This window comes from Pseudophryne corroboree, chromosome 9 (genome assembly GCF_028390025.1).
Source record: "Pseudophryne corroboree isolate aPseCor3 chromosome 9, aPseCor3.hap2, whole genome shotgun sequence".
Lineage (NCBI taxonomy): Eukaryota > Metazoa > Chordata > Amphibia > Anura > Myobatrachidae > Pseudophryne > Pseudophryne corroboree.
In genome coordinates this window covers 311,801,916-311,923,811 of record NC_086452.1, presented here as the reverse complement: position 1 = coordinate 311,923,811, position 121,896 = coordinate 311,801,916, and the positions used below count along the sequence as shown (strand labels likewise).

Genomic DNA, 121,896 nt, shown 5'->3' with positions numbered 1-121,896 from the left:
CACAGTTTCCAGGACTGAGTCTGGTAGGAGGGGCATAGTGGGAGGAGCCAGCGCACACTATCAAATTCTTAAAATGCCCAAGGCTCCTAGTGGACCCATCTATACCCCATGGTACTAAATGGATTCCCAGTATCCCCTACGGACTACGAGAAAAGTATTTACCGGTAGGTAATTAAAATCCTATGTATTGCTTTTTTCTTTGTACAAATTTTGTGGGTAAGCTCATTGCCCTATGTGCATGATGATCAAATGCACCAATAAAATGGAAAAAAAAATATATATTGCTTTTTATTTCTAAAAAAAAAATTGACCTTTTGGTGTTGGGGTTAAATTCCCTACTGTAATGACAATTAAATCTTAATGATAAATAGTACTGTATCATTTCAGATGGATATATTCACAATAGAAACTAATGCCCTAAAATGTGCATTGCAACATCATGTCCCAGGCAGCTCTACTGTATCTGACACATACTATGTTAATCTCTATTATCAGGTACCTGAAGATGATACACTGTAGCAAATATTAATTAACACACCACTACACCTAAATGTTAATTGCCTTGTATAAATAGCTTATTGGCAACATTCACAGATACCTACTGTATGTAAAAATGTGAAGAAGTCATTGGTACTGAACATACTTCAGGTAATAATGTGATTCATAGGGAAAATATTTTCATTTGCAAAGTAGATTTCCTGTCTGCATATTTATAGAGGAACCAGAGAGATAGTAGCACCCTAAAATAACATTTTGCAGAAAGCAGTCCTTAACGTTCAGCTTGGTAGAACAAGTAAACACAAACTATTGGAACTTTTTAATATACATGTAACACTCATTTACGTTAATTCACAATCAATATGGGGCTTTTTATGGTGAATGTTTCTTCAAGATAATGTAATTATTGATTACTGTGGCCTGTATGTAACAGTGACAATCATTTTACAATTTCCTTCTGTAGATGGAGCTCAAAGAGGTTGTCCACTGGCGTCGCGCTATTCTGGCAGTAAGCTTCAATATGGTATCCCTGGCTCTCTCCACCACCGCCCTTCTTAGCAGCTACTGGTGTGAAGGTACTCAGAAGGTCCCTAAGCCACTGTGTGGCAATGGGAAAGCCACCAAGTGCATAGGGGTCCCCATGGCCATGGAAGGCCTCAATGCCTCTGTGCAAAATGTGGTCCATTACAGCTGGGAGACTGGAGATGACCGATTTGCTTTCCGTTATTTCCACACTGGCATCTGGTATTCTTGTGAGGAGAACATCTTAGGGGCAGGTAAGTCAATTAGTATTGTTCTGAGCATAATGTTGCAGAAAAATAAGGATAATATATTATGTTTCCATTTGCTTTTCCAGCTGGGGTGGGGGCCTTAAAAAGGATCTTTGGGATTATTGCTCTAGACATGTTATACAGCGTAGAACGGAACAGACCAAGAAACGGCATGTGGGATTCAGGTGGCTCATTCTACAAGACCACCAACAAATTGTTGAGTCAATCATAAAAATGCCTATTTTCTCTCTGCCATAGTGTAAAGTGCTTTCTCCCATGAACAATGATAAATTGTTTGGTTGATTTATATAAAGAATTAGAACATTGATGGTGCTAATTTAGTTGCTACCTCATTTAACAAAGTGGTTAGACGTTTTAGTAGCTTAACGGGCCTATTTATGAAACTAAAAATTGCATTCCATACTCTGAATATGGCTATTTTAGGAGTATTGCCTCTATTTAGAGTATCAACAGTCCCCATAATTTTTCAGAGCTCAGCCATTTTGGCTGTGTACTGTAAGTACATTAAGCAAGCCGGGCACAATCCCAGAAGTAAAGTTATATCATTAGTCAGCACTTTACTCTTTAGCTTTCACCAGGAGATGCTCTTCTAAGAGCCACTGTCGTGGAATCTGCCCCATAATACAGTATACAGTGGGGCATAAAAGTATTTGGACAGCCACCGATTCTGCAAGTTGACCCACTTAAAAAGATGAGAGAGGTCTGTAATTTCCATCATAGGTACACTTCAACTGTGAGAGACAGAATCTGAAAAAAAAAACCCCAGGAAATCACATTGTATGATTTTTAAACAATTTATTTGTATATTCTTGCGGAAAATAAATATTTGAACAATCAAAAAGTTTAACTCAATACTTTGTAATATAATCTTGGTTGGCAATTACAGAGGTCAAACGTTTCCTGTAGTTCTTGACCAGGTTTGCACACACTGTAGCAGGTATTTTGGCCCACTCTTCCAAGCAGATCTTCTCTAGATCTGTCATGTTTTGGGGCTGTCGCCGGGCAACAATGACTTTCAACTCCCTCCACAGATTTTCTATTGGGTTGAGATCTGGAGACTGGCTAGGCCACTCCAGGACCCACTTAGTTGCCCGGGCAGTGTGTTTGGGGTCATTGTCATGCTGGAAGACCCAGCCGCGTTCCATCTTCAATGCTCTTACTGAGGAAAGGAGGTTTTTGCCCAAAATCTCACGATACATGGCCCCATACATCCTCTCCTTAATACGGATCAGTCGTCCTGTCCCCTATGCAGAAAAGCAGCCCCAAAGCATGATGTTTCCACCCCCATGCTTCACAGTGAGTATTGGGGTTCTTGGGATGCCATTTTATCATTCTTCTCCCTCCAAACACGGCAAGTGAAATTTATACCAAAAAGTTCAATTTTGCTCTCATCTGACCACATTACATTCTCCCACTCTTTCTCTGGATCATCCAGATGGTCACTGGCAAACTTTAGACGGGCCTGGACATATGCTGGCTTAAGCAGGGGGACCTTTCGAGTGCTGCAGGATTTCAAACCATGATGACGTAGTGTGTTACTAATGGTAACCTTTGTGACTGTGGTCCCAGCTCTCTTGAGGTCATTGACCAGGTCCCCCCATGTAGTTCTGGGCTGATTCCTCACTGTTCTCAAGATCATTGATACCCCACGAGGTGAGATCTTGCATGGAGCCCCAGGTCGAGGGAGATTGTCAGTGATCTTGTATTTTTTCCATTTTTTAATAATTGTGTTAACAGTTGATCTCTTCTCACCAAGCTGCTTGCCTATTGTCGAGTAGCTCATCCTAGCCTTGTGCAGCTCTACAATTTTGTCCCTGGTGTCCTTAGACAGCTCTCTGGTCTTGGCCATGGTGGAGAGGTAGCAGTCTGCCTGTGGACAGGTGTCTTTCATACAGATAACCAGTTCAAACAGGTGCCATTAATACAGGTAACGAGTGGAGGATAGAAGAAGTAACAGGTCTGTGAGAGCCAGAAATCTTGCTGCTTGGTAGGTGTCCAAATATTTATTTTCCACAAGAATATACAAGTAAATTGTTTAAAAATCATACAATCTGATTTCCTGGGTTTTTTTTTTTTCCAGATTCTGTCTCTGTCAATTGAAGCGTACCTATGATGGAAATTACAGACCTCTCTCATCTTTTTAAGTGGGTCAACTTGCACAATCGGTGGCTGTCCAAATACTTTTCTCTGACGTCCTAGTGGATGCTGGGAACTCCGTAAGGACCATGGGGAATAGCGGCTCCGCAGGAGACTGGGCACAACTAAGAAAGATTTAGGACTACCTGGTATGCACTGGCTCCTCCCTCTATGCCCCTCCTCCAGACCCCAGTTAGAATTTTGTGCCCGGCCGAGCTGGTTGCACACTAGGGGCTCTCCTGAGCTCTTAGAAAAGAAAGTATATTTAGGTTTTTTATTTTCAGTGAGATCTGCTGGCAACAGACTCACTGCTTCGAGGGACTGAGGGGAGAAGAAGCGAACCTACCTGCTTGCAGCTAGCTTGGGCTTCTTAGGATACTGGACACCATTAGCTCCAGAGGGATCGAACACAGGCCCAGCCTCGGTCGTCCGGTCCCGGAGCCGCGCCGCCGTCCCCCTTGCAGAGCCAGAAGCAAGAAGAACGTCCAGAAAATCGGCGGCTGAAGACTCCGGTCTTCATTAAGGTAGCGCACAGCACTGCAGCTGTGCGCCATTGCTCCCCATGCACACCTCACACTCCGGTCACTGATGGGTGCAGGGCGCTGGGGGGGGGGCGCCCTGGGCTGCAATATAAATACCTTAGCTTGGCAAAAACACACATAATATAGTCAGTAAGACTATATATGTGTAAAATCCCCTGCCAAAAATATCCTAAAAAAAGCGGGAGAAGTCCGCCGTGAAGGGGGCGGGGCTATCTCCCTCAGCACACTGGCGCCATTTCCTCTCACAGCTCCGCTGGAAGGACGCTCCCCAGGCTCTCCCCTGCAGTTTCCAGGCTCAATAGGGTAAAAAAGAGAGGGGGGGCACTAAATTTAGGCGCAAATTGTGTATTATAGCAGCTATAGGGGAAAAATTACTGTGTGTAGTGTGTATCCCTGCATTATATAGCGCTCTGGTGTGTGCTGGCATACTCTCTCTCTGTCTCCCCAAAGGACTTTGTGGGGTCCTGTCCTCAGTCAGAGCATTCCCTGTGTGTGTGCGGTGTGTCGGTACGGCTGTGTCGACATGTTTGATGAGGAGGCTTATGTGGAGGCGGAGCAGGTGCCGATAAATGTGATGTCACCCCCTGCGGGGTCGACACCTGAATGGATGGACATGTGGAAGGAATTACGCGACAGTGTCAACTCCTTACATGAAAGGTTTGATGACATAGCAGATGTGGGACAGCCGGCTGTTCAGCCCGTGCCTGCCCAGGCGCCTCAAAAGCCATCAGGGGCTCTAAAACGCCCACTACCTCAGATGGCAGACACAGATGTCGACACGGATACTGACTCCAGTGTCGACGACGATGAGACTAGTGTACATTCCAATAGAGCCACTCGTTATATGATTACGGCAATGAAAAATGTGTTGCACATTTCTGATATTACCCCAGGTACCACAAAAAAGGGTATTATGTTTGGGGAGAAAAAGCTACCAGTGGTTTTTCCCCCATCTGATGAATTAAATGAAGTGTGTGAAGAAGCGTGGGCTTCCCCCGATAAGAAACTGGTAATTTCTAAAAAGTTACTAATGGCGTACCCTTTCCCGCCAGAGGACAGGTCACGTTGGGAGACATCCCCTAGGGTGGATAAAGCGCTCACACGGCTGTCAAAAAAGGTGGCACTACCGTCTCCGGACACGGCCGCCCTAAAGGAGCCTGCGGATAGAAAGCAGGAGGCTATCCTGAAGTCTGTATATACACACTCAGGAATTATACTGAGACCAGCTATTGCTTCAGCATGGATGTGCAGTGCTGCAGCTGCGTGGTCAGATTCCCTGTCGGAAAACATTGATACCCTAGACAGGGACACTATATTGCTAACCGTAGAGCATATTAAAGACGCTGTCTTATACATGAGAGATGCACAGAGGGATATTTGCCGGCTGGCATCTAAAATAAACGCAATGTCCATTTCTGCCAGGAGAGGATTGTGGACTCGGCAGTGGACAGGAGATGCAGATTCTAAAAGGCACATGGAAGTTTTGCCTTATAAGGGTGAGGAGTTGTTTGGGGATGGTCTCTCGGACCTCGTTTCCACAGCGACAGCTGGGAAGTCAGCATTTTTACCCCATGTTCCCTCACAGCCAAAGAAAGCACCGTATTATCAGGTACAGTCCTTTCGACCCCAGAAAGGCAAGCGGGTTAGAGGCGCGTCCTTTCTGCCCAGAGGCAGAGGTAGAGGGAAAAAGCTGCAACATACAGCCAGTTCCCAGGAACAAAAGTCCTCCCCCGCTTCCTCTAAGTCCACCGCATGACGCTGGGGCTCCACAGGCGGAGCCAGGTACGGTGGGGGCCCGTCTCAAGAACTTCAGCGACCAGTGGGCTCGCTCACGGGTGGATCCCTGGATTCTACAAGTAGTATCTCAGGGGTACAAGCTAGAATTCGAGACGTCTCCCCCTCGCCGTTTCCTCAAATCTGCCTTGCCGACAGCTCCCCCGGACAGGGAGGCAGTGCTGGAGGCGATTCACAAGCTGTATTCTCAGCAGGTGATAATCAAGGTACCCCTCCTTCAACAAGGACGGGGTTACTATTCCACAATGTTTGTGGTACTGAAACCGGACGGTTCGGTGAGACGCATTTTAAATTTAAAATCCTTGAACACTTATATAAGAAGGTTCAAGTTCAAGATGGAATCGCTCAGAGCGGTGATTGCAAGCCTGGACGAGGGGGATTACATGGTATCACTGGACATCAAGGATGCTTACCTGCATGTCCCCATATACCCTCCTCACCAGGAGTACCTCAGATTTGTGGTACAGGACTGTCATTACCAATTCCAGACGTTGCCGTTTGGTCTGTCCACGGCACCGAGGGTATTTACCAAGGTAATGGCCGAAATGATGATACTCCTTCGAAAAAAGGGAGTTTTAATTATCCCGTACTTGGACGATCTCCTTATAAAGGCGAGGTCCAGGGAACAGTTGTTGATCGGAGTAGCACTTGCTCGGGAAGTGCTACAACAGCACGGCTGGATCCTGAATTTTCCAAAGTTGCAGCTGGTTCCTACAACACGTCTACTGTTCCTGGGGATGGTTCTGGACACAGAACAGAAAAAAGTGTTTCTCCCGGAGGAGAAGGCCAAGGAGTTGTCATTTCTAGTCAGAGACCTCCTAAAACCAAAACAGGTGTCGGTGCACCACTGCACGCGAGTCCTGGGAAAGATGGTGGCTTCTTACGAAGCAATTCCATTCGGAAGGTTCCATGCAAGGATCTTTCAGTGGGATCTGTTGGACAAGTGGTCCGGATCGCATCTTCAGATGCATCGGCTGATAACCCTGTCTCCAAGGACCAGGGTGTCGCTGTTGTGGTGGCTGCAGAGTGCTCATCTTCTAGAGGGCCGCAGATTCGGCATACAGGACTGGGTCCTGGTGACCACGGATGCCAGCCTTCGAGGTTGGGGGGCAGTCACACAGGGAAGAAACTTCCAAGGACTATGGACAAGTCAGGAGACTTCCCTACACATAAATATTCTGGAACTAAGGGCCATTTACAATGCCCTAAGTCAGGCAAGACCCCTGCTTCAACACCAGCCGGTGCTGATCCAGTCAGACAACATCACGGCGGTCGCCCATGTAAACCGTCAGGGTGGCACAAGAAGCAGGATGGCGATGGCAGAAGCCACAAGGATTCTCCGATGGGCGGAAAATCATGTGTTAGCACTGTCAGCAGTGTTCATTCCGGGAGTGGACAACTGGGAAGCAGACTTCCTCAGCAGGCACAACCTCCACCCGGGAGAGTGGGGACTTCATCCAGAAGTCTTCCAAATGGTTGTACAACATTGGGAAAGGCCACAGGTGGACATGATGGCGTCCCGCCTCAACAAAAAGCTAAAAAGATATTGCGCCAGGTCAAGGGATAGCTGTGGACGCTCTAGTGACACCGTGGGTGTACCGGTCGGTTTATGTGTTCCCTTCTCTGCCTCTCATACCCAAGGTACTGAGAATAATAAGAAGGAGAGGAGTAAGAACTATACTTGTGGTTCCGGATTGGCCAAGAAGAGCTTGGTACCCAGAACTTCAAGAACTGATCTCAGAGGACCCATGGCCTCTGCCGCTCAGACAGGACCTGCTGCAGCAGGGACCCTGTCTGTTCAAAGCCTTACCGCGACTGCGTTTGATGGCATGGCGGTTGAACGCCGGATCCTGAAGGAAAAGGGCATTCTGGAGGAAGTCATCCCTACGCTGATTAAAGCTAGGAAGGAGGTGACCGCAAACCATTATCACCGCATATGGCGAAAATATGTTGCGTGGTGTGAAGCCAGAAGGGCCCCAACGGAGGAATTTCAGCTGGGTTGATTTCTGCACTTCCTACAGTCAGGGGTGACTATGGGCCTCAAATTAGGTTCCATTAAGGTCCAGATTTCGGCTCTGTCGATTTTCTTCCAAAAAGAACTGGCTTCACTGCCTGAAGTTCAGACGTTTGTTAAAGGAGTGCTGCATATTCAGCCCCATTTTGTGCCTCCAGTGGCACCTTGGGATCTCAACGTGGTGTTGGATTTCCTTAAGTCACATTGGTTTGAGCCACTTAAAACCGTGGAACTAAAATATCTCACGTGGAAAGTGGTCATGCTGTTGGCCTTGGCCTTGGCTTCGGCCAGGCGTGTGTCAGAATTGGCGGCTTTGTCATGTAAAAGCCCTTATCTGATTTTCCATATGGATAGGGCGGAATTGAGGACTCGTCCCCAATTTCTTCCTAAGGTGGTATCAGCTTTTCATTTGAACCAACCTATTGTGGTGCCTGCGGCTACTAAGGACTTGGAGGATTCCAAGTTGCTGGACGTAGTCAGGGCCCTGAAAATCTATGTTTCCAGGACGGCTGGAGTCAGGAAAACTGACTCGCTATTTATCCTGTATGCGCCCAACAAGCTGGGTGCTCCTGCTTCAAAGCAGTCTATTGCTCGCTGGATCTGTAGTATGATTCAACTTGCACATTCTGCGGCTGGACTGCCGCATCCTAAATCTGTAAAAGCCCATTCCACGAGGAAAGTGGGCTCTTCTTGGGCGGCTGCCCGAGGGGTCTCGGCTTTACAACTTTGCCGAGCTGCTACTTGGTCGGGTTCAAACACATTTGCTAAGTTCTACAAGTTTGATACCCTGGCTGAGGAGGACCTTGCTTTTGCTCATTCGGTGCTGCAGAGTCATCCGCACTCTCCCGCCCGTTTGGGAGCTTTGGTATAATCCCCATGGTCCTTACGGAGTTCCCAGCATCCACTAGGACGTCAGAGAAAATAAGAATTTACTCACCGGTAATTCTATTTCTCGTAGTCCGTAGTGGATGCTGGGCGCCCATCCCAAGTGCGGATTGTCTGCAATACTTGTATATAGTTATTGCCTAACTAAAGGGTTATTGTTTGGAGCCATCTGTTTGAGAGGCTCAGTTGCTATTCATACTGTTCACTGGGTTTAGTATCACGAGTTGTACGGTGTGATTGGTGTGGCTGGTATGAGTCTTACCCGGGATTCCAAATCCTTTCCTTATTGTGTCAGCTCTTCCGGGCACAGTTTCCTAACTGAGGTCTGGAGGAGGGGCATAGAGGGAGGAGCCAGTGCATACCAGGTAGTCCTAAATCTTTCTTAGTTGTGCCCAGTCTCCTGCGGAGCCGCTATTCCCCATGGTCCTTACAGAGTTCCCAGCATCCACTACGGACTACGAGAAATAGAATTACCGGTGAGTAAATTCTTATTATTTGCCTCACTGTATAACCCAGAAAAAGCATTCAAAATAATGAATGCTAATTTTGTGGGCAATAACTTATTTGATAATAAATAAGCCATACAGTATATGGTAGAAGGCTTTTTCATTTATATTGTAGCCGGTATGTACTAAAATATAGTTTCAAAGGTCCTTGCACAAGCTTAATACTGTATATTTTTCACACAAGGGACCTCATTTTTAGTTTGTATTATTTAAATGAAGCTATATTGATCTTTTTGTATTTAGTAGCTTTTTGTAGATCTCTACACACTGTATTGTACATCAAGTATAGAACGTATCCTTAGCAACCTACAGTATATTGTTTTGCAAATTAGATTCCTAAACTCCCTTTGCAGTGTTGCCCAAGGCATAAATAAAAACATATATATGTGGGGGGCGTGGCCTGGCGGGCAAACTGACTAGACATGCCTACCTTGTGCTCCTGACTTCTGCCTGCTAAAAACCGGATGCCCACACCCTTAGCAGGACACTGAGCCTTCCTCACCTGCTGCTGATCCTCTAAGGAGGTGGGCAGTCAGTGGGAAGCGAGTCTGCGGAGCCAGAGGGACCGCCCTGGGCCCTTGCAGGTTGCGGCCTCTCCCCTCCTGTGAAGTCGGGAGCTCGATTTTGGCACGGTTCCGGGGTGAAGCGCTTGTGAGCCTGTGGTTTGTGTCAGAATACCCAAGACCGGACCTTTCTGCTGTGCGAAAGCTGGAGAGTGCCCTGCGGCCGGGATCGCTACTGATCATTCTCTTGGTCCGCCGGCTAGTGAGTGTGAGACACCGCGGCTTCCCCGCAACAGTAAAACCGGAAGTTTGGTGCTTTGAAGTGTGCCGCGGTTCCCTCTACTCCCTCCAGACTGCATACACCCCAGCACTGTGTGCTCAGCACGGTCTGAGCACTCCATAAGCACGGCAGTTCCCTTACCCACTTATTTAGCGTGTCCTGGTGGGCAGTGGTACTACCAGCATTAGCTCCTGGCTGCTATGAGTCTCTAGCCACCTAAGGGTTGCTAGGGAATATAATCTAACCCCCCCATTATCCTCGGTGCCTATCTGTGTCTGTGGTTGTGGCTCTCAGAATCAGGGGTCGTCAACTGCGTCTATGCTGATTCAGGCCAATACCATTTATGACAACTGAGGGCGTGGTCTGCTTAGTATATATTTGGATGTGCTCCTTCCCTTTTCCCGCAGCATAGCTACTGACAGAGGCTTATAAATTGGGATACCCCCTCCCTTTTCAGTAGCTTTAGCCCCCTTCACGCCACCGGATCTCCTTCTGAGAACGTCACATTCTCAGTGGCTCTGCTTTTTTACAGCTATTGCTAACGCTGGCATCTGAGAGTAGTACCGTACTCTTGGACTGTATGTTTCCACTGTGAATGGTTCCCCCACCCCATCCACTCCAACTACCTGTCAATCGTGTAGACCCGATGTGAAATATATTGACAGAATCTCTACCTGTTTTCATTTGCTTTATTACAACGGAAATTACCAGTACACCTTGATATAATAACACACTGACTACATCAATGCCACCCAAACGCCAGAAGGATGCGGCAGGGGTCCCCCCAGTTAATTTCTTTAAAAACCTGTCTCCTACGCACCCTTCCAAAAGTGCTTTGTCTACGGAAAAAGGCAACAAACAGCTGTCGGCTCAGAGCACTCCTTTTGAGCCCTCTACTCTGGCCACGACTACATAGGTGAACCTAGGAGACGATGTTATGCTTACAATTGGTTCCATGAAGCACTTGCTGGCATCCTTTAAAGCGGACATGGCGGTGGAATTTAAATCGGCTCTGCAGGCTTGCCAGCAGTCTATCGATGAGGTAGGCCACCACACTAATTGTCTTGAAACCAAATTGGAAGAAGTGGTTAAGTCTCATAATGAACTCATCACTCTCCATGACGATTTGCAGACGGAAGTCACGGAGCTCCGTAGCAGACTTATAGACCTGGAGGACAGGTCACGTAGGAACAATGTCAAAGTTCAGGGTAATCCGGAATCAGTATCGAACTCCGAGCTGACAGAGTTTGTCACAGACCTGTTTGAAACTACTCCCAATGGTTTCGTTAATTGATTTTTTGCTGGATCGCATACATACTGTTGGCGCCGAAGTCTAGAAATGTCCCAAAAGACGTTCCAAGGGACACTTTAATGAGGTTTCACTACTTCCATGTTAAGGAAACGGAGCTCTGTGCGTCTAGACCAGAGGTTCTCAAACTCGGTCCTCGGGGGCACACACAGTGCATGTTTTGCAGGTAACCCAGCAGGTGCACAGGTGTATTAATTACTCACTGACACATTTTAAAAGGTCCACAGGTGGAGCTAATTATTTCACTTGCGATTCTGTGAGGAGACCTGCAAAACATGCACTGTGTGTGCCCCCGAGGACCGAGTTTGAGAACCTCTGGTCTAGACCATCTGACACGTCCGACGATGTTTGAGGCGATCTGCAAATATTCGGGGACCTGTCTGCCGCCACGCTGGCTGTACGTAGATCTTTTATCTGGTGAGCAAAGCCCTCAGAAAGGCTAATATCCCCTACCATTGGAGATTTCCCACTAAATTGATTATCAGACGGAACGGCACTACAAGTGTAGTCCCCTCACCTTTGAGTGGCACCCAGCTCCTGGCATCTTAGAACTTAGCTGACGATACCTCCAAAGTACCTGTTATCCTTAGGATCTCTCAAGACTGGTCTATGGTGCACCACTCCTCTTGACTGCAATGTATACTGCTTGTCGAACCTGAATAGTGAACTTTACAGTAGTGTGTCTCCTGCTATTTTTTTCCTTCTGTGTTTTTTTTAATGTCGTGTTTGCTATGGCGCGGTGGACAGTTTCTTGATACAAAGGTCACCCTCTGTGTTGGTGATACTCCTTGCCCCGCCATGTCAATGCTCTCATTATGCATGTACTGGTACATTTTCCTTTTTTTTCAATATTGCTGTTATTTAATCAGTTTGTATGCATGCCATCGATGTGTTAACTTGATGATGATACATGGTTACGCCATGTGGGTACGGTGTCTGCCGCATAGTTATTATGGCCAATATTGGTGTGCTATCATTTCTATTACACTCAGTTAATAGTATGTTCCCTTTTGGAGTGTTGGGGGTGGTTGCTACAGCCACAACACTCCTATGTGCCGCCTCATTCAATGGCCTCTGGTTGCACCCCTGAGGTGCTCAATTTGTTTTACCATCTTTTCCTTTTCCTTTTTTCCCCTTTTCTCCTTGTCTGTTCCTTTTTCCAGGTTGTACAGTATATTGTATATATTTGGGTACATATGTGTTTTTTGATTCAAAGCTCCCAGGTCAGTCCCGTTTTTCAGCTCTCTATTTTTGTTGTTAAATGGTTAACGTAGTATCTCTCAATGTCAAAGGACTCAATTCTCCAAATAAACGGAGGTTAGCATTATGCCATTTTGTTAGGCGTAAAGCCCACATAGTGGCTCTCCAAGAAACCCACTTTATGTCCTCCTCTCCACCACAATTTTCGAACCATAATTTCCCGGTTTGTTACATGTCTAATGGACCCAGGAAAAAGGCAGGGGTAGCTATTCTATTCTCTCAATTATGCACATTTGTACTGGAGAGACAGATTGTTGATCCTGAAGGTTGGTATTTAATTCTCAGAGGGAACTTAGACGATAAGCCTGTCACATTAGCTGTAACACAAGTCAGTTAATACTGATTATAAACATGCAATGGTACCGATCCCGGTATTTCAATAGGCTCGCCGTTGCTGAGCTGACTGGTTGTTAACGGCGTGCTGGAGAAAGGTAGCACGCCGTTGACAACCAGTCTCACCTGCCTGGCTCCATCTCAGCTATCTCTCCGCTGCACAGCAATAGTGGGCATCGCAGGACTTCATTACCGAGGACGCTCGGTTAAGACCAGCCCACAAGAGAGGCACACATGTGTTTTGAGCTCAGCAACGGCGAGCCTATTGAAATACCTGGATCGGTACCATTGCATGTTTATAATCAGTATTAACTGACTTGTGTCTTTTGACTGTGGATACTACTTATGGAGACAGAATTGGACACATTTTCTTCGTTGTTGAAAGAGTTTTCTTCCGGGCTTATTACAACCACATTACCAAGGTGTTTAAATATTCATTTGACGGTACTATTAAATTCATCAAGACATTTTTTAATTGTGCTAATTTTATTATTAATAAATTATTTTATCTTTACATGTCGACTCTCATTTTATGTACTTTTGCCTGCTATATTGCGCAGACGTTTTTTCATTTATTTTTTATAGTCCCAATTCAAACACTTACAGTGTTTCACGGCAGCGCAACTTATCAGGGGAATTTTTGTCCATAATACTGATAATTATAGAGGCGCTGCACAGCATTTAATTGTTGCTTTTTGTTTCCATACCCTCAATGACTCCTGGCGACTTTGTGGTAATGTGGGAACACTTATCCATGTATTTTGGTCATGTCCACTACTTACTACCCTCTGCTGTCAAGTCTTTATCCTTATCTCTAAAATTGTGGGTTTCCCGATCCCCCCCCAACCTACACTAGCTCTGCTACATTTATTCCCAGTGACCATATCCCCACGATTTCGATATGTATTAGGCCACATTTTGGCATCCACAAAGTTGTTATTAGTGCAAAACTGGAGCACCCACCTGATACCTATGATTTCCACCAGTAACATCGCTGTCCAAACTCATTTTGAATTTGAAACTGCAGGCGTGTCCTTTGCTCCTCTGAACGCCGGACATATAATAAAATGGGCAGTGTGGGGTGAATATAGGGAAACACGCCTCCCTTGATTATTATATATTATTACAGTTTACCATTCCTTTGAGTTTTAGTACAATTATAGCTCTATATTTTTTTACTTTTCACATATCAGAGCACAATTGTCCGATACTATTGTTCACCTCCAAATTCAGCCTGGCAGGGTTCTGTGTGGTATTTTTGTTGTGTACCTGATACTATGCTTACGCTAAGTGTTGTATTCAAATGTTTACTCATTGATCTGGACAGATGGGGGCACCGTGATGTACCTTGGGTGCCTACCCTTTCTGTGGACTTATGAGAGGGCCAAAACAATGGTCACCTTATAATACTGGTAGAAGTATATGTGCGAGTGTGATTTGAAAACTGATAACGTACAGTGTAATATAAAATTAACAATATTTAATACACAATTCATAAAACAACTTAAAAGCGTACCAATAAGGTAAGCTAGGAGCCGCAGGTGTTAAATAGGGCAGGGTGGTCCAAGCTTCACCCTGCTCTGGCTCCTAAGCTTAATAGTGGATCAGTATCCCCGGATGGATGACAATACTCGTGTAATTTTGTTCAAACAAAGCAGAAACGTACCAGTAAGGTAGCTGAGGAGCCGCAGGTGTTTATGATAAGCAGGGTGGTCCAGACTTCACCCTGCTCTGGCTCCCAAGTTTACCACAGGTCGGTGTCAGATGGATGAACAATCGAAGTTCCTTCTTTGGTCCAGTAGCCGTAGATCAGATATCCAACGCGTTTCGAGATATATAATCTCTTCCTCAGGGCTTGATGGTTCCTTTCCTCTTCAGACTTGGCTTTTAAAGATGGTGGAGGATTAGTTCCAGGTCATGGGTCACTGGGACCGGAAGTACTTGGATAAAGTTCCAAAATGGTTTATAAACAATTGAAATTGCCTATTATTGATGTGATGGCAATACTAATAGGGATGTTAATCATAAATAGGAGGTAGGGACTGTGTATTTAAACTGAAAAGTCCGGTTAGGCAACCGGAAGTGAGTTGTGCCGGAAGTCTTTAACCGGAAGTGACGCGCCGGGACGAGCGGCCGCAAACGGAGTGATAAAATAAATCCAAAAGGGTGCTAAAGCCTTAACATGCGTGTTTAAAAACTATAGTTAAGTGCTAAAGTGAAGAAAAAGGAGGATGCAGGTAATGATAAAATTCCGGGAGCCGTGACCGGAAGTGACGCTGTGTTATGCGTGTCACTGGCCGGAAGTGACGTAGCGGTGATAGGGCAATGAGTAATTAACAGGAGCTGGCAGCCAAAACATGGAAAGGAGATGATTGTAAGAAGTCATGTGGCGAGGGTGTTAGAAAGTATGCAGCTGGATAAATCATCTAAGAACGGAGGCTGCAGTAAAAAGTTCAGATTTTTGAAACCGGAAGTGACGCGATCACATGCGGGTCAAAGGCCGGAAGTGAGGGACGGATAGTGATAATTGGAGGGCTGTGAACCGCAAATAACTGTAGAATAACAGAATGTGACTGTTATATAGAATAGGATATAGGTAGGAAGTATGAGGACTGTGAGCCGCAGGTGAAGAAATAAAACAATCGATTAAACAGGATGTGGGCAATAATAACAGTGTTGATCACTGATCACGATAAGGTAACTGAAATAATTAGTTCAGCCCTTAATCGAATGGGGGAGAAGTGACTGAACACTCTCATTAATGGTTCATGGTATTTTCGGATCAATGGGATAATGGAAAGTACATAACTTAAAAATATTTTAGTCAAATGTTTAAAGAATCAGTCAAAAAAAGTCCAAAGTCTCCATAAAACGTGCTTGATCGATGTTCGTAGTTCGTATTCAGTTGATTGAATAGTCATAGGACCCCGAAAAGAAAAATGGAGAGAACAGAAATGTATGTGTTATGACTAATTCCGTTGATCATTAACTTAACATTGTGGCAGAAAAGATATTAGAATGAAGATTACCCATTATTGTAAGAACCATTTTAGTTCGAAATCTTTATTTAAGCCTTTGGGGCATAGTGACTGGAGTCTGTAGATCATTTTCATTTCTGCTTTAGCAAGATTTTTCTCCGTATTCCTATCTCGCCAGGTAGATTTTATATGCAGTAGTCCTACAAATTTTCTTACGTATGTGTATGAACAGTTATGTTCCAGTTTGAAGTGTTCGGACAGGTTGTGTGTGAGGAGTCCATTTTTATCATAAACACCTGCGGCTCCTCAGCTACCTCACTGGTACGTTTCTGCTTTGAACAAAATTACACGAGTATTGTCATCCATCCGGGGATACTGATCCACTATTAAGCTTAGGAGCCAGAGCAGGGTGAAGCTTGGACCACCCTGCCCTATTTAACACCTGCGGCTCCTAGCTTACCTTATTGGTACGCTTTTAAGTTGTTTTATGTAATTGTGTATTAAATATTGTTAATTTTATATTACACTGTACGTTATCAGTTTTCAAATCACACTCGCACATATACTTCTACCAGTATTATAAGGTGACCATTGTTTTGGCCCTCTCATAAGTCCACAGAAAGGGTAGGCGCCCAAGGTACATCACCATCCCTCTACATTTGTATTTTTTGGGGTAAAGAAGGAAAACCCAGTAGGTATATCCCAGGCTGCCTGGTTCCCTTCTAGCGCCCAATAAGTTTTCCCGCACCTTGCAAGTACTCTAAGATGGGGGCACCGATCTTTTAAACTAGGTGCCCCATTAGAAGATAATGTCTAATTGTGATCACCAGACATTAACCCCATACACTGCAGAAAAAAAAACATGGAGCCCGGGAATGGGGAAGATTTCACCCAGCCTGGATTCCAAAAATGTAATTTAAAATAATGGGGCCCATTAGTACTTATTGTCTGGTGATCACCTGTTATCACCAGCCATTATCATGCTGCCCTTAACAGAAGTTATCCATAGATGGGGTAGGGCACCAGATGCATACAGGCAAGAACAATGGGGTTGTAGCATAATTTAAAATATGGGGGTCCCCTCTTTCATATTATCCTTGTCTAAAGAAAATATACTTAGTTGGTTGAGGGCACTACATTTGCCCTAAAGTACCCATAATGCCATCTACACACACAGAGCAACAGTAGGGAGTGCCCTCTTCCAAATTCCGCGTCCACATGGCATTAGTTGTCTAGTGATCACCATGCTCTATGGAAAAATAACATTCTCCATATTCTCTTTTATGGCACATGGCTCCCTATCTATCTCATACTGGTCCGGACACGTGTGCACACACTTTTTTTCTGGTGATTGCCTGGCAAAGACTTTAACAGTACACAAAAACAATAAACATTTCCACAAAGACGTGATCTCATCCATCTTATGTCAAATAAAAAAGGGCTACCCTATTTTCATGCGGTACATTTTGTAGCTAAAAAAGTGGTAGACCTTTGTGTACTACCTTTTCTCTAGCATCCATAAGGGATATTGGGGACACATTAGTACGATGAGGTAGAGACGGGGTCCAAAGGAGCCAGTGCACTTTAAATTTCATCCACTGGGTGTGCTGGCTCCTCCCCTTTATGCCCCCTCCCACAGGCAGTTTAGAAAAAAGTGCCCTCAGGAGAGGATGCACACTCTGCAGCTCCAGAGATTTCTTCATTTTATTTTAAACTTTTGTTTATTTCAGTATGCTGTTTGGGCAACAGCATACCTGTACCGTGGGAGTTAGGGGAGGGGGGCGGTCACCGTCCTCGTGAGGTGCAGAACCGCTTCCCCGCTGCTGAGGGGAAGTTTGTTCAGCGGGGCACTGCGCCTTGGCTGTCGCAACTGCAGCAAGCCGCACACCCCTAACACTGCCTGTAGGTGATCGTCGGTGGTGAGTACACACCGGGGACCCCGCTAGGGGGGTCCCCTGGTTCTTGGTGTGGCAGAATCGTGGGTGAGGCATACGGGCCCCTCCTGGGAGGGACCCGCTACAGCCCCTGCGTGAGACTCCCTAGCAAAGGCTGTACAAAGCATTCATGTAAGGCTACAGCGTAGTTAGGAGACAGAGCCAGTATAAATATAACTATGTAGCTGTGGCGCCAATATGGGGGGGCTGCGCTACATCAGAGCAGACTGTGCGGCATTTTGCCACCTTTCTCTGCATAAGCAGCAGCCTCACACAGCTCCTCCAGACTGTCACACGCTGGATCACTGGTACAGGGGGGCAGATTTATTAAGCTCGGTGAAGTGATAAAGTGGAAGGTGATAAAGTACCAGCCAATCAGCTCCTAACTGTCATGTTACAGGCTGGGTTTGAAAAATGTCAGTTAGGTGCTGACTGGCTTGTGCTTTATCTCCTTTCAATTTATCACTTCACCGAGCTTAATAAATCTGCCCCAGGGTGTTAATTAGGGGGAGAGACGCTAATTGTGCACAGATATTATTCCTCTGAGGGAATTACATTCTGTAAGCAGTCTCACTGTTATGTACAAACGCTGACTGCCTCACTGGGACTCTACAGCGTTAGGTCTCTTCCTCTGCGTCTCCTCTCACATGCAATAGGGCAGGCTTGCTTTGTAATCAGTCTGTGTTGTCTGTGGGTTGTGTTTTCATTATTGCAAAACAAAAGTTATGCAGTATATGTAATGCCAGATTCTCCCCTCTTTCATCTGTTTCCATATCATGTGAGCAGTGTAGTCAGTGCACACAAATTGCTGAGGACAATGAGGGGGAGAGTCAAGAGCACACCTGGCTGGGGGCTATCAAAACTATGATGTCTGATATGTCATCTCAGCTAACTGCAAATGCCAACAAAACACAAGAACTGCAAAAAGCAGTAGCAGATCTAGCTGCCAGGGCTGATGTTCCCCATCCCCCCCTCTCTACTGCAGGTCCACATAAATGTGCTTTACCTGCACTTCTATCAGTTAACAGGGTATTGAACCCCTCACTTTAGCTATAAGGGATGTGCTAACGCTCCCCCTAGAGGACGCTGCAAATCAGCAGTCGTTTTTCCTCCCTCAAGACAAACTGACTGTCACATTTCCTGATTCTAAGGAATTATATTATTTATTTAAACTAGCCTGGAAGAATCCAGATATAAAATATCAGGTGTCAAAACAGTTTTTGCATATGTTCCTCTTTGTCCCTGAGGGTAGTAAATTCTGGGAAGAATCTCCAGCTGTAGACAACTCGTTCTCTCGCCTCTCTAAGAAGGCAGTACTGCCGGCTCCGGGCTCCTTTATGGTAAAGGACCCGGGGGGTAGGAAAACTGAGGCCACACTGAAATCTATCTACATTGCTGCAGGGGTATCTCAAAGACCGGTCATTGCACATTGCTGGATGACGCATGCAATTCACACCTGGGCTTCTCAAATTCAGGAGGGTCTCTCGGGTGACATGACCCTAGTTAATACGGTGACTTTACTAAAACACATTCAGGACACGGCAAGAGTCCTCTGTGACTCCCTAAATGAGATTGGCAATATTAATGCTAGAACCACTACTATGGCTGTGTCAGCACGCAGAGCCATATGGTTGCGTCAGTGGATCGTAATGTGGAATCTCTTGCCTTTACAGGTGAATGGCTCTTCGGAGGCATGGATCTCCAGTTACTGCTGGGAAATCCACGTTTCTTCCCTCGGGGGCTCCACTCGTTAGACATACCTACCCGGGACCGTCTACTCAGTCCACCAAATTTCGATCTAAGGCCAGAGGTGCATCAAATGCAGCTAGAGGCAACAGGGGTAAACCTAAGAAACCAGCCATTGCCGGCTCTCAAGAACAGAGCACCAGTTCAGCTTCCACAAAGACATCAGCATGATGGTGCACATCCACCCTGAGAGGATCTCAAGGTGGGAGCCCGGTTACGTCACTTCAGCCACATTTGGGAAATTTCCTGCCAGAACGCCTGGGTAAGGGACCTTATTTCTCAGGGTTAAATGCTGGAGTTCGACTGTGCTCCTCCCCAATGATTTTTCAAATCAAGCTTACCAGCTTTGGAAAATATGCATGTTACGCTACTACAGGCCATCACAAAGTTGGTCCAGTCCCAATTCCTTGTTCCAGTACCCCTGCAACAGCAAGGACAAGGCTATTACTCCAGTCTGTTCATTGTGCCAAAACCGGACGGGTCTGTGAGGCCACTTTTGAATCTGAAGTCCTTACCTAAAGGTTTTCAAATTCAAGATTGAATCTTTGTGAGCAGTGATCGCAGGCTTGGAACAATAGGAATTCCTTTTGTCCCTGGATATCGAGGATGCCTACCTCCATATCCCAATTTGGCCTCCTCTGAGGTTCGCCCTGCTGAACGATCACTACCATTTCCAGGCGTTACCCTTTTGCCTATGTACAGCTCCGAGGGTATTCACGAAGGTGATGGCAGAAATGATGTTCCAGGTCAGGGTCCAGGGGCTCAAAGTGGTCCCTTACCTGGACGATCTCCTGATAAAAGCGAGTTCCAGGGAGCTCTTACTGCTCCATATAGATCGTACTAAACACCTTCTGTCACATCACCGGTGGATCCTCAATTTACAGAAGTCCCACCTGGAGCCATCTCAGCGGCTCCTGTTTCTGGGAATGCTATTGGATACTGTAGCACAGATAGTGTTCCTCCCAGAGGACAAAGTGAGAACTCTCCAGGAAATGGTTTGCATGGTTCTCCAACCGACTCGAGTTTCCATTCATCTTTGCATAAGATTGTTGGGAAAGATGGTAGCCGCGTTCGAGGCCATCCAGTATGGAAGGTTCCATGCCAGACCCTTTTAACTGGACATCCTGAACAAGTGGTCCGGTTCCCATCTTCCGATACACTGGATGTTTTAACTGTCACCCTGGGCCAGGATTTTGCTCCTGTGGTGGCTGCAATCTTCCAATCTCCAGGAAGGTCGACACTTTGGCATTCAGGATTGGATTCTCCTCACGACGGGTGCGAGTCTGAGAGGATGGTGTCAAAGTCGAAAAATATCGTAATGCATATGCCTTGTACTAACCCCATGCACATGCCCGCTGCTCGTGCACTCAGTCCGCCGTGCATGCACATATCCGCAATTTGCGTAGGATCGCTCCGGCGATCATGCGCGTGATATGGCTATTTACGGCGGAGTTTGTGAGCGCGTAGAGGGTTATTAGAACATTACATATTTAACCCAAATAGTGGATTCTGAATATTCCAAAGTCTCAGCTGGTTCCGGCGACACGTCTACTGTTCCTGGGGATGATTCTGGACACAGTCCAGAAAAAAGTGTTTCTCCCAGAGGAGAAAGCCAAGGAGCTGTCATCTCTAGTGAGAGGCCTCCTGAAACCAAAACAGGTGTCGGTGCATCATTGCACGCGAGTCCTGGGAAAGATGGTAGCTTCCTACGAAGCGATTCCATTCGGCAGGTTCCATGCCAGAACAAAGCCCCTGCTTCAAAACCAGCCGGTTCTGATCCAGTCAGACAACATCACGGCAGTCGCCCATGTAAATCGACAGGGCGGCACAAGAAGCAGGACGGCGATGGCAGAAGCCACAAGGATTCTCCGATGGGCGGAAAATCACGTGTTAGCACTGTCAGCAGTGTTCATTCCGGGAGTGGACAACTGGGAAGCAGACTTCCTCAGCAGGCACGACCTCCACCCGGGAGAGTGGGGACTTCATCCAGAAGTCTTCCAACTGATTGTAAACCGTTGGGAAAAGCCACAGGTGGACATGATGGCGTCCCGCTTAAACAAAAATATTGCGTCAGGTCAAGAGACCCTCAGGCGATAGCTGTGGACGCTCTAGTGACACCGTGGGTGTACCGGTCGATTTATGTGTTCCCTCCTCTTCCTCTCATACCCAAGGTACTGAGGATAATAAAGAAAAGAGGAGTAAGAACTATTCTCATTGTTCCAGATTGGCCAAGAAGGTCTTGGTACCCGGAACTTCAAGAATTAATCTCAGAGGACCCATGGCCTCTGCCGCTCAGACAGGACCTGCTGCTGCAGGGGCCCTGTCTGTTCCAAGACTTACCGCGGCTGCGTTTAACGGCATGGCGGTTGAACACCGGATCCTAAAAGAAAAGGGCATTCCGGAGGAAGTCATTCCTACGCTTATTAAAGCTAGAAAAGATGTAACCGTACAACATTATCACCGCATATGGCGAAAATATGTTGCGTGGTGTGAGGCCAGGAAGGCCCCAACGGAGGAATTCCAGCTAGGTCGATTTCTGCACTTCCTACAGTCAGGGGTGACTATGGGCCTAAAACTGGGTTCCATTAAGGTCCAGATTTCGGCTCTGTCGATTTTCTTCCAAAAAGAACTGGCTTCACTGCCTGAAGTTCAGACATTTGTCAAGGGAGTGCTGCATATTCAGCCTCCTTTTGTGCCTCCAGTGGCACCGTGGGACCTCAACGTGGTGTTGGGTTTCCTAAAGTCACATTGGTTTGAGCCACTCAAAACCGTGGATTTAAAATATCTCACGTGGAAAGTGGTCATGCTTTTGGCCTTGGCTTCGGCAAGGCGTGTGTCAGAATTGGCGGCTTTGTCATGTAAAAGCCCCTATTTGATTTTCCATATGGATAGGGCAGAATTGAGGACTCGTCCCCAGTTTCTTCCTAAGGTGGTATCAGCTTTTCACTTGAACCAACCTATCGTGGTGCCTGCGGCTACTAGGGACTTGGAGGACTCCAAGTTACTGGACGTAGTCAGGGCCTTGAAAATGTATGTTTCCAGGACGGCTGGAGTCAGGAAGACTGACTCGCTATTTATCCTGTATGCACCAAACAAGATGGGTGCTCCTGCTTCAAAGCAGACTATTGCTCGCTGGATTTGTAGCACAATTCAGCTTGCGCATTCGGTGGCTGGCCTGCCGCAGCCTAAATCTGTAAAAGCCCATTCCACGAGGAAAGTGGGCTCTTCTTGGGCGGCTGCCCGAGGGGTCTCGGCTTTACAACTTTGCCGAGCTGCTACTTGGTCAGGGGCAAACACGTTTGCAAAATTCTACAAATTTGATACCCTGGCTGAGGAGGACCTTGAGTTCTCTCATTCGGTGCTGCAGAGTCATCCGCACTCTCCCGCCCATTTGGGAGCTTTGGTATAATCCCCATGGTCCTTACGGAGTCCCCAGCATCCACTAGGACGTCAGAGAAAATAAGATTTTACTCACCGGTAAATCTATTTCTCGTAGTCCGTAGTGGATGCTGGGCGCCCGTCCCAAGTGCGGACTGTCTGCAATACTTGTATATAGTTATTGTTAACTACAAGGGTTATTGTTGAGCCATCCTTTGAGAGGCTCTGTTGTGTTCATACTGTTAACTGGGTATATTATCACGAGTTATACGGTGTGATTGGTGTGGCTGGTATGAGTCTTACCCGGGATTCAAAATCCTTCCTTGTTGTGTCAGCTCTTCCGGGCACAGTATCCTTACTGAAGTCTGGAGGAGGGTCATAGTGGGAGGAGCCAGTGCACACCAGGTAGTCCTAAATCTTTCTTAGCTGTGCCCAGTCTCCTGCGGAGCCGCTATTCCCCATGGTCCTTACGGAGTCCCCAGCATCCACTACGGACTACGAGAAATAGATTTACCGGTGAGTAAAATCTTATTTATTATTCCTATGAATTGTCATCAGTGTCTGCAGTTTTTGCCCGTGATAAAAAGAAAGCCATTGTGATGCCTCGGAATAAGAGCCATCTCTTGGATGTAGAATTTTTTTTTACCCCAGTCCTGACCATGTTTATTTAGGGGGAGGGGCTCTAGGCTGAACACCCTAGATTCTTGTAATGAGAAGTGCTACCTTGCTGAAACTTATAGTACTACACACAGAAAAAAAGATGCAGGTGCACTATGCAAACATTACTATTCAAAATTGAAAAAAAATGTACAATTAAATATCAAATCAGAGGTTGATAGCATACATTTGGCCAAAGTCACCTCATCTGGTAAGTCCATAACACTCTAGATGTTACGTCCAGGTCACATCATCGGGTAAGTCATGTCCAAGTCACGTCATCGGGTAAGTCTCCCCCATGTCTGGGGCGCAGTGCATACCCAAACTAACCCAGCCAACACCTCCTCTCCCCAGGGCATTACACAAATGAAAAATAGCAGTATTGTGCTACAGAATATCAGCTGAGTGATAGCAGCTACTCCGGAGTTTTACAAGAGTGGAAAATAAATGAAAAGATGTCACGTCGATAAAATAAATAAATAAAGAAAGAAAGTGATATAAAATGTTAAAATTAGGGCTAAGTGGTGATGCCCTGAAGTTGCTCAGCCAGAGCAGCTCAGGGGGCCCAACGCCTCAATGCTCACCCCGCAACTGACACTATATATATATATATATATATATATATATATATATGTTTAAAGGGCTTAATTGTAATTATGCCTTATTCAGTGTGCAGTCAAATGCTTCTTCCCTACTTAAAATCAATTAGAGGCAGGTGGTGAGGGGTGCCAATTCAGACTGAAGGAGTCTCAACCTTCAAATATACATACATACACATTATATTGCATATATAGGGGGAGGGTCTCTAGTTTGTGAAGGCATCTGCTCCATTTGTGAGACCAAAGTTAGTATAGGTAGGGACGTTGGCCATCTAGGCACCACCTCTATGTTACTTCATTTGCGGCAAGTTCATGAAATTTATTGTACAAAATTATAATGTAATAAACACCCTCATCATTAACCTCATTAATGATCGGAAGTAGGGGGCACAAACAAACCAGGCACTTCACCTACAAAAGTGGCAGTCCCTATTGCTGAAGTGGTTGGTTTGTTAAACTATGCATGTCCTCTTTAATATCCAACTTTAGGGTGTGTAGCAGGGCCCAAACACAGTTCCATATTGCACCACTTTTCATTTCTGCTTCATAAATGTGCCAGAGACATATATGAATGATTCAGATTTTATCCATAAGCATTGCATATTACAGTAGTATTTTCTATATATAGACAATTATAAAAGTTTACATTTAAGAATTAAATTACCCCTAAACAGTCTTATTTCCAATGTAAACACCCCTAGATTTTATAATGTTACATATATCAAGTAATTCTTCCATTCCCTTTTTTTTAAGTTGCTGACTTCCTGTGAAGCCTCTTAAATATTCCTATTTCCTTAGTGTGATGGACAAACATGTACTCCATTTTCAAGATGTACAGTATTTGAATTTGTGCAATTATTTCTCTAACTTTCTACCCCAGTGGCCCCGGCTTGCACGTGTGATGATGTCCATTGGCACATGCGCAGTAGGCGAGGGGGCAAAGCAGGAAGTAATGTGATTGCAGTGTGATCACAATACTTCTCAGTGGTTGCCGGGATGGCCTGCTATCGCTCCTGTCCCTGCGTCTCACCAGTGATATATCTGGGAGTATAAAGATTCCTTTTTGCCATGAATTGCGGTGATAAAGAATCTTTATTTTTGTGCACTAGCTGTAAATGATAATAGATAGAGCCCTAAAAGTTTTATTTTAACAATTAGTGCACTACCTTAAAACAACTTCTGCTCTCCTTTCTTTCATTTTATAAGACACAGCAGCAGACACTAACTCACTGCATACACACTATACAGTAATGTGCCCCACTCTGCTGCTGCGGAAATACAGTAAGTTCAGAAAAATCCTTCTGCAGTGAGCACTGTCTCTGGGCGCAGATCTCTTCTACAGAGGGACAACACTTTCAACACTTCATGTAGATAAGTAAGTAACAAATTCTCTTTTATTTCATGTAAATAAAGTGTTTAAATTAAAAACAATTGTGTACTTAGTCACTGCAGGGAGACCTTTTGAACTCCCTATACATTCCATTACTCTTCAGCTCAAGGTCCTGCTTCTGTGCCACCAAGGGGACTTGTGAGCAAGGACAGCATTCGGCAGTCCCTGCTGAAAATCATTATGAAGTGTGTAGTGAGAGATCTGTTACTACTCCGTTCACAAACCAGTTTGAAATGTTTATGTAGCTACTATTCTGTTCGGTGCTATCATTCCACATAGCTTAATATCATGCATGGATGCCACATAGCTTAGTATCATGCGTGAATGCCACATAGCTTTATATCATGCGTGAATCCCACATAGCTTAGTATAAGGGCATGGATGCCACATAGCTTATTATCATGGATGCCACAGAGCCTAGTATCATGCATGCCACTTAGTATCATGCATGGATGCCACATGGATGCCACAAAGCTTAGTATCATGCGTGAATGCCACATAGCTTAGTATAAGAGCATGGATGCCACACAGCTTATTATCATGGATGCCACATAGCTTAGTATCATGCATGCCACTTAGTATCATGCATGGATGCCACATAGCTTGGTATCATGCTATGGGGGTAGTGAACAATTTGGGGGTGGAGAAGGGGGTAGCGAAAGATCAGCTAGCAAGAGTATTTGCATGGGTATTGGCACTGGAAATATGGACACAGGTGTTGCCCAAGATAATCCCTATTTATTACCTAATGATGAATATGGCTCAACAATACGGTATATAGAAAATGATGTCCATAGCATAGGGTAAGATACTAAAATCAGGTTGGGGGGAGGGGTTTTAAGTCTTAATAGGTCAAATAGAGATAGTGGTGAGGAAGGCTGTATTAAATATGATGAATGTATTTTGAGGGATAGCATAGAGCAGTGGTTCTCAAACTCGGTCCTCAGGACCCCACATGGTTAAGTTTTCCATGTCACCTGGCAGCTGCACTGTGTATCACCAACTGTCACATTTTAAAAATCCACAGGTGACCTGGAAAACATGAACCGTGTGGGGTCCTGGGGATTGAGTTTGAGATCCTATGTCATAGAGGATTATCTGCAGGTTAGTTCGATTATTAGTAAAAGTCAGCATGGGTTTGTAAGGGATAGATCGCGTCAAACTAACTTAACTAACTTCTACGAGGAAGTGAGCGAGAATCTTGACCATGGAAAAGCAGTGGATGTGGTGTATTTAGATTTTGCAAAAGCCTTCGATACAGTGCCTCACAGGAGACTGCTCATCAAATTAAGGGAACTTGGCATAGGATATACTATTTGTACATGGATAGGTAATTGGCTGGATAACAGAGTACAAAGAGTAGTGGTCAACGGGATGTTCTCCAGCTGGGCACCTGTAGTCAGCGGAATACCACAAGGGTCCATACTTGGGTCACTACTGTTCAATATATTTATCAATGATCTAGGAATAGGCCTGGAAAGCACAGTGTCAATCTTTGCAGATGATACTAAACTGTGTAAGGTAATTAATTCAGAAGGCGAAACCTGGGCGTCTAAATGGGGAATGAGGTTCAATATAGAAAAATGCAAAGTTATGGATTTTGGGACAGAAAACACACATGCATCCTACACTCTAAATGGGGAAAATATAAGGGTAACTGTGGTGGAAAAAGATTTGGGGGTGCTCATAGATAATAGGCTTAATAACAGTACACAATGTCAAAATGCAGCAAAAAAGGCAAGTAATGTGTTTGCATGTATAAAATGGGGCATTGAGACAAGGGAATAAAGGGTCATTACAAGGAGTTAGCAGGGGATTTGTTTATTAAAAGAACTCAGTATAGGACACGTGGGCACTCGCTGAGGCTAGAGGAGTGAAAATTCCGTGCACAACTTAGGAAAGGGTTCTTCCCGGTAAGGACAATAAAGATTTGGAACTCCCTGCCGGAGAAGGTAATAATGGCAGACTCTAAATGTATTTAAAAACAGATTGGACAAATTTCTAACTGGAAAAAGAATCCAGGGTTATAGCATTTACTATAGTGTCATTAATATCTGGGAGTGATAAGAATCATAGTTGTCAATTGGTACTAAACCATTACTTCAGCAGGTGCATTATATTAGGATCAGCGTAACACAGAATACAGGTTGAACCCGATGGGCATTTTCAACCTCACTAACTATGTAACTATGCATGCCACATACTGTAGCTTAGTATCATGCATTGATGCCACATAGCTTAATATCATGCATGCCACATAGCTTAGTATCCTACGTGGATGCCACATAGCTTAGTATCATGCATGGATGCCATATAGCTTAGTATCATGCATGATGGATGTCACATAGCTTAGTGTCATGCGTGGATGCCACATAGCTTAGTATCATGTGTGGATGCCACATACAGTAGCTTAGTATCATGCGTGAATGCCACATAGCTTAGTATCAAGCATACCACATACTGTAGCTTAGTATCACGCATGGATGCCACATAGCTTAGTATCATATATGCCACTTACAGTAGTATCATGCGTGGATACCACATAGTTTTTTATCATGCATGGATGCCACATAGCTTAGTATCATGCATGCCGCATACTATAGCTTAGTATCATGCATGGATGCCACCATGGCCGGCTCCATGCTATTTAAGGGCGGCCGGCCATTTCAAATATGGTGCCGGCTGTCAGCCAATCAGAGCTCGCGGACCGGCAGCAGCGGCTCCTGATTGGCTCAAGTACTGATGCCATATTTGAGATGACCGGCGCCGGAGAGAGAGCAGCCGCAGTGCTGCAGACATCGCGGTGGGTGAGTCCGGTCCGGGGGTTGAGGGTGGGACGGGTGTCCCTGCTGCCGTAGCTTGCTCTTGTCCCTGCTGCCTGCATGTAGCTGAGGTCCCGGGAGCGAAGCTCCCAGACCTCAGCATTCAGCACACTGCGCACCACCCATTCCTGCCGCACTTGGATACAGTTATCTGGCACTGGGGGCATTTGTGTATCTGGCAGCACTGTGGGGGCATTTACAGTATGTATATGGTAGCACTGTGGGGGCATTTATGTATCTGGCAGCACTGTGGGGGCATTTACAGTATGCATATGGTAGCACTGTGGGGGCATTTATGTATCTGGCAGCACTGTGGGGGCATTTATGTATCTGGCAGCACTGTTAGGACTTTTGTGTATCTGGCAGCACTGTGGGGGCATTTGTGTATCTGGCAGCACTGTGGGGGCATTTGTGTATCTGGCAGCACTGTGGGGGCATTTGTGTATCTGGCAGCATTGTGGGGGCATTTGTGTATCTGGCAGCACTGTGGGGCATTTGTGTATCTGGCAGCACTGTGGGAGCACTTGTGTATCTGGCAGCATTGTGGGGGAATTCATGTATCTGGCAGCACTGCTGGGGGCATATAATGTGTATCTGGCAGCACTGTGGGGACATTTGTGTATCTGGCAGCACTGTGGGGACATTTGTATATCTGGCAGCACTGTGGGGGCATTTATGTATCTGGCAGCACTGTTGGGGGCATATAATGTGTATCTGGCAGCACTGTGGGGGCATTTGTGTATCTGGCAGCACTGTGGGGGCATTTGTGTATCTGGCAACACAGTGGGGGCATTTATGTATCTGGCAGCACTGTGGGGGCATTTATGTATCTGGCAGCACTACTGGGGCATATAATGTGTATCTGGCAGCACTGTGGGGGCATTTATGTATCTGGCAGCTCTGTGGGGGCATTTATGTATCTGGCAGCACTGCTGGGGGCATATAATGTGTATCTGGCAGCACTGCTGGGGGCATATAATGTGTATCTGGCAGCACTGTGGGGGCATTTATGTATCTGGCAGCACTGTGGAGGCATATAATGTGTATCTGGCAGCACTGTGGGGGCATCTGTGTATCTGGCAGCAGTGTGGGGGCATTTATGTATCTTGCAGCACTGCTGGAGGCATATAATGTGTATCTGGCAGCACTGTGGGGGCATATGTGTATCTGGCAGCAGTGTGGGGGCATTTATGTATCTGACAGCATTGTGGGGGCATTTATGATTCTGAAAGCACTGCTCAGGGTATATAATGTGTATCTGACAGCACTGTGGTGGCATTTATGTATCTGGCAGCACTGTGGGGGCATATAATGTGTATCTGGCAGCACTGTGGGGGCATATGTGTACCTGGCAGCAGTGTGGGGGCATTTATGTATCTGACAGCATTGTGGGGGCATTTATGTATCTGACAGCACTGCTCGGGGTATATAATGTTTATCTGGCAGCACTGTGGGGGCATTTATGTATCTGACAGCACTGCTGGGGGCATATAATGTGTATCTGGCAGCACTGTGGGGGCATTTGTGTATCTGGCAGCACTATGGGGGGATTTATGTATCTGGCAGCACTGTGGGGACTTTTATGTATCTGACAGCACAGCTGGGGGCATATAATGTGTATCTGGCAGCACTGCTGGGGGCATTTATGTATCTGGCAGCACTGCCGGGGGCATATAATGTGTATCTGGCAGCACTGTGGGGGCATTTGTGTATCTGGCAGCACTGCTGGGAGCATATAATGTGTATCTGGCAGCACTGTGGGGGCATTTATGTATCTAGCATGGCACTGCTGGGGGCATATAATGTGTATCTGGAAGCACTGCTGGGGGCATTTATGTATCTGGCAGCACTGCTGGGGGCATATAATGTGTATCTGGCAGCACTGTGGGTGCATCTGTGTATCTGGCAGCACTGCTGGGAGCATATAATGTGTATCTGGCAGCACTGTGGGGCATTTATGTATCTGGCATGGCACTGCTGGGGGAATATAATGTGTATCTGGCAGCACTGTGGGGGCAATTGTGTATCTGGCAGCACTGCTGGGGGCATATAATGTGTATCAGGCAAGGCACTGCTGGGGGCATATGTGTATCTGACACTGCACTATTGGGGGCGTATGTATATCTGGCACTCTACTGGAACGTTTTGTTTATCTGACACTATACTGGGGACATTATATGTAAGGAACACTACTGTGGGCATTATATGTAAGACTGCTAATTGTGTGTGTAGAGGGGGTGTGAAAATAAATAAATATTTAGAGTTTTGATAATATAAAGTTACGAGGCCACGCCCACTTTCCCAGAAGCGCATGTGCATTAGAGGGGTAGGGGGTGCTTCAAAATTTCTCGCTCATGGTGCTAGTAGGTCTGGAGCCGGCCCTGGATGCCACATACTGTAGCTTAGTATCGTGCATGGCACATAGCTTAGTATCCTCCGTGGATGCCACATACTGTAGCTTAGTATCATGCATAGATGCCACATAGCTTAGTATCATGCATGCCACATACTGCAGCTTAGTATCATGCATGGATGCCACATAGCTTAGTATCATGCATGGATGCCACATAGCTTAGTATCATGCATGGATGCCACATACCTTATTATCATGCATGGATACCACATAGCTTAGTATCATGCATGGATACCACATAGCTTAGTATCATGCATGGAGGCCACATAGCTTAGTATCATGCATGCCTCATAATGTAGCTTAGTATCATGCTTGGATACCACATAGCTTAGTATCATGCATGGATGCCACATAGCTTAGTATCATGCATGCCTCATACTGTAGCTTAGTATCATGCTTGGATACCACATAGCTTAGTATCATGCATGGATGCCACATAGCTTAGTATCATGCATGCCTCATACTGTAGCTTAGTATCATGCTTGGATACCACATAGCTTAGTATCTTGCATGGATGCCACATAGCTTAGTATCTTGCATGGATGCCACATAGCTTAGTATCATGCTTGGATACCACATAGCTTAGTATCATGCTTGGATACCACATAGCTTAGTATCTTGCATGGATGCCACATAGCTTAGTATCATGCATGCCTCATACTGTAGCTTAGTAGCATGCTTGGATACCACATAGCTTAGTATCATGCATGGATGCCACATAGCTTAGTATCATGCATGCCTCATACTGTAGCTTAGTATCATGCTTGGATACCACATAGCTTAGTATCATGCTTGGATACCACATAGCTTAGTATCTTGCATGGATGCCACATAGCTTAGTATCATGCTTGGATACCACATAGCTTAGTATCATGCTTGGATACCACATAGCTTAGAATCTTGCATGGATGCCACATAGCTTAGTATCATGCTTGGATACCACATAGCTTAGTATCATGCTTGGATACCACATAGCTTAGTATCTTGCATGGATGCCACATAGCTTAGTATCATGCATGCCTCATACTGTAGCTTAGTATCATGCATGCCTCATACTGTAGCTTAGTATCATGCATGCCTCATACTGTAGCTTAGTATCATGCATGCCTCATACTGTAGCTTAGTATCATGCATGGATGCCACATAGCTTAGTATCATGCTTGGATACCACATAGCTTAGTATCATGCATGGATGCCACATAGCTTAGTATCATGCATGCCTCATACTGTAGCTTAGTATCATGCATGCCTCATACTGTAGCTTAGTATCATGCATGCCTCATACTGTAGCTTAGTATCATGCATGGATGCCACATAGCTTAGTATCAGGCGTGCCACATACTGTAGCTAAGTATCATGGATGGATGCCATATAGCTTAGTATTATGCATGCCACTTAGTATCATGCGTAGATGCCACATAGCTGACTATTTGCCAGTAAAAGCAAGAAGGACATGGAAGATGCAGGTAAAGTATTGGAGGTCAACATGTCTCCCTTATACCACCTATTGCCTATCACTTTCTAGACCATCTCTTTATTATGTGTTCTCCTTTATTTTTATAACACCAACACATGGCCACAACTAAGGGTGTGCGACCAGTGCCATGGCGCAGGGCTCCGGGGGTAGCACTGTTGCTGCCCAATGGCCCTTGCTTCTGCGCTCAAGCTGCACTGCCACCCTGTTATGCCGCGGCACCAACATATTATGTAGTGCTTTGCAGAGAATGTATTTAATCATTTACTTCAGTCTTTGCACGCAGCTGATATTACACTTCTTAATTCTCTACCAAAGAAATACTAAGGTCAACTTTATTAGAAGTCATTTGACCTACCAATTTGTTCTTGGAACTGTCAGTGGAAACTGGAGCCCAGAAAGGGGTCGTGTAAGTATGTTAACTCTACTCCCCTAACCCTCCCTTCCAGTAGCCTAAACTTAACCCTCATAAAAATGAAAGTGACGTTTTGTTGACTTTTATACAATAAAGAAAACTTGCGCTTTAATTCAGTGGTGCTGCAACAATTGCCAAGGTGGTCACTCCCACCTCCAATATTTCAAAACACAGTACTTGCAATTGTGCGCCCCCTCCGAGATATTAAAGGGCTCGTCTGCAGTTCAAATAGGGGTCTCTAAAATAAGTCCTGTAAATGCTCCCAAATATCCAGTCCTTAGTAATATAGTGATTCCAAGAATAAATATCCTTTCCGTTATATTTGTGTGGACTGTCTGTGTCTTCGGTATATACTTCCATAATCATCCATATGTAGGGAGAAAAGAGAATGTGTATATATAGTGAAGTATAGTTTATTTAACATTAAAACAATGTCACAATGTTTCCATCTAAAATTCCACCATATATCAGGCAAAACCTGCGTATGAGGTTAAGTGGGGTGTCAGTAGCACCCAACTGCACATGCATAGTGGAACTTGAAGCCAGGACGTTTTGCATGGTGCTGCAAAATAGTGTGATTGTCATTATGCTTCAGGGAGACAGTCACTCCGTACAAGTCACCAAATCGGGGTCCAGCAAGAAAGCAGCAAACTACAGGTTGAGTATCCCATATCCAAATATTCCGAAATACGGAATATTCCGAAATACGGACTTTTTTGAGTGAGGGTGAGATAGAGAAATCTTTGTTTTTTGATGGCTCAATGTACAGAAACTTTGTTTAATACACAAAGTTATTAAAATATTGTAGTAAATGACCTTCAGGCTGTGTGTATAAGGTGTATATGAAACATAAATTAATTGTGTGAATGTACACACACATTGTTTAATGCACAAAGTTATAAAAAATATTGGCTAAAATTACCTTCAGGCTGTGTGTATAAGGTGTATATGTAACATAAATGCATTCTGTGCTTAGATTTAGGTCCCATCACCATGATATCTCATTATGGTATGCAATTATTCCAAAATACGGAAAAATCCGATATCCAAAATACCTCTGGTCCCAAGCATTTTGGATAAGGGAGACTCAACCTGTATCATACTTTTTCCACCATGTTCAACAGGTGTTAATGTGTGTACACATGGTGAGATAAATCTGTAAGATTTTGACTATATAGTCAAAATCTTAAGGAAAGTTACCGCATATCTGAAGGTGTTAGGCAGCTTGCGATACAGATTCGATCCCCATGCGCGCTCCCGTGGGGTCAGTATTGTAAGGCTAGATAAACTGTGCAGGCAAGTCAATCTTGACTATCTAGTGTACTATCTAGTACAAAGTATAGTCAAAATTGCCACTTAGTCAAAATCGTACATAGACAAAATTGAAACTACAGACAGTCAAAATTTGTGCTATCTGGACTCTGGGAGAGTTCAAAGGAAATTTTAGTTCAAAATCGGGCATAGCAAGGATCTCACCGTGTGTACACACCGTACATTTACTAAGCTGCAGCTTGTAAAAGCCTCTGCTTCCTGGTATGCAATTCTTTTAATTGCAAAACATAACCCCTTAAAATTTTGGACTCAAACACACAGGGAAGCAGCAGATAGCCAACACATTGAGGAACCATCATGATGCATGATGAACAAAAGATTTAACATTTTTATAGTAGTCTACTAGTTGTGCTTCATGGCCCAGACAAGCCTTTTTTGTCATTGCTGTAGGACATCATAGTAACATCCACATGAATGCCAGGACCCTAGGTTTCCCAGAACATCACACTGCCTCTGTCGGTTTGCCTACCTCTTATAGTGCATCCTGGTGCCGGGTTGGGTACGGGATCCCGACAGGATGCTAGCGGTCAGAAAACCGACGGTCACAATCCCAACATACTTTAGTAAGTCTGCTAACCCTCCTCCTTACTCTCCGCCTGACCCTTCCTATCCACAGCCTAATCCTCCCCTCCCGCAGCCTAACCCTCACCCATCCCGGCATACTTACTTTCGGGATTCCGGCATTGGGATTCTGCACGGTGTCGGGATTCCAGCGCCAGTCTTCTGAGCACCAGCATCTTGTCCTTCAGGATGCCAATTACATCCCCTGGTGCCATCTCTTCCCCAGATGAATGATGCACACGCACCCGGCTGTCCACATGAGCTAAAGTAAACATGATTTCTCAGACCAGAACTGCTTCTTCCATTGCTCCATAGTCCAGTTCTGACGCTCATGTACTTATTTTTTGGCAGTGGAAAGGAGTTGGCATGGGCATTCTGACCGGTGTACAACTACGCAACCCCATACGCAGCAAGCTGCCATGTTCTTTGTTTTCTGACACCTTTCTATCATAGCCAGTGTTAACTTTTTCAGCAATATGTGCAACAGTAGCAATTCTGAGGGATCGGACCAGACTTCATTCCCTACATGCATCCGTGAGCCTTGGGCAACTATGACATTGATACCGGTTCACTGGTTGTGTTTCCTTGGATCACTTTTTGTAGGTACTAACCACTGCATACTAGGAACACCCCAAAAGACTAGCCATTTTGGAGATGATCTGATCTAGTAGTATAGCCATCACAATTTGGCCTTTGTCAAAGTCGCTCAGATCCTTACGCTTGCCCATTTTTCCTACTCCCAAGTCCCAACACATCAACTTCAAGAACTGACTCTTTATGTGCTGTCTAATATATACCACCCCTTGATAGGTGCCACTGTAACAAGATAATCAATGTTATTCCCTTCACTTGTCAGTGGTTTTAATGTTACGGCTGATCGGAATGTGTGTGTACAGTATATATTTATATATAGTTATAAGTCCTGAAGATGGGGAGGTGCATCATACTTACCGATATTTGTAATCTCCTCTCCGGGAGATGCCTGGAGAGGAGAAGCAGGTGAGTAGTGATGAGGGCGGGGCTGAGCTAATTGTGCCATTAGGACCCACCCACTGAGCAAAGTCTGCAATTGAACAATATTTGCATAGGGGCATAGCCAAAATGATGCGATTAGTATATAACCGCATCATTAGGTGCCCCCCCCCCTCCCATCAGGTTTCCACAATTTTGCCTTCTTATTCTCCCTATTCTTATTCTCCCTATTCTGCCCACTTCAATTGGTGGAGGGATGCTCCCTGAAGGGAATTTAAAATGTCCCTACTTCTAGTGGAACTAGCAACAGACACCTCCCAGTTTACAGCAGGAAGATTAAAGTCTCCCATGATTATTACCTCTCCTTTTAATGCCATTTTAGTTATGTCATGCAATAGGTTCTTATCGAGTTCCTCTTCCTGACCTGGTGGCCTGTATATCACGCCAATATGAATAATCGACTTTTCCCCTGTTTCTATGGTCACCCAAAAGGCCTCAGTTTTTTCGTCAATACGTTGTATTAATGTAGTATTTATGCTTTTTTTTTTACATACATTGCTACCCCTCCTCCAATTTTTCCAATTCTGTCCTTCCTAAGTAAAGTATATCCCGGTATAGCTATGTCCCAGTCATGATTTTCATTGTACCATGACTTACCATGACTCTGTAATTGCCACAATGTCTAGATCATCCCTTGTCATTATTGCAATTAGTTCTGGGATTTTATTTCCTAAGCTTCTAGCATTTGCACACATAGCTTTTAGAGTTTTGTTTGTGCTTTTTCTGTTCCTAGCTATGTTCTTCTCTCTGCCTATATATATATATATATATATATATATGTGTGTGTGCATACAGTTGTGCTCATAAGTTTACATACCCTAGCAGAATTTGTGATTTTCTGGCCATTTGTCGGAGAATATGAATGATAACTCATAAACTTTTCTTTCACTCATGGTTAGTGGTTGGGTGAAGCCATTTATTGTCAAACAACTGTGTTTACTCTTTTTAAATCATAATGACAACAGAAACTACCCAAATGAACCTGATCAAAAGTTTACATACCCTGGAGATTTTGGCCTGATAACATGCACACAAGTTGACACAAACGGGTTTGAATGGCTACTAAAGGTAACCATCCTCACCTGTGATCTGTTTGCATGTAATCAGTGTGTGTGTATAAAAGGTCAGTGAGTTTTTGAACTCCTGAAAGACCCTTGCATCTTTCATCCAGTGCTGCACTGACGTGTCTGGCTTCTGAGTCATGGGGAAAGCATAAGAATTATCAAAGGATCTGCAGGAAAAGGTAATTGAACTGTATAAAACAGGAAAGGGATATAATAAGATATCCAAGCAATTGAGAATGCCAATCAGCAGTGTTCAAACTCTAATTAAGAAGTGGAAAATGAGGGATTCTGTGGAAACTAGTGATGTGCACCGGACATTTTTCGAGTTTTGTGTTCTGGTTTTGGATTCGGTTTCCGCGGTCGTGTTTTGGATTCGGACGCGTTTTGGCAAAACCTCCCTGAAAATTTTTGTTGGATTCGGGTGTGTTTTGGATTCGGGTGTTTTTTTTACAAAAAAAACTCAAAAACAGCTTAAATCATAGAATTTGGGGGTCATTTTGATCCCATAGTATTATTAACCTCAATAACCATAATTTCCACTAATTTTCAGTCTATTCTGAACACCTCACACCTCACAATATTATTTTTAGTCCTAAAATTTGCACCGAGGTCGCTGGATGGCTAAGCTAAGCGACCCAAGTGGCCAGCACAAACACCTGGCCCATCTAGGAGTGGCACTGCAGTGTCAGACAGGATGGCACTTCAAAAAAATAGTCCCCAAACAGCACATGATGCAAAGAAAAAAAGAGGCGCACCAAGGTCGCTGTGTGACTAAGCTAAGCGACACAAGTGGCCGACACAAACACCTGGCCCATCTAGGAGTGGCACTGCAGTGTCAGGCAGGATGGCACTTCAAAAAAATAGTCCCCAAACAGCACATGATGCAAAGAAAAAAAGAGGTGCACCAAGGTCGCTGGGTGACTAAGCTAAGTGACACAAGTGGCCGACACAAACACCTGGCCCATCTAGAAGTGGCACTGCAGTGTCAGGCAGGATGGCACTTCAAAAAAATTGTCCCCAAACAGCACATGATGCAAAGAAAAAAAAGAGGCGCACCAAGGTCGCTGTGTGACTAAGCTAAGCGACACAAGTGGCCGACACAAACACCTGGCCCATCTAGGAGTGGCACTGCAGTGTCAGGCAGGATGGCACTTCAAAAAAATTGTCCCCAAACAGCACATGATGCAAAGAAAAAAAGAGGCGCACCAAGGTCGCTGTGTGACTAAGCTAAGCGACACAAGTGGCCGACACAAACACCTGGCCCATCTAGGAGTGGCACTGCAGTGTCAGGCAGGATGGCACTTCCAAAAAATTGTCCCCAAACAGCACATGATGCAAAGAAAAAAAGAGGCGCACCAAGGTCGCTGTGTGACTAAGCTAAGCGACACAAGTGGCCGACACAAACACCTGGCCCATCTAGGTGTGGCACTGCAGTGTCAGGCAGGATGGCACTTCAAAAAAATTGTCCCCAAACAGCACATGATGCAAAGAAAAAAAGAGGCGCACCAAGGTCGCTGTGTGACTAAGCTAAGCGAGACAAGTGGCCGACACAAACACCTGGCCCATCTAGGAGTGGCACTGCAGTGTCAGGCAGGATGGCACTTCAAAAAAATAGTCCCCAAACAGCATATGATGCAAAGAAAAAAAGAGGCGCACCAAGGTCGCTGTGTGACTAAGCTAAGCGACACAAGTGGCCGACACAAACACCTGGCCCATCTAGGAGTGGCACTGCAGTGTCAGGCAGGATGGCACTTCAAAAAAATTGTCCCCAAACAGCACATGATGCAAAGAAAAGTGAAAGAAAAAACAGGTGCAAGATGGAATTGTCCTTGGGCCCTCCCACCCACCCTTATGTTGTATAAACAGGACATGCACACTTTAACGAACCCATCATTTCAGCGACAGGGTCTGCCACACGACTGTGACTGAAATGACTGGTTGGTTTGGGCCCCCACCAAAAAAGAAGCAATCAATCTCTCCTTGCACAAACTGGCTCTACAGAGGCAAGATGTCCACCTCATCATCATCCTCCAATTCCTCACCCCTTTCACTGTGTACATCCCCCTCCTCACAGATTATTAATTCGTCCCCACTGGAATTCACCATCTCAGATCCCTGTGTAATTTCTGGAGGCAATTGCTGCTGGTGAATGTCTCCACGGAGGAATTGATTATAATTCATTTTGATGAACATCATCTTCTCCACATTTTCTGGAAGTAACCTTGTACGCCAAGAAAAAGAACAAAATTGGGCGCTGATGTTTGAATCAAACGCTAGCCGCACAATCCTGGGGCCTGGTTCCTATGCCACCAATTGAATATAACAAGAAAGAAAAAAACAGCTTGGAACTGCGCTTAGCATTTAATTATAGCTTTTTATTCTTTATCACAATAAAATATAAAATTATATAAAAAATGTATATAATTATACAATTACCGGCCGGGTTTCTTGTAATATACAAATCAAAATATAAAACATTTAGTGTATCCAAAATACACATCTATTACACATAGAGAATTTATCCTCCTAAAAACATATATTTAAATCTTTATGCACATAAGGGAACTCCACTAATTAAGAAAAACTGCCTTTGTAAATCCTATAACCTCGCAGGCGTCCCTGCAATATATGATATCTCGTAGACTGTCCGTTTAATTGTGTGAAGGGGAAAGAATGGTAAGTTGTTACCTTAATTACTCACTATGAGCTGTCCCAATAATCCCAGGTGTCAGCACATTATTTGTTGGACAGATCTTATATATTATATCCTTCCTTTAGGCAACGGAGTATCTCAGCAGTCTCTGCATATAATGTAGGGGAGTTCAGGTGTCAGAGTGTCCATATATCAGCACAACGGCATTCTCCATGCGGTTATATCGAGCTGATAATGAGATCCTCCCTTTAGCCCCAGGTGCCACATCTGCCTCTAATTGTGATGTAAATGAACTCAGATGATGGAGCGTACTTCTTATTCCCCCTTAGCACTGGGGTCCGGGTATCCGGGTACCGAGTAGAATAATATAATAGAGGCAGCAAGCGCTTCCTGGAAAGGTTAAATTAGCCGGCCGGCTATAAACTCACTCGTTCACATACGCGTTTCTCCGCCTTCTTGTGTCCTCGGCGGCTTCCTCAGTGTGTATAGAGCCTCTCGATAATTAGCCGGCTTATAAGCCGGGTCCGTCTCTCCGTCTTCCTGTTTCACTAGCTCACGCGTAATGCGTTGCGTATCAGACCTCTTTATGATTACACATTACATGCCGCAAGTCACAAACAGGTTGTGACTTGCGGCATGTAATGTGTAATCATAAAGAGGTCTGATACGCAACGCATTACGCGTGAGCTAGTGAAACAGGAAGACGGAGAGACGGACCCGGCTTATAAGCCGGCTAATTATCGAGAGGCTCTATACACACTGAGGAAGCCGCCGAGGACACAAGAAGGCGGAGAAACGCGTATGTGAACGAGTGAGTTTATAGCCGGCCGGCTAATTTAACCTTTCCAGGAAGCGCTTGCTGCCTCTATTATATTATTCTACTCGGTACCCGGATACCCGGACCCCAGTGCTAAGGGGGAATAAGGAGTACGCTCCATCATCTGAGTTCATTTACATCACAATTAGAGGCAGATGTGGCACCTGGGGCTAAAGGGAGGATCTCATTATCAGCTCGATATAACCGCATGGAGAATGCCGTTGTGCTGATATATGGACACTCTGACACCTGAACTCCCCTACATTATATGCAGAGACTGCTGAGATACTCCGTTGCCTAAAGGAAGGATATAATATATAAGATCTGTCCAACAAATAATGTGCTGACACCTGGGATTATTGGGACAGCTCATAGTGAGTAATTAAGGTAACAACTTACCATTCTTTCCCCTTCACACAATTAAACGGACAGTCTACGAGATATCATATATTGCAGGGACGCCTGCGAGGTTATAGGATTTACAAAGGCAGTTTTTCTTAATTAGTGGAGTTCCCTTATGTGCATAAAGATTTAAATATATGTTTTTAGGAGGATAAATTCTCTATGTGTAATAGATGTGTATTTTGGATACACTAAATGTTTTATATTTTGATTTGTATATTACAAGAAACCCGGCCGGTAATTGTATAATTATATACATTTTTTATATAATTTTATATTTTATTGTGATAAAGAATAAAAAGCTATAATTAAATGCTAAGTGCAGTTCCAAGCTGTTTTTTTCAACCTTGTACGCCGATTGCTGACAAGGTGAGCGGCTGCACTAAACACTCTTTCGGAGTACACACTGGAGGGAGGGCAACTTAGGTAGAATAAAGCCAGTTTGTGCAAGGGCCTCCAAATTGCCTCTTTTTCCTGCCAGTATACGTACGGACTGTCTGATGTGCCTACTTGGATGCGGTCACTCATATAATACTCCACCATTCTTTGAATGGTGAGAGAATCATATGCAGTGATAGTAGACAACATGTCAGTAATCGTTGGCAGGTCCTTCAGTCCGGACCAGATGTCAGCACTCGCTCCAGACTGCCCTGCATAACCGCCAGCGGGTGGGCTCGGAATTCTTAGCCTTTTCCTCGCACCCCCAGTTGCGGGAGAATGTGAAGGAGGAGATGTTGACGGGTCACGTTCCGCTTGACTTGACAATTTTCTCACCAGCAGGTCTTTGAACCTCTGCAGACTTGTGTCTGCCGGAAAGAGAGATACAACGTAGGTTTTAAATCTAGGATCGAGCACGGTGGCCAAAATGTAGTGCTCTGATTTCAACAGATTGACCACCCGTGAATCCTGGTTAAGCGAATTAAGGGCTCCATCCCCAAGTCCCACATGCCTAGCTGAATCGCTCTGTTTTAGCTCCTCCTTCAATGTCTCCAGCTTCTTCTGCAAAAGCCTGATGAGGGGAATGACCTGACTCAGGCTGGCAGTGTCTGAACTGACTTCACGTGTGGCAAGTTCAAAGGGTTGCAGAACCTTGCACAACGTTGAACTCATTCTCCACTGCGCTTGAGTCAGGTGCATTCCCCCTCCTTTGCCTATATCGTGGGCAGATGTATAGGCTTGAATGGCCTTTTGCTGCTCCTCCATCCTCTGAAGCATATAGAGGGTTGAATTCCACCTCGTTACCACCTCTTGCTTCAGATGATGGCAGGGCAGGTTCAGGAATGTTTGGTGGTGCTCCAGTCTTCGGCACGCGGTGGCTGAATGCCGAAAGTGGCCCGCAATTCTTCGGGCCACCGACAGCATCTCTTGCACGCCCCTGTCGTTTTTTAAATAATTCTGCACCACCAAATTCAATGTATGTGCAAAACATGGGATGTACTGGAATTTGCCCAGATGTAATGCACGCACAATATTGGTGGCGTTGTCCGATGTCACAAATCCCCAGGAGAGTCCAATTGGGGTAAGCCATTCTGCGATGATGTTCCTCAGTTTCCGTAAGAGGTTGTCAGCTGTGTGCCTCTTCTGGAAAGCGGTGATACAAAGCGTAGCCTGCCTAGGAACGAGTTGGCGTTTGCGAGATGCTGCTATTGGTGCCGCCGCTGCTGTTCTTGCTACGGGAGGCAATACATCTACCCTGTGGGCTGTCACAGTCATATAGTCCTGAGTCTGCCCTGCTCCACTTGTCCACATGTCCGTGGTTAAGTGGACATTGGGTACAACTGCATTTTTTAGGACACTGGTGACTCTTTTTCTGAGGTCTGTGTACATTTTCGGTATCGCCTGCCTAGAGAAATTGAACCTAGATGGTATTTGGTACCGGGGACACAGTACCTCAATCAAGTCTCTAGTTGCCTCTGAATTAACGGTGGATACCGGAACCACGTTTCTCACCGCCCAGGCTGCCAAGTCCTGAGTTATCCGCTTTGCAGCAGGATGACTGCTGTGATATTTCATCTTCCTCGCAAAGGACTTTTGGACAGTCAATTGCTTACTGGAAGTAGTACAAGTGGTCTTCAGACTTCCCCTCTGGGATGACGATCGACTCCCAGCAGCAATAACAGCAGCGCCAGCAGCAGTAGGCGTTACACTCAAGGATGCATCGGAGGAATCCCAGGCAGGAGAGGACTCGTCAGACTTGCCAGTGACATGGCCTGCAGTACTATTGGATATCCTGTGTAAGGTGGAAATTGACACTGAGGGAGTTGGTGGTGTGGTTTGCAGGAGCTTGGTTACAACAAGAGGAAGGGATTTAGTGGTCAGTGGACTGCTTCCGCTGTCATCCAAAGTTTTTGAACTTGTCACTGACTTATGATGAATGCGCTGCAGGTGACGTATAAGGGAGGATGTTCCGAGGTGGTTAACGTCCTTGGCCCTACTTATTACAGCTTGACAAAGGCAACACACGGCTTGACACCTGTTGTCCGCATTTGTGTTGAAATAATTCCACACCGAAGAGCTGATTGTTTTTGTATTTTGACCAGGCATGTCAATGGCCATATTCGTCCCACGGACAACAGGTGTCTCCCCGGGTGCCTGACTTAAACAAACCACCTCACCATGAGAATCCTCCTTGTCAATTTCCTCCCCAGCGCCAGCAACACCCATATCCTCATCCTGGTGTACTTCAACAGTGACATCTTCAATTTGACTATCAGGAACTGGACTGCGGGTGCTCCTTCCAGCACTTGCAGGGGGTGTGCAAATGGTGGAAGGCGCAAGCTCTTCCCGTCCAGTGTTGGGACGGTCAGGCATCGCAACGACACAATTGGACTCTCCTTGGGGATTTGTGATTTAGAAGAACGCACAGTTCTTTGCTGTGCTTTTGCCAGCTTAAGTCTTTTCATTTTTCTAGCGAGAGGATGAGTGCTTCCATCCTCATGTGAATCTGAACCACTAGCCATGAACATAGGCAGGGGCCTCAGCCGTTCCTTGCCACTTCGTGTCGTAAATGGCATATTGGCAAGTTTACGCTTCTCATCAGACGCTTTTAATTTTGATTTTTGGGTCATTTAACTGAACTTTTGTTTTTTGGATTTTACATGCTCTCTACTATGACATTGGGCATCGGCCTTGGCAGATGACGTTGATGGCATTTCATCGTCTCGGCCATGACTAGTGGCAGCAGCTTCAGCACGAGGTGAAAGTGGATCTTGATCTTTCCCTATTTTAACCTCCACATTTTTGTTCTCCATTTTTTAATGTGTGGAATTATATGACAGTATCAATAGCAATGGCCTACTACTATATATACTGCGCACAACTGAAATGCACCACAGGTATGGATGGATAGTATACTTGACGACACAGAGGTAGGTACAGCAGTGGCCTACTGTACCGTAATGCTATATATTATATACTGGTGGTCAGCAAACTGTGCAAAACTGAAATGCACCACAGGTATGGATGGATAGTATACTTGACGACACAGAGGTAGGTACAGCAGTGGCCTACTGTACCGTAATGCTATATATTATATACTGGTGGTCAGCAAACTGTGCAAAACTGAAATGCACCACAGGTATGGATGGATAGTATACTTGACGACACAGAGGTAGGTACAGCAGTGGCCTACTGTACCGTAATGCTATATATTATATACTGGTGGTCAGCAAACTGTGCAAAACTGAAATGCACCACAGGTATGGATGGATAGTATACTTGACGACACAGAGGTAGGTACAGCAGTGGCCTACTGTACCGTAATGCTATATATTATATACTGGTGGTCAGCAAACTGTGCAAAACTGAAATGCACCACAGGTATGGATGGATAGTATACTTGACGACACAGAGGTAGGTACAGCAGTGGCCTACTGTACCGTAATGCTATATATTATATACTGGTGGTCAGCAAACTGTGCAAAACTGAAATGCACCACAGGTATGGATGGATAGTATACTTGACGACACAGAGGTAGGTACAGCAGTGGCCTACTGTACCGTAATGCTATATATTATATACTGGTGGTCAGCAAACTGTGCAAAACTGAAATGCACCACAGGTATGGATGGATAGTATACTTGACGACACAGAGGTAGGTACAGCAGTGGCCTACTGTACCGTAATGCTATATATTATATACTGGTGGTCAGCAAAATTATGCACTGTACTCCTACTATATACTACAATGCAGCACAGATATGGAGTGTTTTTCAGGCAGACAACGTATACTGGTAGTCACTGGTCAGCAAAACTCTGCACTGTACTCCTCCTATATAATACTGCTGGTCCCCAGTCCCCACAATAAAGCAGTGTGAACACAGATATATGCAGCACACTGAGCACAGATATGGAGTGTTTTTCAGGCAGACAGCGTATACTGGTGGTCACTGTCAGCAAAACTCTGCACTGTACTCCTCCTATATAATATACTGGTGGTCCCCAGTCCCCACAATAAAGCAGTGTGAGCACAGATATATGCAGCACACTGAGCACAGATATGGAGTGTTTTTCAGGCAGACAACGTATACTGGTGGTCACTGATCAGCAAAACTCTGCACTGTACTCCTCCTATATTAATAATACAGCTGCTCCCCAGTCCCCACAATTAAGATATAAGCAAGCACAAATATTTGCATCAACAATAAATAAACGGAGAGGACGCCAGCCACGTCCTCTCCCTAACATTTCCAATGCACGAGTGAAAATGGCGGCGACGCGCGGCTGCTTATATAGAATCCTAATCTCGCGAGAATCCGACAGCGGGATGATAACGTTCGGGCGCGCTCGGGTTAACCGAGCCATACGGGAGAATCCGAGTATGCCTCGGACCCGTGTAAAATGGGTGAAGTTCGGGGGGGTTCGGTTTCCGAGGAACCGAACCCGCTCATCACTAGTGGAAACCAAGTCATGGTCAGGTAGTTTCTGTTGTCATTATGATTTAAAAAGAGTAAACACAGTTGTTTGACAATAAATGGCTTCACCCAACCACTAACCATGAGTGAAAGAAAAGTTTGTTGGTTATCATTCATATTCTCTGACAAATGGCCAGAAAATAACAAATTGAGCCGTTCCTGGTTGTAAAAATGCAGGAAAAAAATTGACAGGGGTTCCCCCATATTTTTACAACCAGCACCGGGCTCTGCGTCCGGTCCTGGTGCAAAAAATACGGGGGACAAAAGCCGTAGGGGTCCCCCGTATTTTTAACACCAGCACCGGGCTCCACTAGTTGGATAGATAATGCCACAGCCGGGGGACACTTTTATACCGGTCCCTGCGGCCGTGGAATTAAATCCCCAACTAGTCACCCCTGGCCGGGGTACCCTGGAGGAGTGGGGACCCCTTAAATCAATGGGTCCCCCCCTCCAGCCACCCAAGGGCCAGGGGTGAAGCCTGAGCTGTCAGACAGTGCATAGCACTATGCCGCTCCATTATCTTCAATGGTGGGAACTTTGCGGTCAGTGGTGAGGTTACTCACCGCCAGCGGCTGAGCGCAACGTTCCCACCATTGAAGATAATGGAGCGGCATAGTGCTATGCGTTGTCTGACAGCTCAGACGCGCACAGCCAATCAGGAGAGTGCCACGACATGGCGCTCCCTGATTGGCTGAAGGGACCCTCTGTGACAGGATTCACGGGGGGTCCCGGCATTCGGGGAAAGGGGTCCCATGTGTAAACATGGGACCCCTTTCAGTGCGTGGTCCGGGTAATGCGGTTTAGTTTTTTGCCAAGTACGTGGATTATAAGCAGAAGAGGACAGATGCTACACAGGATTTTGGTGAGTATAATTTTATTTTCAGGTACCCCGTGGATTCTACATGGAGAAGTGGACAGAGTCGTCGTGTGAACATAGGTAAGTATGTGTGTGTCGGCATGCATGTATGTAATAAAGTTGTACTTTCACGGTGTGCGTTTACTGTTTTTATTTGGTTATTTGTTTTGCAGTAGAACTACAGGTACCAACGTACCCGTTCCCCCCCCGCATGCTGGTACTTGTGGTTCTCCAAGTACCAGCTTGCGGGGAGGCTTGCTGGTACTTGTAATTCTGCTACAAAAAACAATATTCTTTTATTTGACACAAGGCTATCAGCCCCCCATCCGCAGCCCTTGGATGGGGGGACAGCCTCGGGCTTCACCCCTGGCCCTTGGGTGGCTGGAGGGGGGGACCCCTTGATTTAAGGGGTCCCCACTCCTCCAGGGTACCCCGGCCAGGGGTGACTAGTTGGGGATTTAATGCCACGGCCGCAGGGACCGGTATAAAAGTGTCCCCCGGCTGTGGCATTATCTCTCCAGCTAGTGGAGTCTGGTGCTGGTGTTAAAAATATGGGGGACCCCTACGCTTTTTGTCCCCCATATTTTTTGCACCAGGACCGGACGCAGAGCCCGCTGCTGGTAGTAAAAATACGGGGGAACCCCTGTCAATTTTCCCCCGTATTTTTACAACCAGGACCGGCTCAAAGAGCCCGAGGCTGGTTATGCTTAGGAGGGGGGACCCTACGCAATTTTTTTCTGGGTTTTTTAAACACTTTTGTGCCGTCCAAAAAGTCAAATCCAGGACGCGCACACTATCCATCAATTGGTCAGTTTTTTGACAGCGGGACTGTCGAATCCGTTTTTTATTGAATATGTCGAATTCGGGTCCCGGCGGCAGGGTGTCTGACTGTCGAATTGTGTCGAATTAAAAAACGGGCGATTTCCAGCCGGAATTCGACCGCAATTGCATATACCCCTATATGTAGAATATTTTAATATTCCTCTATCATCTTATACACTTAAGTCCTTAACTGATATCATACTGCACATATAATCTTTATTTTTATTACACTGCAGATGAGAAGTGTCGAAGTTTTCTGGAACTAACGCCACCAGCTGAAAGAGGTACATATGAGCCTTTACTATATTACAGTTATTCATCATTGCTGACTCTTTCCACATGATCCCCGCCACTTTTAAACCACATGTTTGAAGAATTTTTTTTGTGGTAACAAATATGTCATAATTATTGACTGTATATACTAATATATAATAATATAGACTAATTTTAATCCCTTTTGTTAAATGTTATATTTTTGTGTTAAGTTAATTAATGAGTAGAACACATAAAATGTTTGTTGCTGTCTTTTGTGAATGTGATCAAAGGGAAGTTGTCTTTACAGCTGTGTTAGGCATAGCTCTCCAGATGCCGTGACCGTGCTAGTCCCAGCATACTGGCTAGTTCTGCTTAAGCCTAGCTGTACAGTATGGTATATTATCTGTTCACAGTGTCTGGGATCCAAAAATCTATAGCTCTGTCACCATTACATGGTGTGTCTGTTTGACCCTTGTCCAATCTAGGGGGTCCATTTATTGAGGTATAGTTTGCGGAAATGTCTGCATGGTTTAACAAAAGCTAACTAACACTGCAGACCACAGTCCCTGTTATTCTCAACGTGGATTGCCCAATTTACCAAGCTCCAAAAAATTAGATGACAGCACCTGACAATGCTGAATTCCTTTGTCGTATAAAACACCTTAAGAAGTCTAAGAACACTGTACGCTGTTTACTTAAGAAGTACCGTAATGGTACGCTATTTGCGTAACGATCGCTCAGCCGTAGGCGAGACGCTCAAGCGTCACGTTCGCTCGCGGCCCAGTGATCACAGGACACGTTATTGGTTATGTCTAGGGAAATGATTCGCTATGGCGTAGCTTACGCTCGAGACCACGAGGAGGTCACCAGCGATGCCGACGCTCACAACACTATACCTTTATGTAAAACCTTATATCAATGAAATACACTGCATACCTTAATGTGAGTACATGGTGTAAGTGCAACCTTGTGTAACCTGACTAACTACAAAGCTGCTTGTGCGTCACCGACGCTCAAGTGAACACTTAACACTATAGAAAATACACAGATACTGGTTTAGGGTTCCAAAGCCTATTAACTGTATTATATCTAATATACTTGTAAAAAAAGGATAACAGTACATATGATACACTACAATATAACAGAGACTTCCTAACCACAGAACTAAACAATAAATACAAATAGACAATACTACGCTGACCTAGATACAATACAATACAATACTATAATACTATAAGGTATATAAGAGAAAAGAGGAGAGAGAGAGATAGAGAGAGAGAGAGAGAAATTGGCTCGCAGAAAGACAATGATTATGGAGAGAACTTACGCACAAAGGGTATGATCGCCAGCGCCTCGATATCCAGCTCCCGATTATCAGCAGATAACCGTTGATGAGAGAGTGCTCTTGGATATGGTCGGCCTGCCTATTTATGCCCCACACACAATGCAATCTAATGGTCCCTACAGTCTCACTGTCCATTGGACGCAGGAATTCGGCTTCACATTATAACAAAGGTCATAGGTTGATTCATACAGGTAAACTGTCTTGTATCAGTGGCCTAAGTTATGTAACACAATGGGTGATGACCAGCACATTCCTGTCTTCTGGAGACCTTTTGTTTGGCGAATACAAAACAGAATCCTGTCTGGGTTCTGCTCTATATTCATGATGTCCACTTTCAATTGAGACAATGACGTCTCAGCCCTTATTTTCCTGTATACAAATCCAGCCCCATTTGTAAACACAGGTGTTGGTCTTCTCCATTGAGTCTCAAAGCTCAATGTAATTAAAGGCTATTGCACTCCGTCTGCGGGAAAGATACTGATTTGGAGTACAATTGATCTTCAATTACTATTCTTGTGATTACCTTATGCATGTGTAGATATGAGGCCCTCTTAACATGCAAACTATTGTTTGGGGGATCTCTGAGGTCAAAGAGCCATTTGAGACCCACTGATGCATGACTAAGTAAGAACAAATGATAATAGAAAATAGACATAACTTGTTATGTCCATAACTATTCGCACGAGCGATTAATCCGCTCCAAACCAACACCGGAATATTGCTGATTAAATACTCTTCCGATGGGTACCAAACACTGCTGTATGATTCCTGTTAGACCCTTCGTACGATGTAAAGAGGGATTCCTCGGCTCAGGGACGTTCTATTTTAACCAAACTTTCAGAATCTATCAAAGGGACCATGATCTATAAACTACATTAATTGTGAACATTTGTAACTAATGAGTCGCACGCTACGATCACGTAAACTCTACCGTAAATGCGCATACTGCGCGTGCGAGTGCACGCTATTGCGGGTATGCGCTTCCACGGGAGAGCGTACGCATGCGCAGCACGGACCAGTGTGCGGTGCAAATATGGCAGTGTGCATTAAGACATTTTTCTGACTTTGACAGTCCACCCTTTGGCAGTCAATAATAACTGCCACAAAATATTTAAGGAGAAAAATGTAAGTCAGGGGTTAATTGATTTCCATGGTGGGGAAAGGAAGAAGAATGGAGTAGGTGTGAAGAGGGTATGACCTAGTGAGAAAGCAGAAGCATGTGTGTATGAGTCCATGTTTGGAGGGTCATGTATCATCGTGCCGTACGTGTGGTAGATCAAGCTTCGAGGTATTGCGAAGTATACATTTGAATTCCTTCTTATCCCGTACTAAGGGTCTGTGGATGGGCTGTCAAACTCTACCGAGCTCATTTCGGCTTTCAGTTGTAACAAAATGGGGATGCACATTTTAGTTGATGATACATGAATGGGGGAGGTATGTGGTTGCTGATATCTGTGCCTGTATTCCCTATCGTCTATGTGTGTCGTTACCTGAGGGTTGTAGAGATGAAGATAAAGAACACTTACGAAAAATGCAATAATATTCTATGTCAGGGAAATGTACATTCGTCGATTGAGGTCTTGATTGGTGTCAGTTGATTGGAGTCTTCTTCTTTGTGCTTTTGCTCATAAATCGTGAGTAAAGCATACAACGTCCATGGATTTACAAAAAATGTTGGGCTATCGTGATTTTAAGGTTCCTAGGGAAACTGGGGTACCCATGGCATTGTCCATCAAAATCTTGTTTATCAGGTCGTCTGCTCTTCTTCTTTCCATCTTTCCGTTGTCGGCCCCTTGGCTCATCAAATCCTTCGTCTACGTGGGTCTTTGTACCTCGGAGGAAAACATAGAAATGGGTGAAAGACGGACCGTATACTCATTACATCATTACGTCATGGTTTCTAGCATTGGGTCATAAATCAAATCCAGGTTAATTACAGTTTCCTCACTCCTCAAGCTCATCACTTTCGTACTTTGTTTACACCTCATCAAAGCCTGCCCGCATCTAAATATCAATCCAATAGATATAACAACACCTAAGATACACAGGAGAAACTTTCCAACATCCATTATGACTCCTTGAGCCCACTCTCCCAAACCGGAGAACCAATTTCGCGGGTTCAACCATGACACCCAACCAGTCAGCTCATTACCTACAGCAGCAAGGGTGAGATTGTGTTTCCGACGAAATTCCCACTTTAATTGCAGAATATCATCCATCTTTTGGTCTATGACCTCTACCGGATCCTCGGTACTATTTGTGATGTACGTGCAACACTTTATGCCGTACTGTGTTGCCAATGTAACACAATATCCGCCTGTTACTGCTGTAAGGTAATTAAGAACCATCCTATGCTGAACTAGTTCTGTTTTGTAAGCTTGGAGTTCCCTTCCAGTGTATCTAAACGTGTCATCATACATTTCAGTGATATTATCTAACAAATTGGCGAGTGCGGAAATGTATTTATAATTCATCACTCCTCGAGCGGTACGAGTGGAATCTAACGCTACCAGAACCTGAATCCCGGTGGATTCATGGATAAGATCAGAGGCCGGATGCTCTAACCTTTCTGACAGTTGTCTTTTAACTCGGTGTTCGTAGTGAGTGTGAGTATAAGGAGCTTGGGCACCACGGTGTATGTCCTTCATTTTGTCATGTGTTACAGTCATCACTTCAGGCAATACTTTTCCAATATAACACAATCCTTCAGAGTTTGGGGCAAGCCACTTGTACGCCTTTCTCCCGCATATGAAATATGCGTCATCGGGGAGAACATAAGGGACGGAGAAGGACATGACCATGTTACAAACCTTCCAGGTGAAATCTCCTGACCCTAATTCTTCCATCTGCCTAATGCACGTATCAGTTTGTATGACATGTGCACAGTATCCTGGTGATACCTCTCCAACTCTAGTAATCCTATTTCCTAAGGTATATCGATACCGAAAAGATTTTCCTCTACTGGCTATGTGGCGTACGAGCTCTGTATCTGTAGGCATTCTATCTGCTCTGTGTGAAAAGGTCATGGTAAGGTTGCTCCATGACACTTCCCAATTTCCCGGTTTTCTAGGATTGGAGATGTTAAAACATAAGAGGGACCTATCCACATGGTACTGGTGGAGCTTCAAACTAGGAGGGCTGGAGATGTTAAACCTCCGGTCCACCGGTCTCCCACCACTTAGCTCAAGTACCTCCCCTAACGTTAAAGGAAATGGTACTAGCCCTGATTTGCTGTGACCCTGAGGTACTTGAGAGCATACCCAACAATCTGTTTGGTTTAATACGCTACCCACTAGAGAGTGATAGTCACTCAATGGATGCCGGTCCATATGGTTATTAAGACTGGATTGGCATTCTTGTTACAGAGCCTACAGATACGGTCTTTCTTCTTAAACTAACAATCCTTCAAAGAAAATGTTTACAGATAACAGGGTGGTTAGATTGTGCCCGGTACTCGCCTTTGCTTGGTGATTGGGTTGCTATTGGAAATTTACACCTCCGTCTCAGTCCTCAGGACCTTTCTGGATCCTTTCTCGACCTCACTGGTACTCTCACCGAAACAGACTGCTCTGGTCAACATCATGGTTAACGGGAAAAAATCCATATCACAGTCTCTTGGGGCAAGTCCATCTTACAGGAGGAGAAAAGAAGAAATTTGTAAATGGGGTATAAGAAAATCAGTTTGAGGGGGAGAGAACTTGTTACGATAATAAGTTCTCTCGTCTTGTTGTTCTTCTTGTTCTGCTGTCCTCTCAAAGGTGTTGTCTCTCAGTCTTCAAAAACGATCATTCTGGTGATGCAATATTCCTTCCTAACCGACGATCTTTCTGTAAGGAGCAAAAATCTGGCATTACCATTGGTCCAACTGAGGGGTGACATAACATCTTTAAACCATGGAAACATGAGTGAGAAGAGAGAGAAAATAAAAAAAACAAAAGAGATAGAGAACAATTCATGTGCATATATACATTACATAACCCGACAATAACCACCAATAAGAGAAGAGAAACAAAGCATTTTTAAACATTGTAAGAAAACATTGTTAGCATTAGAAAAACATTGTCAGACTATCAGGCTGTCGTATCTACGTGTCTAATGGTCTCCTTGAGCAGTCCCTCCCCACCAGCACTTGCATTATTCCACTGTCTGTATCTGGCCAGAATACATTGTGGCGGAGGTCATGCTGGGGTTTGGTAGACTTCTGCAAGGACCAAGTGGATATGCAATGTGTGAATTCTTACCACTACTAGTCAGAGATGGGGATAGAGAGAGGGAGAGAAAAACATTTTTCACAAATACATTTACAACGTTTCACCTGGTCATCCCTGTGTCTTTAGTGAATGACCTCCCACTTTATTAATCGTTACCTCAGGCTTACCATCAGTCCTAATGATCACCTTTCTTGACTATATTTTATGGGTGTGGCCCAAAATTCTTCCTATATGATCCCTGATTATAATGGTGTATGTTGTAACTTTGCTCATTTCTTGGTCTAGGGGGTCTAACTTTATGTGGGTTATTACAGTTGTTGGCATAATGCCCTTCTCTTCTACAATGGTAACAAATCCTTGGCCTTCTCCATGTGCTAGGGGCCTGGGGTTCCGGTCGACTTGATGCATCCTCTAGTGCTTGGATGTTCAGTGTCATCAACCGCTCTCCCTGCGCTTCCCTGGTTCTTTGGATATTTTGGTCATGCTCGATAGCGGACTCTCTTAATGCCGCCACCGAGATACCTCTCCAATGAGGTATTGAAGTTTGTACCCTAATTTTTAGTGTGTCTTTCAAGTTGCTCGCTAATACGGACACAGCTACCTCTCTGTGGTGTACATTAGTTTCAATGTCATCTATACCAGTGTACCTAGCCATATCCTGCAGAGCCCGGTGAAAATACTCTTCTGCGGATTCACCTTCTTTTTGTCTTATTGTATAGATTTTATTCCACTTTGCTACTGTAGGAAAATATTCTTTCAACTGTAGATTGATTCTTTTTATATTATCTTGGTTATACTTGTTTGTTAGTGGCACTTCCTCATCTAGCTTACAATCAGTGATAAATTTCAATGAATCAACATCGGGGGGTAAACATGCCCTCAAAACTGTCCTCCAATCTTTGTTACTTGGCTCTGCAGTATGTCCTAGCACTCTAATGTATCTTTGACAAGCAACTAAATCTTTCCTGGGATCAGGAAATTCAGACAGAATTGCTCTTAATTCTGTTCGGGAAAAAGGGCAGTACATGGCGATGTTCCTGACAGGAGTGATTCCTGAAGAGTCAGTTTCCCCATTTGGTACTGCAATTACCCTAACAGGATTAAGTCCAGTAATGTCATTCTGAATTGGTTCTAGGATATAAGGTACATTTGTTTGTGCGTGATGTATATTACCATACATACCTGTGAACACGACCTCACCTGACCCTCCATTAGGGGGTTTGATTACAGTTTTTACCGACTGGGTCGTGTCCACCTGGACGTCTTGTGTGATGGCTTCTGAAAGAGGTGCCGACATCGTTCTTGGTTCACTTTCTGGTTGGTGTTCCTGAGGAAAGTTTAACATGGGGTGCGACTTGCATGGGTTAATAGTTGTACATTCAACAGTATTACAATTATCTTTGTTACATTTATTACACTTATTCTTATTATCTGTACTACTGTTGCTAAGAGCATTTTTATTGTTCACCCTTGTGCTTCTCTCCGCAACCACAATCCCCTCCATTGCCACTTCTCCTCTCTCAAGATGAAAGTTAGGTAAGTAAGTTATATTTCTTTGCATTTCACTCTCCTGTTGCCATATTTGTAAACAATCATAATGCTTGATTCGTCTCTTTGCTGATTTGATGAGACATATCCTTTGCCTTAAATTATGCAACACCTCTGAGTCAAAACTACCTATCCCGGGAAATGGTGCCTTATCCCCCGCAGTCATTCGTGTCCATTCATCACAAAAGGTCTCAGAGTGGGGACCATATTTCCCCCACATTACTAACCGAGCAGACCCTCGGGGTCTGCAAGCCTCTGGAGTCTGAATCCCGACCTCCGACCGTCTCTGTATTGTGCACTTGGCTGCCATTGTGGACCTTTTTCCTAAAATGCACCAAACACAGAACTTCCTTAAAACTTCTTCTGCTCCGGGTATCTCCGTTCCGCCTTCTAGCAGACACGTGTAGCCGTTGCAGGCCCTATCTCTAGAGATTTTCCTGAGAAAATTCCCTTCCTTTTTCTTTACACAAATCACGCTTGCATGTGCTCCCTACAACACGTATGAGGGCAAGATTTACGCATGGATATACGACCTCATAACCCGTTGTTATTGGTCACACATACAACCGTGCGGTCCAATCGTACCACTTATAGACACTTGTTGCCCATAAATGGTAGGATCATTGGAGTCTCCCTACTGTGCTCCAAAACAGCCAGAGCGTAATACAACGAAAACTTTATCACACTCTGTTGCACGTTTTCACTCAGATCGTGCTCATCACATTCCACATAGATCACAAATTATCACATAGATCACAAAGTCCACAAAGCGGGATTATCACCTAGATCACAAAGTCCACAAAGCGGGATTCAATACACTCATACCGTTTTCAACCCAATATCATTCTTATAGTTTTCTGATCAGAAAAATCATTTCCCGTAGTCTGATAGCTCTCCCCAGAGGTACTACAGTAAAACAAGGTATTTAAACTAAGTTTTGGAAAGCCGAAATCAATTTGTGTTATTTATCGCCTTGCGTTATTTACCGCTGTGCGTTACTTATCGCCTTTGCGCTAATTATCGCTTTGCGCTAATTCAACTTTTCGTGACTTGAGCTACGTGGGCGTAACCAGACGCTACGTTGCGTAGTGTACGCTGCGTGCGTCTGCCTTTCGGATTGCGTACGCTAGTCTTTGTTAGCGACACGTGTACGCAATGCAAAGGATCCACCGTAACACAATATATATTTTATCAATGTAGACGATCCCTGATCATCTACCGCAATCCACACTGCACACTGGCTGCCTCGTCTCTCGGACAAGCCGTGTGTTGTTCTATACTTTAACTATTACCTCTACTTATTAAATAACAGCAAATCTCCTTTTAGCCCTTTCTATCAACTATAAAATTTGGCAAACAGGAATAGTGATATACGAAAAATGAAACAGAAATGCAGATATATGCGTGCGTACGCAAGACAAAAGAAAAATAAACAGTTTTAAAAAGACACAAGCGTTTTGTTCTTACTTCCGGTCCCGGATTCCTTCAGCACTCTTAATCTAAGCGAAAGCAGACGCTTATCCCGTCAGCAACTGCGAGACAACCTCCCACCCTTTGCTGGAGGGATAATGTCTGCTGATCTACCCAGTGCAGATATGAGAAGGATAGGACACGCCCCCAATTGACAATGCTGAATTCCTTTGTCGTATAAAACACCTTAAGAAGTCTAAGAACACTGTACGCTGTTTACTTAAGAAGTACCGTAATGGTACGCTATTTGCGTAACGATCGCTCAGCCGTAGGCGAGACGCTCAAGCGTCACGTTCGCTCGCGGCCCAGTGATCACAGGACACGTTATTGGTTATGTCTAGGGAAATGATTCGCTATGGCGTAGCTTACGCTCGAGACCACGAGGAGGTCACCAGCGATGCCGACGCTCACAACACTATACCTTTATGTAAAACCTTATATCAATGAAATACACTGCATACCTTAATGTGAGTACATGGTGTAAGTGCAACCTTGTGTAACCTGACTAACTACAAAGCTGCTTGTGCGTCACCGACGCTCAAGTGAACACTTAACACTATAGAAAATACACAGATACTGGTTTAGGGTTCCAAAGCCTATTAACTGTATTATATCTAATATACTTGTAAAAAAAGGATAACAGTACATATGATACACTACAATATAACAGAGACTTCCTAACCACAGAACTAAACAATAAATACAAATAGACAATACTACGCTGACCTAGATACAATACAATACAATACTATAATACTATAAGGTATATAAGAGAAAAGAGGAGAGAGAGAGATAGAGAGAGAGAGAGAGAAATTGGCTCGCAGAAAGACAATGATTATGGAGAGAACTTACGCACAAAGGGTATGATCGCCAGCGCCTCGATATCCAGCTCCCGATTATCAGCAGATAACCGTTGATGAGAGAGTGCTCTTGGATATGGTCGGCCTGCCTATTTATGCCCCACACACAATGCAATCTAATGGTCCCTACAGTCTCACTGTCCATTGGACGCAGGAATTCGGCTTCACATTATAACAAAGGTCATAGGTTGATTCATACAGGTAAACTGTCTTGTATCAGTGGCCTAAGTTATGTAACACAATGGGTGATGACCAGCACATTCCTGTCTTCTGGAGACCTTTTGTTTGGCGAATACAAAACAGAATCCTGTCTGGGTTCTGCTCTATATTCATGATGTCCACTTTCAATTGAGACAATGACGTCTCAGCCCTTATTTTCCTGTATACAAATCCAGCCCCATTTGTAAACACAGGTGTTGGTCTTCTCCATTGAGTCTCAAAGCTCAATGTAATTAAAGGCTATTGCACTCCGTCTGCGGGAAAGATACTGATTTGGAGTACAATTGATCTTCAATTACTATTCTTGTGATTACCTTATGCATGTGTAGATATGAGGCCCTCTTAACATGCAAACTATTGTTTGGGGGATCTCTGAGGTCAAAGAGCCATTTGAGACCCACTGATGCATGACTAAGTAAGAACAAATGATAATAGAAAATAGACATAACTTGTTATGTCCATAACTATTCGCACGAGCGATTAATCCGCTCCAAACCAACACCGGAATATTGCTGATTAAATACTCTTCCGATGGGTACCAAACACTGCTGTATGATTCCTGTTAGACCCTTCGTACGATGTAAAGAGGGATTCCTCGGCTCAGGGACGTTCTATTTTAACCAAACTTTCAGAATCTATCAAAGGGACCATGATCTATAAACTACATTAATTGTGAACATTTGTAACTAATGAGTCGCACGCTACGATCACGTAAACTCTACCGTAAATGCGCATACTGCGCGTGCGAGTGCACGCTATTGCGGGTATGCGCTTCCACGGGAGAGCGTACGCATGCGCAGCACGGACCAGTGTGCGGTGCAAATATGGCAGTGTGCATTAAGACATTTTTCTGACTTTGACACACCGGACAGGGATATTCTAATTTCTCCACACAAGCATCCGTGGTCTACCCCTTCTTCCCACTGATTGCATTTTAGTAATGTGCCACACTTGATCCGCTCCATTGCTGGCAGTAGAGTGATAGCGACAGCTATTCCTTTACTGACCACCTTTTTGCTTGGACGGGCTCCTATCACAGTCACTGTCTCAACAAGGGTTTTTAATTGAATAACCCAATAAGCAATGATGCTTTTCAGTGCCCTACGGCCACCAATGATAAATAGGCCTCTCAGTATGATGTCTTTTATTGATAATTACATACACCTTGGTGCAGACTGACATCATCTATTTTATTGTTCTGACCCTTACCAGCAGGGGCAGCGAGCCTTACCTACATTTGTCATATCCTAATAAATTTGGATAAGACAAGGATATTTGGAATATCCTTGCCATCACCTGTGTTTACATACCATTATTATCCAATGATTAACCTGTTCAAAACAGGCGATGTCAATCACAAATTAGGAGAAAAGTCCAGGAGCAGAGCATTCTGTCCCTCCTGGAGAGGGTCATGTTGGGAGGTATGCATTTGCAACAATTTCCATGTTTATACTGTACCGTTAGCAGTTTGCATTTCGGTTTATTAGGATATGAGGTTCATGTTGGGAGGTATGCAAATGAATCCACATACATGTTGCACACACTCTAAAGGTCATATACTAACCTACTATGTATGCAAATGTATACAACCTGCAGCAACCAATCATTTGAGTTTAATTTGAACAAATAAGCTGATAGGAACAATCAATTGGGTATTTACCTTTGAATGCAATCATGTGTACCTTGGGCTACCTAGGTGTAAATAAGGATTATTTAATATAGATAAGGATGTCTTTTGTAACCTCTAGACACCATAGTAAAATTGTTCTCGGCAATGAATCTCTAATTACAGTACTGGACGCCCCATCTCTTCTAAACATGCTTGTAGGCAGGCAGACACACAGTGGACCCCATTTAGGTGGATTTATCACACACCAATTTACCATCTTCACCGCTAGACCCAATCCCAGGGATTCTGAACCAAGTCCCTTAAAAAAACTCTTAGGGGGAAATTAAGTTAGCTGCTGTAAATTACCGCAACTTATTAATATCCCAGGGGCTATCCAATTAGCCCTGAAAACAGCCACTATCGGGGAGGTTTTTTTTCACATGCCCGGAGGCAGATGGAAAAAAAAATCCCTGATAACTGTCCCGTCCTCGCGATCGTGGCCTCAAAAACACGTGGTTCTGTGGATCCATGTGTTTAACTTTTCACCCGAAAACGAGTCAGTTTCCAGGTACAAAAAAGAGCTGCAATTGAATTGCTGGATAAACATTGGGGCAAAAATTACGAAAATATCCATTTCTGCAGCAGGATACATTGGTTTCCACAGGAAAACATCGGGGTGTAGAGTGGATCTTGTCCAGAGGCACCAACAGGCTAAAGCTTTAGGCTGTTCCAGGATGCATTGGGGCCTCCTCTATAACTCCGCTTCTAGGCACTGAGAGCTCAGTTTCGAGTTGGTGCCTACAGCAGCAGGTCACCTAACAGGGGGGCTGCACTGGGCAGCCATGAAAAAGCTTTTCTAAGAAGATTTCTTCAACTGGGCTGTCAGCGCTGTATGTCAGGGTGATACTTCAGCGCTGCAGCTCCGTCACCTCCCAAGCAGCGTTTCAAAATCCCCGCGACTCAGTTCCTGGGTACTTGCGGCTGAGATGCTCTGGCTTAGGCATACAGTCGCAGACCGCTCTCCTGGATCGCGTGGCTGCTATGGGGAGGAGGTAAGAGGGTCCCCCAGGCAGGACCCGCCATTAAATTGCGTTCCATCCGCGACCCAAGGAGATGGGTAGCGGTGCTGGCGTGGACACTGTCACCGAGCAGGGACCCCACTAGACCGCCAGGGTGTAAGAGTACAGGTCGGGTGTACTAACGCCCCATTTAATAAGGCTCTGTAGTACCAGCGTTGGAAGTCCAGCATAGGAGAACCAGCACTTCACCTGTAGCCCTTCCCCTGGCCAAGGGCACCATCTCCACATAGATTTCCCACCCTGGAGCTGCCTCACACTCTACCTCATTCCCTGACAGAGATGCTGGGCACCATCTTCTGAGCATAGCTACTACTGGTCTCTGGGATTGCAGGGCAAGGTTTCCTTTGTAAAGCCGTCTGTGTACAGTGCTGTGACTTTACAAACACTTGAGTATTCTACACATCTTTATACACACAGCGTTAGTTAAGACAGAGTGTACCTGTTACAGAATATATTATGTGAGTATTCTGATATATATCTCCGGTCTAGGACCGCGCTGTGTTTATATATATATATATATATATATATATATATATATATACACTAGTCCAGTGCAGCTTTATTGTGATAATAATTTCTGCATTGCCTATGACTGTGTGTGCCTGTATCTGCTGAGTGGTTTTACTCTGTGTTTCCCAGATATAACTGTCACTATGGGGGAATTCTGAGTTGATCGCAGCAGGATTTTTGTTAGCAGTTGGGCAAAACCATGTGCACTGCACGAGAGGCAGATATAACATGTGCAGAGAGAGTTAGATTTGGGTGGGTTATTTTATTTCTGTGCAGGGTAAGTACTGGCTGCTTTATTTTTACACTGCAATTTAGATTGCAGATTGAACACACCACACCCAAATCTAACTCACTCTGCACATGTTATCTCTGCCTCCCCATGCAGTGCACATGGTTTTGCCCAACTGCTAACAAAAATCCTGCTGCGATCAACTCAGAATGACCCCCTATATTCTGTACCCTAAGAGTTTAGGTGCGTCTGGGTCCGATAATAAAGTGTGTCACAGTACAGGTATTTATCCAGTACGTATATTCTACTGTGTACTCAGTCACATAATACCAGATTTATTCGCAGGTATTGTACTTTGTCTGGCAATATCGTACTAAGGGGCTGATCCAGACCTGATCACTAGGCGGCGTTTTCTCACAGCCTGCGATCAGATCTGAACTGCGCATACATGTGCACCGCAATGCACAGGCGTGACGGACCGCAGCAATGGGGATTGCTGGTCAGTGACGGGTTTGTGCGAAGGATCCGATTGCACGGGCGTTCATAAGGTGATTGACAGGAAGAGGGCATTTCTGGGTGGCAACTGACCGTTTTCAAGCAGTGTCTGGAAAAATGCAGGCATGTCCAAGCGTTAGAAGAGAGGGTGTCTGACGTCAAATCCGGTCCCGGACAGGCTGAAGTGATCGCATCGGCTGAGTAAGTCCTGGGCTGTGCAGAGACTGCACGAAATCTGTTTGTACAGCTCTGCTACACATGCGATAGCACACTTGCACAGCTAAAGTACACTCCCCCTGTAGGCGGCAACTATCCGATCGCAGGGCTGCAAAAATTGCTGCCCAGCGATTAGGTCTGAATTACCCCCTAAGTCGCTCTGTTGTTGCATTCTCACATAAATGTCAAACAGAAAGGGCAGTAAATTAGTGGAAGCTCCTGCATCATGCAGAACATGCTCCAGGGATTTACCAGAGGGGGAAGGTTTATATGACGGTCTGTGTACTAATTGTCATACGCCTCCCAGTCAGTCCACAGCTCCTGCACCTGCAAGGGTACTGGGTACTCTGGTGGAATGCTTAGAGCCCCCTAGTGGACCACCGGTGCCACTGCCATCTCATATTGTCCCTATGATTAATTTGCCTTGGGCGGAAATTTTGTCTAACCAACTGCAGCAAATTAATCAGTCTCTGGTTAGACAGAAACCTATACCAGGTCACTCCCATGTCTCTGGGTCCTCTAAGTGGGCTACTTCCTCCTCGCAATCCAAAAACCTCTCTGATTTCTTATCTGAAGAGGAGGGGGAGCATACTGTCCTGTTAGACACTGAATCCTGTGTTACTGATGAAGATTCTCCTTTGCAGGTTGATGTCCCTGCCTTAGTGGATGCTAATAAGCATATCCTTCAAATCACTGATGATGGGGATTCCACTACTGTGGCAAAGAAAACGGATAAGTTTAAACAGCAGAGGGTGGTTAAAACAATATTACCCCATTCTGATCATCTTGTGGACATCAGTCGGGATCCCTGGTGTAATCCAGGGAGGATATTCCCTCTGCCAAAATGGGCCTTGGCTCGCTGTCCTCTCCCTGCAGAGTTACTGTATGTGACATATGGGAAACTCCACCGCCTGTGGATTCTCACGTCACCCGCCTCATGGTGTCATCCACTCTGCCTGTCACCACTGTCACTTTACTGAAGGAACTGACAGATAAGCGTGTGGAGGGATGTCTGAAGTCTATACTACCTTACTGGAGCCATTCATAGACCTACTATAGCTGCTTCCTGGGCTGCAATTGAGGCGTGGGATCAGGCACTAGAGGAAGAGCTGCCGGAGGATATAACTGACAATGCCAGACAATACCTGTCTCACAATACCACCACCGCCTATTGCATTCAGGAGGCGTCCTCTGAGGTGGGTGTAATGGCAGTCAAGGCATCGACCACGTCTGTCCTGGCTCGCCGCATACTGTGGTTGAGGTCATGGAAAGTGGACCTGGACCCCAAAAGACCTTGGAGATACTCCCCTTCACTGGGGACATTATGTTTGGGAAAGACCTAAATAAAATAGTGTCTGAAATAGCAGCCGCTAAGACGGCTTTTCTCCCCACTACTAATCCTTCTGCACAGAAGGCAATAGGTATCACTTCTCGTTCCTTTTGGCCTCAAGGGAATGCAAAAGATCAGTCATACCCGAGACAATCTTATGCTTCCCAAAACCACAAAGCCCAATGACATACAATTCTGAGCAGCCCATCAGCCTGCTTCAAAACATGACAAGCCTACTGCATGACAGGGCGGGCCTCCTTCTGGGGGATCCCAGGGTGGGAGGCCGACTTCTACAGTTCACCCAGGTCTGGTTAATGATCACTTCAGACGCATGGGTACTGGAAGCTGTCTCTCACAGGAATGCTGTCTCTTCCAGAGACGTCCCCCTCACCAGTCTTACACTACGGCTCTCCCTTCGGATCCGTTGAAGGTGCAATCTCTACAAACTATGGTGAGTTCTCTCCTGAGTACAGGAGTGGTTGTTCCAGTACCTCAGTCCCAAAGAGGCAGAGGTTACTTATCGACCCTGTTTCTAGTCCAAACAATGGGTCTTTCCGGCCTATTCTCAACCCCAAATCTCTGAACAAGTTTGTGACAGTGTCCAGGTTTCGTATGGCAAAGCTGCATGCAGTTGTGCTGGCTATGGAACCTGGAGACTATATGGTATCCCTGGATATACAGGATGCATACCTGCATATACCTATTGCCATATTGCATCGGCAGTTTCTGCGGTTTGCTAATGGCAACTTCCATTACCAATTCCAGGTTCTGCCATTTGGTCTAGCTTCAGATCCTCGGATATTCACCAAGGTCATGGCCGTTATGACGGCTCATCTCCGTCGCCAGGGAGTCAGAATCCTGTTGTACCTAGACGACCTGATGATTCTGTCAAATTCCCACAAAGTCCTCCTCTGTCATCTGCAACTGACGGTAACCTTCCTGCAAGCCCACGGGTGGCTTATCAAATGGAAGAAGTCCTCGCTGGTCCCAGCTCAGAGCATGGTGCTCCTGGGGGGACTCCTGGACACACACAGTCAGAGACTGTTTTTGTCTCCAGAAAAAAGTCCTGAAGCTTCAGGACAGGATAAGATGCTTCCTTAGTTGTCCCAGAGTGTTATACACTTGGCGATGAAAGTACTTGGCCTGATGGTGTCGACCTTCAACATGGTAGAATATGCTCAGTTTCATTCCCGCCCACTACAGAAGTTAATCCTTTCCAAGTGGGACGGTCTGCCTCATTGGATCAGATCTCACATGATCTATTTTACTCCGGAGGTTCGCCTGCCACTGACCTGTTGGCTCCAGGACCAGCAATTGAACAGGGGCCATCCCTTCTGGGTCCCGGACTGGGTTCTGCTGACAACGGACACCAGTCTGAGGGGATGCAGAGCAATGTTGGAGCAACAGTCTTTTCATGGTCGTTGGACCAAGGAGGATTCACTCCTTCCAATAAATATTCTGGAGCTGAGGGCAGTGTTCAATGCACTATTTCACGCCCTGCCTCTAGTATAGAACAGGCCTGTTCAAGTACGTTCAGACAACACCACCACGATGGCATACATAAACCATCAAGGTGGCACTTAAAGCCGCATGGCAATGATGGAAGTGTCAAAAATCCTTTGTTGGGCGGAACGCCATCTTCCAGCTATATCAGCAGTGTTCATTCCGGGTGTCCTGAACTGGGAAGCAAAGAATGGAGTCTTAATCCGGAAGTCTTTCAACGCCTAGTGAACAGATGGGGCCTACCAGAAGTAGGCCTCATGGTGTCTCAACACAATCACAAAGTTCCGGTATTCAGATCAAGGACCAGGGATCATCAAGCAGCATTCGTGGATGCACTGACAGTTCCATGGAACTTTCGGCTGCCCTACGTGTTCCCTCCAGAGTCACTCCTGCCCAGGGTACTACAGAAGTTCAAACGAGAGGGATGTCACGATCTGGGTAACTGGTCATCATTACTTAACGTTCAAGTGTCTCCTGAGGTTGGCCCAGCGTTCCAGGGTGGGATCCTGTCTGCATTCCCAGTGTGTAGTGTGCAGATCTCTCCACTTCATATCATCTCCCTGTGATCCCGCTGCTCTATTACAACAGCTTCACAAGTTTAACACGAAGCATGGCGCTTCCAGCCCTCCGCGGCCTCCGCCGCTATTACCACGGCTGCCTATGTGTAATGCTCAGAATGGCGTCTTCAGCTCCTCGCGGCTTCTGTCACCATTGTCGTGTGTGTGATGTTCAATCTGACATCTTCTGCTCTCCGCGGCCTCCGCCGCCTTTACTGTTGTCCCCACATGGAATTACCAAACACACTTTCCCTCCAAAGGCTAACATGGGCACAGCCATGTTTTTCAAGTCACATGTGGTTACTTCATCCTATCCGCTGCGCTCTGGACTCTGCTTAATTAAGCCAGCCAATCCCTGCTTCCCAGCAGGTATAAATATCCTGTTCCTGGGCTGGAAAGATGTCAGTGCTTTGGTTGTCAAACCCTGTGTTACATGTCTCCTCTGTTGTGGTTATTCAGCTATTGTTCCAGGTATTCCAGCTCCTGAGTTCAGCTCCACTAGAGACCCGCACCAGCTACCATCTGGCGGTGCAGCCTGACTTTGCAAGTGTACCAGCACTGTGTCCAGCAATTGGCAGTGATCCAGTACCAGCTTCCAGCGGTGTCCTAACATCGATCTCAAGTCACCATCGGTGCCCTATCGCCAATCTCAAGTCACCACTGGTGTCCCGTCGCCAATTTCAAGTCACCATCAGTTTCTTTCATCGATCTCAAGTCATTATCAGTGTCTCTCATCAATTTCATGTCACCATCGGTGCCTCATCATCCATCTCAAGTCCCCATCGGTGCCTTATCATCGATCCCAAGTCACTATCGGTGCCTTTCATCAATACTCAATACACCACCGGTTTCCTAACACTAATCTCAAGTCATCATTGTTGTTCTGTTGTACATCTCCAGCTCCACCAGTGTTTCTGCAATAGACTTTCCATCACACTGGTGTTAAATCATTACTCAACTATTACAAGTATTCATCCTGTTTGGCATTGCAACAGTCTCTACAGTTTACGTTGTATCGTTATCTAACACTGCTGAGCATTAATAAAACTCTCTTTAACTTTTTACAAAGTTGTCTTGGTCACGCCTTCGGGCATTTGTTCCAGAAGTAGTCTGCATGTCTAAGAACCCAATACAGCCTTCCAAGTTTTCCTACACTTCAGCCCCTACAACTGAGGCTTCCTCTGGTCAGCCTCAGGCCTCAGTTGTGACAGAGGAGGAATACTACTTCTAGTCGCTCCAGCGTGACCGCAAAGGCATTGGTTCTCAGACCTGCAGGGTCTATTGACAGATAATCCCCTTCTACTTCCTCAGCACCCAGACCTTCTAGTACAGGGCCCTTGTCTCTACCCAGACCTGGCCAGACTGGCCTTGATGGTGTGGCTCTTGAAGCATCACTAGAGAGGGCCAAAGGATTTTCCGAGGTGGTTATCCAGACTATGTTGAAAGCCCGTAAACCGGCATCTGCCCAAATTTATTACAGGGTCTGGAATTCTTACTTTACCTGGTGTGCTGATTATCAACAACTGCCATTACACTATTCCACCTGATTATGGATCCAGATATGGACTATTAAAGATTCCCTGGATATTGGAATATACCTTTGCGGACCATATAGCCTAACAACATTGATTGGAAAAATCGAGTGAACTGCACACAGACAGCTTGCCTGCTGAGGATACAAAGTGCACTTGGACATAACCATCACCATGGGTAAAACCAGCTGTATTCTTTTGGTACCCCCCAGGGAACATTTGCCATCTAGTCCGGGATCCAAATGTGGATAATATTTGAGCAGTTTATACCAATTTTTATGCTTCTCAGTATTACTATATACATTTTTATTTTCCTTCATCCCAGGTAGTTTGCGTTTCCACTGCCAAATATCCCGGGTTGATGGGCATTCACATGCCAAAAAACATGATTTTTATGTCAGTGGAAAAGGGGTATAAGAGAGAGAAATTAATAAAATAAAATCAGATGGAAATATTTAGGGCAGGCCTGGCTAACCTGTGGCTCTACAGCTGTTGTAAAACTATGAATCCCAGCATGCCCTGCAACATTTTTGCTATTAGGGAATGCCAAAACTGTGGCAGGGCATGCTGGGATGTGTAGTTTTACAACAGCTGGAGAGCCACAGGTTGGCCAGGCCTGGTTTAGGGCCTAATGTGATAGTAAGCAATACTGTAGTTAGTGGTAATTCTTCATTTATGATCTGCACTTTTCAATCCCAACATTAATGGGACTAATGCACGGCAGGGACGTGCAGTCAGGGGAGGCAATGCCTTTCATTTATGATTAAAATAATACAAAGAAGATACTTATGACACATATTCTCTGTCATAAGTATCTGCTTTAGCCTTCATATTATTTTAATCATTTTTACCTGGTAGATAACTGTTTTAAATGTGTTTTGTAGGCACCGCTCTCGGTGCCTCCTGCTGTCAGTGTGAAAGGGCCGGAAGCGGGGGGCGGGGCCAAGCATTGGGCAGTGAAAGCCCATTTAAAAAAGCAGCAGAAGCGGCGCCTAATAGAAGTGCCGATTTGACAGGGGCGTGCTTTCTGTTCATATGAAAGCAGGCCCCTGTCACTGAGAAAAATGTGATTGGGTAGGGCCGGCCCTGTCATTACTCCTGGAAGTGGAACTGGTATGAGGCTGGGTATGGTCCCAGGGGGCGGATTGGCCCACCAGGACACCATGACAGATTCCGATGGGCTGGTCCCATATCCCCCTCAGCCAGGCCGATTCACATTCAGGCTGGGCTGGCTCACACTGCTTCCAGTACTTCTGGTTCATTGAAATGCAATCTGGAAGTTAAGCTAGCGGGCACTTCCTGGTGCCGCTAGCCGTGAAAAGTGGTGAAGCTGTTCTACCAGTGGGGGACCTTGAGAAAGTTAACCAGCCCAGCAGCATCCTCTCCCTGGCCCCGGCCAAAGGTCTCTTCAATGAGCCCGGCCCAGGAGCAGCAGCATAGCGATGGTCGGAGCCGGGTTCACTACACCCGCTGCCACCCCAGCTTCCTCGCTCTCACTGAACTGGCCAGAGCGGCGACTGAGCACTGAAGGGGACCCGGCAGACAGGTTATTTTTAATTACATTATTTGCATTATCATGATGGTGTAAAGGATAGGGTGTCCCTGGTCACAGTGTATGGTTTGGGGACTGGACAGGAGCAGGATGTACTTTGTTCTCAGGATGCCAGCTGACCAGGCAGCACTCACAGGCAGCCCTGGGACAATCTCTAATACAATGTCCTTCAGCCCTATAGCTGCCCAATGTCTGTCCATGATGATGGGCCTATTTAGGCGGTGTCTACGTGTGTAATGCGGTGGCTATGTATGTAAAGTGGTGCTAGTCATATAATGCGGTGCTATACGTGTAGTGCGGTGCTATACCTGTAATGTTGTGCTATTTGTGTTATGTGGCGGTATTTGTGTAATGTGGTGCTATACGTGTAATGTGGTGCTATACGTGTAATGCAGTGCTATTTGTATAATGTGGTGCTATTCATGTAATAATTAGAGATGAGCGGGTTCGGTTTCTCTGAATCCGAACCCGCACGAACTTCATGTTTTTTTTCACGGGTCCGAGCGACTCGGATCTTCCCGCCTTGCTCGGTTAACCCGAGCGCGCCCGAACGTCATCATGACGCTGTCGGATTCTCGCGAGGCTCGGATTCTATCGCGAGACTCGGATTCTATATAAGGAGCCGCGCGTCGCCGCCATTTTCACACGTGCATTGAGATTGATAGGGAGAGGACGTGGCTGGCGTCCTCTCCGTTTAGAATAGATTAGAGAGACACTTGATTTACTAATTTTGGGGAGCATTAGGAGTACTCAGTACAGTGCAGAGTTTTGCTGATAGTGACCACCAGTTTTATTTATAATCCGTTCTCTGCCTGAAAAAAGCGATACACAGCACACAGTGACTCAGTCACATACCATATCTGTGTGCACTGCTCAGGCTCAGGCCAGTGTGCTGCATCATCTATTATCTATATATAATATTATATATATCTGATTATCTGTCTGACTGCTCAGCTCACACAGCTTATAATTGTGGGGGAGACTGGGGAGCACTACTGCAGTGCCAGTTATAGGTTATAGCAGGAGCCAGGAGTACATAATATATTATATAGTGAGTGACCACCAGACACACAGTGCAGTTTATTTAATATATCCGTTCTCTGCCTGAAAAAAGCGATACACACAGTGACTCAGTCAGTCACATACCATATCTGTGTGCACTGCTCAGGCTCAGGCCAGTGTGCTGCATCATCTATATATTAGAGATGAGCGCCTGAAATTTTTCGGGTTTTGTGTTTTGGTTTTGGGTTCGGTTCCGCGGCCGTGTTTTGGGTTCGAACGCGTTTTGGCAAAACCTCACCGAATTATTTTTGTCGGATTCGGGTGTGTTTTGGATTCGGGTGTTTTTTTCCAAAAACACTAAAAAACAGCTTAAATCATAGAATTTGGGGGTCATTTTGATCCCAAAGTATTATTAACCTCAAAAACCATAATTTACACTCATTTTCAGTCTATTCTGAATACCTCACACCTCACAATATTATTTTTAGTCCTAAAATTTGCACCGAGGTCGCTGTGTGAGTAAGATAAGCGACCCTAGTGGCCGACACAAACACCGGGCCCATCTAGGAGTGGCACTGCAGTGTCACGCAGGATGTCCCTTCCAAAAAACCCTCCCCAAACAGCACATGACGCAAAGAAAAAAAGAGGCGCAATGAGGTAGCTGTGTGAGTAAGATTAGCGACCCTAGTGGCCGACACAAACACCGGGCCCATCTAGGAGTGGCACTGCAGTGTCACGCAGGATGGCCCTTCCAAAAAACCCTCCCCAAACAGCACATGACGCAAAGAAAAAAAGAGGCGCAATGAGGTAGCTGTGTGAGTAAGATTAGCGACCCTAGTGGCCGACACAAACACCGGGCCCATCTAGGAGTGGCACTGCAGTGTCACGCAGGATGGCCCTTCCAAAAAACCCTCCCCAAACAGCACATGACGCAAAGAAAAAAAGAGGCGCAATGAGGTAGCTGACTGTGTGAGTAAGATTAGCGACCCTAGTGGCCGACACAAACACCGGGCCCATCTAGGAGTGGCACTGCAGTGTCACGCAGGATGTCCCTTCCAAAAAACCCTCCCCAAACAGCACATGACGCAAAGAAAAAAAGAGGCGCAATGAGGTAGCTGTGTGAGTAAGATTAGCGACCCTAGTGGCCGACACAAACACCGGGCACATCTAGGAGTGGCACTGCAGTGTCACGCAGGATGTCCCTTCCAAAAAACCCTCCCCAAACAGCACATGACGCAAAGAAAAAAAGAGGCGCAATGAGGTAGCTGTGTGAGTAAGATTAGCGACCCTAGTGGCCGAAACAAACACCGGGCCCATCTAGGAGTGGCACTGCAGTGTCACGCAGGATGTCCCTTCCAAAAAACCCTCCCCAATCAGCACATGATGCAAAGAAAAAGAAAAGAAAAAAGAGGTGCAAGATGGAATTGTCCTTGGGCCCTCCCACCCACCCTTATGTTGTATAAACAAAACAGGACATGCACACTTTAACCAACCCATCATTTCAGTGACAGGGTCTGCCACACGACTGTGACTGATATGACGGGTTGGTTTGGACCCCCCCCAAAAAAGAAGCAATTAATCTCTCCTTGCACAAACTGGCTCTACAGAGGCAAGATGTCCACCTCATCTTCACCCTCCGATATATCACCGTGTACATCCCCCTCCTCACAGATTATCAATTCGTCCCCACTGGAATCCACCATCTCAGCTCCCTGTGTACTTTGTGGAGGCAATTGCTGCTGGTCAATGTCTCCGCGGAGGAATTGATTATAATTCATTTTAATGAACATCATCTTCTCCACATTTTCTGGATGTAACCTCGTACGCCGATTGCTGACAAGGTGAGCGGCGGCACTAAACACTCTTTCGGAGTACACACTTGTGGGAGGGCAACTTAGGTAGAATAAAGCCAGTTTGTGCAAGGGCCTCCAAATTGCCTCTTTTTCCTGCCAGTATAAGTACGGACTGTGTGACGTGCCTACTTGGATGCGGTCACTCATATAATCCTCCACCATTCTATCAATGTTGAGAGAATCATATGCAGTGACAGTAGACGACATGTCCGTAATCGTTGTCAGGTCCTTCAGTCCGGACCAGATGTCAGCATCAGCAGTCGCTCCAGACTGCCCTGCATCACCGCCAGCGGGTGGGCTCGGAATTCTGAGCCTTTTCCTCGCACCCCCAGTTGCGGGAGAATGTGAAGGAGGAGATGTTGACAGGTCGCGTTCCGCTTGACTTGACAATTTTGTCACCAGCAGGTCTTTCAACCCCAGCAGACCTGTGTCTGCCGGAAAGAGAGATCCAAGGTAGGCTTTAAATCTAGGATCGAGCACGGTGGCCAAAATGTAGTGCTCTGATTTCAACAGATTGACCACCCGTGAATCCTTGTTAAGCGAATTAAGGGCTGCATCCACAAGTCCCACATGCCTAGCGGAATCGCTCCCTTTTAGCTCCTTCTTCAATGCCTCCAGCTTCTTCTGCAAAAGCCTGATGAGGGGAATGACCTGACTCAGGCTGGCAGTGTCTGAACTGACTTCACGTGTGGCAAGTTCAAAGGGCATCAGAACCTTGCACAACGTTGAAATCATTCTCCACTGCACTTGAGACAGGTGCATTCCATCTCCTATATCGTGCTCAATTGTATAGGCTTGAATGGCCTTTTGCTGCTCCTCCAACCTCTGAAGCATATAGAGGGTTGAATTCCACCTCGTTACCACTTCTTGCTTCAGATGATGGCAGGGCAGGTTCAGTAGTTTTTGGTGGTGCTCCAGTCTTCTGTATGTGGTGCCTGTACGCCGAAAGTGTCCCGCAATTTTTCTGGCCACCGACAGCATCTCTTGCACGCCCCTGTCGTTTTTTAAAAAATTCTGCACCACCAAATTCAAGGTATGTGCAAAACATGGGACGTGCTGGAATTTGCCCATATTTAATGCACACACAATATTGCTGGCGTTGTCCGATGCCACAAATCCACAGGAGAGTCCAATTGGGGTAAGCCATTCCGCGATGATCTTCCTCAGTTGCCGTAAGAGGTTTTCAGCTGTGTGCGTATTCTGGAAAGCGGTGATACAAAGCGTAGCCTGCCTAGGAAAGAGTTGGCGTTTGCGAGATGCTGCTACTGGTGCCGCCGCTGCTGTTCTTGCGGCGGGAGTCCATACATCTACCCAGTGGGCTGTCACAGTCATATAGTCCTGACCCTGCCCTGCTCCACTTGTCCACATGTCCGTGGTTAAGTGGACATTGGGTACAACTGCATTTTTTAGGAGACTGGTGAGTCTTTTTCTGACGTCCGTGTACATTCTCGGTATCGCCTGCCTAGAGAAGTGGAACCTAGATGGTATTTAGTAACGGGGGCACACTGCCTCAATAAATTGTCTAGTTCCCTGTGAACTAACGGCGGATACCGGACGCACGTCTAACACCAACATAGTTGTCAAGGACTCAGTTATCCGCTTTGCAGTAGGATGACTGCTGTGATATTTCATCTTCCTCGCAAAGGACTGTTGAACAGTCAATTGCTTACTGGAAGTAGTACAAGTGGGCTTACGACTTCCCCTCTGGGATGACCATCGACTCCCAGCGGCAACAACAGCAGCGCCAGCAGCAGTAGGCGTTACACGCAAGGATGCATCGGAGGAATCCCAGGCAGGAGAGGACTCGTCAGACTTGCCAGTGACATGGCCTGCTGGACTATTGGCATTCCTGGGGAAGGAGGAAATTGACACTGAGGGAGTTGGTGGGGTGGTTTGCGTGAGCTTGGTTACAAGAGGAAGGGATTTACTGGTCAGTGGACTGCTTCCGCTGTCACCCAAAGTTTTTGAACTTGTCACTGACTTATTATGAATGCGCTGCAGGTGACGTATAAGGGAGGATGTTCCGAGGTGGTTAACGTCCTTACCCCTACTTATTACAGCTTGACAAAGGGAACACACGGCTTGACACCTGTTGTCCGCATTTCTGGTGAAATACCTCCACACCGAAGAGCTGATTTTTTTGGTATTTTCACCTGGCATGTCAACGGCCATATTCCTCCCACGGACAACAGGTGTCTCCCCGGGTGCCTGACTTAAACAAACCACCTCACCATCAGAATCCTCCTGGTCAATTTCCTCCCCAGCGCCAGCAACACCCATATCCTCCTCATCCTGGTGTACTTCAACACTGACATCTTCAATCTGACTATCAGGAACTGGACTGCGGGTGCTCCTTCCAGCACTTGCAGGGGGCGTGCAAATGGTGGAAGGCGCATGCTCTTCACGTCCAGTGTTGGGAAGGTCAGGCATCGCAACCGACACAATTGGACTCTCCTTGTGGATTTGTGATTTCAAAGAACGCACAGTTCTTTGCGGTGCTTTTGCCAGCTTGAGTCTTTTCAGTTTTCTAGCGAGAGGCTGAGTGCTTCCATCCTCATGTGAAGCTGAACCACTAGCCATGAACATAGGCCAGGGCCTCAGCCGTTCCTTGCCACTCCGTGTGGTAAATGGCATATTGGCAAGTTTACGCTTCTCCTCCGACAATTTTATTTTAGGTTTTGGAGTCCTTTTTTTTCTGATATTTGGTGTTTTGGATTTGACATGCTCTGTACTATGCCATTGGGCATCGGCCTTGGCAGACGACGTTGCTGGCATTTCATCGTCTCGGCCATGACTAGTGGCAGCAGCTTCAGCACGAGGTGGAAGTGGATCTTGATCTTTCCCTAATTTTGGAACCTCAACATTTTTGTTCTCCATATTTTAATAGGCACAACTAAAAGGCACCTCAGGTAAACAATGGAGATGGATGGATTGGATACTAGTATACAATTATGGACGGGCTGCCGAGTGCCGACACAGAGGTAGCCACAGCCGTGAACTACCGCACTGTACTGTGTCTGCTGCTAATATATAGACTGGTTGATAAAGAGATAGTATACTCGTAACTAGTATGTATGTATAAAGAAAGAAAAAAAAACCACGGTTAGGTGGTATATACAATTATGGACGGGCTGCCGAGTGCCGACACAGAGGTAGCCACAGCCGTGAACTACCGCACTGTACTGTGTCTGCTGCTAATATATAGACTGGTTGATAAAGAGATAGTATACTCGTAACTAGTATGTATGTATAAAGAAAGAAAAAAAAAACACGGTTAGGTGGTATATACAATTATGGACGGGCTGCCGAGTGCCGACACAGAGGTAGCCACAGCCGTGAACTACCGCACTGTACTGTGTCTGCTGCTAATATATAGACTGGTTGATAAAGAGATAGTATACTCGTAACTAGTATGTATGTATAAAGAAAGAAAAAAAAAACCACGGTTAGGTGGTATATACAATTATGGACGGGCTGCCGAGTGCCGACACAGAGGTAGCCACAGCCGTGAACTACCGCACTGTACTGTGTCTGCTGCTAATATATAGACTGGTTGATAAAGAGATAGTATACTCGTAACTAGTATGTATGTATAAAGAAAGAAAAAAAAACCACGGTTAGGTCACTGGTATATACAATTATGGACGGGCTGCCGAGTGCCGACACAGAGGTAGCCACAGCCGTGAACTACCGCACTGTACTGTGTCTGCTGCTAATATATAGACTGGTTGATAAAGAGATAGTATACTCGTAACTAGTATGTATGTATAAAGAAAGAAAAAAAAACCACGGTTAGGTCACTGGTATATACAATTATGGACGGGCTGCCGAGTGCCGACACAGAGGTAGCCACAGCCGTGAACTACCGCACTGTACTGTGTCTGCTGCTAATATATAGACTGGTTGATAAAGAGATAGTATACTCGTAACTAGTATGTATGTATAAAGAAAGAAAAAAAAACCACGGTTAGGTGGTATATACAATTATGGACGGGCTGCCGAGTGCCGACACAGAGGTAGCCACAGCCGTGAACTACCGCACTGTACTGTGTCTGCTGCTAATATATAGACTGGTTGATAAAGAGATAGTATACTCGTAACTAGTATGTATGTATAAAGAAAGAAAAAAAAACCACGGTTAGGTGGTATATACAATTATGGACGGGCTGCCGAGTGCCGACACAGAGGTAGCCACAGCCGTGAACTACCGCACTGTACTGTGTCTGCTGCTAATATATAGACTGGTTGATAAAGAGATAGTATACTCGTAACTAGTATGTATGTATAAAGAAAGAAAAAAAAACCACGGTTAGGTCACTGGTATATACAATTATGGACGGGCTGCCGAGTGCCGACACAGAGGTAGCCACAGCCGTGAACTACCGCACTGTACTGTGTCTGCTGCTAATATATAGACTGGTTGATAAAGAGATAGTATACTCGTAACTAGTATGTATGTATAAAGAAAGAAAAAAAAACCACGGTTAGGTCACTGGTATATACAATTATGGACGGGCTGCCGAGTGCCGACACAGAGGTAGCCACAGCCGTGAACTACCGCACTGTACTGTGTCTGCTGCTAATATAGACTGGTTGATAAAGAGATAGTATACTACTAATATTATATACTGGTGGTCAGGTCACTGGTCACTAGTCACACTGGCAGTGGTACTCCTGCAGCAAAAGTGTGCACTGTTTAATTTTAATATAATATTATGTACTCCTGGCTCCTGCTATAACCTATAACTGGCACTGCAGTAGTGCTCCCCAGTCTCCCCCACAATTATAAGCTGTGTGAGCTGAGCAGTCAGACAGATATATAATATATATAGATGATGCAGCACACTGGCCTGAGCCTGAGCAGTGCACACAGATATGGTATGTATGTGACTGAGTCACTGTGTGCTGTGTATCGCTTTTTTCAGGCAGAGAACGGATTATAAATAAAAGTGGTGGTCACTGGTCACTATCAGCAAAACTCTGCACTGTACACTACTGAGTACTCCTAATGCTCCCCAAAATTAGTAAATCAAGTGTCTAAACGGAGAGGACGCCAGCCACGTCCTCTCCCTATCAATCTCAATGCACGTGTGAAAATGGCGGCGACGCGCGGCTCCTTATATAGAATCCGAGTCTCGCGAGAATCCGACAGCGTCATGATGACGTTCGGGCGCGCTCGGGTTAACCGAGCAAGGCGGGAAGATCCGAGTCGCTCGGACCCGTGAAAAAAAACATGAAGTTCTGGCGGGTTCGGATTCAGAGAAACCGAACCCGCTCATCTCTACTATATATATTATATATCTGTCTGACTGCTCAGCTCACACAGCTTATAATTGTGGGGGAGACTGGGGAGCACTACTGCAGTGCCAGTTATAGGTTATAGCAGGAGCCAGGAGTACATAATATTATATTAAAACAGTGCACACTTTTGCTGCAGGAGTGCCACTGCCAGTGTGACTAGTGACCAGTGACCTGACCACCAGTATATATAATATTAGTAGTATACTATCTCTTTATCAACCAGTCTATATTAGCAGCAGACACAGTACAGTGCGGTAGTTCACGGCTGTGGCTACCTCTGTGTCGGCACTCGGCAGCCCGTCCATAATTGTATATACCACCTAACCGTGGTTTTTTTTTCTTTCTTTATACATACATACTAGTTACGAGTATACTATCTCTTTATCAACCAGTCTATATTAGCAGCAGACACAGTACAGTGCGGTAGTTCACGGCTGTGGCTACCTCTGTGTCGGCACTCGGCAGCCCGTCCATAATTGTATATACCACCTAACCGTGGTTTTTTTTTCTTTCTTTATACATACATACTAGTTACGAGTATACTATCTCTTTATCAACCAGTCTATATATTAGCAGCAGACACAGTACAGTGCGGTAGTTCACGGCTGTGGCTACCTCTGTGTCGGCACTCGGCAGCCCGTCCATAATTGTATATACCACCTAACCGTGGTTTTTTTTTCTTTCTTTATACATACATACTAGTTACGAGTATACTATCTCTTTATCAACCAGTCTATATATTAGCAGCAGACACAGTACAGTGCGGTAGTTCACGGCTGTGGCTACCTCTGTGTCGGCACTCGGCAGCCCGTCCATAATTGTATATACCACCTAACCGTGTTTTTTTTTTCTTTCTTTATACATACATACTAGTTACGAGTATACTATCTCTTTATCAACCAGTCTATATATTAGCAGCAGACACAGTACAGTGCGGTAGTTCACGGCTGTGGCTACCTCTGTGTCGGCACTCGGCAGCCCGTCCATAATTGTATATACCACCTAACCGTGGTTTTTTTTTCTTTCTTTATACATACATACTAGTTACGAGTATACTATCTCTTTATCAACCAGTCTATATTAGCAGCAGACACAGTACAGTGCGGTAGTTCACGGCTGTGGCTACCTCTGTGTCGGCACTCGGCAGCCCGTCCATAATTGTATATACCACCTAACCGTGGTTTTTTTTTCTTTCTTTATACATACATACTAGTTACGAGTATACTATCTCTTTATCAACCAGTCTATATATTAGCAGCAGACACAGTACAGTGCGGTAGTTCACGGCTGTGGCTACCTCTGTGTCGGCACTCGGCAGCCCGTCCATAATTGTATACTAGTATCCAATCCATCCATCTCCATTGTTTACCTGAGGTGCCTTTTAGTTGTGCCTATTAAAATATGGAGAACAAAAATGTTGAGGTTCCAAAATTAGGGAAAGATCAAGATCCACTTCCACCTCGTGCTGAAGCTGCTGCCACTAGTCATGGCCGAGACGATGAAATGCCAGCAACGTCGTCTGCCAAGGCCGATGCCCAATGGCATAGTACAGAGCATGTCAAAACCAAAACACCAAATATCAGTAAAAAAAGGACTCCAAAACCTAAAATAAAATTGTCGGAGGAGAAGCGTAAACTTGCCAATATGCCATTTACCACACGGAGTGGCAAGGAACGGCTGAGGCCCTGGCCTATGTTCATGGCTAGTGGTTCAGCTTCACATGAGGATGGAAGCACTCAGCCTCTCGCTAGAAAACTGAAAAGACTCAAGCTGGCAAAAGCACCGCAAAGAACTGTGCGTTCTTTGAAATCCCAAATCCACAAGGAGAGTCCAATTGTGTCGGTTGCGATGCCTGACCTTCCCAACACTGGACGTGAAGAGCATGCGCCTTCCACCATTTGCACGCCCCCTGCAAGTGCTGGAAGGAGCACCCGCAGTCCAGTTCCTGATAGTCAGATTGAAGATGTCAGTGTTGAAGTACACCAGGATGAGGAGGATATGGGTGTTGCTGGCGCTGGGGAGGAAATTGACCAGGAGGATTCTGATGGTGAGGTGGTTTGTTTAAGTCAGGCACCCGGGGAGACACCTGTTGTCCGTGGGAGGAATATGGCCGTTGACATGCCAGGTGAAAATACCAAAAAAATCAGCTCTTCGGTGTGGAGGTATTTCACCAGAAATGCGGACAACAGGTGTCAAGCCGTGTGTTCCCTTTGTCAAGCTGTAATAAGTAGGGGTAAGGACGTTAACCACCTCGGAACATCCTCCCTTATACGTCACCTGCAGCGCATTCATAATAAGTCAGTGACAAGTTCAAAAACTTTGGGTGACAGCGGAAGCAGTCCACTGACCAGTAAATCCCTTCCTCTTGTAACCAAGCTCACGCAAACCACCCCACCAACTCCCTCAGTGTCAATTTCCTCCTTCCCCAGGAATGCCAATAGTCCTGCAGGCCATGTCACTGGCAATTCTGACGAGTCCTCTCCTGCCTGGGATTCCTCCGATGCATCCTTGCGTGTAACGCCTACTGCTGCTGGCGCTGCTGTTGTTGCCGCTGGGAGTCGATGGTCATCCCAGAGGGGAAGTCGTAAGCCCACTTGTACTACTTCCAGTAAGCAATTGACTGTTCAACAGTCCTTTGCGAGGAAGATGAAATATCACAGCAGTCATCCTACTGCAAAGCGGATAACTGAGTCCTTGACAACTATGTTGGTGTTAGACGTGCGTCCGGTATCCGCCGTTAGTTCACAGGGAACTAGACAATTTATTGAGGCAGTGTGCCCCCGTTACCAAATACCATCTAGGTTCCACTTCTCTAGGCAGGCGATACCGAGAATGTACACGGACGTCAGAAAAAGACTCACCAGTGTCCTAAAAAATGCAGTTGTACCCAATGTCCACTTAACCACGGACATGTGGACAAGTGGAGCAGGGCAGGGTCAGGACTATATGACTGTGACAGCCCACTGGGTAGATGTATGGACTCCCGCCGCAAGAACAGCAGCGGCGGCACCAGTAGCAGCATCTCGCAAACGCCAACTCTTTCCTAGGCAGGCTACGCTTTGTATCACCGCTTTCCAGAATACGCACACAGCTGAAAACCTCTTACGGCAACTGAGGAAGATCATCGCGGAATGGCTTACCCCAATTGGACTCTCCTGTGGATTTGTGGCATCTGACAACGCCAGCAATATTGTGTGTGCATTAAATATGGGCAAATTCCAGCACGTCCCATGTTTTGCACATACCTTGAATTTGGTGGTGCAGAATTTTTTAAAAAACGACAGGGGCGTGCAAGAGATGCTGTCGGTGGCCAGAAAAATTGCGGGACACTTTCGGCGTACAGGCACCACGTACAGAAGACTGGAGCACCACCAAAAACTACTGAACCTGCCCTGCCATCATCTGAAGCAAGAAGTGGTAACGAGGTGGAATTCAACCCTCTATATGCTTCAGAGGTTGGAGGAGCAGCAAAAGGCCATTCAAGCCTATACAATTGAGCACGATATAGTAGGTGGAATGCACCTGTCTCAAGTGCAGTGGAGAATGATTTCAACGTTGTGCAAGGTTCTGATGCCCTTTGAACTTGCCACACGTGAAGTCAGTTCAGACACTGCCAGCCTGAGTCAGGTCATTCCCCTCATCAGGCTTTTGCAGAAGAAGCTGGAGGCATTGAAGAAGGAGCTAAAAGGGAGCGATTCCGCTAGGCATGTGGGACTTGTGGATGCAGCCCTTAATTCGCTTAACAAGGATTCACGGGTGGTCAATCTGTTGAAATCAGAGCACTACATTTTGGCCACCGTGCTCGATCCTAGATTTAAAGCCTACCTTGGATCTCTCTTTCCGGCAGACACAGGTCTGCTGGGGTTGAAAGACCTGCTGGTGACAAAATTGTCAAGTCAAGCGGAACGCGACCTGTCAACATCTCCTCCTTCACATTCTCCCGCAACTGGGGGTGCGAGGAAAAGGCTCAGAATTCCGAGCCCACCCGCTGGCGGTGATGCAGGGCAGTCTGGAGCGACTGCTGATGCTGACATCTGGTCCGGACTGAAGGACCTGACAACGATTACGGACATGTCGTCTACTGTCACTGCATATGATTCTCTCAACATTGATAGAATGGTGGAGGATTATATGAGTGACCGCATCCAAGTAGGCACGTCACACAGTCCGTACTTATACTGGCAGGAAAAAGAGGCAATTTGGAGGCCCTTGCACAAACTGGCTTTATTCTACCTAAGTTGCCCTCCCACAAGTGTGTACTCCGAAAGAGTGTTTAGTGCCGCCGCTCACCTTGTCAGCAATCGGCGTACGAGGTTACATCCAGAAAATGTGGAGAAGATGATGTTCATTAAAATGAATTATAATCAATTCCTCCGCGGAGACATTGACCAGCAGCAATTGCCTCCACAAAGTACACAGGGAGCTGAGATGGTGGATTCCAGTGGGGACGAATTGATAATCTGTGAGGAGGGGGATGTACACGGTGATATATCGGAGGGTGAAGATGAGGTGGACATCTTGCCTCTGTAGAGCCAGTTTGTGCAAGGAGAGATTAATTGCTTCTTTTTTGGGGGGGGTCCAAACCAACCCGTCATATCAGTCACAGTCGTGTGGCAGACCCTGTCACTGAAATGATGGGTTGGTTAAAGTGTGCATGTCCTGTTTTGTTTATACAACATAAGGGTGGGTGGGAGGGCCCAAGGACAATTCCATCTTGCACCTCTTTTTTCTTTTCTTTTTCTTTGCATCATGTGCTGATTGGGGAGGGTTTTTTGGAAGGGACATCCTGCGTGACACTGCAGTGCCACTCCTAGATGGGCCCGGTGTTTGTGTCGGCCACTAGGGTCGCTAATCTTACTCACACAGTCAGCTACCTCATTGCGCCTCTTTTTTTCTTTGCGTCATGTGCTGTTTGGGGAGGGTTTTTTGGAAGGGACATCCTGCGTGACACTGCAGTGCCACTCCTAGATGGGCCCGGTGTTTGTGTCGGCCACTAGGGTCGCTAATCTTACTCACACAGCTACCTCATTGCGCCTCTTTTTTTCTTTGCGTCATGTGCTGTTTGGGGAGGGTTTTTTGGAAGGGACATCCTGCGTGACACTGCAGTGCCACTCCTAGATGGGCCCGGTGTTTGTGTCGGCCACTAGGGTCGCTAATCTTACTCACACAGCTACCTCATTGCGCCTCTTTTTTTCTTTGCGTCATGTGCTGTTTGGGGAGGGTTTTTTGGAAGGGACATCCTGCGTGACACTGCAGTGCCACTCCTAGATGGGCCCGGTGTTTGTGTCGGCCACTAGGGTCGCTAATCTTACTCACACAGCTACCTCATTGCGCCTCTTTTTTTCTTTGCGTCATGTGCTGTTTGGGGAGGGTTTTTTGGAAGGGACATCCTGCGTGACACTGCAGTGCCACTCCTAGATGGGCCCGGTGTTTGTGTCGGCCACTAGGGTCGCTAATCTTACTCACACAGCTACCTCATTGCGCCTCTTTTTTTCTTTGCGTCATGTGCTGTTTGGGGAGGGTTTTTTGGAAGGGACATCCTGCGTGACACTGCAGTGCCACTCCTAGATGGGCCCGGTGTTTGTGTCGGCCACTAGGGTCGCTAATCTTACTCACACAGCTACCTCATTGCGCCTCTTTTTTTCTTTGCGTCATGTGCTGTTTGGGGAGGGTTTTTTGGAAGGGACATCCTGCGTGACACTGCAGTGCCACTCCTAGATGGGCCCGGTGTTTGTGTCGGCCACTAGGGTCGCTTATCTTACTCACACAGCGACCTCGGTGCAAATTTTAGGACTAAAAATAATATTGTGAGGTGTGAGGTATTCAGAATAGACTGAAAATGAGTGTAAATTATGGTTTTTGAGGTTAATAATACTTTGGGATCAAAATGACCCCCAAATTCTATAATTTAAGCTGTTTTTTAGTGTTTTTTGAAAAAAACACCCGAATCCAAAACACACCCGAATCCGACAAAAAAAATTCGGTGAGGTTTTGCCAAAACGCGTTCGAACCCAAAACACGGCCGCGGAACCGAACCCAAAACCAAAACACAAAACCCGAAAAATTTCAGGCGCTCATCTCTAGTAATAATGTGGTGGCTATGTATGTAATATGGTGGCTATGTATGTAATCAGGGGCGGATTGGCCACTGGGACAGATTCTGCTGCGCTGGTCCCCTGTGTCTGTGTTTCACTACTTGTATGTACTCCCTCCCTGTACTGTGCTGTATGTAGTGTGTGCTCCCTCCCTGTACTGTGCTGTATGTAGTGTGTGCTCCCTCCCTGTACTGTGCTGTATGTAGTGTGTGCTTCTCCTCCCTGTACTGTGCTGTATGTAGTGTGTGCTCCCTCCCTGTACTGTGCTGTATGTAGTGTGTGCTCCCTCCCTGTACTGTGCTGTATGTAGTGTGTGCTCCCTCCCTGTACTGTGCTGTATGTAGTGTGTGCTCCTCCTCCCTGTACTGTGCTGTATGTAGTGTGTGCTCCTTCCCTGTACTGTGCTGTATGTAGTGTGTGCTCCCTCCCTGTACTGTGCTGTATGTAGTGTGTACTCCCTCCCTGTACTGTGCTGTATGTAGTGTGTGCTCCCTCCCTGTACTGTGCTGTATGTAGTGTGTGCTCCTCCTCCCTGTACTGTGCTGTATGTAGTGTGTGCTCCCTCCCTGTACTGTGCTGTATGTAGTGTGTGCTCCCTCCCTGTACTGTGCTGTATGTAGTGTGTGCTCCCTCCCTGTACTGTGCTGTATGTAGTGTGTGCTCCTCCTCCCTGTACTGTGCTGTATGTAGTGTGTGCTCCTTCCCTGTACTGTGCTGTATGTAGTGTGTGCTCCCTCCCTGTACTGTGCTGTATGTAGTGTGTACTCCCTCCCTGTACTGTGCTGTATGTAGTGTGTGCTCCCTCCCTGTACTGTGCTGTATGTAGTGTGTGCTCCTCCTCCCTGTACTGTGCTGTATGCAGTGTGTGCTCCCTCCCTGTACTGTGCTGTATGTAGTGTGTGCTCCCTCCCTGTACTGTGCTGTATGTAGTGTGTGCTCCCTCCCTGTACTGTGCTGTATGTAGTGTGTGCTCCCTCCCTGTACTGTGCTGTATGTAGTGTGTGCTCCCTCCCTGTACTGTGCTGTATGTAGTGTGTGCTCCTCCTCCCTGTACTGTGCTGTATGTAGTGTGTGCTCCTCCTCCCTGTACTGTGCTGTATGTAGTGTGTGCTCCCTCCCTGTACTGTGCTGTATGTAGTGTGTGCTCCCTCCCTGTACTGTGCTGTATGTAGTGTGTGCTCCCTCCCTGTACTGTGCTGTATGTAGTGTGTGCTCCTCCTCCCTGTACTTTGAAATATATAAGGTTAAAAAAAGGGGTTTGTAGAATGAAAAATCAATAAAATCAGAAGTAGATTAAAGGTATGACTGCAGTGTCAGTAGACACTGAAAATGGGCATATCAGTCCTTGTATATTCAGACGTACAGATGTGCATCAGGGAAGGGTATTGTAGCAGCATATTCATAAAGGGGGTCATTCCGAGTTGATCGCTCGCTGCCGATTTTCGCAGCACTGCGATCAGGTAAAAAAATGGCAAAACTGCGCATGCATATGTGCCGCAATGCGCACGCGCATCGTACGGGTACAAAGAGCATAGTTGTTGTGCAATACTTTTAGCGATGAATCCATTCGCACAGCCGATCGCAAGGAGATTGACAGGAAGAGGGCATTTGTGGGTGGCAACTGACCGTTTTCTGGGAGTGTTTGAGAAAATGCAGGTATGTCCAGGCGTTTGCAGGGCGGGTATCTAACGTCAATTCCGGGACCCCTGTCGCTAGAATCATCGCACAGGATAAGTAACTACAGGGCTGGTCTTGTTTTGCACAAAATGTGTTTGTGTCGCACATGCGATCGCACACTAGCAAAGCGAAAATGCACTCCCCCGTGGGTGGCGACAATGCGTTTGCATGACTGCTAAAAGTAGCTTGCGAGCGATCAACTCAGAATGAGGGCCGCAGTCACAGGTAAACTAAACAATAGCATAACGTAACGCAAAGGAGGCCCCAACTGTGTCTATCTCAGAATCAGGACCTCTGAGGAGTGATATAACTTTTATTAGAGTATATAATATGCTACACATATATAATATATTATAGGTACTATGACCCTTGAATCAAATTATATGTGTTGTTAGGCTGAGTGCCCAATGGCCTATTTGATTCAAGGGTCATAGTACCTATTATATATTATATATGTGTAGCACTACACAGTTAGCACAGTGTGTGTTTTTATTCACACATATCACACTTTGTTTTGTCAATTTATATGTTTTTGGTTTTAATATTTCACAGCTACAGGTCTTTTTAACAAATGTACTCTAATAAAAGTTATATTTTATGTATCAATTTAATGTTTAAGTGCGCCACTTCAAGTCCAATCCTTCTCTGTTTCTTTTTGTGCATAACTATATATTGGCAACAATATATTCAGTGGCAGCACCCCCTATATAATTCAAATATCTGATATAGAATATAACTAGGGGTTTCCTTTGTTCTAATTTGGAACTTTTCTATAATATGCTAGTGCAGTAGTATCCCTTTCCCTTTCCCTGCTAACGTACCTCTGAGGAGTGACCCTGTCCCTTTGACAGGCCCCTCCCCCTCAACAGACTTCGCCCTCATTAGGGCTGCTTCCATAAATTTCCCTGGCTGGTGTTTGATCCCAATCCGCCCCTGTATGGCCCCCAGTGTTTCCGCACCCTACCCAGATCCTCTCTGTTATCTGTGACTGCACCATCGACGGGGGTCCAGGTGAGCTGGGAGGATCATGAACCCATGGACGGACTCTGTGACAGGGGGGATCTCTACAGGTGCTGGGAGCCCTGCGGGGTGAGAGGACTCTCTTTAAAAGATCTGGGTCTGCCTAGCAGCATGAGAAAGGAAGGTTCTCTGTGAGGAAGGGGCATGTCTGCAGCCCTCCCCCTGCATGTCTGCATGCCCCCCTTCTGCTGGTCCGGTTCAAAGTGTGCACAGGACCAGATGGCCACTCCTGCGATCGGTGCTCTGATCAGGTAGTGTTCACTGGCCCTTCTTTAGTCTCAGGCTACAGTAAAATGGCTGTGGGAGAGCTGCTGTGCATGCCCTGCAGCAGCAGCTCCCCCACGGAACTCCAGCAGCAACAGCCAGTAACAGGAAGCCGGGTAGGGGACTCGCATACAGGGCTAGGCTGCGCAGGTGCCCAATAGTCTCTCCCCATACGTTTTACATACCTCCCTACTGTCCCAGTTTTCGCGGGACAGTCCTGTTTTTTGGGGACTGTCCCACCCGCGGGCCGCAGTGTCCCGCGGTGGGGGGGCAGTTGGGAGGATCTGTCTCTCACTGCCCTGCTTAGCAGAGCAGTGGTGAATAGACGCTGGGCATGCCCCCTTAGTGATGAAAATGGAGGCGTGGCTCACAATCGCGGTCCTCCTGTGAAGCCACTCCCTCTTTTCTTAGACCACACCCCTTTTTCGTGTCCCTCTTTCTAAAAATTAAAAGTTGGGAGGTATGCGTTTTATATTGTAACTAGGGGTTGTGAGGCCAATTGCAGCCCCTACCCTCCCCTATGCCGTGGGACACTTGTTTTGGTCTGTCTCCGTGGCTCCTACCCTCCCACTGTGCAGCAGCGTTACAGCACCTGCCCCCGTTCCTCTGCAGAGGAGGATACTGTGTTCCACTTCCTGATCCTTCCTGACTGTGCAATAGCTCCAATGTGGCAGGTGCAGAGGATGTGCCAGTCAGGAGCAGGCTGATGTGTCATCATATATGGGCATACATAGCAATGTAATGGCTTCAGGAGAGAGGAGCTGATATGTGATTTCCTCCCTCTGTATCTTTCTTCTGTCTGACTGTCCCTTCATTCTGTTTGTCTCTTTGCTGTCCATCTATCTGTTACTCTGTGCTACCTGCCTCTTCATTCTGCCTGTCGCTTTCCTCTGTGTCTGACTTCTCACCATCCTCTCACACCCTCTGTCTGCCTGTCTGTCTCTTTCCTCTGTGTGTCTCTTTCCGCCATCCTCTCACTTCCATGGTCTGTCTGTCTCTTTCCTCTGTGTGTCTCTTTCCACCATCCTCTCACATCCTCTACCTGTCTGTATCTTTCCTTTGTGTCTTTCTTCCCACCATCCTTTCACATCCATTGTCTGCCAGTCTGTCTCTTTCCTCTGTCTTCTCACATCCCCTATCTGCTGGTCTGTCTCTTTCCACCATCATCTCACATCCTCTATCTGTTTGCCTGTCTGTCTATTTTATCTGTGGCTCTTTTTCTGCTGTCTCCTGTCATCTTCAGTCAGTCTGTCTGTGTGTCTACCCAACAGTTCATATTGTATGGAGGACAGACATAATTACTAGTGGATATTCTGAATTAGCTAAAATATTTAAAAAAGTGTATTCCACCTTCAAATGATTACACACAGCTTTATCTCTCCACATTTTCTTTATATATCTCAATCATGTCCCTGTCATTCCCGTCTCCTGACTACTCTGTTCTGTCCTCACTGTCCTGTCTCTGTCCCCTCTGTAATGGCGCTATCGCCTTTGTACTTTCCCTGTCACTCCTGTCTACTGGCTCCTCTGTTCTGTTCTGTCCTGTCCTGTCCTCACTGTCCTGTCTCTGTCCCCTCTGTAATGGCGCTATCGCCTTTGTACTTTCCCTGTCGCTCCTGTCTACTGGCTCCTCTGTTCTGTTCTGTCCTGTCCTGTCCTCACTGTCCTGTCTCTGTCCCCTCTGTAATGGCGCTATCGCCTTTGTACTTTCCCTGTCACTCCTGTCTACTGGCTCCTCTGTTCTGTTCTGTCCTGTCCTCACTGTCCTGTCTCTGTCCCCTCTGTAATGGCGCTATCGCCTTTGTACTTTCCCTGTCACTCCTGTCTACTGGCTCCTCTGTTCTGTTCTGTCCTCACTGTCCTGTCTCTGTCCCCTCTGTAATGGCGCTATCGCCTTTGTAATTTCCCTGTCGCTCCTGTCTACTGGCTCCTCTGTTCTGTTCTGTCCTGTCCTGTCCTCACTGTCCTGTCTCTGTCCCCTCTGTAATGGCGCTATCGCCTTTGTACTTTCCCTGTCGCTCGTGTGTACTGGCTCCTCTGTTCTGTTCTGTCCTGTCCTGTCCTCACTGTCCTGTCTCTGTCCCCTCTGTAATGGCGCTATCGCCTTTGTACTTTCCCTGTCGCTCCTGTCTACTGGCTCCTCTGTTCTGTTCTGTCCTGTCCTGTCCTCACTGTCCTGTCTCTGTCCCCTCTGTAATGGCGCTATCGCCTTTGTACTTTCCCTGTCACTCCTGTCTACTGGCTCCTCTGTTCTGTTCTGTCCTGTCCTGTCCTCACTGTCCTGTCTCTGTCCCCTCTGTAATGGCGCTATCGCCTTTGTACTTTCCCTGTCACTCCTGTCTACTGGCTCCTCTGTTCTGTTCTGTCCTGTCCTGTCCTCACTGTCCTGTCTCTGTCCCCTCTGTAATGGCGCTATCGCCTTTGTACTTTCCCTGTCGCTCCTGTCTACTGGCTCCTCTGTTCTGTTCTGTCCTGTCCTGTCCTGTCCTGTCCTCACTGTCCTGTCTCTGTCCCCTCTGTAATGGCGCTATCGCCTTTGTACTTTCCCTGTCGCTCCTGTGTACTGGCTCCTCTGTTCTGTCCTGTCCTCTCTGTCCTGGCACTATCACCTCTGTCTGGTCCTAACTGTCCTGTCCCTGTCCCCACTGTTCTGGTGCTCTCACCTCTGTCCTGTCTTCACTGTCCTGTCCCTGTCCCCACTGTCCTGGTGCTGTTACCTCTGTCCTGTCCCTGTCACTCCTGTCTTCCGACCTCCCTGTTCTGTCCTGCCATTACCTCTGTCCTGTCCCTGTCAATCCTGTCTCCTGACCCCTCTGTTCTGTCCCTGCATCCTCTGTCCAGTAGAGCTGTGAAATGGTGGGAAGACAGCAGGGAGGGATCTGAAAAGATCCCTCACCTGCACAAGCTGCCGCATCAGGGACATCGGTGGTAACTGGCATTGGCTTGGAGGTGCTAGCGGTCATCAGCTTGGCGGCGGTAGGGGTCATCAGCGGGACTTGATGAACATTATGGCTGCAGTGCCTCACCAGCCACTGACCTCACTGCATGCCACTGCTGCACAGCTTGCTTATGAAGTTGCTAAGTGGATGCGTGGACCTGTGTATGTGTTGGCTGTGGGAAATCATACATAATTTTGCCTATAAATATGATGTCCCACATAATTAGTGATTTTCGTTAATGACCCCAAGTGTATTTTTAATTTATAGGAGTGACATTGCCTTCAGTGTGTTTGTGGAGGCACACTAATGTGTACTGTGTAGCTGCACCCCAATTTAGTACGCACAGTTTTCAAAGTATTTTCTACACAGATTTATAGGAGTGAAGGCATTGTGTTCCCTTTTCTTTTAAAACCTGTTTCCAGATGATTGATAATCTAATGATCCATACATTAAGATTTAACAGCTTAAGTACATAATTGCTGACCATATAAATTGCAGCTGCAACAGAATGACACCTTGGTGCCATAAGCATTGCAGTACGCTGGAAGTTACACCCATAAAACAAGTTCGGTTAATGTAGGTTATAGCATGCATTGTTCTCTGCTGATACTGTACAGTATGTTGTTAAATGAGATGTCCTTACTCTTGTGTTCTATATTACAGGGATCCTGTGGCTTTCATTAGGGTCTGAGCTGGTATATATTACGTTACTGGTAATTAGTTTTGGACTGCTGCTATTGGAAATGTTTTACACTGGGAACCCTGTCTGTGGACTGAAACTCAATGCTTTTGCTGCAATGTCCTCAGTGCTCTCAGGTAATGAGAATGTGCCTTTAATGGCCTTAATTACAATACTAGAACTGTAAAAAAAAAAAAAAAGTCTACTAATAATTTTGCTGCTCAACTAAATCATAAAACCATTACAAATGATTGATTTTTTTTCTTTCTTTTACAAGTATAACTTTTTGTTTCTTATATTTAAGTTGAATCTTCAAGAACAGCCTGCTGGGTCCCCCCCATCTTTTGGAAAAGCAGCTTAATTTTATTTTTTTTCATGTTGATACAACCTGCTGTTCTCTAGAAACCAGTAGAGTAGTGGTTCTCAAACTCAGTTCTCAGGAGCCCAAACAGCTTACATTTCCCAAGTCACAAAGTAGGTGTACAGGCAGGGCCGGTTCTAGCCCTTTCAGTGCCCCGGGCGGAAAATATGGGCGTGGCTTTATACAGGGGGCGTGGTCAGTTATGCCCCCTGTAGAGTTGTGCCCCCATTTGTGCCCCCTGTAGGAGTAGCGCCGCTTACACACACAAAAAATAATAATTAATACTTACTATCCCCGCTCCTGATTCCCGACCGCTGCAGACCTCCGCCAGCGCCGCTCCTCTCCTCGGATCTATGGGACAGATAGACACTAGAGGTCAATTATGACCCCTAGCGTCTGTGTCAGTCCCACAATGCTGTGCGGTGCGCGATGACATCCTCTCCACGAAGGGAAACTAGACGGGTAGCGTCTAGTTCCCTTCACAACGGGGGACCAGCAAGGGACACAGCAGACACAGCGGGGGGCACAGTAGCACAGTGTCCTGCTTGCCCGTGGCAAGATCCGCTACTGTGTGCGGGTGTACTCATTACTCACTGACACACTTTACTCACTGACACACTTTAAAACTTTCCATGTGGAGCTAATTATTTCACTTGCGATTATGTCAGAAGATCAGGAAAATATGAACTGTTTAGGGTCCTGAGGAGCAAGTTTGAGAACTGGTGCAATAGAGCATTGCAGATTTTTCTTTACATTCCTATTCAAGAGCCTAATTCAGACATGATCGCAGCATCAAATTTGTTAGCTAATGGACAAAACCATGTGCACTGCAGGGGGAAGGGGGGGGGAGAGATACAACATGTGCAGAGAGAGTTATCCTAGGTACACACTATACAATTATCTGTCAGATAATCTGACAGATTTAGCTGGTTGGAATGAAAATTTGGTAATGGAGGAGAGCAAATGGCAATCGACCATTTGCTCCCAAAAACTGCAAAATGGACAAAAACAGTCATTCATCCAAGTTGGTTACATTTGTGTTTACCCAACTTGTATGAACGACAGGTTTTGTTAGTTTTCCAGTGTTTGGGAGCAAATGGGCAATTGTCATTTGCTCTCATCCATTACCAGATTTTCATTCCAACCAGCTAGATTTGGCAGATTATCTGACAGATAATTGTATAGTGTGTACCTAGTTTAAGATTTGGGTGGGTTTTTTGTTTCTGTGCAGGGTAAATGCTGGCTGCTTTATTTTTACACTGCAATTTAGATTTCAGCTTGAACACACCCCACCCAAATCTAACTCCCTCTGCACATGTTATATCTGCCCCACCTGCAGTGCACATGGTTTTGCCCAACTGCTGACAAATTTGCTGCTTCGATCAGGTCTGAATTAAGCCCCAGGTCCATTGAAAATGAAAAGACCTTTTAAAGGTATGCAGTCAGATTGTCTTTTCAGAAAGTCGAAACTCACAATGTTGACAGCAGATGGTCAACATTGTTAGAATATCCGCATCATTCATTGTGACACCTGCAAATTGCTGATATTAAAAGAATGTCGACATTGTCATAATGTCGACATTTCCATTAGGGTTAGGTTTAGAATTAGGGTTACCATCAGGGTTAGGGCCAGAATTACTCTAAAAATACTATGTTGACGTTTCAATAATGTTGACATAACATCAGTGTTGACATGGTCAATGTTGGCATTATAAACATGTAGACATTGTGAATGTCTAAATAAATATACCACCGTCATAAATATCCAAGCATCTGAGTATTTCACCCCGTCCCTAAATTTACCCCACTTAAACAAGTCGACTTAAAGCAGATTTGGGGATTTGAACATCCTCCAAATTACGTCATGCAGTATTACCAGGTTCTAAATGGAAAACAGGCTCTTTATACTTGTAGAACTCATTATACAAAGTCTTACATGTAAATTTGTTTTTATTTTATATCAACAGTTTTAAGCTGTGTTGAGTCTTAAACAATCGTGATTAACAAAATTCGACATTTAAAATAAAAGGGGGCAGAGTAATCTGCAGAGTCCATATGTGTGATAGGACATACAAACATGACTATTAAAGAAAGAGAAAGCCATGGAGAGTGATAAAGCGGAGAAAGATAAAGTACCAACCAATCAGCTCCTCTCATGGCAGTAAGAAGTTGATTGGCTGGTACTTTATCTCTCCTCACTATATCACTCTCTGGGGCTTAGTTCATCTCCCCCTCTGCAATATCCTGTGAGCATCACCATCACTAGCCTTAGAATTGCTATATGCAACATTCAAAAGGTGAATGCTGTATGTGTATAATGCACAGAATGCATCATCCTATCACATAGAGTGGGAAATACTGTGCTGTGTGGGCTAAGGAACAGCAGTGGCAGCCTGGATCAGATCACATTGCAGGAGTAAGCCCAATCCTCATCTAACATCAAGAACAGCACCCATCCACAAGGGTAGTCCACCTCACATTGGGGCTGCTCATGTCACTCTCGGAAAGATAAGGAGAAGGGTTTTTATGTTTCAAACTCTCCTCTGATATGAGATTGAAACCATTTTGAAGATCCAGCACTCCTAAGCTTGTTTTCCTGGGACCCAATTGTCCTAGTGTTAGAACTCCAGCTGATAGAATGGGTGATATGTGCTACTGTTATTCGCATGCTTTGTTGCAACATGCACAGGTTCCAAATGTATCTGATTTTCGGGGCAGTCTTACGCCCTATCTGTCCTTGGAAATGTCCAGATTAAGATGAAGTAGTCCTGTTGTCCCCTGGTGGAAACTATAACCTGCCCTCTATTGCTTAGTATAATTGACAGGCACTGAACATGTACGGCACGGCATGAATGGGTTTGAGCAGTGTGGATAGATAACGGGCAGCTTACCATTCTGTAAGCACTAAGCATGCCCAATAGAGAAGACCATTCCCAATCACAGCGCACCCATCCCCATATTGTGAGGCGGATAAAGATAGGAGCTCCTCTTGATTTTCATTAATGGTCTAGTAGAAACCACAATCCTTTCACATTGGTTCCATGCAGCCCCAGGCCAGTTGACATCAGGGCTGGTTTTCCCTAGGTGGTGGTGGTGGGGGGGGGGGGGGGGGTCATTTGTAAATAGCACTAGGACTCTTCCTAGCACAGGGTAACAATGAAAAAATAGTTTCAATACTTTGCCATTTATAAACTACAAGCCCCTGCATGACCCAGCTGCCAATCATGGATCCCAAGGCATGTTGTCACTTGGCGGCATTGGCGGCTGTCGGGATTTCGACATCTGTATCCTGAACATCTGGATCCCGACAGCCGTCATTTTAACTGCATCCCGCCAATAGCAATCCCCAGTGTCTCTCCATCCAATCGCCGCAGACAGCATCTCCCCATTCAATTGCTGCCTGATACCTTCCTCCCTGCCTGCCAGCACACCATTACAGGCAGAGTGCACACATATGAGTGAAAGACAGCTCCGAGCAGCAGCAGCAGCAGCCACTAGACAGTAATGTGTGATTGTGGCAGCCTCCCTGCACCCTAGTCACACTGCGGCATGTCTGTACTCAGTAATCAATTACCTATAAACTGTGCCGGACTGGGGCGTGAAGGGCCCACTGGGGGAATGCAAAGATAAAGGCCTATGCCTAGAGGTGTGGCCAGCTACCACAGAAGCTAGGCTAACCATTAGAGAGTGCATGGTCTGGGCACCTTGATATATATATATATATATATATATATATATATATATATATTGACTACTGCTAGTCCCTGCATGATAATGTACCAGAATAATAACAGCAATGCATTGTAGAAAATACACCATAGTCCAGTGCAGTATAATGTAACATGTATAATGCAGAATTCAAGCGCAGAGTTATAGGACGAGGTGGACCCTCAGGCAGTGGGGTCCACTTGGGATTTCCCCTGTACCCCTGCTGGCCAGTCCGACCCTGCCTCTGGATAATATACAAGGCATGCTTCCTAGTACCTCTAGTGCCGGCAGCATCATGTTATTATCAAGTGGAGGGGGTAATATTGAGGCTTATTCAGGTGCGCTTGGAGTTGCTATCATTGCTAATTCCTTGAAAGCAGCAGTGATAGTGCTGTATAGTGATGCAGCTGGAGACGCCTATTACAAGTAGACGACTCCTGCTGCAGTAGTGATCCGACCTGCGTTCTAGGATGCAGCATGGGATCTCTCTCCCATCATCGGACGGCTTACAGCACCTATGAACAAGATCCCTGACCTCTTTCCACCCCCCTAAACGGCAGTGCCACGTCTCCGTTTTCACAAACGGAGGCCATCTCCGTCCCCCGAACGGCAGCAGACTGTTAATCACTGACAGTCTGCTGACGTCCTGCTTCCGACGTTACAGGACCCGTATGCGCATTTGCAGAACGGGTCCTGTACATGTGCAAAGTACTGAACATTGGTACTTTGCGCATGAATGACCCCCTTTGTGCAGTGTACATATGAGAACACTAGTCTCCAGTATGACACATCACCAGGAACACAGGGATTTGCCCACTTTCATACTGTATCTGCCATGCTAGTACCTCAGGTCTGCAAGTAGTGTCCAACAGGCATACTAGCCAGTAGATCGCAGCAGTGCAGATGCTGAATCACACATCTCGTCATATCCGCATTATACACAGTACTTTGTTTATGCCAGATGTAAAATAAAGATCTGACCTGCTCTCCAGTACTGCTCCAATTTCTATCTACCCTTACCCCCTCGATACCCCCAACACTACCCCAAGCACTGCCTGCCCCTCACTCCCTCCTTGCCCTCAGTATTGCTACAGCTGCTATCCACCCTTTCCACTTCCCTATCCCAACTGCCACATGCCCTTACCCCGCTCTACCCCAACTGCTGCCTGCCCATAACTCTGCCCAAACTATTGGCTGCCCCGACTGCTCCCTGCCTCAACCCCCAACACTGTCCCAACTGCCCCCTGCCTTTACCCCCCTTTCTGCTTCCAGCCCTGCTGTTGACTCTATGTAAGATCAAGGCAATGTATTTATAAGCATAAAAAGTACAAAAAATGTGTGACGTCCTGTAGTGTTCAGGGGGCCTCATTCAGGACCCGATGCTGTAGCGGTGCATTCTGCTAAGTAATGATGTGCGCATGTGCAGTATGGGTCTGCGACGGCAGACGCAGTGCGGCATCAGAATGTCAGTGATTGACAGTCTGATGCTATTTGGGGACAGAGAGAGGACGGCGACGCCCTCCATTTCTCAAAACGGAAATGCATCACCTCCATTGCGAGAGAGGGATGATCTGAGGTTCTGTTCCAGAAAATGTTGATTTCCTGTCCTGTTGCTCGGACCTGCGGTGTCTGGCTTGCATGACCCCACTGGTCACGCAGCTGTCCGATGGTGTCTCAGTTGATCCGATGCTGTGTTCTAGGCTTGGATGCTGCATCCGATGCTGTGTTCTAGGCTTGGATGTTGCATCACCATATTAGATAATATTACAATATTAGAGTTATCTCTTGCTTGCGCAGTGAAATAACTACTTAATCCACATCTGAATCAGGCCCAGTATGTGTGGGACATGTGGGGTGGTCCGATGGCATCTGGAGAGCTCAAAGGCATACATTGTGATGGGACCCAAAAACAGGGGAATAGGACCCCCATTTTTTAAAATGAACCCACCTATTTTTTTAAGGAGATGATCAGAGGCAAACACAGGACTACTCGAGGGAACATGTCTATAATTTTAGACAGTACTATGGCACAGTGGCGAATTTCCCATTAGGCACGTGAGGCATGTGCCTAGGGGTGGCACTTGTTTGGGGGCGGCACTTGTATGTTTGTGTTGGTATCGTCAGCCCAAAAAGTACCAGTAACTACAAAATATTTCCACTATACTGTACCATATGCCATCTTGAATAGAGTCTAAATGAGTAGGACATGCACAAACTGCCCCTGTAAGCTGACCCACTTAGTAAATATGTATACATAATTAAAAATAAAATAAAAAATCATACTTAGTGGGGAGTTTTATTGTTCTATGAAATTGGCTTATAACCAATCAATAAAAATAATAAAATTAGGCAAAGGGGGTGGGGTGGCCGTTACTATTGTGCCTAGGGGTGCCCTCATCCCCAAATTCACCCCTGCTATGGCACTCCCCAATCCTTTCAAATAAATTCACCCAATTTTAAATGATTCGTTTCCACAAACCATTAAATGATTATCCCACCATTTTTAAGTCTATAGCCCCATTACATTAAGTGCTCCTCAGTTCCTGGGGCTGCACTTTTGGCCACAGTTTCTAAGGGGATAGGAAGGGAAGAATAAACACCTACTGTACTTAGTAGACAGGTAGTTCTTACCACCTGCTGCTCTAGCAGGCTTCGGGTACACACCGAGCGGAATGACAGAGCTAGATCAGAACAATACGCAGCCACATACAAGGTGACTGACCCTAGGGAGGCACATCTATTGGCACATTTCTGTGAAGGGAGAAGCATGGTCACACTGTTGAGGCTGGTGGTGGCCGGATGTAGGCCAGAATGATTGTTGCTACATTGCACCAGACAAAGGGGGTTATCACGATCCCCTCCCCTCTGGATCCGCCTTTGCATGGATTTGGCAGTCAGGCACACTCATGTAGTGTGCGGAGAACCTAGGCAGCCCACCAGCCAGTTTAAAAAATGAAGTCTGTACAAACCTATCCCGCCATGTCATTGTTGGAAATATTCCATTTAAGCCACACTGCTTATGCATGATATCTGACTAAGGCTGTGTACACACGGCGCAATGCGCTGTACAGCCCGCCATTGACTATTCGCCAGAGCCCGGCCTCGCCGATATGGTCAATGTTGGGCTGCCTGCACAGTCTATTTTTTCTTGCAATGCTGATCCCACGGGACCGCGCATTGGCATCGCAAGGTGTGTACACACGGTGCGATATGCACTAACTTTCCTTACGATTTTGATAAAATCGTAAGGAAAGTTAAGTGCGTATGGCACCGTGTGTATGCACCTTTAGTTATGTGGTCTAATATAACTTGCAAACGCTGTTTAAGACAATAGTAAGCTATGGAACGCTGAACATATGTGTGTTAAGTAAAATGGAAAATAGACAAAAAAAAAATAGAATTGTGCTATATTTTATTGTCTCTTTTGTATTTGACCTGGGGATTTAGAATGGTAGCCGATGGTCTCCGTTTCTATTGAACTTATTATTGAAAAATAATGTTTTTCTTTACACAGCATCACAATTGTTTTCTATTTTAAGGAAAATGGAAGTGTTTTTTATTTTCTGTTTAAAACTTTTGTAACTAAAGGTCATGTGACCCAATTTACAGATATTATTATATACAGCTTATTAATCTTTTACAGGGAGGAAATATTTTACTGTCTAATGCAGTGATTTTCAACCTTTTTCAACTCGCGGCACACTGAAAAGTTTTTAAAATTCCCAAGGCACACCATTGTCCCCCACGGGGGAAAAAACCACACACATTGGCTCCCACAGAAAAAAAACAATTATATTGACTGGCCCCCACAGAAAAAAAAAAACAATCACATTGCTCCCCATAGTAAAACAATTTCATTGGCTAGCCCCCACAGAAAAAACAATCGCATTGCTCTCTATAGAAAAAAATAACTCACATTGGTCCCTACCTGTCATCTGTAGCGGGACCTCATCAGCTGGGGAGGTACAGTCACACTCGCGCTGCAGAGCATTGAGCAGTGTGTGTGGGGGGCATGCTGGCTGGCTGGGGGACGGGCATGCAGGCGTGCTGGCTGGCTTGCAGGACTGCAACACAGCATGTGTGACCTATAATGTCACGCTGCTGCGTCTCTATAGGTCACGGCTGCGGCATGCCTGAGCCGCCGGACACGGCTGCGGCAAGCCTGAGCCGCCGTGACACAGTAACCCTGGAACCCACCTGTACACAGTGTGTGACTAGTGTGATGTCAGGCGGTGACAGAGCCCAGCCGCCACCAAGGTGACCATGCTGAATGGAAGCCGCGTGGATCCCCGGCCGGCCTGGAATGCAGGAAGCTGTCAAGTGGTGGTGCGGCCGCCTGTGTGTGTTGCACAATGCAAGCCCTTCCTGTCATCTCAGGCAGCACTTGACTCCTGTGTGTGCTCTTGTCAGGCCAGGACTGCTGCAGAACACGCTGCTGCGTCTCCACAGGTAACGGCCGCGGCGTGAATGAGCTTCCTAAGAGAGCCCAGCTCTACCCGGCAATTCTGTTGAACTGAAGGCAGCTCTGACTCCGCTGACTCCACGGCACACTTGACAACCGCTGGCGGCACACTAGTTGAAAAACGCTGGTCTAATGGGAAAGAATTGAAACATTCGACAGTACTTGTTGACCATAGAACAGTGGATCTTGGGTATGGTTTTTCCATAACATAAGCTGCATCTGCATGTGATTTTTTTTTTTTTTTCCGAATTATTGAGACTAATACCCCTGTCAACATACATCAAAATCCTGGGTTTTTTCTAGAGATGTGCGGAGGGCACTTTTCGTGTATTGTGTTTTGGTTTAGGTTCTAATTCCACTTTCGTGTTTTAGTTTTGGCTTGGTTTTGCCAAAACCACCCTTTCGTGTTTTGGTTTTGGATCTGGATGATTGAGTGAAAGACAGCTTTCACTTTTGAAAAAAACATAAAATCAGCTAAAATAACAGAATTTGGGGGTAATTTTGCTCCTACGGTATTATTAACCTCAATAACATTCATTTCCACTCATTTCCAGTGTATTCTGAACACCCCACACCTCACAATATTGTTTTTAGGCCTAAAAGTTGTACCGAGGTGGCTGTATGACTAAGTGAAGTGACACAAGTGTGCAGTACAAACACCTGGCCCATCTAGGAGTGGCACTGCAGTTGCAGACAAGATGGCACTATTCAAAAACTAGTTCCCAAACAGCACATGATGCAAAGAAGAAAAAGAGGTGCAAGTAGGTAGCTGGATGGCCAAGCTAAACGACACAAGTGTGCGGCACAAACACCTGGCCCATTTAGGAGTGGCACTGCAGTGGCAGACAGGATGGCACAAAAAAAAAATAGTCCCCAAACAGCACATGATGCAAAGAAGAAAAAGAGGTGCAAGATGGAATTGTCCTTGGGCCCTCTCACCCACCCTTATGTTGTATAAACAGGACATGTACACTTTAACTAACCAATCATTTCAGCGACAGGGTCTGCCACATGACTGTGGCTGAAATTATTGGTTTGTTTGGGCCCCCACCAAAAAAAAAGCAAGCAATCTCTCCTTGCACAAACTGGCTCTACAGAGGCAAGATGTCGACCTCATCCTCATCCTCCGATTCCTCACCCCTTTCACTGTGTACATCCTCCTCAAATAGTATTAATTCATCCCCACTGGAATCCACCATCACAGGTTCCTGTGTACTTTCTGGAGGCAATTGCTGGTAAAGGTCTTCCCGGAGGAATTTATAATTGATTTTGATGAACTTCATCTTCTTCACACTTAGTGGAAGTAACCTCCTACGCCGATCGCTGACAAGGTTACCAGCTGCACTAAACACTCTTTCGGAGTACACACTGGAGGGGGGGCAACTTAGGTAAAATAAAGCCAGTTTGTGCAAGGGCATCCAAATTGCCTCTTTTTCCTGCCAGTATACATACGGACTGTCTGACATGCCTACTTGGATGCTGTCACTCATATAATCCTACACCATTCTTTCAATGGTGACATAATCATATGCAGTGACAGTAGACATGTCGGTAATCATTGGTAGGTCCTTCAGTCCAGACCAAATGTCAGCTTTCGCTCCTGACTGCCCTGCATCGCCGCCAGCGGATGGGCTAGGAAATCTTATCCTTTTCCTTGCAGCCCCAGTTGCGGGAGAAATTGAAGGACGTGCTGTTGACGGGTCACGTTCCACTTGAGTTGTCCGATATCACAAATCCCCAGGAGAGTCCAATTGGGGTAAGCCATTCTGTGATGATGTTCCTCAGTTTCCGTAAGAGGTTGTCAGCTGCGTGTCTCTTAAGGAAAGCGGTGATACATAGCGTAGCCTGCCTAGGAACGAGTTGGCGTTTGCGAGATGCTGCTACTGGCACCGCTGCTGTTGTTGCTGCGGGAGGCCATACATCTACCCAGTGGGCTGTTGCAGTCATATAGTCCTTAGTCTGCCCTGTTCCTCTTGTCCACATGTCCGTGGTTAAGTGGACACTGGATGCAACCGCATTTTGTAGGACACTGGTGACTTTTTCTGACGTCTCTGTACATTCTCGGTATCGCCTGCCTAGAGAAGTGGAACCTAGATGGGATTTGATACCGGGTACACAGTACCTCAAACAATTCTCTAAGTCCCACTGAACTAATGGTAGATACCGGACGCACGTCTAACACCAACATAGCTGTCAAGGCCTCAGTTATCCGCTTTGCAAAAGGATGACTGCTGTCATACTGTATTTCATCTTCCTCACAAAGGACTGTTGGACAGTCAATTGCTTACTGGAAGTAGTACAAGCGGTCTTCTGACTTTCCCTCTGGGATGACGATCGACTCCCAGCAGCAACAACAGCAGCGGCAGCAACAGCAGGCACACCACTCAAGGATCATACGGATGAATCCCGGTTAGGAGAGGACTCCTTAGTCTTGACAGTGAGATGGCCTGCAGGACTACTGACGTAGCAAAATTCTGATTCTGGAATAATAAATTCATCATAACAACATCTCCAGACGTTACTCAATACAGAATATTGCCGTTACCTACATTTATGTATTTATTTATTAATTTATATTTTGCTGTATCTATATGGCTCTTGCCCTCACTTCATATATATATATATATATATATATATACCAATGCGGAAAAACACTGCGGCACTTGGAGTCTTTAAATTAGAATATGTGTATTCAAATTAACACTCCAAACCAACGTTTCGGGGCTGGCATGCCCCTTTGTCTGTTCACCTTGACAAAGGGGCGTGCCAGCCCCGAAACAGGCTATCACCACTAGTCCACATTATGTAGGCCCACCAGTGGATTTTCTTTTGTTGTTGATTGAACTAATTTTGCACAAAAATTATTTTTTGTTTAACAATTCATTTTTTTTGCAGTTAAATGGTACTGCTATGGGGTCTAACATGGCCCTATCATACGCCAATTTATTTATGTATGAGTTTGAACGTAATTATATTATGCAGGATCCTGTTTTTTCAAAATATATTAATTTCTATGTTCGATTTATAGATGATTTGTTTTTCTTGTGGACTGGTGGTGAAAAGCTTCTCAATGAATTTGTTAACAAACTTAATGCTGGTCCTGGATCAATCAAGTTTACCCATAAGTATAGTGATATACAGATTGATTACCTAGATGTATTGGTGGGTATTGATAATGGTAAATTTACCACCAATATCTTCAAGAAACCAACGGATAAAAACACACTTTTGTTGGCATCCAGCTTCCATCCGCAGCCTTTGAAGAAGGGATTGCCATTTTCCCAGTTATTGAGAGTGGCACGTATTACATCAGACATCACAAGGTTACCTGAGGCTCTGGCAAAGATGGGACAGACCTTCATTGATTGGGGCTATGGTAAACAAGAAGTACAACATGCTGTTACAAGGTGCTTAGAACAGAAGCATGAGGACCTATTGTTACCTCGTAAGAAGGACAAGGAAGTGGACCGTTTGGTATTCTGTAGCACGTATGCCATCACTTCTGGGTTGGTAAAGAAGTCAATACTGAAGCATTGGCACATTTTGCGCACAGATCCGGCGCTGAGCGGAGTATGTGAGAGGACTCCATTGTTTAGTTACAAGAGGAGCAAGAACCTCAAAGAACGTATAGCATACTCCGACATTAGCCCAAGAGTGGTAAACAATGTGGGCTGGCTCAATCTGCAAGTGGGATCATATAAATGTGGCTCCTGTGCCAATTGCTGTCACATGATGACAGGGAACAAATTTGTTCATCCGACCAGGGGTGAGATATATACTTTGAGACACAGAATGACGTGCGAGACGAAATTTGTCACATATGCTATCGTATGTCCTTGTAAAAAACTGTATGTCGGTAAGACTATTCGCATGCTTAAGGAGCGAACCTCCATGCATCGATCATCGATTAAGAAGGCTATAGTAAAAATAGAATCAAGCACTCCCCCAGTAGCAAAGCATTTTGCCCAGTGTGGACACACTGTGAAAGACTTCAAATGTATACCTCTGGACCATATCCCACCATTGAGGAGAGGTGGTGACAGAGGCAGGATGCTGTTAAGGCAAGAAAGCAGATGGATTTACCAACTAAAATCACTTGCTCCAGAAGGTCTAAATGAAGAATTTCTGTTGACACCCTATTTATAGGTTAGATGTATGGCGGGTACTTTGATTGATTCGGGTCCGGCATTATATAATGACCAGTTAATACAATTGACTATATAGTGTATAGGAATATGCTGTGGTTCTTATATGGTTGTTTAGCAGCTATTAACTCTATTAACTCTATGATGAGTCGTAGGGTTTTTAAAGATATTCGGTTTCTTTAGTACAATAGGATATGTCATGAATTGGTAATATGGCTGCACACTGCCAACTAGAACCGTTGTGGGATCTGTGATTATACCAGATACCCGTACATTGGTGTGTACCCATAGTCCAATTCTGATAATATATACATACTCCGATTTGCTTTTGTCACTAATGGTTGGTGATGGGGCTAATTGTTAGAATAACAGAATCTAGGCCTTTGTAGAATGTTGGTGACTGGCAGGAGAAGTGAGTGTGTGGATTTTATACGGTTGTCACTTATTGTTATGTGATGTTGTCGAACCTTTCCGCAATACCAACAGGGGGGAGCGTGTCCCTGTTGCTTCGCAACGGGGGAAAGTTCACCTCCAGCGTCACTGTTTACTGTGCTCTTTCCAGCTTAACTCTTTTAATTTTTCTAGCGGGAGTATGAGGGCTTCCATAGTCATGTGAAGCTGAACCACTAGCCATGAACATAGGCCAGGGCCTCAGCTGTTCCTTGCCACTCCGTATCGTAAATGGCATATTGGCAAGTTTACGTTTCTCCTCAGATGATTTTAAATTTCTTTTTTTTTGTTCTTTTTACTGAACTTTGTCTTTTTGGAATTTACATACCCTCTGCTATCACATTGGGCATCGGCCTTGGCAGACGACGTTGATGGCATTGCATCGTCTATGTCATGGCTAGTGGCAGCAGCTTCAGCACTAGGAGGAAGTGGTTCTTGATCTTTCCCTATTTTATCCTCAAAATTTTTGTTCTCCATTATTTTTTGGGAGTTATATAAGACAATATGTGGCACAGAAATGACTGGAATGACTGATGGCCAGGACACTACCACTGGTCTGATGCAGCACAACACAATACTGTAAGGGACTTATGGTTATTGTTATTATTTTTATATGGCAGCAGTGGACATAAAGCAGCAGCGTATATCGTCACTGGAATGACTGAAGAACAGGACACTACCACTGGTCTGATACAGCACAACACAACAACACTGCAAGGGTCTTGTTGTTGTTGTTGTTGTTGTTGTTGTTGTTGTTATTATTATTATATGGCAGCAGTGGACATATAGCAGCAGCGTATATCGTCACTGGAATGACTGATGAACAGGGCACTACCACTGGTCTGATGCAGCACAACACAACAACACTGTAAGGGACTTGTGGTTGTTATTCTTATTACATGGCAGCAGTGGACATATAGCAGCAGCATATATCGTCACTGGAATGACTGATGAACAGGGCACTACCACTGGTCTGATGCAGCACAACACAACAACACTGTAAGGGACTTGTGGTTGTTGTTGTTGTTATTATTATACGGCAGCAGTGGACATATAGCAGCAGCATATATCGTCACTGGAATGACTGATGAACAGGACCCTACCACTGGTCTGATGCAGCACAACACAACAACACTTTATACAGCTACACTGGATATATGGCAGCAGAGAACACCAACACTGTGACTGGCTGGACTGATGCAGCACAATACACTGACTACACTGGAGTGGACTGAGCAGCACAACACAGCACAAGACTCACCACCCCACTTTCTCGCCCCCACACAGACACTGAACACTGAGGACACGTCCTCTCAATACATTCTCCAAGACTGGAGTGAAAATGGCCGCAACGTGCGGCTCCATATATTGATTCCAAATCCCGCGTTTGGGTTTCCGAGTCATACGTGAAGTTTGAGCCTGACTCGGATCCGGGCTTGAGACGTGAAGTTCGGTAGGGTTCGGTTCTCTGAGAACCGAACCCGCTCATCTCTAGTTTTTTCACATGAATGTACATTGACCCGGGTTTTCTGTATGTTTGAAAGGAAACGACCCTGCTGCCAACCAGGATCAGGCTTAGACCCAGCAATTTGCTTGCTTGCTAGACCACTTGCAAATTACCTGCTCTCATGTGAGCAAGGCCAAATGTGTCTGTGTCTCAGTGGCTGGGGGGAGCCAGACCACCGCCCGCCGCTCTTCTGTTGTTGTACAGATCACAACATAATGGGGCAGCATGGACAGTGTAATGGTTAGTATTACTGCCGCACAGCACTAAGGTCATCGGTTTGAGTCCCACTATTGCCCTGTGTGGAGTTTGTATATTTCCCCTGTGCTTCCATGGGCAATATATATGGTGAGCTCCACTGGGGCAGGGACTTATATGAATGGCCAAATATTCTCTGTAAAGTGCTGCAGAATATGTGTGCGCTAGATAAATAAGGGTTGGTGTCGTTATAGAATGCCGGCAGCTGGGACGAGCGTAAAAGAACCCCTTGTGGGCTCGCTGCGCTCGCCACACTGTGGACACGGAATTTAGCTCCCTCCAGGGGTGTCGTGGACACCCCAAGTGGGAGAATAGGTGTCGGTATCCCAGCGCCAGTATGCTGAGCGGTGGGATCCCGACAGCCGGGATATTGAATGCATCCCATAAATAACTGGTAATAAATAATAAAATTCTGGCTGAAGGTAAGTTTGTCTAACTGAAACAAAAATAAAAGCTGTTGTCGCTCTCCATAGGTTTCCAGTCTCCTTTCCCAAAAAGTAAGAGAGACATACTCATCAGCTTGACAAGCATTTTACGTGCAATTTACAGATGCAATTGATAATTAATATGCTGTCTGACTGTAGGGCCAGAAGATCCACAATGGGCCTTATGAATAGAGACCCTCCCCCTCTCTCCATTCACTCCAAGGAATCTTAAACCATCTCTAGTGATTCCAATAACAGAATCTAGGGATCGTGGACATGGTGTGATGTCCACATTGACCACGTCGATATTCATCATGGCACATTTATGAAATGACGACATGAATGGTGACTTACCTGGTATGCAGGGTCTGGCAGCTCCAACAATGTTTTCCAGATCTGGCAGTCAGCCAGTACGAGTCAGTACTGTTGTACAGTGGCAAGTATCAAAAGCCATGTACGGCCAGAGCGCCCAGATTCCCTATTTCATTGTAGCAGATGGCTATATGCGGTAATACACATTATTTATTTGGATGTGACTGAGTAGTCGCACATTTACTTTTCCTTAAACATAAGTTTTTAATTCACATGACAAGTGGGACTAGACAGATGTGTCTCCATACATCTAGCCTCCATACGCCTTGCAGCATTAGATGTATGGCACAAGTGAGCTGACCAGTCCCGTACAACTCTGCTAACAACAGGCATCCTTTTTTGTTGAAAATGCGATTTAGTTGCATCATGATGACAACCAGGAGACTGTGCTGATTAATTTGATATGACACTTGTATATCTGTGTGTCATATCACATAGGGCCTCATTCAGACCCGTTCGCACGCTGCAGTTTTTTGCAGCCGTGAGATTGGGTCTGTATTGCGCATGCGCATGGGTCGAAATGCGCAGGCGTGTCGCTGGCTGGCGCACAGCAATGAAACAAACAAAGGAAGCGATCGCACCAGAAGATTGACAGGCAGAAGGCGTTCGTGGGTGGCAACTCACCGTTTTCTAGGAGTGTCCGGAGAAACGCAGGCTTGTCAGGCCATTTTCAGGGAGGGTTCCTGATGTCATCAACATCCCGGATCATCGCAGCGGGTGAGTAAGTAATGAGCTGTGTTTGCGCAGATCTCTGCACAAGCGTTTGCAGCCCTGCCATCAAATCCCCCCTCCCCTGTGGGCGGCGATTACCTGGTCGCAGCAGTGCAAAAAATAGCCTACGTGCGACCAGGTCTGAATTAGGCCCTGAGTCTGTATATGAAGCACAATGGAACTTGGCATAAAAAAAGCTGTGACTGCTGCATCACACTGTTTCGTATACAGATTCAGAGGCTCATTCGCACACAAATATACAAGTGTCATATATTAAATGAATCAGCACGGTCTCCACAGTCTCATGTTCCGACTAAGACAAATTTGTGGTAAAAAAGACTCCAGATGTTGGCAGAGTCTCACAGGATCTGGCACACCGCGAGGGGCTGTGTGGCGCGACTGCAGCAATGATGTATTAGGAACATCTATACCACATTACCAGCAACTATGGATTGACACATTGGGACTGTGTTTTACACACCACATGGTCATTAAAATAAGGAACAACAACTTCACAATGTTTTTATGAACTTTCATTTATATTTTCATAAGCTCTTCTTTGCGGATGCCACTTAATGCACATGCTTCTTACTACTGCATTATATTGTCTCCATTTTTTATGAATTGTTATACATTTATTACTATACAAGCATTTGTTTATTTACATTTAATATGTAACAAAGTGGCTATTGTAATATAGGATAAAACATGGTGCAACTAGCACTGCTTCTCACTAGTTTGTTCCCTCTTTAACTCTGGTGGAAGCAGCCACCTCTAGCAGCTGCTTTGTTTCAACCTATTTCTCTGTGCATAGGTTCCATAAATTCTTATTTGTTAATACTTTAATGCCTGCATCATATCCTCATATTCAGTTTTATTGCTGATCCAGGATATAAATAGCTAAATATTTTTTTTTTTATATTTAAGGATTTTGGAGCCATATACAGGTAGAATCTGAGAGCTTTCATAGTTTTTCATGTATATATCGGCAAAAATGGTAGCTAGGTTCGACCCCATTGCCATCCCCATTAGCTGCATATAATACTCATTTAAATATTTGAAATAGTTAAATTCCAATACCATCTTAATAAGTCAAATAAATAAGTCAACAGGAGGTCACTCTATGGTCCATTTACCAAGGCTGGCCTCACTGGATAAACCCACCAAAAAGTCTCTGTGGCTGCTTAATATTATTGTTCACAGCTGCTGCTGTGTGTGTGTCTGGTACTCGAGAAAAGGTAGAAGAATAATGGTAGGCTAAAGAAAATACCATTTCACTTCATAAATAACACAATAGTGGGTTGTTGGTTTAAAAAAAAACAAATTCAAACTGATATGCTGCAAAATACATCATTATTTGGGTAATTAATAATAATAATAATAATAATAATAATAATAATAATAATAATATCACTCCATGTTTAAAACTGAGACCAGCAATGATTCATTCTTCTCAGCAATTTAACCATATCAGTCTCAGCCTTGTGTCCTTTATATCTCTTCAATTATCCTCATCCCTGAGACCAGATTTAAGTGTTTGCTACTTAAAACAGTGGTGACATGAATGAGTTATTACCTATTATAGTGGTTATAGGGAAGAATCAGGATATTAATTTCAGCAATTGGCTACTTTACACTTCCACTCAGCATTCCTATGCTGTGTAATCAGTCAATGCGTTTCTGAAGTGGTTAATTATGTGTTTCGTAAAAAAAATGTTGTGGCAATATTTGTAGACATCAATGAGTTTCTTACCAAAGTGGCATGAAACAAGTTTTCATTTACAGCTTGCTAGCCAGGGGCCATGAATCAGAACTAGAGAAGCTTCCCACCGTAGACAACCCTCTTCAAAGCAGGGGGTGAAGCTGGTGTATTATTCTCAGTGCTATTTTACTGCATTTTACCCTTTGATACATCCCGCCCTAAATGAGATACATGACTCATTCAATGTTTTAGGTGCCCTTCAAATATTGGCACTCTAGGGAGGGGGTGAGTTGCAGTTGCTGCAGGGTTTAAATGCCGGCAACAGCACCGCATCTTGCACCCTTCGCCCACCCAGCCAAATCCTGAATTAGCAAAAAACTATTTGCAACCTTATGGGGGTGCGAGCAATTTGTGTAAGATTGGCACAAATTGTGTCTATTGCCACGCTGATTTGACCGTGCAAAAGTCATCCGCCCATAATTGAAATCCCCATAGGTGTCCTTCTCAATTTTAAATCATAACTATTTGAGTGCAATTGATATAGTATTAACCACTCTTTGCGTGCCAGTACCATAAAAACGACTGTAAATCATCACTTGCTCTGCTATCAGTCTAACTTCTGGCTCTGCAACAAAAACATTTCAGAATCCGCACCTTTAGGAAGTTCTCGGATATAGTGCTGATGCGATGGGATGCTATCTCCTATTCTCAGTTTAGTAAAGTGAAATGTTCTTTACAGGGTGAGTTTTAATAACTTGTGGAAATATATTATTACATTGAAGATGGCAATATGATTAGTCAGTGGTGAAAATGCTATATTGTCTAAGGTGAATGACAATGGTAAGCAAAAATGTGGCTTTATCCTGGAATGCAATGAGGGGAAATGAATCAGCAATAAACACAGGCTTTCTGTTCTTGCTATATGCCAAATATGACAGAAGTAAGTGTAAGTATAATAAATATACATATGTACACATAAACAAAGAAAGGTAACATATTTGTCATTTGAAATGCAAATTAATTGTTTCCATTTCGAAAGTTTATAGACTAGCAGAATATTGGGAGAAAGAATAAAAGCTTAAAAAAATTGACATAGCCAAATGTGTTACAGTAGACCATGCAAGGTGACCTTGTGAGATAGGCACTTTTATCTAACACCTATAACAGTGATCAAAGAGTTTATTTTATTGCCTGCTGTATGCATGGAATCGTACATGGAATCATCTGCACAATGCAAGTCTTGCTCTGTGGGCTCTCACTAATACCCCTTTCAGATATCCTCCAAAATCCCAGAATTTTGCACATGAACACGCATTGACCCGGAATATTTGGTATGTCTGAAAGGCACCAACCCGGGAACATGTTCCCGAGATGCCAACCCTGCAATTGACCTGGGTTCTTACATGTCTTTCTTCCCGGGTTGGCGACCCGGGTTAAGCCTGAATGATGCAACCCGGAAATTTGCTATCTGGCCGCTTGTAAACAGTTTTAATTAGCCAGGAAGGGCCACCCAATGCCTGCTGATGACAGCAGCAGCAGCCGGAGAGGGAAAGACGCTACACATGAAGGGAACACAGAGCTGTGCAGAGAAGTGTGCCATAGGATGCCAGTGACCGGATGCCACACATGAGAGGAACACAGAGCTATGCAGAGAAGTGTGCCAGTGAAGAGACTGCCATTCTGTTTATCATGTCTCATTGGAAGGAGAAGTGTGACCTCATTATTGTGGGCCTGCAAACTGTCGCCTTAAAATGATGACACTGCCTTCAAAACAACCTGGGAATTTCCCATGTCTGTGGAGTAGTGTGAAAGGGGGTCTCGAACAAAAACCCAGGTTTTTGCTGAAGAGAAAATCCCGGTTCTGAGCAGGGAAATTCCCAGGTTGTATGTTTGAAAGGGGTACAACTGACCAATAGTGGGACGCAGACAAGAGATAACACTTTTATGAATAGACATTATTTTCTAGGATTATTTCAACGTTATTGATTCCCTTCCTCATATTTAAAATGATTATTACAGTAGTTTTACATGTCCAAACATAGATGTGTTATTGTGACAAGCATGCTACCTATAGGCAGGATCCAGCCAATGACTACAAGGACTTTAGAATTATTATCATGTACCTGTTATAATTATGTAATATATATATTTATGTTACAGGACTTCTAGGGATGGTGGCGCATATGATGTACACTCAGGTTTTCCAAGCCACAGTCAGTCTTGGACCAGAGGACTGGAGGCCACATTCCTGGGATTATGGATGGGCATTTTAGTAAGTTTCTATATTACCCATGTTGAGCGATATACAGGCTGACCTTTGAAGCTCATGTTTTATTGAAGATTATGATTTACATGTAAAAGAAACAAATGCTTTCTGTATTTTAGCACTGCTTGGGCCTCTTTCACTTTCTGCATGGCTTCTGCTGTGACAACTCTCAACACGTACACCAAAACTGTACTGGAGTTCCGAAGAAACCAGAAAGCATTTGAGCAGAGTCTGAAAGAGCAGACATGCTTCCTGAATCACAAAGAGTTGAGCTTCTATGGAGACAAGCCTATCCACTCTGTGTCGCAAAGTGTGGACTTCTACTCGGAACTTCATAAGAAAGTCCTGCTCAGAGACCATTCAATGGACCTTCAAGATGTGGAAGAGTCCTTAGAAGATGAACACTGCTAGATAATGGGAGATGAACACAGCACTGTTCTGGCAATAGGCTGCTCGCACAATAGGCTTGTAGAAACAGTGGATGCAATTTAATTATCTATCAATATACAGTATGTGAAACATGCAATGGCTAGCAGGGCTGGCCTTTCCATTACTAGAACTGTCTGTAGAAACTAAATATTGCTCTCAGAGACACTGCCCTTGCCCAGTTAAGTTTCTTTATTTATTTTTCTTGATCTCCATCTTAGTTTTAGTAAGTACAGATGGAACCATGCTCATCTTTGCTGCGGTGCAACATGTTGCAAGACTGCTTTCTGTTTGGCGCGCCAGGCTCTGACTATTTGCAGTCGGCTATCGCTATTCCTAATTCAATTAAAGGAGCTAAAAGAGTGATTACCGTCTTCCAACAATCAAATCCTGGCGCGCCATGCAGAAATCCATCTTGCAACATGCTGCACTGCAGCTAAGATGTAGCATCTAATGTGGACACACATTTGTTCCTGCAACTACAGGTCCTTCCTGTTAAGTTCATATTGACAATAAAAAGCCAACGCAATCATTGAATGGGTATTTAAGATAAACAGCATGCACACCAAGGAGAGTACTAAAACCTGGACCATAGCAAAGACTGTTCAGTGATTTGCAATGTTTATAGCTGTATGAATACAAAGGTTAAGTGAGGTCAGCTCAGTACTTTATAAAATGCCACTGTTGGCTGTAAAAATACAAGTGTGTGAAAGATCTTTTCACTTCCTCACTAATTAAGTTTTTTACTAGATGAGAGATTTCAGTTTCTCACCTGGGTTTTAAAAATAAACTTGTTTATGAGTTTTGCGAACCACTGTTGTAGAAACCAGACTGTCAACACCAACTGGAGATGGCCTGCTAAAGACAGGAGACTATGAGGGGTATGCAATTAGTTCCCATAATTTCGGAGTTAATGAATTCACCCCACGTGAGTATTCAATTATGGCTGTTTTTGGCCATTTTGAAGTCATTTTTGCCAATGCGTTTTCACCTTTTTTATTAAGTGTTTTCCGCTACCTCCACCTTTTTCGCCTAGGCGAAAATCTGATACTGCTATTGCATAGGGCGAATCTCCATTCACACTAGAAATAGCGAAAAAGCTCAGTTTTTTTCACCTAGGTGAGCTAATTGCATACCCCCCTATGTGTTTGGTCTGGTGACAGCCAGGAGGAGAATCCTCTAAAAAGTTTTCACTTTTTTTGTCAAGGATTAGATTCTTTTGTGTATAAACATTGTCCAGATACAGTATGTCATTCATAAGCTAGATGCGTATTGTTGTTTATATATCTACACGAGCTACAAGAGCTCTGGACGAGGGCACTGACTGAAATGTGTTTAAGATAAAATATACTTAAATAGCTGTTGACACAAACACCAAGAAGTATGTATCACAAAGAGCATAATTATTCCCGTGCTTCTGTACAGTGGAGTGGAAAAGTGGACAGAATGACAAGCAGCAAAGACTTAGGGGTATATTTATCAACAAATATTTGGGGGATAGCCACAAAAGCTTCAGCTTTCATGGGGCTAACTGCAAATATATGCTACCCTGTTTTCCACTACAGAAGCAGCCCCCATAGGTTTTCTATGGGGGTGCATTAACTGCCAAATTTTCCAAGCTCTGGAATGCAAAGCATACCTGAGCTGGGCCCCACTAGCTACCGCCATATTCACGTGGTGTGAGTTATTGTAAACCTTCCAACTGTCCCGATTTTCGCTGGACAGTCCCATTTTTGGAGAACTGTCCCACCTGCAGGTGGCAGTGTCCTACGGTGGGGGTAGTTGAGAGGTCCCCTGTTAATCACTGCTCTGCTTAGCATGCGCACAGCGTCTGTTCATGGGAGAGAGGGAGAGGGGGCATGGCCAACAGCTCCCAGAGTGCTGGGCATGCCCGCACAGTGACAAAAAAAACGGGAGGCGTGGCTGCAATCGTGGACAAGGTCAACTCCTTTTTTGGTCACAGTGCCAACTTAACCATCCAGAATGTAGGGAGGTATGCTATTGGCTACACTCTACAGAGTTTTATGGGAAAGGGATCTGCAGGATTCCTCAACGGCAATGGTTACTTGCAAATGTGTGGTCAGCAGACTGTCAATGCGCAGTAGTGCAAAGGGTTCCCGAAGGAGATAATTAATAAATATGCCCCTTAATATTATAGGAGAGAAGCTTAAGGGGATGGAGTTCAGTTGCATTAGCACTCCGTTAAGGCATACACCTAGGAGCCTTGCTCAGTCACTGTGTTTCTAATAAAGGATCTCACCATTGTACAGCATATTTATTAAATGTGGGAAATGTTCCCTTATTATGTAGCTTCAAAAACGGTTGACCGGTATATTAGAGATATTTTTTGGGGAATTTGACCCAAATTGTGATCTATAAATATGTATTTGTATTTATTTATTAATAAAATGCTGTAGGTATACAACTGCACTGGCAGATGTGCTGTGTATTTATACCCATATGTGTATACTGGGATTTATCATGACAACAACTCGTCTGAAAATGGCTCTTTAATTTAGAATAAGACCTTTCCTTCAATGGGTTTATTTACCTGAATACATTTTTGGATGTAGCCATAACTAAATAATGCCAGATTCTTTAATAGTTCATTCCCCACCCTTGGTTCTGCACATGTTGGAGACATGCTAACCTTGACTGCATAATCCCCAATAAACAAATCATGGCCTTATCTGTAATCCAGGGATTAGGCGTTCCCTTCAAAATTGTAGGGAAATTAGTTATGAAAAGGGATTCAAAGCACTGAATGAAAGATAGAAAGAAGCATTAGGATTATGGGAATCGTCTAAGATCCTCCTCTAATCTTTTTGGTGATATGACCTAGTAATTGACCACCAATAATTTCTTACTGATTGAACTGAACAAGAGGTCATTTAATTCTCAATTCTATTATGAAATGGCAAAAAGTCTCATTCTTTTTTTCCGTGGAAAATGAAATTGGCCACTTTGGCATTATAGAAGTTAACCAGGGATTCTTTCACTTCTATCCATTCGGCACATAGCTGCCAACAACATCACTATTTCTTCCTCGTACTACATAGCGGCACTCAGAAAAAATATAAATCGATACTTGTTCAGACAAACATCGCAGGATCTCCGTCAGCACACCTCTGCTAATTGGATTGGCCCCTAAGGTTCATTTGAAAAAGTGGAAAACTTGAAAAGTTTGGTACCAGGTGCAGAGTATGGATTCAGTACGTTTGCACCCACATACAAAGTGAGAGATTGTACATGCGATAAAGGGGTGGTGAGAGCCCAGTTACAAGTGTAAGAGGTGCGGCTGCGTGTGGTGGTGCCTGCTGCCATGCAGGTGTAGATTCGGTACTCACCAGGCGCCGCTCTCTCTCACCTTCAGGTACCGGAACCTTCAACGGACCTGGCAATCTTCAATCGGATCCGGACACGGCGATTCCCTCTCGGAGCTGACCGACGACCGAGCTGAGGAGAGAATAGGTTACCTCAAGGAGGGTATCAACCCTTCTTCCACCGGAAAAGGGGATACCCCAGGGGTGACGGCGACCTTCACCGGTTGGGTGAAAGGTCATCACAGGCACAAAGCCTCAGCCACCCAGATTTCACACACTCGCGCTCTCGCACGTAGTGTGATGAAAAGGATTCTCACATCCGTGAGCAATCCCGACTCCGGCGCTCGGGGACAGACAAGGGACAAACGTACACGGATGCTACTCACCGTCACAAGTCTTGCACTCCGATCTTCTCCACTTACAGGTCCCTGTAAGGAGGCAAAGAGAAACAGCCGTGCAGGGCCAAGAACTACCCTAGTGTGCGTCCGCTACACTAGCTACATAAACAGAGCCCTCAAACTAGCTCGTGTGAGTGGTGCAACACAACTATGCACAACTTAAACAAACAGACACTTTGCCCTGCACGGTAACAACATACACAATATTGGAATACAAGATCACACGGTGCTGTCCCTTTACACCCCTACCTCTGGAAAGGGGGTGGGCGCCGCACGGCCTGCCCACCTCCTGTACACGACCTTCTATGAGGCTCAGGTCCCGTGGACCTGCCTACCTAAACACCTCAGGGTGGCCTGGGCCTAGTGCCCAGTGCCACCTTTACTCACCTCGGGGGCACTTATTCCCTGGGCCTAGCGCCCCCTAACTGCACACAGGCCGGAGGCCTGATTCCGCCCACGGGCCTAGCGCCCGCCTAACTTGTTGCCCGTTGGGTGACCTGGGCCTTGTGCCCAGGGTCACCTTATATGTACCTACTGCCCAAAATACACTAGGGCCTAATGCCCTCTAATGTTCCCACAGGCCTATTGCCTGAATTGCCCCCGGGCCTAGTGCCCGCCTACTGCGCCGCTTTCTGGTAGCTTGGGCCTAATGCCCAAACCACCTAATCCAATGATGACCCCCAACCTCCTATCTGCGCCCAGGCCTAGTGCCCGAATTGTGCCCTCGGGCCTAATGCCCGTCCCTGGTGGTCGAGGAAGGATAAGGGGAGGAGGAAGGTTAGCCTCACTGAGGCCTCACCTAATCCGGGGGTCTCCGGCACCCTCTTCTGCCGCTGGCCCGTCCTGGCCAGCGGCGCGTCCGTCTCTTCTCCGTGTCCAGCCGTCGCTGGACATCTTCTTCAAGGGGCCTGGCGTCTCCTGGCCTCTTCCGCGGCCTCAGGACCTCTTCACCGCTCTTCGGCGTGGCCCGCGTCTTCTCCCGGCGTCTTCTCTCTTCGCGCTCCCACGCGCGGTCTTTCCTTCAGGCTCCCGCCCGGCGTCTGACGTCAGACGCCGGGGGCGGGGCCTATGACGCGGCGAGCGCCGATTGGCTCGCCGCGCCCCTCTCCGATTGGCTGCCGCTCCGGGAGCCGCGATTGGCTCCCGGAGGGCGCCAACATTCAAATGCCCTCGCAGCCTCTGGTCCGGTGCAGACAAGCTGTCCCAGCGCTGTCAGTGACGTTGTCCCGCAGGGGACACAGGCACCCTGGCTGCTGCTGGAATGTGTCCTGTAAAACAGGACACATTCCCACACAAGGACACATTTACAGAGATATAGGGCAGGATGTACCAAGGCTAGAAATGTGCCCAAAACTCCAAAAATGCAGTATTATCAATTTTGGCCATATTACCAAATGTACCAACCTGGGTGCAATGCGTAATACATTCTGCCCATAAGGTTATATTTACTAAAACTTCTAAAAATAAAAACTGGTGATGTTTCCCATAGCACCCAATCAGATTCTATCGTTTTCTAGAATGCAATATAGAAATTACATCTATAATCTGATTGGCTGCTATTGGCAACACCATCACTTTTTATTTTTGCAGGCTTTAGTAGGTCCACCCTATAGCATTTTTCCACACTGTATAAGTACTTTCTGGCAGCTCTGAGGTCCTAGAGATTGGGTCTTGTTCATATTGTATACTTTTAATTGGACACCTTGTATATTGGCGCAGTTGCGGGGTGCGCGCCGCACCCAGTTGTCACCTAGCGAGGGGTGACACAAAAATGCTGGCTCCTCCTCGGTGACAGTGCACTGTAACATTAAATGCAGCATTCAGCTCCCATCAGTGTAGAAGCCGGCAGTGCAGCCAGACAGTCTCCGTGGGCAGCCTAGCATCCCGGAAACCTGGAGTGTTGAAAACAGGGGTCAGGCCACAAATCCATACCCCTTCCCATGAGGCCATGCCCCATTTTGTTGATACACACCTATATATATATATATATATATATATATATATATATATATATATACTGTAGTGCCAGCATACTCTATTGCACTTTACCAGTGGTCTGTGGGAAAGCTCACTTCCACCAATATAATAAAAGCTTTCAAACACACAAAAGGAAAACACAGGTGTCGAGGGAGGGATGGGGTGGAACAGGGAATCCCCCCCCCCCAAAAAAAAAAAAAAAAAAAAAAAACTTTTGAGAGGCTCCACTGTCTCACTAAGTGTCAGACTGGGCTATGAAGGGCCCACCAAGGGAATGATGTGGTAGGGGCCTATTTATTTATTAAGTTTCTTATATAGCGCAGCAAATGCCATTGCGCTTTACAATTGGAAATAACAATGATATAACAAAACCGGGTAATAACAAACAGTCATAGAGGTAGGAAGGCCCTGCTCGCAAGCTTACAATCTATAGGACCTATGTTTACAGGCATGGAAAGGCTCCAGAGGTGTTGTGGCCAGCTGCAACAGAGGCTTGGATAACTATTAGAAAGTGCATGGCTTGGGCCCCTTGTTAAATATATATAGAATATACTGCTAGTGCATGCATAATAATGTATCAAATTAATAACAGCAATTCACTGTAGAGAATACATCATAACCCTGTGTAGTGTAAGGTAATATATGTATAATGTATAATGCAAATGCACAGTCTGGAACCTGATCCCTAGAGCAGGAGGTGGGGCCCCAGGCATTGGGACCCACCTTGGGTTTGCCCCGTACACCTGTGGGCCAGTCCTACCCTGCTTCCCCTCAGCCCTTTTCCACCTGCCTCTTGGGCATCCATATCCCCTGCAACTAGCTCCGACCCCTACAAGTCTGTGGCTAGTTACTCTGGGCTGGGCTTCCCTCTCCCCCTCGGCTCCCCTTTTGTCTCTTCTCTCTCCCCACCTTGGACTCAAACACCTACCCCCCTCACAGCACCCCTCAGCTCCTCGCACGGCACAGCCCAACCTCCCCAATTCCCACTGGCATCAGCTGAAAGTGTACCCAGTAAGAGGGAAGAACCAAGTCTCATTATCCCATGCACATCCTTAGACAGGGTGACAGCTACTGTATGAGTGGATCCACTAGATCCCTCTACGATAACAGCCACTCACGCACATGCTCTCTAATGACTGTTACGTTTCAGTTGCAGCATAGGCGTGCGCAGCACATTTTATTAGGGGGTGCACCATCGAAGGGGTGTGTCTAGCACCGCCTTTTGGGCGTGTCTAGCACCATCTATTGACGGTCAACACAGTATAAAATATCCACCCTTGTACCAATCCTAATAAAGCAGATACATTGGGGGAAATTTACTAAGCTCCCGATTTTGACCGAGATGCCGTTTTTTCATCAAAGTGTCATCTCGGTAATTTACTAAACACTAATCACGGCAGAGATGAGGGCATTCGTAATTTTTTGCAAGTCCAAGTAAAAAATTACGAATGAATACACCATCGGTCAAAACGCGGCTGTTTAAGTATGAATCTCGGTCATTTACTAAGAAGTGCAAAGCAAAAAACAAACAAACACTGCCGTGAAAAATTACAACTCGTAAAAAAGTGCTAAAAAAAAACAGACCTTTTTTTTTTATTTGTGATTTGATAGGCATGCAGGGATCCATGAGATCCGTGCATGTATATCAGTGGTAAGGGGTGGGAAAGTGCTTATTTTTTCAAAAAAAATTGCGTGGGGTCCCCCCTCCTAAGCATAACCAGCCTCGGGCTCTTTGAGCCGATCCTGGTTGCAGAAATATGGGAAAAAAAATGACAGGGGTTCCCCCATATTTAAGCAACCAGCATCGGGCTCTGCGCCTGGTCCTGGTCCCAAAAATACGGGGGACAAAAAGAGTAGGGGTCCCCCGTATTTTTAAAACCAGCACCGGGCTCCACTAGCTGGACAGATAATGCCACAGCCGGGGGTCACTTTTATATAGTGCCCTGCGGCCGTGGCATCAAAAATCCAACTAGTCACTCCTGGCCGGGGTACCCTGGGGGAGTGGGGACCCCTTCAATCAAGGGGTCCCCCCCCCCCAGCCACCCAAGGGCCAGGGGTGAAGCCCGAGGCTGTCCCCCCCGATCCAATGGGCTGCGGATGGGGAGGCTGATAGCCTTTGTTGTAAAAGAAAAGATATTGTTTTTAGTAGCAGTACTACAAGGCCCAGCAAGCCTCCCCCGCATGCTGGTACTTGGAGAACCACAAGTACCAGCATGCGGCGGAAAAACGGGCCCGCTGGTACCTGTAGTACTACTACTAAAAAAATACCCAAAAAAAGACAAGACACACACACACCGTGAAAGTATAATTTTATTACATACATACACACATACATACATACTTACCTTAAGTTCCCACGCAGGTCGGTCCTCTTCTCCAGTAGAATCCAAGGGGTACCTGTTGAAGAAATTATACTCACGAGATCCAGGGGTCCAGGCTCCTTGGGAAATCCAGGGGTAATCCACGTACTTGAAAAAAATAACAAAACGGTGTCCCGACCACGAACTGAAAGGGGACCCATGTTTGCACATAGGTCACCTTTCCACGAATGCCAGAAACCCACTTTGACTTCTGTCTAAGTGGGTTTCTTCAGCCAATCAGGGAGCGCCACGTTGTAGCACTCTCCTGATCAGCTGTGTGCTCCTGTCCTCACTGACAGGCAGCACACGGCAGTGTTACAATGTAGCGCCTATGCGCTACATTGTAACCAATGATGGGAACTTTCTGCCCTGCGGTTGACCTAAAGTGACGTCACCGCTGAGCAGGAGAGTGCTACAACGTGGCACTCCCTGATTGGCTGAAGAAACCCACTTAGACATCAGTCAGAGTGGGTTTCTGGCAGTCGGAAAAAGGGGATCCATGTGCAAACATGGGTCCCCTTTTAGTGCGTGGCTCGAGTGTCCGTTTTGTTATTTTTTTCAAGTACGTGGATTACACCTGGATTCCCCGAGGACCCTGGACCCCTGGATCTCGTGAGTATAATTTCTTCAACAGGTACCCCTTGGATTCTACTGGAGAAGAGGACCGACCTGCGTGGGAACATAAGGTAAGTATGTATGTATGTGTGTATGTATGTAATAAAATTATACTTTCACGGTGTGTGTGTCTTGTGTTTTTTTGGGTATTTTTTTAGTAGTAGTACTACAGGTACCAGCGGGCCCGTTTTTCCGCCGCATGCTGGTACTTGTGGTTCTCCAAGTACCAGCATGCGGGGGAGGCTTGCTGGGACTTGTAGTACTGCTACTAAAAACAATATCTTTTCATTATCACAAAAGGCTATCAGCCTCCCCATCCGCAGCCCATTGGATGGGGGGGGGACAGCCTCGGGCTTCACCCCTGGCCCTTGGGTGGCTGGGGGGGGGGACCCCTTGATTGAAGGGGTCCCCACTCCCCCAGGGTACCCCGGCCAGGGGTGACTAGTTGGATTTTTGATGCCACGGCCGCAGGGCACTATATCAAAGTGACCCCCGGCTGTGGCATTATCTGTCCAGCTAGTGGAGCCCGGTGCTGGTTTTAAAAATACGGGGGACCCCTACTCTTTTTGTCCCCCGTATTTTTGGGACCAGGACCAGGCGCAGAGCCCGATGCTGGTTGCTTAAATATGGGGGAACCCCTGTCATTTTTTCCCCCATATTTTTGCAACCAGGATCGGCTCAAAGAGCCCGAGGCTGGTTATGCTTAGGAGGGGGGACCCCACACATTTTTTTTTATTATTTTACAGTGTTTCATTAAAAAAAAACAAAAAAAAAACCCCAGCACGGATCACACAGATCCGGCCGAGATTGATTGTAAAAAAAGTCGGCAGTGTTTTGCTAATCACTGCCGTAAAAATAGAAAAAAAACACGAATGACATCGACATCGGAACAAAAGAAAAACCCGAATACGACAGCTTAGTAAATTAGTCGTAATCAATTCAAAAAGTTGCAGTTTTACACTTTCGATGTCATTCGTGATTGAACTTTGACCTGAAACGGGAAAATACGAATCTTAGTAAATTTCCCCCATTGTCAGATGTTGTGGTGTGCACCAAACAAACTCCCCTGATGGCACTCACTGCAATTACACTGCTCCTACTCAGCCTGGTCTGGCTCCCCCTCTCTTTCCCCTGAAAGCTGCAGCAGCTTACTTACAAGTAAGTCAGTCACTGACACTGACAGTCGCAGACTAGTACTGCTGCTGCTGCTGGAAAACGAGTGACGTGTCAATGTTGCTGCAGACCACCTGCCAGTATTGAAATTGTCTTCCTAAGAGGAACGCTGGCTACATGCTGATCCTCATCAGTGGCTGGCGTTGGCATAGCATAGAAGGAGAGAGGTGGGCATGTGGCGGGTGTGGCAGGTGGGCGTGCGAGCATGTTTTTGTACATGGAGGTGGAGCAGGGAGTATGAAAGCCGGTGGCAGTGGCACCCTTGATTAACCCAGGCGTCCGGTCAGTAATGCAGTCCTGACAGGGTGCAGTGCAGAGGGTACAGTAATTAGCCTGCTCGGCGATCATTGCATCAGGCATGTGAGATCGGGGTGCCAGACATTAGGGGGTGCCTGTGCGCACCAGGCACCCCCCCTGCGCACACCTATGAGTTGCAGGCTCCTATCGGAGCGCCTGTCCCTGGATGTAATTTTTAATGCATATCTGTGAAAATGTGTGTGTGTGCGTGTATATATATATATATATATATATATATATATATATATATATAGCCTTTTACAAAATGTCTCTCTTGCAGAATTCTACTAAACATGTGGAGCAACAGATCGCAATATAAAGGAAAACAATCCCTATGTTGAACAGTTTCAATATGAGTAATCTAGATCTAATCTAAATGGAGTTTAGAGAAATGTTAGAAAGTTTTCAGTAGATTGTGTAATAGTTCCATTAAAGGGATGTACTATGGTATGCCGGCGGCCGGGCTCCCGGCGGCCAGCATACCGGCACCGAAATCCCGACCGTCGGCATACCGACAGCTGGGCGAGCGCAAATGAACCCCTTGTGGGCTCGCTGCACTCGCCACGCTGCGGGCACGGTGGCGCGGTCAGGATTCCGGCAGCAGTATGTTGGCCGTCGGGAGCCCGGCTGCCGGTGAACTGAAGACCACCCCCATTAAAGTCTGTTTGTGGCAGCACTATTGTTTTTGTCTACCCACGTGAGACTTTGATTGTAAGTGGAAAATATACTGATTTGTTGCCGATAGCAACTAATTAGCTTCTAGCTTCAGCCTCTTTGCCACTTATCCTCTTCTCCACTCATTAAAAGATCTGCTACATCTCCCTCTGTTTTCTTTGTGTGTGATGTTGAGAAACAGCATTCAATAGATTCAGACTTGGGCCCTCATTCCGAGTTGTTCGCTCGCTAGCTGCTATTAGCAGCATTGCACACGCTAGGCCGCCGCCCTCTGGGAGTGTGTCTTAGCTTAGCAGAATAGCGAACGAAAGATTAGCAGAACTGCTAATAAATAATTCCTTGCAGTTTCTGAGTAGCTCCAGACCTACTCACAGATTGCGATCAGCTCAGTCCGTTTAGTTCCTGGTTTGACGTCACAAACACGCCCTGCGTTCGGCCAGCCACTCCCCCGTTTCTCCAGACACTCCTGCGTTTTTCCCTGACACGCCTGCGTTTTTAAGCACACTCCCGGAAAACGCTCAGTTACCAGTCAGAAATGCCCCTTTCCTGTCAATCATTCACCGATCAGCAGTGCGACTGAAAAGCGCCGCAGGATCCACAGCAAAACTGCTAAGTTTTTAGTTAAATAACTAAGTGCATGCGCCCTGCGTGCCTTGCGCTTGCGCATTTTGCAACAAATCGCAGCATAGCGAAAATCGGCAACGAGCGAACAACTTGGAATGACCCCCTTGATGTGTTACACAGGATGGACAGCAGGTGGAGCTGTCGTATATATGTTATGTGTTTTACAGTCTGTGATGTATGTCTTACACTTGTTTGTTCCTGTATTCGGAAGATTGCATGAAGGAGAGAGATGAAGCATGCATGATGGCAGCTCATGCACAGATATAAAGAAAAACAAAAGGCACCTGCGCTCTGTTGCTAATAAGGGTAATTCCCCAACTTAGTAGAATAAAAAATAGGATTTGTATCCAATAAAAAGGACGGTAGGTTAAGTTGTATTAAAATACATCAAAGCAATATCTAAAAAGCAAAGATGTCTTTCAAACATAAAAGCATTTCAGTAAAATAAATTCATAGGTCATGGCACAGTCACTGATCCCCTAGGGAGAAATATATCATACCCCAGGCTAGGATTCCCTCCGGAATTAAGTCCACACTTGTAGGTAGAAGGATTGTCAGATGATGGAGTTCATTAAGTCCCTTTTAAGTAGTGATGTGCACCGGAAATTTTTCGGGTTTTGTGTTTTGGTTTTGGATTCGGTTCCGCGGCTGTGTTTTGGATTCGGACGCGTTTTGGCAAAACCTCACCGAAATTTTTTTGTCGGATTCGGGTGTTTTTTTAAAAAAAACCTAAAAAACAGCTTAAATCATAGAATTCGGGGGTCATTTTGATCCCATAGTATTATTAACCTCAATTACCATAATTTCCACTCATTTTCAGTCTATTCTGAACACCTCACACCTCACAATATTATTTTTAGTCCTACAATTTGCACCAAGGTCGCTGGATGACTAAGCTAAGCGACCCAAGTGGCCGACACAAACACCTGGCCCATCTAGAAGTGGCACTGCAGTGTCAGACAGGATGGCCGATTTAAAAAATAGTCCCCAAGCAGCACATGATGCAAAGAAAAAAAGAGGCTCACCAAGGTGGCTGTTTGACTAAGCTAAGCGACACAAGTGTCCGACACAAACACCTGGCCCATCTAGGAGTGGCACTGCAGTGTCAATCAAGACAGGATGGCACTTCCAAAAAATTGTCTCCAAACAGCACATGATGCAAAGAAAAAAAGAGGCGCACCAAGGTGGCTGTGTGACTAAGCTA

General features: G+C 45.6%; 1 protein-coding gene across 1 annotated transcript; it reads left to right on the top strand.

Moving 5' to 3' along the window:
• Positions 1-961: 961 nt before the first annotated feature.
• On the top strand, positions 962-109,422 carry GSG1 (germ cell associated 1). The gene is made up of 5 exons (XM_063940429.1): positions 962-1,274; positions 47,347-47,394; positions 88,445-88,597; positions 108,719-108,830; positions 108,944-109,422. The coding sequence occupies exons 1-5, from the start codon at positions 962-964 to the stop codon at positions 109,233-109,235; spliced, it is 918 nt and encodes a 305-aa protein (XP_063796499.1). The 3' UTR covers positions 109,236-109,422.
• The last annotated feature ends 12,474 nt before the right edge of the window (positions 109,423-121,896 follow it).

Coding starts and splice junctions, on each gene's coding strand:
- GSG1 (XM_063940429.1), top strand. CDS start 962: ATGGAGCTCAAAGAGGTTGTCCACTGGCGTCGCGCTATTCTGGCAGTA. Junction 88,598..108,718: donor AATGTCCTCAGTGCTCTCAG/GTAATGAGAATG, acceptor TTTATGTTACAG/GACTTCTAGGGATGGTGGCG. Junction 108,831..108,943: donor GATTATGGATGGGCATTTTA/GTAAGTTTCTAT, acceptor TCTGTATTTTAG/CACTGCTTGGGCCTCTTTCA.